The following is a 144,179-nucleotide window of genomic DNA, read 5'->3' on the forward strand; positions in this document are numbered from 1 at the left end:
GGTCCTGTTCTTCCTAGTTTGGCCTCGTCTCTGTTTGTGGTTCCGCGAGCACTGAATTACGAAAGGTGTCTGAACATTCTGGGCAATGCAATGCTTCTTACTTTGTGATACTGACCATTGTTTCTTTCAGTAAGACAATGAACCGTATCATAAGGATGCTGTTGTAACTGCGTGCTTTGTGGACAAAAATGTTACCACACTTGACTGGTCTCCACAGAGACTTGATTTTAATCCTACTGGACATCTGTAGGATGAACTGGAGCGTTGGGTGAGAGGTGAAGTGACGTCCGCCTTACAACAGTCCAGGATCTCATTATATGCCTGCAGGAAGAATGGTGCAAAATTCCCATTGATCGCTGGGTGAGCGCTATGGATGTTTCTCCGTTGTTTTCTTTCCAAGCGGTATGTTAAGAATGCCATTTCTCTTCCATCTTGCTCTCAATCGCCACTGAATTCCATCATATCACATTTCACAATTTTTTTTTTTTTCATTTAATAAAAGAAATCCGTTGACGTCAGTTTTCCCGAGCTGTCCCAATTTGCTGTTATTTTCTACAATGAGATCTCATCTCTCGTTTCCGGGAATAGAAATTCTCTTTCATTGAACATATTGGTCATATTGCTTTAGTAATCTGATATTAATTAATATGTCGCCTCGTGCGTTTCAAAAGACATAGGGAAAGAATTTCTTTATAAGGAGATGGGGGAGGGATCAAGTGAGTTGATTAATCATTAATAATTCGAATATTAGTATAGAATGCTGGCCATCCATATTGCTACCAGAGGCACCTTTCTGCAATAACCTTATTCGAAATATTAATATTATTCGACAATTATTCCAACAGAAAGAATATTCATATCTTCATTCTTTCTGGTGATTATATTATTCAAAGAAAGATAACAAATTGGTGTCTTATTTTGTAGCTAAAAATTTACTCTAGTTCAGCTTTTTCAGTAAACGTATCACTTTATAAATAATTAACTTGTACTGACTCATAGTTCTTGGGGGGGGGGAACCACACTCCTATCAGGCGCATCCCCCGGGTGGCGGATGGGGGGAAACCCAAATGGGATGCTCTGAATAAAGAATAAAGAGCCGTGGAAAGGATGTAGCAGAGGTATGGCAAGCTGGCTCCATTATTATGCCAGTAACTTTCATGAGCAGGAGAAAGTCTACAAACCGAGAAAGTGCTACTTCGTAAGGGACAGCCGACGCGTCTACTCGAAGACCTACATAGAGTAGGTGAGAAATCAGCAATGTGGTCAGCCAAGGACGTGAAACATGTAGCCATCCTTAACTTAAGATCACTATACCGACCTGAAAAATTGCAATTAGTCCAGGAAATTTTAAAAAGACTGAAATGGAGTATTTTAGGTTTATCAGAGACACATTGGTGCTGAGATGGATTCATGGATTTACCAGAAGGCAGGAAGAAAGGATAACATACACTGAGAACGAGTTGCATTATTAATTGAAAAGAAACTTACACACTCAGTAATTGAAATAAACCCAGTGTCTCCTAGAATAATAACAGCTAAACCAAAGCGAAAAAGGTGAAACAGTTAAAATATTCCAAATATATGCACCAGACAGTAACCATTCAGAGAAAGAAATAGAAAGTTTCTATAAAGAACAGGAAATAAATAATTCCAAAAACAGAGAACTCATGATAATGATGGGAGATTTTAATGCTAAAATAGGACAGTTCACAGCAGACAAAAAAGATGTGAAGGGGAAATTTGGAGACGGAGAGCTTAATGACAGAGGAGAACAATCACTCCACTTCTGTAAAGCAAACGATCTAATGATTACAAACACATTGTTCTATCAACGCCCTAATAATAAATATACATGGACATCCCCAGATGGTAATATAAAGAACTGCATAGACTATATCATCATAAAGAAACAATGGAAAAGTTCAGTAAATAATGTACGAACATTAAGAAGTTTTGGTTTCGACACTGACCACGAAATATTAACTGCCAAAGTGAAGATAAAATTCAACAGGAAAAACAATATCAGAAAAGAAGAAAACATCAGCCTATCAAAACTAAAAGATAGCTCAAGCAGAAGTCGATTTTTAGAACAGATGTGCCTCCATCTTCCAGAGCAACGGAAAATACTGGGAAGAAGGAAAAGAAACAGTGTTATCAATTGCAAAAGACACTCCAGCTACCAAACCCAAAATAAACAAACAATGGATAACCCAATAAATTGTAGCTACAATAGAAGAGAAAAGAGAGGCCAAGTACTTGTAAACCAACAAAACAATGAAGAGAATAAAGAAAAATACAGAGCACTAAAAAATAAAGTTGATAACCTATGCAAAAAAGCCAAAGAAAAATGATTAGAAGAAAAAGCTAAGAAGTGCCAAGAAGCATACCAACAAAACAACCTAAAATGATAAACAACAAGATGACTGAAACCGGGAATATTGAAGATATAAGAAAAATCTGGTCAAACCATTTTAAGACTATCTTCCACCAAGGAAACAAAACTACAATGCCAACAATAGAAGAAAATAATGAACACCCAGAAATTTTACAAGAAGAAGTAAGATACGCAATAAAACAGATGAAAAACAATAAAGCACCAGGCATTGATACTATCCCTATTGAACTGTGGTCATATGGAGGCAGCATATCAGTAGAATATTTAACAATCATATTCAATAAAATACTACAAACAGGAGAGATCCGAGATGACTGGAGAACTGGAGAGATCATCCCAATATACAAGAAAGGAGACAAAAGAGACTGTAGAAATTACAGACCAATCAATTTACTCTCCCACACCTATAAAATATTCGTAAAAATTATACAAATAGATTAAAAAACACCTTTGAAGAAATGATTGGCATAGAACAATCTGGTTTCCGAGGAAACTATTCAACAATAGACCAAATTTTCACATTGCACCAACCAGCAGAGTTCAGCTGGGAAGACCATAAAGAACTATATTGTTGTTTTGTGGACTATAAACAAGCTTTCGATAGCATCAACAGAGAAATCCTTCTTAAAATTCTACTAGAAAAGCAATAGACAAATATATAATATATAATACAGTTTCTGATAAAATATTACTCTAAGACAAATGCAATAATTAAAAAGGACACACTCACAACAGAACCCATAGAGATCCAAAAAGGAGTAATGCAAGGATGTCCATTATCCCCATGCCTATTCAACATATATCTAGAAGTTGTAAAGAAGGCAATAGGCAATGAGCTTGGAGTCAATGTCATTGGTTTAAACATAAATAATATCAAATATGCCGATGATCTCGTTCTTATTGCAAGAACCCCAAATGAACTATAAAAGTTGATCAACAAACTAAACGAAACCGGTAAAACATATGACATGACAATAAATGTACACAAGACAAAAGTGATGAAAATAGGGAGGAACGGAAGTACAATCTCAGCCATCCTAAACGGAGAACAACTAGAACAAGTAGACAACTTCATATATCTTGGATCAAAACTAACAGAAACAATAGATGAACTCAAAGCAATCAAACACAGAATAGCGATAGGATAGACCACCATGGGAAAATTACAGACAATCTGGAAAACAAACAAGATATCTAAGCAAGCCAAAATCAAATTATATGAAGCAATAATTATGCCAACAGTCATCTATGGAGCAGAAGCGTGGACAGTTAAAAAAAGAGAAGAGAAAAAACTGCTGGCATTTGAAATGAAATGCTTAAGAAAAATAAATAGAACAAGTTGGATAGAAAAGAAAACAAACAGCACAGTCAGACAAGAATTATTGTATAAAAAGACAATAATAAAACAAATTAGAAAACAACAACTGAGATGGTTTGGCCACACTGTACGCATGGACGCAGACAGACTTCCTAACGTCCTAATCAATGCTTTTCCAACTGAAAAAAGAAGACCCGGAAGACCAAGAATTACCTGGCTGAAATTAGTAAAGAATATTTCTGGATGCAGAACATATAAGGAACTTTTTCGAACAGCAAGGAATAGAGAAAACTGGAAGATCCTGTTCAAGAGAAGACTCAGCCGGTCTCAGACGTACGAGAAGAAGAAGAAGACTCACAGTTAAGCAATATAGTTTCATTCCATTCTAGATGTTCTCTGAAACAGTTAGGTACTTTGTCAAAAAGGGTATCGTAAAAAATCCTTTTTTTTTGTTAATAACGTAATCTACTTTCAGTTATGAGCGTCGGGCTTTAGAAATATATTGCATTTTTCCAAAACGTTCATGGAAATCATCATGGAAGGTCTCAGTAGAATGATTTCTACATACATATAGGGTTTAGTATATTGACGTTATTATAAGTTTGGTGTCATCTTTACATTCTGAGGTGATAATGGTGTATGCATTTTATACAGAACCATTGTCTGAAGACTCGTAACTCATGTTATGTACAGTAATTAAGTTGTTTTTGTTTATTCAATATCCTGTTGAATGCTAACACGTGATCCCCTTTTCGAATCGCGCGAAAAGGGGGGTTACATGGTAGCACTCAACAGGATGAAAGGTAATTGGCTGAGCTAAGCGACTTGTGTTTGAAGCAAACTCTTTTCGAAAAGGAATAAAGTTGCAAACTAGGATGTTTTGCAATGTCTCAAAGACATAATCTCGATGATTTCACGTGGGGAATAATTATTACAAAAGAAGGCAGCAGGATTACTAATATTACCAGAGAATTTGGAATCTCACGTAGCGTTGTATCCAGGCACTGGGCAAGGTTTCCAACCAATAGAATGTGTTCAAGACGTTTGCTAAGAGATCTCCCTTGGTCTGCTACTGAATATGAAGACAGATGTTTGGTTATAACAGCAAAAAAAATCGAAGGACCATGGTAGGTCAACTTGCAAGTCGGCTCTATTCAAGCACAGGTGCTCGGATATCTCGACAAACTATGGCATGATATATGCGACAAGTAGGCCTACAGTATGTTTGCCTTTATCCACGGCTCATCGTAGAGCAGGTATTCAGTGGTGTTGTATCCATAAAAATTGGACAAGACACCAATGGGCGAATGTAGTCTTTACTCCGATTCTAGACGACACTTGATCTGGCGTGAAAGTTGTACTGCTTAACATCGCGAGAATGTTCTTGAAAGGGATAGATACGGCAGTGCTGGGGTCATGGTGTGGGGATGCATTATGCATAATGGATGCACCGAGCTGCAAGTGCTGGAAAAAGGGACTATGACTTGTGAACGATATTTCAACGAAGTTCTTCAACGTCATGTTCGATTGTTTAATGGTACTGTGAGCGATAATCTTTATGTATCTCCACTGCTCATGTACGATGTAGTGCGGCATTGTAATCTATAAAGATTATCGCCCACAGCACCATTGAACAATCGCACATGCCGTTGAAGAACTTCGCTGAAATATCGTTCACAAGTCATAGTCCCTTTTTCCAGCACTTGTAGCTCGGTGCATCCATTATGCATAATGGATGCACCGTTATTACTAAGAGACCGAGTATATTAATCTAATCGAGTGGCCAACACGCTCCCAAGATCTTAATCCCCATAGAACATGTTTCGGACGCAATAGAGAGATGTAGCGCTGCTTGAAATTCTTCCCCACAAAACAAAGAAAGCTTTATCTTTGCTTTGAAGATGGAGCAGCGAGGATTGCCTTAAGAACTTTTGAATCACTTGGTGCTAAACATTATGACGTTGTGAGAGCTGCATCGCAGTTCCGGACGGACATATTCCATACTTAAATGTCTCTCAGCATAGTTTTGCGGAAGCACTGTAAATTAATTCACAGAGTTAGCTGGGGAGCAATGATACAATCCACCTGGGGAAAACAAGACCTACAGTACTTCCAGTGGCATCCTAAGAACTAAGTCAGGAAGCAATCGTCTTCTTGGATGTCTTGTGAATTTCACTAGGATAATCAATAATCATGCATTTCTAAATAATACTGTAAGCAGTATTTATCAGTGAACGGCAGTAGTGTAAAACTGTGGACGTTTGACATCTGTGTTTTTTCATGTTCCATTTTCCATGAGAATTATATTACAGTGCAGACTGAGTACTTTTATATACTTGCCTTCATATGAACACCACGGACAACTGGCATTCGTTATAATAGCTCTTTACCATAATTTATAACAAACATAACTAAACTCAATGCATGATCTCCAATTTGATTTTGTTTCAAAATATCCACCGATTCATTTTGTCGATATGAATAATAAATTGAAGTGATATTTGTCTATTCGGACATCATAAGGCAACGGTCTTGAAGAAATTTTGGGAATATGTTTTGGGTGTGGTCTTGGATATATAAGGCTACTTGGTTATTTATGGGGATAGCTTGGGTGGTCATGAATATGCCTTAGAATATTTGGTAATTTCATCTGCATATCGAAACAAAATGGTCATCTAGAAAAACATGATTTAGACACTTTTCTCACTTAGGTCGATTTCCTTATCTCGTTAAAGGAATGTGCAAATAAAAGAGCATATTTTAATAAAATTAGTAATAGAAATGAATCAGGTGATGCATCAACCGTGGACAGTGCAGTGACATGTGTCCAACCAGAGCCATCCCTTTCGCCCTCCTTAATATAAAAAAGAGTTCCACTGATTTGCATTACCTGACCTGGCTACAAGAAAAGGAAGTCTTTTCTTGTAGCTTATAGCAGTAAGAGTCTTCACATACGTTTCCCAAGAGAGAGAACAAAGGCTTAAATCATTAAAAAAAACTTAGCACTTTTCTCATGTAAGTTTGTCGATTCCAGACTCAATGCATGCAGGTCTGGGTGGATTTTCAACAATATTAAATCTTGAAAAGGATCATCTAGCTTAATTTGATTAAGTGAAATGCACCTTCTAAATCTGCAAGCCCAAAAACCGAATGAGATTTATCTTCTGCTTTTGTTTGTTCACCTTCATTTTTTTCATCCAATGATACTTACCTCGCAACAAATTTAATTTGACACAACTTGACTCGACACACACTTCAGCTTGACACAACTTGCCGCAACACTTAACCTCACAACAATTTGACTCCTTTGTGAGTAAACTGTGTGTCTCGTTGATGAACAACGTGTAAAGATGTGAATCAAGTAAAATTCCGACAGATCTCATGATACACGAATTGAAATAGTTGATACATTCTCTTATTGTGTGGCGTTTAAATGGTCATGAAACATGGAACCAGGAGGAAATGCTATTAATATTATAAGTATTTCCTACTGGGGCATTAATAACATTAATGCTAAATGGACAAAATGTTGTCAATATCCATTGGAAATTCAAATGGAATCGAATAATATCGAATTAAAATGAATTCAATATTATTCAAAACATACAAATGCAGACCACGTGATGATAATTGTATATTATCATCTGGTCTGTATTGCTCTTCTGTTTGAATAATGTTGTTCTGTCCCATGTAGCCTATTAGATATCAATCGATATTCGGAAATAAGTCCACGACTCATATTTGCCAGTGAACAGCAGTGAACATTCGTTTATCTGAGAGTTTGCATTATGAAAATCGTGGTCATTATCAACCATCAGGAAACCCATATTAGGTTAATTTCAATAATGATGTGACAGTCTTAATGACCACCAAAGCAAATTTACTGGTGTTTAACCTAAGTACTACTGAAGCAATAACTTGTCCATGAACATATTCATGCTCTTGCATGATGTAATTCAGATGGCATAGTACCTCCATCGCTGACAGTAGAACAAGATTCGACCGATATTTCTGATTGGTAATGCCTATAGAAATGAGATCCTGAAGTACCGATATAAAATCAACGGTTAAGCTGTAATTCGCATGCTTTTCATATGACTAGAGATGTGTGTTTCTTATTTGAGGGTGTTTGCCAGAATGCAGGGAAAAAATTCTTTAGACAGTTCCATGAATTGCACAATGGTAGAACAATTCTTGTTCTCAATGTTTTTCTGTTTGAATGTGTCCATGGCAGAAGATTTGACCTTCATATGTGAGCGAATTACAGTGAGTATATGAGAGATTGTACTTTCTGGCCATAGGCTAGCATTGTGAGTTAAAATGAGTGAAATTTAAATGTTCAGAACAAAAAGCACCGGAAATCGGTGCACATCGCGTCAAACTAGGAACATGCTGCTTTAAAAATATTAAAATTAACTTAAATTCCAAAGCTGATGCACTAGACTTTGAATTTAATTTAAGTAAAAAAAAAGATCTTAAAATGATTTCCAAATTTAGAGTGAAAAGTATATTTAGTTAGGTCCCATTTTATTTATGAACTCATTGTTTATCACTATAATTGCATTTTACTGGGATGTATTTCAGTCATTCACCTCTAGCTTATGCTTGTCTAAAAATGGTTAATTTATCAGACGAAACTTTTATAGTTTAAGGTCAGTGCGCGAACAGAATTAAAATATCAGCATTTTTTTTTTTCTTTTGTTTGCATCAGCAAATCTCATGTCGTATCTACCTGGCACAGACAACTTCCTGCATCAAAGCATTTTCAGGGTCAAATCTCTAAATTAGTTTCGTATTTAATATTTTAAAAATAGGCGAAACTAAAGAATCATAAATTATGATGATAAAAGGGTATTAGAAATTTTGATAAAGCATGTCATAAAGCTAATAATCTCGTCATGCAGGTAAGGAGCATCGCGATTTCAGAACATTACTAGCTCAGTAAGAGATAAGCATAATTTATGGCTTAAGACTTTTTTGTATAAATCAGAATCTTCTGGAGGCCCTAATTTCACCTTAAGGTGAAATAACACTAGAGTTATTTATTATTTTTTTTTCAATCAGAACATGAGTTAGCAATCGTGAGAAAGAGAGTTCAGAGCCAGTTTAAGAGATACTGTAAGTGAAGAAAGAGTAATCGGTAAGTTGGAAATTTAGTTATAGCTCTCTCTCTCTCTCTCCATGTTATTATTATTATTATTATTATTATTATTATTATTATTATTATTATTATTCATTTTAAAACTCAACTGTTCGAAAGTAAGGCAATGTATGCAAAATTATTTAGCGATGGTTATTTCTTGCAATAACACATATTACATATACAACAAACAACGCTCACCAAAAATGAATATATTACTATCGCTTATGTTTCTATCCGATCTCTCATTAATGTTTGCTCAATCGCTGATAAAATCCAGGCTAATTAAAGAATGCCAATCGCCATGACGCTTATTTTCAGAAATAGGAGTAATTCTATTTCATGGATTCACATCTTTTTTATATTCCCGCCCACAAATAGCGTTAACCTATAGTAAATTAGTATCACGGGAAACAAATGATTTTTTTTTATTTCTAGCCTAGTCAGATCATTCTGCAAGTCAATCTTGATTCCACTGCATGCAGTTACTTACTGATGACGATGATACAAAGATGGCAGTGTATGTGGCCTATGAAATCCTTCTTAGTATCACGGGAAACAAACGATTTTTTTTATAAATTATTTTATACTTTACTTATTATTTTTTTTCATAATAAGTAAACTATAAATCTTTACTTATAAGTAAAGTAAAGAATTTCGGGCAGAAATTCATGCTTAACAGACCTCTTAACAGAGGTCTGTTAAGCATGCTTAACCGACATGCTTAACAGAGGTCCGAAATTCAGACCTCTGTTAAGCATGTCGGTGGCCTTACCAAGGCAATGTCAATTCATATTCTACCTAAAGACATTCACAAATTTATGCCTGCCATCGGATTCGAACCCACAACTTGTTGCTTAGAGAGGATATACTACGTCATAGATGGCGAACCTATGGCACGCTTGCCAGAGGTAGCACGTACGAGAATTTTGCTGGCACGTCAACGATTTACAGGTGATATCCTTTTATACACTTATAAATTATTTAACCTTTTTTTTAAAATTGTTACAATACGTACAAGTTAAATTTTGTTTTACACCAGAGAGCAGCTATGAAGATGTGCATATGATTGGTGCAATAAAACAAACACTTATTTTATGTAATTGAAAAATTGGACAAGAGCTTTTGGTTAGATACTGTGTTTCCGGTGCAACATATGGTTTTACTTGAGTCTATACAGCGTAGTTTCTGTGGGAGGGGACATCGATAATTAGCGCCGATTTTATTCCGGCTGTCACTATTTGTTGAAAAATATATTACATAGACTGCCTTCGTACCTTAATCAGGGATCCATAAAACTACTTGTTTTTCTTGCATTTGCAGTATAATGGCTGTTGGGGAGGGGATGTTATTAACTGCTGGGAGTGAGTTACTATCCCCTCAACGTGAACATGTTTAAATATTTTTCGTGTGTGAGGCATATGCAAGACTTTTTAATGTCTTTTTTTTCGTAAAGTAAAATCAGGGATGCCAGTCATACGCGAAGGCTAGTTATTTTCGAATAAATATGATAAGCGTTTCGCCGATAAGTGGACATCCTTCTGCTTCTTCCCTTGCTCAGCTAACTTCGTTGGTGAGTTACAATGCATAAATATTTTTCTCACTACTGTATTTTGTTTTGTTTTTTTCAAACTAAACATAATGAAAATCAATTTAATAATAGAATAATCAATTTTAAACTGAATAACATTATAAATTTATATATAAATAAATATTATAAATAAAATAAAATATTTATAAAATTATAAATAATTATCTATAAAATATTATAAATAAATAAACATATATATATATTATAAATTTATAAATAAATAAATTAATTAAGTTAGATTAATTTTCTATTAATTTTTTCCCCTTTAAAAACTGCCCTGCACGTCAGCAACTCGATTTGGAAATTTTTGGCACACGCACATAAAAAGGTTCGCCACCACTGTACTACGCGTTGATTACAAGATTTGGAAACTGGCTTTCAGCCGAGCTGGTCTTAACCGTAGTCATTAACAATAGCCGAGTTTAGAACTATCAAGATTTGTTAAACCTCGAAGCCAGAATGTGATAGACAAGTGTCACATTATTATGATCCTAAACCCTAGTGCGCTTTTCTCCGGAAAACACGCACACTAGGCTTCAGGGAGAGGGGAGCTCTACATGGCTCCCCCAAAGATCGAGTAACTCGGTTGCTTGCTGAAGAAAAGTTCCTCTACTCGGCGACTCGAATCGAATCTATAGCAATCCTTCTTCTGATGGTGAAGCGCTATGGAACAAGAAGCATTTCCAGAAGGAAGGATAAGCAGAATTATAAAAGTCAATAAAATTTAGAAAGAAATATAAAAATCGTGAAAAACATTTTTGGGAAAAATTTTTGGGACTTCAATTCTATAATTGCTTCAAAACAAAATTAGGCAGAAATAACAATCTGAAGAACAAGAATGGAATAATTTGAAACAATAATAAAAATCAGCATTTCTCTATAGGGAACGTCATTCATTATCATAGCAATTGAAATAAGCTATTTTCGACTTGATGTACTATAGATAATTGTACTGATAACCATTGAGTCATTTGGCCAAATTATGCTATTAAACATTGTCCAACTGAAACTAAAAGTGAGATGGCTCAACAAGGTTAACATAATGGACAGTAAGAAGATAAGATGATGAGGCTCTAATCTCTTCCATCTCATAGTTAGTATCTTATGTTTGTAGATATATGTTTGTGTGTGTTCACAGGGGCAAGCAAACAGGGGCAGGCAAACCAGCCCTTGTTTATTTTATTAAAACCATCTTCATCAAGGTTTCTCTCATCATAGACGGAATTCGAACCGGGTGTTTCAACTAAACTACGAGATTTCAAACATCAAATTTAAAATCCATACCGCCTGCGTTGAAGTAATTATACGTTCAAATCAACTGACAGACCAAATGTATTTAATAGAAGTTACTGCAAAAACACATTTAAAAATTGCGAAGTTCAGGCACTGCCTGATAAAATTTATTTGTGTACCTTCATCTTCAGACTGATTTTCCAGTAAACAAAAGAAGAAAAAATAAGTTGTGAATGATCAGATAAAGATGCGGAGAAACTTGCACAAGACCTTCAGGTTCTTTAGTCGATCTCAACAACAGTTCTTATACTTCTGGATGGGATTCTTGATTATTATTCATCTTCAATGTTAGCGGAAGTGAGCGGTAAGACACCGGACGTGCAAGGAGTGAAAAATACGATTGGTCGTAAATGGCAGTGAGAGGGTAATTGAAAGCGGACATGGTAAAGATGATGAAAGAGATTAAAAGTATGAGGAATGAACTGAGGAGATTTGCATGGATATGTGAGGAATAACGGAACGAAAGATCTGAAAGAATTACCGAATAATTTGAGAGTAGAAATGTATGGGGATTCGATTATTAGCGGCTTGGTGAGTGAAAAGGTGCATGAGGTTTGTTTTCCGGATGGCAGAATGAAGACGGTGATTGAAGCATTGGAGAAGAGGAGTACGCGAGCAAAAGAGTTAGCAGCGGTTGTTGGCACAAATCATTTCACTGGTAACAAGGAGAATGTAAGGAGGGTTATGATAAGACTGTTATGGAGAGTGAAAGATAACAGTGTGGAAGATAATAGTTCGCTCGCCTTCTCGACTGATCATTATCAGTCAAGAAGGCGAGCGAAGATTATGAATGGTAGGCTAGCAGAGTTGTATGAGGGGAAAGGAGTTCATTTTGTGAAAACGTGGGATGAATTTCAGGGATGGATGGAGCTGTATAAAAGAGATGGGCCACATTTAAATGGATTTGGTGTGAGTCACCTGTGAGCAATCTTGAGTAAAGTGAATCGAAGACCTGAGGAAGCAAGAGGAGTTGTGGAAGAGATGGATTGTAAGGTAGGCTAGTTTGCGAATGGGGAGGTGGTTGCACGAGTGAAAAGAATGCAAGAAAAGGAACAAGGAACATAGGGTACACCGGGAAACGGAGGAGATCTAGATGAACAGGACGACACTGAGAAGTGGAGATGATGGTTTTAAGAGTAGATGTGTGAGTGCGCAAGAACAAAGTTTAGGACAGTGAAGGATGTGTGTGGGGGGTGACATTTAGGTCTAGGGAGAGGGTGTAATATCAGTGATGATAAGCAGAAACGGGTATGGGAGTGTGGAGGAGTCATATCTGAGAAGCAGGGTCAGTGGGATTTTATGCCACGCTAAAATTTTCGGGTATTCTGTTACAGCTATTATTAGCGCGGAAAGCAATAGCGGTATTTCACTCATTAGGATTTAATTTTGAGAAGAAAATAAACAGTTTACTTTTGTATGAACTTTTATTTCGAATTCAAACATTTTAGTAACGAAGTAACGAATCTGGTTAATACCAAAGACACACAATTACCTTCAAAAAACTATTTTAGTCAAGAAGAGGAATTCTGTGATAATTTTAATACCAACGAACATACAACTAATGAGAAACAAAAACAAATTTATCACGAGATATCTTAATAAGTTGATTTAATGTTAAAACAGACCTCTAAAACATAAGAACTGTAAGAACTCATGAATTTTAGATAAACCTATAGTTAAGTTGGTAATATTTGATAATAAAGAATGTGATGTAATATATTTATGAAGATACATATTTATGCAGAAAAAAATAACCATGAAGATGCTCTCTTTTCTTTGGATGTTGGTATTCATTCCTTCTATATGCTTTGGATCAGAATCTCGATCTCCTCCACACATAATTTATTTCAATATAGATGACTTAGTAAGTATCTCTAAAATAAAATTGATTGCTTTTATTTAAGTTAGTTTAATTTGACAGTCGTAAATGTTCTGTAATAAATGTTATTCTATTTACTACGATGATAGAAAGGAACGGATATGGATATGGATGTCTGTGAATCCATCGGAAAATAAGCTGATGGTCTCTGAAATTTATATTACTTTTAGATTAAACCAATCCTTGCTTTAATTTAAATATCCATATTTTATCCAAGAACTGCAGATAACTATCCTAAAGAGATTCTGTTGCTAGAATATCTTGTTAAATTGCAATGTCGCAGATTTATTTCTAATGCAGCACATGAAAGTATTGGAAACTGAGATTTTCAATCTTACAACTCGAAAATCGACCGTACAATTCGCACTATATGAGACATAATATATACCGTTAAGGTCAAGGGCCATGGGATGGAGGTACTCGTCTGTCATATGCTGTCTCTCCCGAAAACCTTCATACACTAAATAATAAAGACCACCTGCCTATCCATTTTCCAAAAAAAAAAAAAAGTTAACGAGGACTAAGGGGGCTCTGCATAATCCCTTTGGGAATAAAATTAGTGATGGATCAGTGTTGGATATTAGAATGAAACAAGGTTACCACAGCATAGAAATCAGTCAGGAGGATTCAATCTTTTGAATCCTTCTGATTTATTCAAAGATTTTATTTCTTTCGAATGAGAATAAATTGGGAATCCTCATAATTGTTCTGTTGAAAGTACGATTTCTTCTGAGGAACCATTCTTATGAAAATACATAAAAGCGTGTCATCGGAATGAGAGATCGTTCCTGAGATTGAATTAAAGTACATTGAAGTCCAGGATCGATTCTAAGATGTGAATGCGTTTTAGTTTTTATGAAGGAAAGACAAGAATGAGATTTTCGGGACATTTAGATTGACAAACATGTGTCAGATTTTTAATGTTTATTATTTTATTATTGTAATTTACTTCAATTTTCAATTCGTATTATAATTTAAAAAGTAAATTCGTTTTATTGACAGAAAGTTAACATTCTGTCAACAGAAAGTTCCATCGTGATTATATGATTATAATCGCCTCACCATATCCCCCCTTCTTTATATCTGTGGATAGAAAGACAAACTCTAAATTCTTTAGGATTCAAAGTTTGTTTGTTATAGATACTACTGGAAATTATCCCAACAAAAAAAAAATGAACGACCCTTGAGAAATGAAAACAGATAATTGCAATACTGAATTAAAGGAATTTAGAATGTTTAGAATGCCATCACTATTATATCGTTATCAGATATACCCGTAAAAGATGTTTAAGCCATTAATATTACTGACTAGTTTCCCATCAAGAGCGTCCTTCTAAGTTGGTCTGTTATTTGTTAGGACCTGAGGTATATCGAGATGTATTGTCTTCAGCAACAGACGATATATCTCAGCAGTATTCATGATCTACTAGATACAATGTTTGCCATTTGCTTCAAGCACTGGCTAATCTTTCATCTTATGTTCTGTTTAAGTGACCATACCACTTAAGATTAGCCCTACTCACATTCTTGAATATAAACAATGCGAGTTTTTTCTCCCTAGTATCTTCGTTTTTAATATGATATCTGGTATAGTGTGTTCAACCGGCTCACCACTGGGAATACAGTTATGGTTTTCTAGATGTTTTATTTATTTTTTTTTTTTTCAAACTAAAATTTGAATCATAAACACTTGTGGTGCATGTGTTTAAAGATGATAATGCACATCCTAAGTAAAGTAAATAACTAATCAGTTCGAAAGCCATCTGTTTCTACCTTGATCAGAAAATATGTCACTCGTCGCAATAAAACAAAATAAAATAAAAAAAAAAAAACTACTAAGAATTCATCCGGAACTTCTTATATTTTATAAGTTATGTCATATATTTCTTATAAGTTTCTTCTTATATGCTATGGTTACACACATTTTAGTAGAAATATAATCCACCGTATCTCTATGCACATTTGTAGAAGTGTCTCGTATACATGTAATTGTTTTCTCGTTTCTTGATATCATTAACGTGAATGTTTGTATAATATTCGCATACACGTGTCGTTGGTGACGTTTTTACGCACAATTCTGCATAAACGGATTTAAAATTCATGCAGTGATAATATATCCCAGGAAATCTAGTACGAGGTCAACCAGTAAATAAGATGTAATGTACATAATGTAATATGAGGGCTGACACATATGGGTTATGTGAGCCCTCATATTCAATGCAAAAGGAGTAGAACCTTCAATCTCCTCTATAGGATCTGCTGTGGTTCAAAATTTTCTTTAGTCACTTTGCTCCATTTGCTGCGTTTACTTTCCTAATTCAGATAGTCTGTTTAACTATTTAGTTTTGAAAGTTAATCTCATGCAATCTAATTACCCAAACCCTGAGATCATCTTTGGAGACTTCAATGTTCGTGATGCCAATGAAAGTGAGTTAGTTAACCAGTCTTATACGGAGATGGCAGGGAATTTTTTCTCCCGAAAACTCGAGAGTAAAATCTGATCGCATAATACAGTGTCTTTATAACCTTAGTTGCCTTAGTTTAATTATAATTCCAAATAACATCTACAACATCTGAATTGAAGTGATGATTACCATTCCTTCAATTCATATAGGAATACTAATAAATTTTGTGAGTATCCACTGAGCTCCAAACTGATCTAACCAACTTCTAATCCTTCAACTCTTTCATTCCATCTATCTCAGTTCTTTGGAACAGCCTTTCCCGAATGCTGTTTTCTCCAATGAATATTACCAACCGCTCTTTGAGAAACACAATTCCTTCTGTTTCCTTAATCAAGTGCCCACTCAAGGCACACTTGTGAGCCTTCGTATGTGGGGGATCATATTAAAAAATGTGAGCCTCCGTAGCTCAGTCAGTATAGACGAAGCTTTTTGGTCAGAAAAACCTGGGTTCAATTCCCGTCCATGACGTGAGACAACTTTAGCCGATTTCTGTCGATAAATGTGAGTTAGCCGTTCTCATACGGAGGTAGGGTTTTTTCACCAGGAACACTCGGGTTTTTCATCCCCTAGAACAGGCAAACCGGCCCCGTGAACATACACTGATTACAATCAGGAATACCTAAGACCCAACCATAGGACTGATACGTCAGCTATACCGGCCCTGAGGCCGGATTAAATCAAGAGGGATTAAGATGGTGCCGTACTTCCCTGCAAACAGGGCCTCACGGCCGTCGTATCATCATACGCTAAATAAATAAATTAATTAAAAAGGTTACACTGATATAATGTGATGAGTTTTTCAGTAGAGATTTAATGTCTGTATTGCTGTCTAATGTTTTCAATGTTTGTGATTGTTTTTTCTTTTCAAGTAACTGCAGGAAAAACGTAAATAATTGGAATACCATGTCAATGTCTTTTGATTTTTACTGTTGGAATATTATTGACTTATCACGTGCTTTCCGAACAGGGTTGGAATGATATTAGTTTTCACGGGGCTCCAGAGATTCCTACCCCTAATATTGATGCTCTGGCAGCGAATGGAATAATCCTGAATAACTATTACGTACTTCATCTCTGCTCACCGTCAAGAGGAGCTCTCATGACAGGAAGATATCCTATCAGGTTAGGTAGGTACTGTTATAATTAATGAGAAATGAATTGATTCAGAGGAAAGTTTAAATATGTTCTGTCGAAGAAATGTATCTGCTATTAAAATGGTTTATTTGGCTTTCATAAATGATTATATGGACCAAAATTTGAATTTCGTAAAATAGCGTCATCCGGTTTTCTAAAGGTTGTGTTAATTCAAGAGGGGAAAATAGTTTAATTCGAATCGAGTTAGAAATGAATTCTAAATATTTCTAAACAACCATTTTAAATCCATTTGCTTCCTTCATATTGTGAAATATGCTAATTTTTGATGGGGACATTTTCGAGGGTAAGCCAGGTTATATGAACATGGCTTAATTTATCTCAGTTGTAAAACATTTACTGTCATCATATTTAATACGTTTAAATAATAGTTAAGACTGACCGACGACAAGGATGGATTTACGTGGTGGTAATAAGGAAATAAAGAAAAAAAATTCTACGTGACGTCAAAGCACTAAAGGACATTGAGAGACCCATAAATAAGACAAAATTTTAAGTTCTCTTCGGACTTTTTTTTTTATTCTTTAAATTATTGTAATATTTCCCATCCTGTTTTAGTACTAATGTTTCAGGTTTTAATTTATTATTTCATTTTTCTTTCCAGTAGATTGGAGGAGCATGAAAAGAAAAATGAACAGTCATTATTAAGGGATTATTCAAAGGTTCAAATCATGTTGGGGTTTGAACTTCAAATATTCTTCGTGAGCAACTCAAGATTTCCTCAAATGTAGAATTTGAACGGTTATCTAAATTATGTTACATCATCGAAATTATGCGTCCCTCCTCACCTCTAGGAAAATCTTGCGTAGTATTGATGATTTTTATGACATATGAAGGATTTATGTGTGGCTTGAAAGATTGTAACACAAAGATCAATTGTTTATGTATTCTGTAATAAGATGATATGCGACTAGTTTCCTACTCGTAAAAAGAATATTGCTTCTTTTATCAACTATACCAGTGATGGCGAACCTTTTTACCCAGGTGTGTCAAACATCTTTTTTTTTTTTTTTTTAATATTGACGTTGTTGATGTGCAATTGCATACATGTATTATAAATTGAACTACGTAATCATAGATGGTGACTAATACACAGTGGTAAAGCTATAGAAATTTTAACAAAGGGCACGCATCGTCGAGCAAAAAAAAAAAAAAAAAGGGTGGGGGCTAACTTAGCCCTTATAATACTTATATTGCCACTTTGTAGAGCTAAAGCTTCTGACAGATATGATAATTCCTGTAGGATATCAATCATTAATGATTGATATCAATCATTAATGCTAGATCTTTTAAAAATTCCAAATTGAGAAGTCGGTTTAAAAAGCCCTTACATTTATCGTTCGGTGCAAAATGCTTGCATAAATCTGGGTAATTTCTCCACAAAGGAAGAGCCGTTCGTAAACTGCAAGCTGCCCATCGTGGTCCAAACACACGGCCGATCTTTAAAATTTTGATAGCAAGGTCTTTTGCAAACGTATTTAATTCTCGTTGATTTTTTGGTGATTAATGATAAAAATCATATGATGATAATAATCATATTTCAAAATGAGTTATTTCTTTAATGTTTTTTATTGAATCATCTAATGCTAATTGTAAACGATGAGCTACGCAATGCCAAATCACAATGTTGGGAAATTTTTGTACAGGTTTGATTGCAACACCTGATTTGTTTCCTAACATTACACTAGCTCCATTAGAACAAAATGCAATGAGATGATTTTTAAATAGTTATCAGAAAATCCATATGAATTTAAAGTAGCAATTATTATTGATAACCATTATCATTTGTCCACAGTTCCATCCATAATTCCTTATAGCTCACCACTGCTTATGCATATCATATTAGGCCTATTTATTTAACCACGTTACCGGCCAGGATGTATATATATATACGTCCAAGTTACCATGGATGCGAAGTGCATATTAAAATTGTAATACCATTGATATTACATTGAAATATGTGATGGATACGAAGCGTATGAGGATGCGTATTTTATCCATAATGGCCGGTAAGGTGGTTAATAGGACATTGATATAAAATCTATGAATTCATATTATACAATTAGTTTAATAAAGTGAAATTACAAACTTACATTACATTTAATGACTTTTCTGTTGCTGAGTACTGGTAGAAAAATGCTACACAGGCAGCGCTCAAATCATCGCTCAATCTATTTCTCCCTTTCGATTTGATATTATTTAAGGCAAAAAATAGAGTTTCACAAGAGTATGTAGAAGAGAAAATTGTAAGAAGAGCTTTAGCAAAGATTTTAAGAGCATGAAAGTTTTCGGGAAGGCTTTCCACACGCTTAGAATTTAACAGTCTGAATTTTTACACGCGGGTATCATGCAGACGTTCCTGCTCAAGTTCTAATTCATTTCTAATTCATTCCAGATTACACTGGAAGTCGGCTAGTTGCATTTCTAGATCTTTTAAATCCAACCACTCAAAGCCATCTAATTTAATATCCACGAATTCTGTTTCATCAAGATACTTTATGAATTGGATTGTTTGTTCCAACATTCGAAATTGCTCCAATCTAGTAGAAAACTGCTCAGTTATTGACTTTAGAACTTCGATAGATTGATTGATATGTTGTTCACGATTTTTGGGACTGGCTTCATTAAAAAAAATTTTCACTCTTGGGAAATACTTAAAATTGTTACTTTCTAAATCGCCTTAACTGAGAGCGATCTTACACGATTAATCGCAGTTTTTTCCATCAGAATACCAATATCTTTCAACATCCAAGGTGTGTCACCTTAAACCCTCAAGTGTGTCAGTGCTGACACGCGTGTCATAGGTTCGCCATCACTGAACTATAACTTTAGTACTTGGATGTATTGGTTCGCTGAATTACAAGAAACAGTTGCAATCCATTATTATTGTTATTGGAGAGTGAGCATCACATTGTTGCTCATCCTCTCACATTCCTCATAAAACTGCGGATGATGAAAGTGATACTGTTGCGAACAAATGTAATCGTTTATATTTATTGTGAGATAATTTTATGTTCAGAATGAAATGTGATCACCACGCTAAGAAATGACTGAAATAATTTTTTTGTACTTCTGTATCCTAGGATTGCAGCACTATGTATTGCTTGCAGGAGAAGCTAGTGGCCTTCCTTTGGATATTCCCATTATACCACAGTTTTTAAAAACACGTGGATATGCAACACATGGATTCGGCAAAGTAAGTGTCTTATTTATAACTACGATGTTTAGTGGAATGTAATTCCAAAGTGTTCGGTAAGAATTCATTCAAGCAAAGAAAAAAGTGGATATCAGATTTTTTTTGGTTGTTTGCATCTTGACTCTATTAATGGACAGAACAGAGATTGTTATAAAGACAACTCTACACCGTTCCAGGATTTTTTCATCTTGGTTGAGGAAGTTTGAAATTTTAAAATAAGAATTTTAAAAATGCAAGTAGACTGCTATTGAAAAGTTTTTATGTGAACACTTTTCAGAAACAAGACCTTTCATCATTCGTTCATTCATCTTCAAGGCCCACCTTTCCTAATTGGGTTGTGGGGACAGCAGCAGCTGCAAGAGGAACTTCCAATGGTCACGATCCTCCGCCATCAAGCTCAGGTGTTCTGGTGGGACTCCCAAACGTGTCTTGTGCCTATCAATCTAGTCCATAAATATTATGAAAAGAAGGGGTGACAGAACACACCCTTGGCAGAGGCCAATGGAGACTGTGAAAGCTTCAGACTTTGTGCTGTTTACCCTGACACAAAACTCCAAGCATTCATACAGGGACCTGATGGCAGCTAATAGTTGGCCATCCACTCCATACTCCTGTACTACTTGCCAAAGCTTATCCCGAGGAACCCGGTCATATGCCTTCTCCAAGTCCACAAAACATGTGTAGACATTCTTGGCATATTCCCAAGATTTCTCAAAGACTTCACTTAAAGTGAAGATTTGGTCAGTTGTGCTTCTACCAGGACGAAAGCCACATTGTTCTTCCTGGAACTTTGACTCAACTGTGATCCTGCACCTTCTTTCCAAGCACCTAGCATATACTTTCCCAGGCAGGCTGAGCAGAGAGGTGTCACGATAGTTGCTGCAATCTCTCTGGTCTCCCTTCTTGAATACTGGTATTATTATGCCTGTCTGCCATTGCGTTGGTGCACGCCCAGCTATCCAAGCAGCCTGACACACTCGAGTCAGCCAGAGAACACAGTCTAGATTTAAGGCTTTTAGCATTTCGGACCGAATTTCATCATCACCAGCAGCCTTGCCCGATTTTGGCGATTTTATTGCTAAATGGCTAAGACCCTTCATTTATTTCTGAAATCTTCGTGAAGATTTGTTGTGAATATATTATTATTTTTATTACCACAATGGATCAATTTTATTTATTTATTCTTATGGAAAAAGGAATAAAAACATCTACAGGTCAATGTCCAATCAGGAAAGCCATCCAGGGCCTCATCAATCACCTTGTGGATGTCCTGAAGGCCACCACCATGAAATTGGCTTCTTGTGCCGTCGTTCAGAATATGAATAATCGTCTGAGCCACGGGAGAACAATCACAATAAGGGTGGTCTAACAGCCTCCATTTATGTAGTCGGTAGCCACATCTGCCCTGGTTAGTTCTGATCCTGTTGATAGATGACCAAAACGTCCTAGGAAGAGTAAAACGAGGCTACGAAGCACAGGGATCTTCTATCAGGAAGCCGTTTGTTGGGAGATTGTTGGACCAGTATGTCTCCACATGTCCGGTGTTGATGACAGGGCAGCTGAAGAGAGTTCGTCCATGGACCAGAAAGGCTTTCTAGATTTTTAGCGAAGACTAGGTGGATTTATAAGCGTCTGGTGTAAGGGTGGATCAATGTAAGATAGGACAGGCAGCCAGGAGAGAGGGAGTGATTCTCACTGTCCCACTAATTGTTCGCATGGTAGAGTTTAGCTGGGTGTCTATAATATTAGTGTGTGTGCACTTCTTTCCCAGACAGGGGCACAGTATTCTTCTGCAGAGAATGCGAGGGCTAATGTAGATGACCTTAGGACTTCTGCACCACAACCCCAGGTTGTTCCACCAAGCCTGAAAATGATGTTGTTTCTCGTTTTAATATTGTTGGACAGGTTGGTGATGTGACTTTTATAGGTCAGGCTTCTGTCCAGGCTCAAACCGAGATATTTCGGGTAAGGTTCGTGTTCTACCATTTTTCCACAAAAAGAAAGGATGAGGTGTCGATTTGCCTCTGCATTGTTCAGGTGAAATACTGTGGACACAGTTTTTGTTGGATTTGGCTTCAAGTACCACTGGTTGAAGTACTCTTCCAGGATGTTCAGGTCTGTGTTCAAGGTTGATTCCCGGTTGGAAAAGGAGGTAGATTGATGTAGGATTGCTAGATCATCGGCGTACATATACTTGCTTGAGCTGGTATGTGGTAAGTTATACATGTAGATGTTAAAGAGTAAAGGGGCTAACACAGAGCCCTGTGGGAGACCGTTGTGAAGGAATCTGGGCCTACTCTTTTTTCCACAAATATGGACCTGAATCTTTCTGTTGGAGAGAATGGATTCAAAAAGCTGGAAAGTTTTTTGCACCTTAATATTTCCTAACTTTAGGAGGAAGTCCCTGATCTAGACTGTGTCATAAGCTGATGTTAGGTCAATGAAAGTGTCTCCGGATTTAAGTTTCTTCTGGAAGCCTGCTTCAATCTGTGTTGTCAGGGCCAGGACACTGGTCACAGCAACTTCTTCCCGGCCTGAAGCCAGCTTGTTCAGTCTGGAGTGCACTTTCGACGAGTGGTAAAATTCTTTTAAGGAGAATTCTTTCAAAGAGCTTAAAGGTTGAGCAAAGCAAGGAGATAGGCCGTAGATTTTTGTCATCATTTGGATCTTTCCCTGGTTTAGGCACGGCAATTATTTTGGCTTCCCACCACAGATTTAGTAGTTTTCCAGTCATTATAATTTTTGAGAAAAGGGCGGCCATATTTGAACTCGTTGACCGAGATGTTTTAGAAACTCAGGGAGGATACCATCCACTCCTGCAGCTTTGACATTCTTGGTGAGTTTTAAGGTTTCTTGTACCTCTTCCCGAGATACTTGGTGTATAAGTTCAGGAATCTTGGGGCCGGTGTTCAGGATTTGTCTGAGGGAAGATTGCACAGTAATTTTCCTGATAGAGCTGGGACGTATCCTGAAGGTTTGCAGTAAATGATTAGCCATTTGATCAGGAGTTATCTCTGTTGTTTTGTGTGATGTTGGTTCTTCCCCACCTAATTTTCTCAGAAGTGACCAGCCTTTCCGGCTAGATGTGGTGAAATCAAGTTCATGGATGGTTGAGATTCATTTTTCCTTTCTGTTTTTATCCAGCGTTGCTATGAGCTCCTTAGCAACAGTTGGGGCTTCAGTATTTTCATATTTGGCTAAACGTTCCTCAGTTTCCCTACTCCAGCATGGGATGTATTGTTTTCTGTAGCCTCTAGGAATAAAGGCTTTGGCTACAGTTTTGTTTAGTTAACAAATCTGGGATAGCAGTTAGGGGTAGGTGGAATTGCTGTAATGGTTCGCTCGATTTGTTTCTCAAATGCATTCGAGTTGGACCTGCGAAGATTCCATCTAGCGATTGATATTCCTCTGATGACTGGGATTGATGTGCCTGTCTCTTTTAGAGTAGGGCAATGCTGACTATTAGGGAATCTGTTGAGGATGGTTCTGGTTGTTGGCAGATGATGGTCTTCAGAGTCTTTAGACTTAGATACTATGCACAGATCTGGGGTATAGGTTATGTTCCACCTGACTGAGTGGTGAGTGCCTTCCTGCTTGGCATCGTAAATCAAATACATGTTATATGTATCCATCCAGTTAAGAAGATTATTGCCGTCTCGTGTTGTTAGAGGAATAGCCCCACGGTGTGATGAGAGGTGAAGTCATCAACATAGATGGCAGGACGAGGTGGTGGCCGGTCCATCCGACCAGGCCAGGATTGCGATGGAGATTGCAATGGATCAATAATGATAAGACTACAGAGTCTAAAATAACTTTTATAATTTGGAAGAAAAAATAACTGGATTGATGCTAATTGAATTAGAGACAATTCAGTGCAATCCAACACGAAAAAATAAAAGAAAAGATACATTTTTCAGCGAAATTCAAATATTCAAACAGAGAATAGTTATTTCCACTATTGCAAAATTATCATAATTAGTTAATGTAACAATATGATAATATTTTATATTGTTTATTTTAGGTATTTGTTTAAAATACGATCATATATGTCATGTAAATATTGACATTCATATTCTTCTTCATTTTATTCCGTAACATTTAAATTTTGTACGATTATGATTATTTATTTATTTTTTAGTGGCACCTCGGCTCTTTTAAGAAAGAATACACCCCACTTTATCGAGGCTTTGATTCATATTATGGTTTTTGGACATCTATGGGAGATTATTATGACCACACTCACTATGATACGTATATTAATAAAGAATATCCTGTAAGTAATTAAAAATATGTAAGATTTTTACTATCTCCTAAAATTAAAAATTGATGTTTGTGACTGTGGAGATTTCATGCTTAGATAATGTGAAATTTCAGTTAAAATTTTTGAATGTTAATTTCAATAACATTGCACAATAAAAAAAAAAAAAACTCGGACAATATGAATCGAAATCGGATTTCAAAAATTTTGAATCTTCCGCCGTTTTTAATAAAGGAAAATAGTCTTATATATACCGGATGAAAATCTAAGAAAAATAAAAAAGAAGTATAAAATTTAATAAGTTAGCTTGTTTTCCCAATGTTTATCGATTGGAAGTATTTTTTAGATTTTTCCTGATAAGAAGCTGGCAATATTAGATTATGCTTAGCCAACATACAAAATTATATTTTCATTAAACTAATTTTCATAATGGCCCTAATAGTTTTGAATTTACAGGATGTTCAGAAAAACTGGCTTAAAGGTCGACTAGGATGATTTTTCCCAATTTTTAAAATTTAATTTTGATATCAAAATTGGTGTCTTTCATCACTACCATATTTGTGAGGACCAATAAAAATATTATCTTCTTTTAATTTAACTTCGTTTCCACATTTTTCATTATAATTTCTTTCTCCTCTCGTAATAGCATTATCGTAATCATATTCTTTCTTCCTTGCTCCTTCTAGGTTTTGCATTTTCTTTAGAAAATCTACCACAGTCTTATGAAACGACAGTTAAGAATAGGAATGGGTTATTATGTCTTTTTGCAGGAATATTAAATATTTGGCCAGCTTCGTGTATTTATTATTAGATGAAATATATTTTATTGCGTAAGTTTCAGTAAATAAAGTAAATGAAAAAATAGTAAAAATATAAATTTTCAATTAAATATGACTACTTTATATTATAATAAAAAGTTATGTGCCACTTGGTTCCTCTACGTAGGGATCATAATATATATATATATATAGAGAGAGAGAGAGAGTAGTTGTAAGAAAATGCGCTGGAAGAACTAAATGAGTACGATTCTCTTTTATCTTCAGATTGTTTTCTAACTATTTATAATATTATTCCGTTGATAAACTATTCTCTGTACCTGTTAGTTTTTAAAGTAATCCTATTACCGAAAATTAGGACTGAAATAAGTTTAACTAAAAAAGAATGATGGCGTTAATTTCAGGTAATTAAGTTAGCTTCTAAATTAAGCTAATTTATCTAAAATATATTAAGTTAGCTACATGAATGGATACCAGCAATCTATCGAAACAGAAAAAGAAAATTCGTTTTCATAAGAACTCTAGTAAAATCGTGTGATGCATTGCAAGTGTTTTTTTATTACTTTCATGAGTTCCATGAAGATATATTGTCTAAATAATCGGCCTAATTTCAAGCATTTAAAGAACAAAAAAAGGCTTGAATGTAGGTAAATGTGGAGTGAGTGATGTTCTATAGGAAATCAATAGTCCTAATTTATAATTCAGAATTGGTGGTTAAAAGGAGAAACAAAATTTTCATTTTTATCCGGATAAAATTGCGTATAATCTCAATCAAGTTATTTACATCATTATTAGATATTCTGGGGAAAAGACATCCACGATGACATGAAAGATGTGAAAGACAAGCAAGGCCATTACAGAACCAATTTACTCACAGAGAAAACTCTTCAGCTCATTCAGAATCACAATAAGTCTCAGGTAAATATATCGTGCAACTGTGTTTAATGCAGGGTAATATTTAAAATATTATTAGTGACTATTATTGATAAAAATATAAACATTACTGATAAATTTAGTTATCTTTTTATTAATAGCTTAAGTAATTCTCTATTTTGTTTTTAGTTTATTACCGATTCGACAGCTATGGCGACTTATACAGTGCTGACCAAAAGCAGTGAAGTTGACATTACCTGGGAAAAACTTACCTGTCAATTTTTATAATGTACTAAACGCGTTTGTTGTTCTCACTATTAATGACTGCATAAAATATTCAAACATTCTAAGAGAAGTTTTTATAGAGTAGTGAGCAAGAAATATTTATAAGCGTTTCTGAACTTTTGATAAATTATCAAGTCTATATTGGATTCTAAAACAAAGAAACAGACAAAGATTGGAAGCAGCACAGATGAAGTTTCTAAGACCTCTCCTGGGACTCACCAAATTAGATAAAAAGAAAAACACAGGAATAAGAGAACGATTAGATACAAAGAACATCGTACAAGAAATAGAAAAATACCAGCAAAATTGGCTGCACTACATAGAAAAGATGATAACAATGGGATTCCCAAACTAGCATATAAATATAAATTTACAGGAAGAAGAGACCGCGGACGTCCAAGACTAAGATGGAAAGACCAACTTCATCTGCAGAGCAGGAACAGGACGTAAAAAGCCTACACCTGAATTGCTCAGACAACGACGATCAAGTCTTATAAGGAAGTATCAAGAATTTCGGGTTTTCCTCCTGCAAAACTAATCGGCTGAGGAAGACACGTCATTGACAGACATTTTGTATCAAACTGAGACTTAATTTGGACTCGCTTACTGAGCAGGTTTAAAAGAACCTAAGGTACTTGGCATTAATCGACTAATAGTCCTAAAGTGGAGAAAAATGGTTTACGATAGGATGCATTGTCGAAATAAAGATTTATCGGGATTTATATTAACCGTTTGACATTTTATATTCTTATTGAAGGGTAGAGATCATATTTTCAGGCGTTTTCTTTTTATCATTCTATACACATATGAGAACACCATTCTGGATGAGCAGAATATAATGCAATTTGGTATTTCGCATCCATAGAAAAATTTGTCGAGCCCTTTCAATTTAAATCGAAAAATTCCCATTGACAAAAGAAGCAAAACATTTCAAAATTATGCAAAGTAATAATTTTACAGGCAGTGAATGGAATTTAGTAAAATTTATTACCTAGGACTATGAAAAAACCGTAGACTAAAACCGATCGCATTTAGCGATAAAATTTAGTAAACTGATTCGCAACCAAAAATGTACCATTTCCACAACAAAATTATGTTAATTTTAAACGAAATCTCATTTTCAAACCAAAGTGCAGGTAGTCACGCTAACCTAACATTTGAAAAGTATTTTGCGCATGCTCTCTCGCATCCAATTTTATCCAATAAGTGTGGTGGAAATGACCATTTCAACAACAACAATAATAAAACTGAGAATGTGCGGTTACATTTATACTGAAATTAGAGCACGTGTGGTACAGATCTACTGTCATTCCCCAACATGAGCCACTGTTATGCTTTAACTGTTTTAAATAAATATTTACATTTACAATACCAACATTCTTTAAAGAAAATTTTCTGTCTCTTGCCAACGATAATAAATAAACTTTGTAATTAAATAAGATAAAAACTGTTCTGAGTTCAATTTCTCTGATTATGAATGACGTCACATGCAAGATGCGATTGCAAAACATTTATCTTTATGATTACCTCGGTTGGGTTTGAATTAGGGCCGAAGTACGTACCACTGTGAGGCCGGTGTATTATTTTTTGCTAACTAGGTTTGTTTGTTTATTTGTTCAGGGGAATAAAATGGCCAAGTTTCCTGTAAGAAAATCTCCCTTCTTCTCCCTATAACACTAACTAACTCACCTTCAGTTGTAAATTCCTTACGAAAGTTTCTTGGGAAGTGGACGGGATTTTCGAACACAGATCGGCTTCGCGACTGTACTGCCGAGTACCCCTTGGACGATTTCCACACTTGCTTGCATTTATTGAAAATTTCCTATTCAAAATAAATAAAAAAAATCTTATTTGTTTAAATTTTTTAATGTACGAGAGGTAATTGAATTGGATGAATATCAGTTTACATTTAATTTTATACAATATCTTTCAGTTAGTATTTTAAATGATTCTGCAATTTTTATTTCACGATTCACCACACTATGCGATACAAAACGACACTTTTTTTTTAGATAATTATTGCCTTGAGGAAAAATATGCGCTTTTTTTGTAAAATATCTAGCCTTCAAACAGAAATTATATATAAAAAAAACAGTATTAAAATATGCCCTTTTCAAATGTACTGAAATATCTTTCTATGCTAAACATTATGATACGCTGCCAACATATTCGAATGAAAAATATATTATTTATTTACGAGAACTGTAGTGCGGATTATAATGCGTTCTAGAAGAGCACATGCTACATTGTCGTGCCAACTATAGACGGAATGCCCATAAAGCAAAGCGTTACATTTAATACGTCATATAGCAAACGATACTGTTTTTTTATCATATGTTTCTATTTTTTGTAATCCTGTATTACTGAAAGAATTGTGAACAGCTTCACATTTAATTATTTTTGCTTATGACGATGTAGTTTATAAAACACAACAAATTCTACATAAAATGTGGACTTAATGAAAATTTCACTTCAAGATTAACAGGGCGAAATTACATTAGGCAATATGATCATTGTTATAATTGCACCTTGCAAGAAACCTGGCACAAATAATTATTTTAGGCAACTTTTCCGCTAAATTTTTACCATGAAGTTCATATAAGAGTTATAAATGATCTCTGTTTTAAATGAAAGTAATCGATAATTAAATATAATTTTACTTAATTTATAAATATAAGAAAGTTCTTTCCAATATCATTTTTCTTTTTTATATATTATTTCCTACAGCCATTGTTTTTGTATGTTGCTCATTCTGCCGTCCACACGGGAAATCTGTACATGCCACTGCAGGCACCCCCAGAGCAAGTCCAAAAATTTCCTCACATATTGGATCTAAGTAGAAGAACTTTCGCAGGTAAGATTTTGTGTAAAATTTAGCCACCGCAATATAATGTGATGCTATTAATCTCCTTTTCTGATTACCTAAATCTATGACAAATATATATATATATATATATATATATATATATATATATATATATATATATACAGTATATATTAAAAACTTGGGCTGCTTTACAGTAAAACAGCCCAAAAAGCCGTGCAAAATAAAGTCTACCAGAAAAACATTTGTGACAAGCATAGCAAGTCAGAAACTGTTTCGAGAGCCAATTTATACTTCAAAACAAACATTTTCTTCAGTCTTCCTATGTTAATTAATACTGAATACGATTTCACTAAACTATCAGAAAATTTTCAGCCACCTCAGGCTTCCAATAAGCAGGGCGGTGGTCTCACACCAACAAGATAATTACAAACATCCATGCCCACGTCGCGATTCGAGCCCACGCCCTGTGGGTACGCTAATCACTCATCCAACCAGGCCATTTTCTGTCATTACAAAATCTAACTCATAAAAATTACTTGCCCTTTTTGACTATTAGACTTAATAGTTCATACATGATGATATAACATAAGAACTTCCGTAGCTCATTCGGTATAAACAAAAGCCCTTTGGTCGGATAGACCTGGGTTCGAATTCCCGTAAGTGACTTGAAGAACCTTTATGTGGTCTCTTTCGACTAAAGGTGAGTTAGCCAATCTCATAAGGAGGTAGAGAGTTTTTTTTACCTGGAAACCCTGGTTTTTCGTCCCTCAGAACAAAAACCGTGAACACACACACTTCTGCAGACATAAATCCCCCCCCCCGCGACAACTCGGTTGGGATCGAGGACATAAAGTCGCATCATGTAGAAGGCCGACCCCAAATAGATGGGATTACGCAGAAAAAGAAGAAAATGATGATGATGATGATTGATGGGATAACGCAGGAAGAGAAGAAAATGATGAAGATGATGATGTTATAACATAGTAAATAGAACTTGTATCATTCTTGTAAAGCATTGCACCAGTTTTAACATATATCCTGTGAGAATAGAATGTTATTCTGATGAATCCAGTACTTGCACTTATGTTTCTGAAAGGCATTCTAGCGATCCTATCTTGACTGATACTCTTCGTAACGTTGATTTCTTTAGAATTAATATTTAATCCTGTTAGGCCCATAAGTTGTGTTATATCCTGTGTAATTGTATATGTGGTATTCTTGTACTGCAACGTTTGTTTTGGGGAATTGAAAATCCAGGTATCTAATGACTAATATCCCACATCCTCCATTGGACACCAGATGATAACGCACGTTTTTTTTTCCTTTTTTTTTTTCCTTTTAAGACTGTGGAAGGGAAAGAGTTCTGTGTCTGTACGTTAGCTTCATTATAGTCAAAACTTTATCTGGATATTTAAAATTTAGCTTAATGGTTATAGGAATTGTTTGAATCCAAAACATTTTTCTTAATAACAAAATTTAATAAATGCTAACTGCCGAGCACTTAGCGTTAGGGAATTCTATAACTGCGACAAATGGCGAACTTTAGTTCAATGATTAATGATCGAATTATAAAAATGTAACATGTAATTCACAATGATTAATAAAAGGCTTTCTAAAATTGTGTGTGGGGTTTGTGTATGTGTGTGTGTGTGTGTGTGTGTGTGTGTGTGTGTGTGTGTGTGTGTGTGTGAGAGAGAGAGAGAGAGAGAGAGAGAGAGAGAGAGAGAGAGAGAGAGAGAGAGAGAGAGAGAGAGAGAGAGAGAAGTGAACAGTATTTAGAAAATTATGCTGATATTTTTTTTGTGTTGATATTTTTCTTTCAATTCATGTTAGGAATGGTGGCTTCTCTGGACGATTCCATTGGATCCGTGTTTGCGAAGTTAGATGAAGTCGGCATGTTAGGTAATTCTGTCGTCATCTTCTCTTCGGACAATGGTGCGGTAGTGAATGGATTTGAGGGCTCAGCTAGTTCTAACTGGCCACTACGAGGGGGGAAGTTTACCATGTGGGAAGGAGGAGTGCGGGGTGCTGCTGTTATCTGGAGTCCCTTACTGAAGATTAAAAGAGGAAGAGTATCGAAGCAGATGATGCACATCACTGATTGGCTTCCAACGTTTTATCATCTTGCTGGTATGTGAAAGTTGAGGTGAAAGAAATTCAGCAATAATATAATCTTTTTTTTTTTTTTAGATAAAATGTGTATAAAATCATAATGCTTACTCTGAAAGATAGCTGGATAAATTTAATGTTATAATTTATAAGTCAAAGAAATAAGTTCCGCAAGTTGTAGTCATTATTAGTCCATGATAATCCACATTCATAATCCACAAAGCCGAAGCATGCGCTTGTGGATTATGTGCCAGAGGTTTTATCCCATTTAGATCAACTGATTTCACAATTTTGCGTTCTACATGCACTCATACTCCTGCTCTAGATTTCCTACAGTTTTCTCAATTTGGGATTATTTAAATTCCCTTTTCAGTTTCAATTGATGATCATTCGCATATTTCAAATACGGAATATTCGATCAGAACTGTTTCACAAACCAGTTGGCAAGTGATGCCATCTACTGGCAGTTATACAAATTAATTACTTTATTCTTCAAAAATTATCTTTACTTTGACGGATTGTACAAAAATTAAAATTATATTTCTAATAAAAAAACAAAAAAAAAACTCGATAACGTTATTAGAAAAAGTTTTGTTGTCGTTAATTCGTGCCACTACAGTGTAGGCATCATTACTCTTTTTATTCGCCAGTGGTGATTTTTGATCATTGTAATTCACAACTGCTTATCACATTATTTGCAAAAATGAAACTTATTGCCTTCTTGATTAACACTTTGGCATTGAAGCAGTGTGTACTATTGCAATAAGTTTATCGGACAGGTGTCCACGGTAATTTTGAACCTAAAAAAATAAATCTTTGCTTTCTAAAATACTTAAACTCACTATAGTTTATTACCAATTTAATATAAGACAAAAAATATCCAATAAATGCAAACTCTTTAACCTTAAGAAGTTAACTTTCATAATGTGAGTATTGATAATAAGTAGACATCATTAAATCATCGAAAGAGGCAACGCCGTTATCGTGAAAAAAGAAAACAAAATAAACATATTTTTCTTATTGCTAGTACGTCAGTGCTAGCAATAAGAAAAATATGTTTTCTAAAAGAGTTCCAGCAAGTTACTGCCAGTTTTCATAAAAGACAAGCCATATCCAATGAGTGCAAACCAAGTAAATCAGTGAAATGAAAACAATCAAAAATTATTTATAAAGAAAAACGAAATATGAATGAAAGTCTAAACTTAAAAATGTCCCTCCTTACGACTATCCACTCATATGACGCTTTTCATTTATTACCACTGCCTCATTTACATGAAGCTTTTAGCGACATGACACTTCAATACGCACTTTTCGAGAACTGTTCCCTTCGTTGATCGTTTCATCTGTGTTTTGGTGTTTCGCTGTGAATTATAAACTGTTTGTAGCTATTATTTTATGTTATGGTTGTTAATAATGGCAGATAAAATTCAAAGGAAAGATGTTGTTGCTTCCGTTGATAAGAAGAAGACTCGTAAACCTATTACATTAAATAGTAAGGTTAAAATGATTAAATTCAATGACGATGGTGTAGGCTAAAGTGTAAATTTACCTGAGCAGAGAAATCTTTATATGTTTTTTTTTTTTTGTTGAAGGTGACTTTAGCCAATGCCATGGGACGACGTTCGGGAAAATGAAGTGTGACATGACCGGAATATGTCTGTACTAACATTTGAATCTCTTCAACCGAAAAAGGCAATATAAAAATTCCTTTGCTCAGGTAAATTTAGCCTCAGGTAAATTCTGTCCTTTGTCTCATTATATATTGTTTTAACTTAAACATCTTTTGTCAGTTTATGCAGAATTTTCTGTGTCATTAGGAGCTAATTTTGAGAGCCACGTTTGCATGTGTTCTTTGATAAACACTATAACATACAAATTTCTATTTTCTAGTAGCATAACTGGTTACATTTATTTGACTTTTTTCTTTTATTTATACATTACTAGGTGGAGACATTAAAGATCTCGGTGACATCGATGGAATTAACATGTGGGAAGTACTAAAAGATGATCTACCTTCCCCAAGACAAGAAATTCTTCTGAACATTGATTCAATTTCGGGAATGTCTTCTCTCATACAAGAGAATTACAAAGTGGTCAATGGTACTTGGGAAAATGGGTTTTTCGACGGTTGGTATGGACCATCTGGCCGTAACTATACTTTTACGAATTGGACCGATGAAGAAATAGACAAATGGGTCTGGAAAGATGGATCTACTATCGGAGACATAATCGCCAGGAGAGGTACACCTTTTCCTCCAAGAAACAGTAGCTGGCGTGGAGAAACACAAATATGGTGTAAACCAGTACCCAAAGATGCTATGAACAGTTGCAAACCTGATCAGGCACCCTGTCTGTTTAACCTTTCCAATGACCCTTGTGAATATTATAATCTGGCAAATCAACATCCTGAGGTGAGTTTTCATTCACTTTTACTAAGATTCTCTAAATGAAAATTAATAGTTAAGTAATAATAGAAACAAGAACGAAAAGCTTTATTATTAAATCTAAAATCAAAATCTGATTAGTTTTGATTAAATATATAATCCGATGCAGTCAATTTATATAATTTAGTGATTAAGTAATTTGATCGATCATTTGCTAAGCAGTGAACTTTTCATGGTGGTTATGTGAATTTTAGAAGCAACCCTGCTTACTGGAGTTAAAAAGTTCAGTGTTTATTCTCCAGAGAAGGGTTTCTGGATTTGTAAAAATAAATAAAAATACAGAAAAAATAAAGTTTAAAAAATAGAAAAAAAAAGTTCTTAGTCCCCCAACTGTAACAAAATGTAGGCTTACAAAAACTTTTCGTGGGCGGAAGTAACATAAAAAATTCCATAATCGATAGTAATAATCACATAGTTTTCTTTATCTGTTTTGCATTAATAGCCATGGATTAAATAATCTCATCTACTGATTCAGCAACGTTTATAAGGAATTTATATTTGAAAATAGGCAGTTTCATACTGAACTTGCTGTGGATTTTTCTCCAGAATATTCTTCTGTTTCAACTGCAATTCCAACAACATGATCAATACTTTATTAGATCATGTCAAGAAAACTGTTGAATAGGTAGATAAGGCAGAATTTATGAATGGATTATACGCATGCATCTCATTACAACTCAGGGATAGAGTCGGAAATACAATATTGCAACTTTAGTGCACTGCAACAGTCGATTACCTTATAGTTTCCATGAGCTGTGTTTCACGTTGTAAATTTTGAATAATCCATTATAACCATTCCATGGTCTTCTTGTGGTCGTTACTGGAAATCTTTTAGAACATTTGACTTTATTTTCTAAATTTATGAGAGTCTCCATAGCTCAGAACGAAGACTAAACGTATCAATTTAGTTAGTCCGCAAGAACTCATAGCCATAATACAATGAAACTTGTTCAAAGCGGAATCGCAAGGGACCGAATATATTTTCCACATTGGCCAAGTTTCCGCATTATGTAAAATCGCAAAAAAAAATTAAAATCCGTTAAAATGATATTATATGGTACATACATGTTTATGAGTGAAAATCGGCGGCGCTGGCTCTTGTAAGTAGGTGATACTTGTAGACTTATGTTATTAAAATAATAGTAATAATAATAATAATAACATTATTAAAGTACTGTATTAATGCTCTATTACATTACACGTTTCCAATATACAACTCATTGAGATTTCTTCCACAGATCAAACAAAGAAACTTGTTTCCACCTTTTTTGTCTTTATTTTGTCTTTTTGAATGCAGTTCTTAACTGTATACAATAGTTCAAGAAGGCTGGAAGAGTTTGAATCAATTGCAAACTGCATTACTTCACTGATGAAGTGAAAAGCCTGTTCATGTGTACGAAGTTGCGTTGAAATATCCTGTTCTCCGACTGCTTCTTCCTCTTCCTCCTCCTCATCCTCCATATCTTCGTTTTGTGTATTTATTACCGCTAGCAGAGCTAGCAGATTCAACTGTAATGTGTGGCTAGATGGTCATCACTCCGAACAAAGTTCTCTGTGTCACAGGAAAATTCTTTTCGTCGGCAGATATTGGATGTTGCAGCAATGTTTTCACCCGCTTCCTCCAAATTATCTGCCACATCACTTGCACCAAACCTAGCTTTAACAAAATAGTTTTTTACTATTTCTGCTTTTTCTTCACTGCCAACCAGATCCAATTCACAGCATCCAGAACCGATATAGATCTTGCTAATGCGTAAGAGCTATCGGCTTCTTCTACATTAGAAATCAAAGATTGCATCAGAAATCGTCTGTAGTGCGATTTGAATGTGTAATGCACGGGAAACAGGGGATTCCCGTGTATTACACATTCAAATTTTCGATTGTATTTTCTGGAAACCAGGCGATTTTCACATTTGAAAGTGTCAACTTTGGCCGGCAGGTAGTATTGTCAAGAAAAAGGATGAAAGTTCTATTTTCCTTCTTCCTTTTTGCATTAAACACGTTTAACCACTCTTCCATTGTAGCTGCAGTCATCCGAGCTTTTTTATTGTTTCTCCAAATCTGGTAAATTATTAATTTTCAGGTTCTTGAAACATCTTGGTTTTTGTTGCTTTTCCATTTCTCCCACCATATTCCCACACAATAACACTAAGTCTTTCTTTGGACATTTCCCCCCCGTACACTTTTCTCCCTTAACCGCTAGTGATTTTGTTGTTAATGCCCGAAAAAACAATCCTGTTTCGTCTGCATTGTAAATGTTTTTAGGTTCATATGGTGAAATCAATTCTAGCAGTTTTGGTTTCCACTCACTCACTACACTTTCATCCACATCTTTAGATTCCCCACAGACATCGTTCCACACAGTACTGTGCCTCTTTTTAAAACTATCCACCTATCCTGTAGACTTACTGTAGACCTTAAACTCATCATTCCCGAGAGATTTGGCTACTGCCAGAGCTTCACTTTGGACCATTGGACCAGATATATGAATTTTGTTTTTCTAATCTACATAGAAACTACGAGAGTTTCATGCCGAATATAGAAACTATAAAGTATCGGTGGATCCAAGAGTAAGCAACCTTTCAGGACAGGGGAAACTCGTGGTAAAGGTGGGCTTACATCTGGGTCTGGCTCCCACTGACGAGACCTCCACAAAGGTCGAAACCGGTCTGGGTAGTGGCCCCTTTCTCATAATGCATAGCATCATACATGTCCTCAAGGAGATGTGCTTTGCATTAGGGAACACACCAAGGAAAGTGATCAGAGCTTACTCCACCTTTACCACGAGTTGCGCCTGTCCTGAAAGGTTGCTTACGCTTGGATCCGCCGATACTTTATAGTTTTGATATTCGGCATGAAACTCTCGTAGTGTCTATATATTCGGCTGTGAAATAATGTTGAATTGAATATCCACTTAATTTGTATGATTTTGCATCGCCGAAGTGAAGCCTTTTGGCTCTCTTTTTCAGCAGAATTTTTTACTCCTCTACATTTCGCTCAATATGTCATGATCTTCTTTCAGGGAGAAGACAGAAAAACCGTTAACAACATTTAAATTCTGAATAAAGATCGAGTCATACAGCATGCGTATAATATCACGTGTCTCGGTCACCGTTGTACAGTAGGAGGAAACACCATTAGAGTTCAGAGACATGGGAATAGATGTATAATTAATTAATTAATTTTAAATAAGAAATAAGTAAAATATTTAAAAAAATACAAACAATTAACAGCAATCACTTCCTAAAGCTTAGAAATAGGCATGCAGTCTGTCAGATTAAGATTAGGATTAAGATTAAGATTCTACTATTGGAATCAAAGAATATCGATATTATATAAAATGATTGGATTCTGAAGATTCAGGCCTTGCTTCTTATGCTATTGACACTAAACGCAGAGTTCATTGGATGTTCAATGGATGGTGTATTTTTTTGAATCGTGTGAAGCCCTACGCCACTGTCTTAATCTTACTAGGACAGACTGCATGGCTATTTCTAAGTTTTGAGAAGTGACTGTTGTTAATTGTTTATCATTTTTTATATTTTTATGTATTTCTTATTTTTAAATGAATTCATTATACTATTCCTACGTCTCTGTGTTTCCTTCTACTGGATAGCTGCGACCGAGACATGTGATATTAGATGCATGCTGTGTGACTCGCCTTGTATTCTGAATTTAAATGTTGTTACCAGTTTTTCTGTCTTCTCCCTGAAAGAAAATAATGACATATTAAGCGAAATACTGTATATAGAAGTAATAATTTCTCTTTAGTTTTCTCTTATATGTGTTATGACATTATTCAAAAAATATAGCATATGTAACGCGCATGTCTCTATTAAAACACTAGTAATACACAAAATAGTCTCGAACATGGCAGTTCACTATCAGTGTAGTATGGTTTTTGAAGCGAAGACAAAACATAATTTTGTACCCCTTTCAAAATTTAATTATCTTAAATCAGCACATCTCTAATTAGAGTCACGTGATAAATATAGGACACAAGGAAGTGAAAAGAGTCACTGTAGTTTTTGTTTAACTGTGCTTACTAACCGGATGTTTTTCTCTCTGTAGATTGTGCAATCGATGATGAAGAGGATTGAGGATTTCAGCAAAATTTCACTTCCACCTAGCAACAAACCAGTCGATCCACGTTCCAATCCCCAGAGACATGGTTTTGCTGTAACAACATGGATGGACCAGTGCAATGAATACATTCAAACTCCAGTTTATACTTTGTTCTAGTTTATTCTAGACATGTTTATACTTTGATGAGAATCTGGTTTCCGAAAACGAAGAAAAATAAAACGGTTTGCATCAAGAAATACATTTTTGGTACAAAACCAAGTGTGTCATGATTGTTTATACTCGAATTAAAAACAATAAAAAAGTCATCTGGCTTTCGTGCAGTTAAATCTTATATTAAAAGTCAATGGATATGTAAAGACTGCACTTCATGCAGTCGTGATTTGTCCTACGATTGAAAATCATGATTTTGAATTGCATCTGAGATGCAAGAAAACTTTATATGGACTTTTTTCATTAGTCGGTCTCATATAGAGGTGCCAGTTTTACCTTTGGAAAAGCAGGGTTACGTACTGGAAACCACACTCAATTTAGATTTTTACATTTTAGTATTAATTCACATTGCTACAACGAATTGTTGCAGTATCGACAGTGATTATAACAAAATAAAGTAGATTACAAGCAATTTTATCCCGCCACATATTTTTTATGTAAATTCATTTATCATAAAGTTTTTAGCGATTTGTTTTTGAAAATGGATTTTTTGTAAAACTTTGCTCAGTGCTGCTCTCGTTCATACTGCACTTGTTTCCAATTTATCAATCGAGTTGAAGCACATTTCTTGTAGAATAAAAGTTGCTCATGAGCTACATTTAATTGCTAATGTTTATATAACTAGGTTATCATCGATATAACCAAACAACTCCACTTGTTTTTTTTTGTTAAAGAAGGATGTAGCATTTCATGTTTTAAATACAGTAATGTTTTATTTTGGTGCACCAGGTGGCAGTATGTTTCCGAGGCAGAATAAAACCGAATACGATATACATCCATGTTTCCATACCAAACATATATTCTGTTTACAAACCAGTGATAGGTATATTAATATATATTGTTAATTAATGATACCACAACGCATGCCATGTTAACTAGCCTTTTCTGAATACGTAAAACGTAGACACAGTTGAAGATTAAGATGGATTAATTACAAAATCCAGAGTGGGCTAATTCATACACCGTGTGATTATCGGAGGAAAGCAGTATTGCATTTTATGTATACTAATACCCGAAGTATTCGGAATAAGTGTGATGAATTTGTGTCATTACTTAGTTCTACGTGGCCAAAAATTATAGGAATTAGTGAGACTTGATTAACTAAGAATGATTTAGTAATAGGGATTGAATGTAAGGGATACAGTATCTTCAGAAAGGATAGAGAAGACAGAATGGGGAGGAGGAGTTTTACTAATGATAAATGAAGCCTAAAATGATAGAAGTGCCTGAAGGTGACAGGCATGTAGAGGGCAGTTCATTTGAGGCTGTTTGGTGTGAGATAGAAATCAACAGATGAAATATTATTATTATTATTATTATTATTGTTATTTCGGGGGACTGAAGGGAGTCCTTAGACTCATCGAGGGAGACCATAAACATCATGTCCACACAACTATACGACATTCTCACAGTATCTATCATATCTTGCCTTGAACTCGCTCACCGTCATAGCACCCACAACAGACTCTGGCAGCTTATTCCACTCATTTACCACTCTAAATATAAAGAACCCAGCTCTAACACCCATGCTAACCACACTCTTGCCCAGCTTCCATAGGTGTCCCCTAGTTCTCCCACCACCAGTCCTGATCTCCAAAATATCCTCTGAATTAATCCTATAAAAACCCTTTAGCAATTTGAATGTCTCAACCATATCTCCCCTTTTCCACCTATCAACTAGTTTCTGCAACCCACAAATCTTCAACCTGTTCTCATAAGGTTCATTCCATAGACCTGCTATCATCTTGGTCACTCGCCTCTGGATCCTCCTCATCAAGAAGAAACCTAGGTGACCAAATCTGGGCACAGTAGTCGAGATGGGGGTCTTATCAAGGCTCGATACAGATGAACAATAACTTGCTTGTCTCTGCTCGTCAAAGTATTTTTCAACAACCAAGTGAGTTGATGAGCTGATATAGCCACTTTTGCAATGTGCCCCCTAAACTTCATCTCCCTATCCAACACTCCCAAGTCCCTGGCCTAATCAATCTTCTGGAGTACAGTTCCACCAGTGTGGTATACTGCTGATAATCTTTTCACCCCAAAATGCATAACCTAAATATGTAATTGGCTGCTGCTATAATCCAAGGGGTATAAGGGAGAATGCAGATGGTATGCATTGGCAAATTAGTAAGATGAATTAGAAGACACACTAGTAAGTAAGATTAGCAAATTAGTGGAGGACGGTGTAATTATTATGGGCGATTTTAACTCTGGGGACAATTGTTATACAATTTTACATTTATACCATTTACACAATTGTTAAAAGATGACTACCTGAGGCAGCATGTAATGGAAGGGACAAGAGATTCTAGAGTGATAGATCTGGTCATAACATCGGAGAACATATCAGTAAGTAATTTAGATACACTGTCTCCACTTGGGGAAAGTGATCATGTGGTTTTGACTTCGAAGATTGTATTATGTACTGAATATTCTGTTAAGAAGGGTTATATGTGGAATTACAAGGCTGATGATCATGACAAGCTGAGAAGTCAGCTTTCAAAAGTGCTATGGCATGAGAAGTTTAAGGGGAGATGTTAATTGTGCATGGGAGATTATCAAGGAGTATTTAATGAAAGCTGTATCTGACTGTATTCCCAGAGTCAGGAGGAGGAATCAGGTAGGAGTAAGATGGATGAATAATATTATTAAGCAAGAGTTGCAGATAAAAAGAAAGTTGTGGTGCAAGTATAAAGAAAAAGGTGATGAACATTCCCATGAGCAGTACAAGAAGGGTAACCTGCATGATAAGGAAGGCCAAAGCTAATTATAAGAGAAAGCTAGCTGATGAGTCAAAAAAAATCCTAAGGAGTTCTTTCGCTATGTGGCAAGCAAAAGGAGGAATACATTTCGAAAGATAATTTTAAAAAGTGTTGATGGTAAGGAAGTACAGAAGCTAATCAAATAGTTGAGTTGCTTAGTGATCATTTTGCAAAAGTGTACCATCTTGGTTATTTTATTACTCGGAAAAAAAGCAATGGCAAATTTAAGCAAGATCTTTAAAGATAAAGATATTAGCCTCACAACAAAAATCAGAATCGTGAAAGCAATGGTATTCCCTGTGGTGCTGTATGGATGTGAAACTTGGACCCTGAGAAAGAGTGAAAGAAGGGAGATAGATGTATTTGAATTATGGGTTTGGAGACACTTACTAAGAATACCATGGACTGCAAAGCAAACCAATAAATCAGTGAGAGAGAGAATAAAGCCAGATTGCTCCTTCGAAGCTATGATGATCAAGCAAAAATTGTCTTACTTCGGACATATTATGCGAGCAAATGACAGTCTGGAGAAGATGATGATGCTTACTAAAGTTGATAGAAGCAGGAGAAGAGGAAGAGCAAGAATTAGATGGGTGGATGGAATTAAAGAAGCAACTGGAGTACGCTTGGCGGTTCTGAAAGACATGGTCAGGGACAGATCGGAATGGAGAGTGTATGTTCCTGGAATCGCCAGGAGTCGGAAACGAATCGATGGATCACAACTGCAAACCATCTTGGTTGTGATATTGCAGTGCCGAATGTGTCATTGACTGATGAGAGTGTAGTGATAGAAGAATTTGAGGTGCTTAGCATGTTACAGAACCTTAATGCTAACACTTCCATTGGGTTAGATGGCATATCGACCCATTTGTTAAGGGAATGCGCAAGAGAATTAGCACCTCCTCTAACTTGACTGTTTAATTTAAGCCTCAGTTCTGGTAAAGTCCCAATTGAGTGGAAAGAGGGGAAAATTATTCCACTACATAAGGGCTGATGTAGCAAATTATAGACCAATCAGTATATCGGGAGTGGTGGTTAAGGTTTTGAAGAAATTGATAAAAATTAGAATTCAGAACTAGGTGGACAACAATATGATACTTTGTAAGGGGCAACATGGTTTAGTGAAGGGTAGATCTTGCCTTAGCAATCTGCTCACTTTCTATAATGAAGTAACAATGGAGTTGGATAAAGGAAAGTCTTATTCAGTGATCCTGCTGGACTTTGCAAAGGCATTTGGCAAGATTCCGCATGAGACTCTGTTGCATAAATTGGAGCAAATGGGTATGGATCTAGTGATTTGGTCCATAGGGGCTAGTGATTTGGATTAGAGGGTGGCTAGTGGATAGATATCAAAGAGTGGTTTATGGTGGAGTGGAGTCCAGTAGAAGGCAGGTGACTAGTGGTGTGCCTCAGGGCTCAGTGCTTGGTCCTCTGTTATTTAATTTGTACATCAATGATATTGGGAATACTTTGAAAGGAGATATCCCCCCACCCCCCCCCCCCCCCACCCCCCCCCCCCCCCACCCCCCCCCCCCCCCACCCCCCCCCCCCCCCACCCCCCCCCCCCCCCACCCCCCCCCCCCCCCACCCCCCCCCCCCCCCACCCCCCCCCCCCCCCACCCCCCCCCCCCCCCACCCCCCCCCCCCCCCACCCCCCCCCCCCCCCACCCCCCCCCCCCCCCACCCCCCCCCCCCCCCACCCCCCCCCCCCCCCACCCCCCCCCCCCCCCACCCCCCCCCCCCCCCACCCCCCCCCCCCCCCACCCCCCCCCCCCCCCACCCCCCCCCCCCCCCACCCCCCCCCCCCCCCACCCCCCCCCCCCCCCACCCCCCCCCCCCCCCACCCCCCCCCCCCCCCACCCCCCCCCCCCCCCACCCCCCCCCCCCCCCACCCCCCCCCCCCCCCACCCCCCCCCCCCCCCACCCCCCCCCCCCCCCACCCCCCCCCCCCCCCACCCCCCCCCCCCCCCACCCCCCCCCCCCCCCATTATTTCCTTTGTATATTTTTTGAATATATTGTAAGATCTGGTTTGGTATATTTAGATTGGTTAATATTTTAAATAACTTTTTTCTATTAATTTTATCAAAGACTTTTTCATAATCAAGGAAATCCACGTGTGTTTCTTTTTGAAATTCTCTTTGCTTTTAAATTAATATTTTTGGAGTGAAAATTTCAGTCTATACATGAGCGGTCTTTTCGGATTTTTTCCGCTGCCTTCTATCTCAAACATATTCCCTAAACGTATCACCGAAGTATTACTTACTGGCATGGAAACATACATTCTCCAAGTACTTTGAACTGCCATCCCCTAACTAAGCCCTGGTTCTCAAAAAGATGTGCCAAGGCTGTACAAATAAAAAATCAAGCATACTACAACTAGTTTATATGAAGAACTCCACCCTCCTTTAGTGCTTATACTCAAGCCGGAAATAGCTGCAAGAAAACTATCAATGCTTCTAAAACAGACTTTGAACGTGCATAAAGAAGAAAACTTGCAGCCTGTCCAAACGGCTGTCGAACTCTTTTATCTCTTGTCAAAGCAATAGGTCGCAACTTTTGCCAATATTATTACATCATTACCTACAGAAAAAGTCAATTTCCTGGCATCCTATTTTGCCTCCAACGCACGCATAACTGATCATGGTAAATGTGCCCATTCCCCGACCATTCCAGATGTCAACTTGCAATGTTCCCTACATCTTTTTGACAGAAAGAGATCAGTCCTGGCCCTGACAGCACTCCTCCATTTTCATCTGAAGGTTTCACATCAGTTTGTGTTCCCGTCGTTAGTATTAGCAATTCTATGCTCTGCTAGACCAGATTTGTTCCGTTTCTTGGAGGAAATATAGGATTGGTGTACAGAAAGGCGTATAGAAAGGCGTACAGATCGGCCTGTTTGTCCAATGTAATTTAACGTGTATTTGCATGGGACTGAATAGACTGTAGGTAGCAGAAGAGATGGAATTTTTTTCTTTGGAGATGCTATCAATGAGCTAATTAAATTATAGACTTAAAAGTTGTGCAAATATTAAGCTTCTCTAAGGTGCGAGAAAAATGAGTTTGCAAATGCCTTTAATGTATGGGATGAAGATTCTATGCGTGTCTTCTCTTCTAATAAAGGATGGAGAAAGTTTCATAGTAATACTAGCTACAACAACCTCTGGAATGACGCCAAATTATTACATAGAATTCCCCTTAAATATGAAAATTCTTTCAAGAAAGTTCCGACGTACTTTGACATTGCCCAGATCTGAATGCCAAAAATATAGAAAATTATTAGTAACAACTATACTGTTTAATAACATAAGATTTTATTTTATTTTATTTTTTATTAATCACAATCAAGAGCACTTCAGTTGATCCTAATAGCATCGTTTCTTTGACTTTTCGAGACTCCATGTAAGGAGAGATTCCATTCTCCATATAACTTCATTGTCGTTTTTTTTAAAAATTTTTTGATATCTAAATCTACGATGATCCACGTATACATGAATCAAAATGTCTGTAATTAATTCATTTTAACAAAATATTATGAAGTGTATACGTGTTACCTATTAAGAATGAATATTGCACAGTACGTAATCTGCCAATTACCGTATTTCTTAGGGCTGTGCTGTGCTTGACAAAGTTCTCCTTTGAAGATATGAGAAATTTTTGAATATTTCTGTAAAATCGAAAATTAGATTTCTATTTAGCCAGCTTCCAGTGATGAACTTTTTACGAAAATGCATACAAAGTTGAATCGTTGCAATGAATGGAATGAATTTACTTCGTCACTTTCAGTTTTACAGAATAATTGTTACTGCTAAGAACAATAAATTTGGTAGAAAAGAAAAGTCTGGAGTTTCAGCGACGATTATTATCGATGAAAAAGAAAAATGAAATGAAATTTTTCATTAATTTGTTTCATCGATGAAAAAGAAAACAAAAGATATCGAGTGTAGTTTTTTTTTTTTTCCTTCTATTTTCGTCATACTTTGTCCATCCAGTTTGTAAATGAGAAATTATGCATTTCCGGATCTGCCAAGGGATCGCATGGTTGATTTAGAACTTCAGCTGACACATTTAAAAATTCTTCTATTCGTCTCATTAAGAATTCCACCATCTAAAAAAAGGGGAAAAAAAGAAAAAATGATGATAGCTTCACTTATGATAAATTTAACACGCAAGTAATTACAACACCTGTGATTACTCTTAATATTTTATAGCAATATTTTGATCGAACAGTAATCATTAAAAAGATTTTAACAGAAGTATAACATTTGATGCCATCCTCATCAAGCTTGATTTGCAAATGATCTGCCAATTTCACAGCAAATATTTGAATGAGTGAAATGTTTCGATGTTTGTGTTCAACAATGGCGCAAATGGTGTGCCCGGTGTAAGATGTCGCCAGGAAACTACGCTAAAAATAAAATGGAATAATAGGAAAAATTAGGAACAAAATTGTGCACAAATATTATGAAAATAAAGCCATCTTAAAGTAGTTGGGCACATCACATCACATTCATAACAAAAAAGAAAGCTAATGAGATGGTTACATTAATAATCACTTAAAATCATTAATTTTCTTATTAATCTGAGTTTCGTATTACTTATCATTAAAAAGAAAATCGGAAGTGAGAATATTTACTTTCATTCTCTTCTTTATTTGACAAACGAGGTGCACAATCATTTGATTCATGGAATCATAACACTCAAAGCTCCAAAACCTATCAGATTTCTCCTCTTAGGTTAACCAATACGTCTCTACTTTTTTCTGGCAAAAACATATCTCACCATCACTTTTGCAGCCTCCAAAAGCCAGTGGCACTTTTTTTTTCGCAAGACATTGCTTCTTACTTCTATAAGTGGTGACACTGTATAAATCCCGAATCCGAACAGCTTTGGAATACCGTTCACACATATCAAATAGTGCAACAAACATCTTTGTAAAATTCCAACAATATCATTACTTCACTTTCTTCTAAAATTATAATAACACAAGCAGTTGCTAGTCAACGCCATTTACTGTCCGCATTCAAACCTAATGAAACAACTTCATGATTTCATTGGAATATTGTTCATTGTTCATTGGAATAGCCTCTTTCGTTCTGTCTCACTCAACAACAACTTTCAGTCGTTCACACACACACACACACACACACACACACACACACACATGTATGTTAACAATGCCAAGAACTTTTATATTTAGTTCTAATCATTTTCCAAGGAAGTAAAACTACGTTTTACGCGTGAATTATATTTGCGTCTGAGCTACCTTAGTATGTATCCCATAATGCAAAGCACACCCTCTTACGGACGTGTATAATGCTATGCATAATGGGAGGGGTCACTATCTAGACTGGTTTTGACCTTTATTGAGTTCTCCTGAGTGGGAGCCAGACCCGGGAGAGATACCATGGTAAGTATATATCTTCAAGCAGAAGTCATATATCTCTCATACACAAGTAGCCAAAAGTTACTTGATCTTATTACTAAAAATCTCTAGACGAGAGAAAAATGTCGAAAGTTTTGGCATCTTTAACGTACATAATAAACCTAAAGTAAAAAAAAAAACTTCCATCTTTCTCTGGTCTAGAGATTTTTGTTAATAAGGTCAAGCATCTTTTGTCTACTTGTATATGAGATATACGAGTATATGACTTACGCCAACCTTGGTATCACTCTGGGGTTTGGCTCCCACTGATGAGACCTCAATAAATGTCGAAACCGTTATTGGTAGTGATCCTTCCCATTATGCATAGCATTATGATTCTACGATGAATCCTTGCCCCCCCTCCGGAAGATGGCACATAATAATAATAATAATAATAATTTATTTATTTTATTTTATTATTTTTAAATAATAATAATATATATACTTTTTATTGTTCTTTCAAATATTTACATATGTACAATGACCATCTATTCAGTATATTATTTTACAAGGTTCAGCACTTTGTGCTACATATAATGAGATTTAAATAGTAATGATGATAACAGTTTTTTTTATATATAACAATCATAATAATAATTTACAATTGTATTGTTCAGAGTTACATAAGTTGTATAATATTACATGTTGTAGTTTACTATTTTTTTGAAGTTTGAAAAGGTGTGATTATACAACAGTATTTACACATATGCAATCTAAATATTATGTTTCTTTATTCTCACAAGCATACGATGTAAACTCATGACTTAGATTTTAAATCTAAGTCATGAGTTTTTTTTTATATTGCATACATTTGTTATAGTTATTATATACATTACATACATTACAATTATTATATACATTACTTACATGTGATATTTACATTACGTACATTGGTTTACATATAATACATACGTTACCTACATTGGTTTTCATGTGATACGTACATTACATGCATTTGGTTACATATGATACATCTTGGATGAGAACTAATTTCTTTGCTTTCATCCTCGAAGCTTATATGTAAGCTTATCTGAGGATGACACCAGTTGGTTATTATGTATTTTATTTTATTTTTGTTGTGTTGGGAAGCTACGAAATCTATGATTGAGAAATTCGCGCACTCACACGCACACGCACGCACGCACACACACACACACACACACAAAACACACAATAACTTGGAATGTCTTGATGCGTCGCTGAACTGGAAGCCTGAACGAATATATTGTGTTTCCACGGTGAGTCTTTTGACTCCATGGAGGCCTGAAGAGTAATAATAATAATAATAAAGTTTGTATGGTATTTTGGGTGTGTGTTTCTTGTTCGTAGTATGTCCTCCTTAGAGTTCTTTTCAGGCTATTGTAGTTTGTAAGGTTTCTGTATTCAAAAGGTAATTTGTTTATCATGTCTGGGATGTAGAAGTTTCGCGTGGCCTTTCCGTAGTGATTATTGTATTTATATGTGATATAATTAGTAGTCTGAGGTCTTGTTATACGGTATGTATTTCTAACTGTCCTGTAGTTGGCATCGAAATAATGTTTTAGCAAGGCTGCATAGTGACATAAATGTTTTGCTGTCAGTGTTTTGTGTTCTGACATTGCAAGGTTTATAAGGTCGTGATTTTCTCTTTGTTCCCAAAAGATCAGTTTTGTCATTTTGTACTGTAGCGACTTTAATGTATTTAATTTGTAGGGTGCACAGAAAGCATACGTTGTTATAGCGTATCTTAGTATATTTTGGCAATAGTGCTTTGTATATTAGTGTTTTTAGGCGTAGATTTTTAGTGCTTTGTATATTAGTGTTTTTAGGCGTATGAGAACTATGTCTTTTAACATGTAGAGTTTGCCACTTATTGTTCGGAGTTTGTTGTATAGATGGTTTATGTGGCTATTCCAGTTCATATCTTCATCGGAGTACATTCCAAGGTATCGTATTGTTTCAACCTGAGTGATTGTAGTGGTTTTGCTGTTCTGTGCGTTTTTTATGTTGGAAAGTGGATGTTGGATGGTTATATATTTGTTATCAACTGGTCGAGTCAGTGGATTTCTGAATATCATTAATTTTGTCTTTTCTGAGTTTAGGTGTATGGAGTTTTTCGTGAGCCAGTCTATGATCAGATTTATATCATGTTGCATATTTGTTTGGGCTATACTTGCGTTATTGTGGATGGATATTATTGCTGTATCGTCTGCGTATTGGAATATCTTACCTTTGAGTGGTAGCTGATTAATATCGTGCGAGTAAATGTTGAATAGAGTTGGGGAGAGTACAGCTCCCTGTGGAACTCCACAGGTTACTGGTAGCTCTCTGCTTCGGTTTGACCCGATACGTGTGATATGCTTTCTATTTTGGAGGAAGTTTGTAAACCACCTGTGAAGTGGCCCGTCTATTCCAACATGCCTCAGCTTTTCTAGCAAGGTTTGATGTGTAAGTGTATCGAATGCTTTAGTTAGATCAATAAATACTACCATGGGAATTTTGTTTTTGTCTAAGGCAGTATTAATTACGTCTGTAAAGTCTTCCAAGAGAGATGTTGTTCCCTTATTTTTCTGAAAACCATATTGTGTTTTGGGGATAATATGAAAGATCTCAGTGTTTATAATAATTTTTTTTTTTTTAATTTTTTTTTAGTTTATTATCTCTCAAATAATTACATGAATATACTAATATTTAGGCAACAATGCATCTTTTTCTTGCAAAATGGTTCAGTTAGAATTATAATTACTCTTAATATCATTATCATTTGCAGAATTTCTCATTGACACTAGAGTAAAAAGTGTGTATTATTACCATTAATAATAATCATAGTAATCGTGTTTATTATTAATGACTCACAAGTTAAACAATATTACTTATGTTGCAGTCTACATAATAATAATTTTTTTAATTTAAATTTTAAATTGAATATATAATTTTAAACTTAAATATATAACTGAAGTATTACTATCACATTTTCTGTTTACTACTAGAATTCATTACAGAATGTTAAGTGAATAATGTTAGATAAATACTACTACTGGGATGTAACTCAACTGCACCCTCGAAGCTTTGTAATTAGCTCTGAGGGTGATACTGGTTATATATACTTATATTTGTTATTGATTTGGTTGCTGTGTTGGAAGTAGGCAGATCTTTGGGAGGTCAAATGAATGATCTGAAAGGTCGGATCAGAGTGAAATTGCCGATATATCCTGTGTTATTGCATCTGTCTTGATGGTTCACGTTCTTTTTTTTTTATTGTGGGCTTCTTTTTGAACTATTTTGGAGGCTTTTTTCTTCACAGTGGCAGCCTTTCTACGTCTTCTGTGCTTTTAATTTGTATCGGCTTTGAAGTTTGTGACTTCCTTATGAATATCTTGGCATTTCTGGTCCACAAAAATTGGTAATTTTTTTCCATTTTTGCTTTTCTTGCTTGGTACAACAGATTCTGGTTGAGTGGTGTTAAATATTTGGATAGGAAGATTGGTGTATTGTCTTGCTGTGCGTTCAAGTCCTTGGCAACTGGTTTTTTCTGCCTGCTGGCTTTTATGAGATTGGCTCTTGTGGACTTGCTCTTAAGACGAATTATGACTGGTGCAGGTCGTGGGAAGCCTTGGTTTTTGCTCTTCCTAGGAATCTGATTTACGGTCTGAATGTCGTTAAGCTGTATGGGGATATCAATTACATGGCCTAATTTTAAAACCACGTCTCTGAGGTTTTCTGTAGGTACAGTTTCAGGAAGACCGTTTATGACAAGATTTTTTTTATGTTGTTGCTGATTTAAACGTTCGTATTGTAGTTTTAGAGAATGAAGTTCTTGACGGAGTTCGGATGTCTCTTTCATCAAATTGTGTTGCCTGTCTTTTAGTGCGTTAATGCTCATTTTAATGTCTTTTACCGTTTGCAACACTTCTATAACTGCTAAATTATTATGTTTTACCAAATCTTTATATTCGCTAGATATTTTTGTTATTTGTTCGTTCTGTTTCTTAAAGAGTTCTTGCACAAGATATACTAAGCTGGCTTTTATAGTCACTAGACCGTTTTCTATTAGTATACTTAAAGAGTTTAAATTACAGGACTCACCTGCGTTTTTTTGTCTGTTCAGTTCGTCATCTGATTTTACCTCCGGTATAATCGGCTGCATCGTAGGTGGCTGCCTTACGTGCGTTTCTTTGTTCCTCATGCAGATTACACACTTCCATTCCTCACGTGTTACATCGGGTTCATATTTATGTTGCCCGGTTGTTTCTGAAAAGCCGGCACATTTTAAGTGTAGAATCCTACTGCATTTCGTACAAGTTATATTATTTCCGATGGACGATAACTCCTCCAGGCATTTGATACACTTCATGACTCACCTTTCTTCCCTTAGGCAGTGAAGCGTGATTATAAAGATGGCGACGTCCTTTGTTCTTCGCTGGTTGTTGACCACGGTCCTCTCTGTATGCCTACACAGCGCCCTCTCTTAATAATTTTTTTTTTTTTTTTTTTTTTTTTTTTTACGTTTTATTATGTCTCAGTATAAGTTACATACAATAATAATATTTACAGTATTTACAATAAGGATCATACAGAATTTTTTTTTTTTTTTTCATGTCTCAGATGAATTGCATACATAGTTGCTGTAGTAATTATATGTATACAATATTTATAACGCATTACAAGTGTGTATAACAGATACTTGCAAGTTAGTAATTTTCTTCCTCGAAGCTTAGCAGAGCTTATCTGAGGAAGATAATAGATGACAGAGGGTGGTGGTTTCATGGTTGTGTTCCTATACTGGTCACAAGCTAGGTGTTGATTTTACTGTTTGTTGGTACGTGCTTGTAAGACTTCGACTGCTATTACAGTTTAACTTTTTTTTTTTTTTTTTGTGAAAATAGGGTCGGATTTAGACATGGTGTGTTTGTTTCTTTGTGTTCTTGTAGTGGTAGTTTTTTGAGAGGGGGGGGTTGTCGTAGGTTTGTGTGTGTGTATGTGTGGTGGGGGAGAGAGAAACTGGAATTGCTCTAATTTTCATTCTCGCTATAATATTTATATAGTGCCTGTTTCAGCTCTCTGTATGTTCCTAGGTTTCTGTTGTCGAACGGCAGTTTGTTTATCATGTCAGGTACGTAGAAGTTTCGGGTGGCTTTGCCATTGTGATTGTTGTACTTATATGTTATGTAGTTTGTTGACTGTGGTCTTGTTATTTGATATGTTGTTCTAGTTACTCTATATGTTGGGCTGTAGTAGTGTTTTAACACGACTGTGCAGTGGCGTAATTGTTTCACCTTAAATATTTTGTGTTTTGTCCATGCTTCCTGCATAAGAGTGGGTTGTTCCCAGAATATTAGTTTTATCATTTTATCTTGCAACCATTGTAGCCTGTTAAGTCTGTAGTCTGCGCAGAATGCGTATGATGTGATTGCATATCTTAAAATGTTTTAACATAATGCTTTATAGATTAGTATTTTTATGGGGATTGGGGCAATGTCTTTTAATCTGTATAGTTTGCTTGCTATTATCCTAATCTTGGTATGTAGGTAGTTTGTATGGCTATTCCAACTTTGATCTGCATCGAAGTGAAGTCCAAGGTAGCGTGTTGTTTTCACCTGTGTGATGGTTGTGATTTTAGGTTCTGCACTTTGTGTATAGGAGGATGAATGTCTGATAGTGAGATATTTAGTTTCTATGGGCAGGGTTTGGGGGTTTTTGAATATCATTAGCTTTGTTTTTCCAGGGTTTATATATATGCCGTTTTCGGTTAACCAGTTAGTGATTTGATTGATGTCGTGTTGCATATTTTTGTAAGCGATTTTTGCAGTGTTGTGAATGGATACTATGGCAGTGTCGTCTGCATAATGGAAGATTTTACTTTTTAGGGGGAGTTGGCTTATGTCGTGTGTGTATATGTTAAATAGAATGGGAGATAGGACAGCCCCTTGCGGTACTCCACAGGTTACATGTACCTCTTTGCTGTGTGCTGATCCTATACGTGTGATGTGCTTTCTGTTTTTCGTGTATGCTTTAAACCACTGGAGTAGATGACCTCCAATTCCGATATGGGTAAGTTTCGTTAACAAGGTTTTATGTGTTAGTGTGTCAAATGCTTTTGTTAGATCAATGAATACCACTAATGTTATTCTGTTTTTATCCAATGCAGCGTTTATTAGATCTGAGAAATCTTCCAGGAGTGTTGCTGTTCCTTTATTTTTTTGAAAGCCATATTGTGTTTTGGGTATGATTTGAAATTTTGCAACGTATGTGGAGAGTTTCTGATGTACAATGTGCTCCATGATTTGGTTGATTACAGGCAGCGTGGCGATAGGTCTGTAATTACTTATTATGTTTCTTTTTCCCTGTTTGTGTATGGGGGTGATTAATGCAGTCTCTAGTGTTTCAGGTATGTGTCCCGTTTCGAAGATTTTATTTAACAGTTTTTGTATAACTGGAAGTAGGTCGGTTGAGTGTTTCTTGATGTCTTTTGGTCTGATTCCGTCTATCCCCGGTCCTTTGTTAGGATTAATTTGTTGAATTGCCAGTGATAGTTCTTCTTTTGTTACTGTGGGGAACCACATCGACTGGGTTGCTCGTGGACCTAGTGGAGAATGTTCGTATGTGTGAGGAAAGGTTGTTTCTTGTAGCTTTTGAACAGAGTTCACGAAGTGCTGATTAAAGTTGTTTGCCAACTGTTTGAGAGATTTGGGGTCGCAGGCAATGCTGTGTTTTATTGTTTCTGTGGCAGTGGTTCTGTGTATATTGTCCAGCATTTCATTAATCAGGTGCCAGGTTTCCTTTATGTCGTTCTGTGCTGTAGTTAATTTGTTGCTGTAATAGTTTCTTTTTGCCGTTCGTATCTGGGTTGTTAGGAGATTCCGTTTTCTTTTGTATTCAGCTTTTAAAGCGATATTGTTCGGTGACTTCTTAAGTTGTTTCCATAGGGCGTCTTTTCTTTGTATGTCTGTTAGTATGTTGTCTGTTATCCATGGATTTTGTTTCGTTTGGGGGCGTATTTTTATTTTTGTTAATGCTTTGTTGTATATTTTGTTAAATGCAAGTTTAAGATTATTATATACAGCTTCAGCAGAGTCTAATGATGCTATCTGTATCCAGTCTGTTTTTCTGATTTCATCGTTCACTATTGCTTCTTTTACAATGCTATGATACTGTTTTGTAGTCTCAGTGATTTTTATGGGTTCTGGTTCAGTGTGTAACTGCAATGCTGTGAAATAATGGTCTGCTAGTTTGCATGTTATGACGGCTGCTGTGTGGCTGTTTGGAGGTGCCCTTATATTTATATGATCAATGCAGGTTGAGGTTGTTGTGTTTCCGACTATCTCTTCTCGTGTATACGACTGTATGGATGGGGTTATGTTATATGCCGATAATAGGTCTAGGTATTGTTCTGTGTTGTTATTTATGTTCCTAATGTTTATATTAATGTCTCCTATTATTATCAAGTATTTTGAGGTGCCTACTTTCGTGGCTGAAAGCCATCTGTTTAGTTCTTCTAGGAATTTTGTGGTGCTTAAGTTGGGTGGTCTGTATATTGCGTTTAATATCAGGGAGTTTTCTTGTTTGATGTTTTTAATTTCGATACATATGTTTTCTGCGTATTCTAATTTATAGTTTATTTCTGTTACTTCTAGTTTATGTTTGGTAAATATTATTATACCACCGCCTCGTTTTGTTTGTCTGCAGAGTTTGTGTTGTTGGAAGTGTGGCATTTGGTAGGAGGATGCCTCTTCGTTTGTCGTAGATACTTCAGTCAGTATTAAAATGTCTATTTCGTCTATACCTTCCTTCAGATAAGCTTGCAGGGTCAGCCAGTATTTTTGAATGCTTCTGATGTTGATATGGAGAATAGATAGTCCTTTTTTGGGGATTGTCAGTTGTTTCCATTCTGATATTGATTTCAGAATGTGGCAATTATCATGTTCCGGGGTCATTATGTCTTCTTAATGGTGTGCATTCATGTTGGTTGGGGTGCTGGTCCTTCTTTACGAGTTGTCAATATTCCTTTCAATGTGACAGCCTGTTGAGGTCATCTACGGATTTTATTTCGATTGGTTTTGTGTCTTGTGTCTTTCTAAGGAATATTTTGCTGTCTCTTATCCATATAAACTGGTAATTGTTTTCTGTCTTTACTTTCCTTGCTTGGTAGAATATTTTCTGATAGTGTGGAGTAAGGTATTCAGACAAGTATATTGGGGTGTTGTCGTTGTCTCCTTTCATATCCTTTACTACTGGATTTTTAATCTTGCTAGCTTTTATAAGTTTAGTTTTTGTTAGGCTGTTGGTGAGTCGCACTACGACGGGAGAAGGACGGGTATTATTTTCTCTTTTCCTTTTTTGTGGTAACCGATGCACTGACTGGATGTCTCCTGGTTCAATGGGGGAGCCGATTTTTTGGCTTAGTTGAATTACAGTGTCTCTTAGAGGTTCTGTAGCTATTTCTGGGAGACTATTTATGAGGAGGTCATTTTTGTGCTGCTGTTGGTTTGAGAGCTCGTACTGTTGCTTTAGAGAGTTTAGTTCTTGCCGTAGGTCCGTTGTCTCTTTAATTAAATTATGCTGTCTTTCAGTTAGCTCTTTGACGCAGTTTTTAATTTCTCTAACGGTCTGTAACATATCTTCTATCGAGTTATTATTAAATTTAATAAATGCCTCGTATTGGTTAAATTTTTCTGTAATTTGTGCGGTATGTTTTTTAAATAGTTCTCCAACAAAATCGATTAAACAGTCTTTTAGGTTTTGTAATCTATTTTCAAGTAATGCATTTAAAGATGGCTCACCTGGGTTTCCATTGTTGTTTTATTTGTTTTTAATTCCCTCTGTTGTTGATAGCTGTTTACTGCCTGCGGTTGTTTTCTGCGTTGGCTGTTTTCCGCCTGCGGTCGAAGGCGACGTTCCTTTGTTATCTCTGCAATGGGGACACTTCCACTCGTCACGATTCTTGTTTGATTTTCGCTGCCAAGTAGTCTCGGACAATCCTGAACATAAAAAATGCATGTTTCTTTGGCAGTTCCTACATGTTACGTGGTTTTCTTCGCCCGTTAGGTCTTCTTGGCATTTGTAGCACTTCATACTTCTTGTTTGACGATCTTGCTGTATTTTCTAATATGGCGTCCTCCTTTGTTCTCTTCTCGCGTAGTTGACCAACGTATACTTCGAACTTTGAATACTTATATTTTACTTATTACTTAACAGATACTTACAGTTTTTACATCTATATGTTCGTCTTGAAGAACGGAGTTCACTGATGTACTTTAAATTTTAATTCACACGAAAGGATCTACTTTGCAACTTAAAATAATAATAATAATAATAATAATAATAATAATAATTATTATTATTATTATTATTATTATTATTAATTATGCTCCTCCGAAACTGGGTGTGCTTTGCATTATGGGATATATACTAAGGCAAGTGATATGAAATCATTAGCCTCTATATACATGTAGCTGAGACGTGAATACATTTCACACGTAACACATTGTTTTGCTTCCTTCGGAAAAGGATTAAAACCAAGTAAGAAATTTCTTGGTATCTTTATCGTATAATAAACCCGAGGTAAAAAAATAATAAACTCGAGGTGAAAAACTTCGATACATTAAACTGCTTCGAGATTATACAAAACTTAATTAATCATTTAAAATAACGAGTTGAAATTTAAAATGATACAATTGTAGTTTAGATGGCATATTGCTAAGCTGGCCAGAGTAGCTCACAGAATTACTTGATTGCTGAAGAACACACTAACAGAGAAAAGGGAGTTATTATTCCTCTTTATAAAGCATTAATACAACCATATCTGGATTAATCTGTTCAGGTCTGGTCACCTGGGTTTCTTAGGGATGAGAAAGTGGTGGAGAGGATCCAGAGGCAAAAGACAAGATGGTAAGTAGTTTGTGGAATGCTCCCTATGATGGTACATTGAGATTTTGTGGATTGCAGAAGTTGGTTGATAGGCGAAAAAAAGGGGGATAAGAGTATCAAAACATTTATGTTGCCTAACGGATTTTATGGGATTAATAGACAGGAAATATTTCTGCACTTGGCTAGAAGGGAAAGGGACAAGCGGTTATTCATGGAAATTTGGTTAGAAAGCGCGTGAGATTTAGTAGGAGGAAAGTTTCGATTCCTACGTTGTAGTACGTCCCCTACTAAAGTTCCATTCCTCCACACCCATTCCCCTAGTTTTCATTTGGAAAGGGGTGAATGAATGGAATGAGATGTCAGAGTGAGTTATTAACGCTTTGTCCGTTAATGGTTTTAAGGATGAGTATGATGGATATTGTGCAGTTTGGGTCTCACGCGATGAGCCTTCGGACTTCATGGAGATACCCCTGCAAATATGATAATAATAGTAATAATATAATAATAATTTGGAATGATTCCAGAGGAGAAGGAGAGTACCGTCTTATGCTTGCGGCATTGTGTGATATTTAATTTGATTAATCTTCGAATGATATTTCCTTTATTGATTACCTTATTACTTCTGCAAGACTAGCGTATTATGCAACTACGTATACTTCTTCCTAATGATGGTGTCCCTCTAGTTCTAAGAAATATACGAATATTTAAAAAAAAATATGTGTCCACTTACCTCAGGACGCTGGTCTGCTAAGTTGTGAGACTCACAAGGGTCTTCATCGATGTCAAATAGACAAGGAGCTATTTCTGGTTTGCAGCTTGTCAGATTGCATTCTGTTACCCCACTACATTTGATTTCCGCTTTCTCATGCCATTTACTATTAGCAGGAGGAAAGGTTCGATTCCTACGTTGTAGTACTTCCCCTACTACAGATCCGTTCCTCCACACCCATTCCCCTAAGTTGTCAGAATAACGAGGGTCAGGAAAGACCACATCACGTCCAGTAGGACCACAGTAACAGTTTCTTGAGTAAGTCGTTTGGATGCCATTGATCACTTTGTAATTCCCTTGCCTCAATGCCGACATTCCGATCACTGGATCGACATTGTATAAGAGTTCTGTTCTTGGAGACGGAAGATCATCTCGAAGGTGGTCCCATACGTTTAGTCCGTCAGTCTCTCCAAGATCATCTACATTGCCACCTGTTTGAGGACATGGACAATTAATTAGAATGTAAATTATATACTTTAGAAATGGGAAACATAAAACTTTAAAGGACTTAGGCATTTTAGTTTTGTTTCCCTTTAGAGTTTTATAACAGAACTCTGTCGATAACAGCACATTACACTTAATAGTAAACAAAAATGGGATGGAGTGGGGTAATAGTTTATTAGAAATCGCCATAGAATCAAATCAGACAAAATTGCAGTTTTATACGAAACCAAAAGAGTGCTATATATTAAAATATTATTTATTGGAGTATTCAAGTAAGTACGTTCTCATTAATCAGGTATTTCTAAAAACAAAATGCAGCTCTTAAAGAATATTGTGTATATGACTATGAATATGATACTCTCCAAAGAGAATTTATATGAAAATATCTGCATTTAAAGTTCAGAATATTTAGAAAATGTTTAATCGAATACTGTACATAAAACCTTCTTACTTCTCGAATGTTTGAAGCATATAATTCTGAGAATGCTACACGAATGCTACATTTACTGTAATATTCAAGAGAGAACAGTTGGTAGAATATAAATTCATTTCTTTGGAAGATTTGAAAACCAAATAGCTCAAGGCTGCCAACCGGAATCCTTCTTAAGATATTTATAAGAGATTCTCAGTAAAAAATCATGTATATATCAGAAAGTTACCAAAAAGGAGAATTTATTATCAGCGAATGCAAGCAATTGATAAATATAATATACTGATGTCTGGGGCTTTTTTTTCAATTGCTGTAATTAAAAGAAGGAGGAAGGAAGCATTTGAGAGACAGGCAGAGAGAGAGAGAGAGAGAGAGAGAGACGCAGTTTAAAACTTAATTCGATCAGTCATTACAGCTTTCAGCAATAATATTAAAAATTTCGAAACCGAATATATTTGCTTTGCTTTGTGTAATGTTTTGCCGCTGCCTTGCGCTTTGCATTGATTGAAAGTGTAAAAAAAAAAAAAAAAAAAAAAAAAATCCAAAATTGATACACAATCCATTGCCTGGAAATGAAATGGAAAGTGATGAGGTAATATATAATTATTTTTTTGATTTGAGAAAAAAAAACAGACCTTGTTCCTCAGATGATCTAGTGGCTGAACCTCACCATCCACAAAAAACATTAACATTTATATACGAAAGCTATACGCACCGAGTCCCGTTTATAGCGTGCATAGTCGTAAATATTCATTTAGAATAAATGCATGGTAATAGCTAATAAATTACTGCAATTGTTTACGGTTCTTGTGTAACGATTTTATGCTCTAGTCTTGCATGGCTTACTCTTCCCATTCATCGCACACGAAAACACAAGCGACTCCTCATGCTTCTTCCATTATTGAGGATATTTCTGCTTTTAAACTATTATACTCAAAGTTTCGAAAGTATCTCACATTCTTATGAATTAATTCTCCCAAAATCACACACAGACGCTTAGAAATATACAGAACTGATGGTAGATGAAAAACTGATTTTTGTTTATTATTATTACGTCTTTAATTTTAACTAAAAGAAATCAGTTATGAATTAACTTCGCAACGAAGAATAGATAATCAAATAGCTAGCAGATAATACACTCAGACATTATCTAAGTGGTTTGGCGCTATTAAACACTTTAAACCGTTTTTTTGTGTATGTAATAACTTGTTCATGTGCCCTCAGGTGCGAGATTTTATTACTAAAATCTGGAATGTAATAATTATCACATTTAACTATAAACTAGCAAAATTTATGCATGATTGTTAGAGATAATAAAAGTAGTCCGTAGTTACTTCACAGATGGTGGTATCTTAAATTGGCCACTATTATTCCTTCTCTTTCTCCAAAATCATTAAAATGAGAAACGCTGCTAACGACATGCTTTTTTACAGTTCCTTGAAATTCACCGAACCACTCAGTGCATTCTCTTTCATTCCATCTTCTTCTGTTCTTTGACAAAATGTGAATAGATTTCTTCTTTCTAGTTATTGTCTTCCCCACATGCAGGAGTAATCTGCTATAGATCTTGTGACTTTCGTGTGTGGGTCTGATATAAAAAAATATTTTTTGAAATTAGAATGTGTACAATAAACCATTTTTACTTGTGGATGAATTTTAAGTTGAAAAGCGAGAAGTAATTTGCTTTACTTTCTATAATACGTGCAAATAAAATACCATTCGTTTACTTTTAATATCCTTTTTCGGATTTTGCCGATGCCTTTATTTCTATAATCTTTCAAAAAACTGCTCAATTAGCAAAGTAATAAGATGGCTGCAGATTAAGGCATAATGCGTCAAGGGGATAATTCTTAAATGGTTTTGGTGTGATCGTTATTTTAGTTCTAGTTTTAGAAAGACATGTCGTTTAATTAGTATGTGATATTAGAGAGAGTTATGGTCGATTTTAGATTTTATGAGAATCTACAGGGCTCAAAATGGAATCCATATAACAGCTCAATTCAGAGTTGCCCTGGGAGTTGATAACAGAGACAAAACTTTACAATTTGCTATTTTGTTTCTCCGTTGTTTCATTTTGCATAATATGTACACAGCACAGTCGGAAAATTGACATTATACGTTTGGAAATATTTCGTTTCTAATCCTCTCTAAAAGTCAAAGGATATTCTCTGAATCTCTTTTGCAGAAACCGAGTTTGTCAGTTTCAGGCTTTTGAGTTTTCTTCTCCATGAAGTTAGGAATTTTCTTTCTGGAAGACAGCTGATACGCAGAAAAACTAGCATGTGAACAAGCAGTTAATTGGCTTCTATTTCTGCTCCTAAAAGAAATTCGTACTTAAAAATCAGTTAAGAATTTACATTTACTTACCTGCTAAGTAATATAATGTTGGAAGCCAGTCTACTAGATGCATCAATTGCATAGAGATTCTCCCTTCTTTATTTTTTAACAAAGGACTCCATACAAATGCAACTCCTCTGGTACCTCCTTCCCATAAAGAAAACTTTCCTCCTCTTAATGGCCAGTTGGAGTATGAATCTCCATATTTTTTTCCAGCATCTCCTCCGTTGTCTGTAGAGAAAATTACTACAGAATTATCTAGAATACCTTTTCGATCAAGCATGTCAAATATTGTACCCACTGCATCATCCAGAGCTGCCACCATACCTGTTATGTATTAAATTTTGAACGTTAATCAAGAATATTCCCCAAAACGTAAACACATATTATTATTTGTAATCTCAATACATGTATATTTTATATATTGAAAGATATACGCGAAAATTAATTCAATTCAATGTGTATTTAATTATTAATTTAATGTGGAATTTTCAATAAGAAGTGAAAACAAACATTTGGTTGATAGCTACTAACAACTTCAGCGTGCGCCATGTTGTTTTAGCAACGTGTTATATTTCTGCTAGTTGTCCGCTATTTGCCTGGATGGTTGGTTGGATGAGTGGTCAATGTAGACGTTCTCCAACTAATAGGCTGCGGATTCGAATCCCGCCTTGGGCACGGATATTTGGGATTGTTTTTATTTGGGAGACGAATTTCGGTTGGAGATCACCTCTCTGTTTATTGAAGGGCTGAAGTGGATTAAAAAAATTCCATGTTTGGTCTCTAGAGCAGAATAAAAAATAAATAAAAATATTTAAAAAATAAAGTAAAAAATAAATAAAGTCCCCTTAACTCATCCACCGTACTAATGGATTATAAGTTTTCAAGAAGCTGCTATATGAAAATGGTGTGTAAACAAATATTTGAATAGCTTGAGATTCTAAGATATTCAGAGAGTCTCGAAATAATTTACGTACGGATGGACAACACAAATTTTGTAAGTGCTTACTTTTTGTGAAATGTACATCAATAATAATGTTGATTAATGAAGGTAACAAAACGGAAAAATAATAATCGTATCATAACGATAACCAATCAAGTTTACAAAGGAATTATAATTTCATTGTCATCAAATCACTCTGAATTTATTCTTACAAAATTATTAGAAAACAAAATCAAGGTTTTGTATTTTATAGTCCTTTATCATCAGATTCGGGTGGTAAACTGAAAAAGCTCTCAAGTTAGGTTTAATTCTCTTGAACAGCTTTTCTATTTCTAGACTAGTCTAGTCTCTTAAGACACTACTTTCTAGACTCGTATATTACACTGCTGCCTGGTAAAAAGTCTAAAATCACTGAAATAAATCGCTAAAACCGCAGAAATTTGTATCGAAAAAAAAAATTACACAGAATGTCAATATAATTATGGGTAATAAATTTTCCGTAAACTAAGATAAAGATCCTGGTTCAGATCCAGAAAAACGTCTTACTGCGTCTTAAATATAATTTAAGACGCAGTATTCTGGAATAAATTTCTACTCTGTAGAGAGATACACTACTTACTGGTCAAACATCTGTAGATCATGAAGGAAGAAATGCACAACCTTTCCCAAGTCCCTTTCTCAAGATTGTTTCTTGGGTTCTTTTCACAGTCATATCTCGATCTCTTTTAACGCGTCGGATGTTTTACTTGTGCTTCAATCACACGAACTGATCGATGATTAATGGTAGGCTAGGAGAACCGTAACGGTAGCCGGTTCACTTTAAATATATCGCTGGATTTCATGTATCGTACACGGTTATAGTCATTTGATGTGCACATCATCTGTGTGCCTTTGTACCTTGCTCTTCTATGAGAATTGCATTCCAAAAAATGGGACTGTTTGTATAATTTTGGCACAGAACTACGAATAGCCATTGAATTAGAAACCTGTATGCAGATGTCCGTGCGTCACAACGTGTTCTAGGCAACTATTTAAGAATACTGCTAGTCAGTAATCGTCAAAAATGTGGTTCACAATGGGAAAAACAAAGGATCTTTCGGAATTCGATAAAGGACTTATTGTAGGTGCACATCAGGCTGAAGCCACGAATTTGAAAACAGCACAGCTGACTGGTTTCTCAAATGGTGAAATATCCCGAGTGTTTAATCAGTGGAAAAACAACCCACAAAGCTTGTCTAACAGGCGTAACTGTGGTCCTAAGACAGTCTTTTAGGAACAAGCCTTCTAGTAAGGCTTGTACGGACAAACAAACTTCCTGCGTGCAGCAATTGACCGAAAAGCATTTAATGAAGGCTGTTCTCGACCCATATCTGACCGAATTATGCTCAGGCAATGGAAGAGGATCGGTTTTAGCAGTCGCATACCAAGATGTAAAATAAAAGTTTTTAAATCAGTGCCGGTATGTGTATCCTAATGGAATTTGGTTACTACTCAGTTGATCTGGAGCGGCCGAAGTATAAAGTGCAATTACTGTATGTAACAGATATTAAACTTTACTAATAATAACTGGCATTGCTATTTTTATAAACTTGAAAGTAATAATAATAATAGTAATTATAATTATTATACTTTTGTGTGTAATCTCTACGAACAGTAATGTTATTACTACTACTAATAATAATAATAATTTAAAGATGTGCTATTGTTTACTACTTTACCTGCCACTGATCTTCTGTCTCTGTCCTTTATATGAGGAAACCGATCTGTGTATCGAGGGGGAGCTTGATATGGCTGGTAGCTGTTTCCAAAATGCGGAGCTGTGTAAGCAGCGTAGAGAAAAAGAGGCTGTACAATTAAAAATAATGTGTTGAAATAACGGAAGGAAAAAAATGCGTTGTGAATAAACTTTACCAATTTTTGTAAGTTAAGAAAGTCACAATATTTTTGAGATGAAAAAACATGCAAAATGAAAGTAAATCCTGAGGTCTGCAAAAGTTCATACACGAAGAACTATTCTTCTTAAGTATTCTGCAATTGAGAAGGTTCTTCTCTTAGTAGCAAAATGTTACCTTCCACTCTCTTCTATTTTGAGCCTTCCTTTCAACGTTGTGTACTCTTCATTCAGCATGTCATCTAGCACTGTTTTCCTTACTCTTCCTCTGGGTCTTTTTAGGTCTATTTTTCCTTCGAAAAATTTCCTCTCAGCATATGTCCGATCCACTTTCCCTTTCTTCTTTTTATCCTTTTTAACATTCTTTTTTCTTCTTCTCTTGTTAGGATCTCTTCATTAGTTATTTTATCTGTCCATTTGATTTTTTCCATCCTATAGTAGTGAGTTCGATTTATAATCATTACTACACCGGTATATAGGAAATTAGTGATTCTTTGAAGAATCCCCAAGTATCCAATATTATCTGATTTGTGATGTGAGGAACTTGATACGACTATTGCAGACATTGGTAGGAATCTAAAAAACTGATGCAGTAATTTATATAACTGCAAGCTTGTAGCATGCTATTTGTCATTCATATTCAGTAATTCAGGATTTAATTCTATAACCTTAGGAGAGGAAATGCAATGTTATTTCGATAAACACACGTTTGATTCCTTTTTTTCTGTCGAAAAGTAAATATTCAAACCATTTACGATATTTTTCTCCTAGACACATCTCTATGTTTAGGATTAAAATATATCATCTCACCGGACTGGTTGGCCAAGTGGTTAGCTTGTCCAATCTCCCGTCAAGAGGCTGCTGGTTCGAATCCCGAAATGGCCATGGATGTTTGCGATTGCCCCACAAACATTTGTGTGGAAATGGAATCTGCGACCCTACCAGTTATTCTAGCAAAACGCATCATTGCTAAAACCATGTGAGATACGTCTATGGACGTCAAACGTGAAACCTTTCTTCTTTCTTGCAATAACCGATATTTTATATTTTGTTTTTTTACTAAATGTAAAAAAAAGTTAAAGAATTACTCTTTCTATTAATTTTGCTTTTTTATTATTTCAAAGATTAATCGGAAACTGCGAGCATGTGGTTAATGTAATTTACGTTACGAAGAAAACAGCAGCGCAATCACGCATAGACATCCTCCATGCAATAAAGAGGTCACTTAAATTCCGGGCATTATCCTTAAATGATTAAGGAAACGGGAAGTACTTTGACGAAGAGATATATTTAATACGATATTACAGCACAAAGAAGTAGAGGATGTTCTTGAAAATATAAAGATATTTGGATTACAAAATAGAATACTTCATTTTAAAAACCTTAAAAAGAATAAAAATAAAATAAAAATGTCTGCATATAAACGAGTAATGTTAACCTTTTGATTTTCCAAATATGATTCTTGACATTACTAAACTAGAATTTTAAATTAATAACGTCAAAAACTAACGTCTAATTTGATAACATAGAATTTAATCCAATACAAGAATTCAACTCATTTTCCAACAATAACAATCCTAACCAACTGTTGAACCAACCTGAGATTTGTTGTGTTTTTCAATTATATCAATTGTCTTTTCAGTGTACAGTTCAGTCAAATAGCGTCCCTGCATGCCGTAGACATCTTCAATGCCGTCATGTAAATCAAGGCCAAACATTACCTGTAAAAGAAATGCTCCGTAAAAAATTATAAATAAAAAACAATAAATAAAGTGAAAAAAAAATATTAGCAGAAACAAATTTACTCGTTTGGAAACGAGTCTTTGAAGCTGTGTTACAGAGCATAGTAGTAACTTGTATAGATTAAAAATAAATTCCAGTCATTGTATAGATTATATTCCAGATAAAAGAAACTCTTATCTAGATTTAAATTGAGAAATACTTATTTTTAAAATAATAATTTCAAACATCACGACAGTTTACATTTGACTTGCAATAACGTGATATCATTATTAATTAGAACGTAACCTTCGATGTGTCCGAGGACTCCATTTCACACCGCTCACCAACTCCTACATCATCTACCGTCTAAAATTGTATTTTTATTTATAAATTACGTGTGTTATCTTAGACGACTTGCCTTCATGCTGGATGAAAAAGCCGAGTTACCAGAAGAAGGGGAAAAAAAACTGTTACCCATATTTTATTTTTTATATTTATTTTATTTATTTCTTTATGCATTTTATTATTTTATTATTTTTATATTTTATTATCATTTATATTTTATTATTAATGTATATGAGGCTAATATTAGAATTTCTTAGTTTTTTCAAGTAATATTAATAATCATAGAACTCCTTGTGTTGACTTTTTATTCCCCGAAAGAGGGCGTTTCCACGCAAGCTAAATTTCCAAAGTACCGAACAACCGAAGAATTTCAGTAATCATTATGTACTGTAAATTATATTACGTTTAATTTAATGTGGAATTTAAATTATGATTCTGTGTTATTTCTTGAATATAAATGTCAGGTTTGTAGTATTTAAGTTTTATAAGTGGTTCTTTTATTAAAGTTCAGTACCTTTATTTCATCTTTATTGGAACACATTTGGTCTATGTGAGTATGATCGTAGTAATCGACTGTACTCGTCCAACTTCCGTAAAAGGTGTCAAATCCTCGATATGTTGGTGTGAACTCTTTCCTGTAGGAGCCAAGATGCCACTGAAACCATTAGCACACACACAAGCATGAATAAGTATAAAAGCAGAAATAGTAAATATAAATTGGACATTAATGAAAGATTTAAATAAATTACTTTTTAGTAAAATTCATACTTTATAATATTTATAAAATTTTACTGTCGGAAAAGCTAAGCAAGGCAAAAAATACTGCTATGAAAGGAATCAGAGATTACAGAGGTGTTATAAAAAGTGAAGTTATGGATGTCAGAGGTAATTACTTTGAACGACTATTAAATGAAAAAGGTAGTAAGAGCACCGTAGTAGAGATATTCAAGAGGAATGCAGTCAGGAATGCATATCAATACTGGAGATAGAAAAACCCTTAGAAAACTGAATTATGGAAAGGCAGCTGGAATTAGGCGATATTCAACTAGAAATCCTCACAGATGGAGGTGTAAAAGTTTGACAATCACTACACTACGTGATTCAGAAGGCCTGGTCAAAAGGTCGAATTTCGGATGTTTGGAGTAGAGTTCTTATAGTTCCCATGTCTGAAAAGGTAAATAGAATTAAATATGAGAATTACAGAGGAATTTTCCTACCGAGTAAGATTTATTGTCGTTTAGACCATTTTTTTAAAACTTTAAGACAGTTAAAATTATGAGAATATAAAAAGCATCTGTATTTATTTAACTTTCGTCATCTTAAAAAGGCATGTAATAAGGCTTTTTAAGATGATGAAATTATGGGACATTATACGGAGCGATACACAGTCGATTTATTAGTCAGCAATTAGGACTGATAGATACAAGAAAAATAGTTTGATGTAAAATCAGGTGTCTACATGGATTGCGTCATAAAAGAATCTGGTATTAAACTTGATATGAAATTTGAGATATTAAACTTAGCTGTTTCCTTCATGGAGATGATGTTATATTCCTACCTAAATAAATCGACTGCAGGTTTTCAAGACGTTTTAACCAAACAACCGCACTAACAAATTTACAATGAGATTCTTTAACGTTAAGTTTTAGGCATATACTGAAGAAAACATAACTAACTTTTCCGACTCCATGAGTAGCGTATCCTTTCTCTTTCAGATACTGAGGCAAAAGTTTGCAATCCAAAGGAAGGCCCACTCGTTCAGCACCTTTTAAAGGCATATGATGCAGTCCTGAAACATTCAGACAAAAATCTATCAACATGTCATAATATGAACATATTATAGCATATAATCCATAATATAATAATAATATGAACAAATTTTGCCAAAATATGCCAAATACTGAACTACATTGATCGATAATTTTTATATTCCAACTAACAACATATAACAAATTAAATCTAACAATTAACAAACCTTTTAATTTTTTATAAATCTTTTGATTTATTACTCCAAAAGTATGCTTATTAACAACGACCTACCTAAGCGCATGGGATACTTTCCAGTCATCAGGGCTGTACGGGAAGGGGTACACGTTGGCATTACATAATAATTGTTGAGTACTATTCCATCAGCTGCTAAAGCGTCAATATTTGGAGTAGGAATTTGTGGAGATCCGTGAAAACTTACGTCGTTCCATCCCTAGTAACACAAACGAAAAAATCGTTATTTTCATCTAAAAGGACTAGAATAGAGAAATAAAATTATCCCAATTCCGTACCATGCAATCTATTTTTCCCCACTGGAAATGAAAGTCTGTTCCGTACTGCAAGTTACGCCCATCAGACAGTAAAAATAACTTTTTAAACCTCACATTTCAAGCTTCTTTAATATTCCAGTCAACCGTTGCATGTTAGGAGTTGCTACAATAATTTAAATAACACTAAATATTATTTGTCAATTAATTAGAAACAAGGCTATTGTTTATCGTTTAACAAATAAACAAACCATCATTTATTAATTCCAATATTTCTTCGGTTTGATTATGAAAATAAAAATCTTTCTCTCATGGCGGTACCAAAAGATAAAGTTGACTTCCTGGTATCACTCTTCTTTTCTAGCTCCTAGATAAGTTACTAAGATAAATCACCTCCAACTTTACATGAACCATGGTATCCCATGTCTACTGCAGCCTTATGCCAGATAGCATCGGAAGAATTTGGAACAACTTGATACCAAAAACCGTTTCTGATCCTCATATTTCGACAGTGCTCAAGAATATTATCTCTCTGTTATAAAGTTAATATTCTTGAGCATCAATATTATCTCTACGCTCAGCTAGTATACATTGTCAAGACAAAACTGTCTTTCTTTCACTTACCTGATACTCTGCTGACAGTTTTCCTGATGACAAAGTCCTCACACAACCAACTTTGCAAACGTCTGTAAACTTCAAATTCATTTACTATCAGTGTCCTAAACACGGATTATCGTACCGTCCTTGAGTGTAGTAAAAGCTTCCGACGCATAATTTTGACTTTTTATCTCTCAAAAACCCTCAGCTCTACTACTCCTCCTGTCCTATCTTTGATAATACTTAACTAACCATTCAAAATTAGATTTCGGTTTGACCCCCCCCTAGTCTTTTCTGAAACAAACACTTTATTTTTAAACACTTTAGCGAACATTGTTATTGCATATTTCGTGATACAGATAACATCACTCTAAAAATTCTTGCTGTTTAGGCTAACCGAAACCTCTCTCTCTCTCTCTCTCAATCTCTCTTTCTCATCTCTCTGAGGCCACTGTCTTCAAGAAAGTCAACTTCCACATTACATCACTACTATAGATATTTCGATGGAAGAGCCTCCATAGCTCAGTCGGTATAGACGAAGTCCTTTGGTCGGAAAGAAATGGGTTCGATTCCCGTCCATTACGTTTTATTTGATCTCTTTAGACTAAAGGTGAGTTAGCCGGTCTCATACGGTGGTGGGGTTTTTTCTGCTGGAAACTCGGGTTTTTCGTCCCTCAAAACAGTGAAACCAGCCCTGTGCACACATTTCTACAGACAAGAAATACCTCCCCCACCCAATGTCAGGCTCTGCGACAAGTCGGTCGGGATCTCGTCGCGCGTCAAGTCGCATCATGTAAAAGGCTCCAAATAGATGGATAAAGCACAAGAAGAAGAAGAAGATATTTCCATGGAAACTGTTTAGCAGAACTGCATCCCAAAAAATATTTGTCCCGTAATATTAGGTTCTTCATCCTGAAAAAAACCTAATCTATGTATTTCAACCAATACAATCACTTATTGAAAGAGAAAGCAGAAATTTTTCTGGAATTTTAGCAGAGATAGTCTTAATGAAACAAAAAAGCTGGCTCTTCCCCTCTTCTCCTTTTTTTTTTTGTAAAAACCTAGGTTTGATTCTCGTCCAGAACTCGCAAACCTTGAACCTTTATAAGCATTATGCAAATATGCATAAATTAACACGGTCTATACTGAAGTCACGTGTTTTCCCAACTGGTATCTCCAGTTCTTCATCCAGAAAAAAACAGGCCTTTCGGCCAGAAGAACACACGCAATTTCAAAAAAACTCAACAAACTGGAACAAAGATGGCATATAAAATTATGCTTAAAATTTCAAACGGAATAAAAACATTCAGTTAAAAGATAAAACTATTGCAGATATGCTTGCCTCTTCTTTTTTCACACTGCATTTAATAGGGTATATTATCATTATCATCAAGCTTTTCAAGGAGTTCGAGTGGTCTGTTCCGGCCTTAGAAGTCATCGTTGAATCTCTTTAGAGGACGGCATGGTTTTCGTTTTTACTAATGGGCTGTAATTTAAAACTTGTTTAATTCTTTCATAATTTCTTCATTTTTTTACATTTGATATGACATAATAAATGATACGTCATAAGAAATTATGTTTTTCATCCTGAATAAAACTTTACAATCTTTATAACTTATGCTTCTTGCAGTATAGAAGCAATCGACCTCCCACCTAGTTACCGTAGTATTGTATTCCACAATGAGAAATACATTTCCTCCTATGATGTGTTTCATGCTGTGCGTTAAGGATCTATGGAGCTATGCGCTAACTTACTTCAGCGTATGTAATGAATGGCAACACAGACCTGCGAAAAGAGAGCGTGTTTTCCATTATGGGATATCAAGGACAACTTGCTGTGAGGTCAGTTGCCTCTTCGTTGCAATAGTTGTAAAGCTATTTCACTTGCATACCATTTTTTTTACGCTTATGTAAATAAGGATAAAAATTTCTTATCAAGTATAATTTATTTTTCTACGAAAAACAATGCCAGAATAAATAATAAATTTCAATGCAGTTTATATAGCAGAGACTTATGAGGAAAGAAGAGTGTAAATGGAAGGGAATATCTTGATCAAGATACTTGCCAAGTCGTCAGCGTATATGAAAATTATATTCGGAGGAGGATCAGCTGCTATAATCGCACCCCATGGAATAACGAACAGCCATACTACATGTCTCATTGCCAACTTCATCTGCGACAAGAAAGCTGGAAATAATTAAAAATGATGATTTTTTTATGGAAATAAATTCATGAAACATAGTACAAACAATTAACGTAAATATATTTCAAATATGTTACTGTAATAGGATTCAATGCATTGCTCTCATTATAATACTGTAAAATTGCAGATTTAATAGCTGACCTTCTTTATGTCAGTTGACAATTTCGGTGTAATAATCTATATGTTGCAACATATCTATGATATGTTGCCAGAGTAGATTTAAATTCATTCAGAATCCACCCACACAACACTCACAACTCTCCACTTATACATATTTTTCACTCTCTTATTAACAATGCCCTTGCTCATTTTCCAAGGTTGGACCTAATCTTTGTTCTCCAGCGTAAAAATATCTCCCATGTCCGTCCGAAAAATACCTTTGAACAGCTCAGTTACTTCAATAATGATGAAGAAAGCGAGTTCTTGTACAATAATAAGAGTTTTGCGGCTAGAACATTTGACGAAGTATACACTGATTTATTTATTTTTAATACTTCATAAAATTTAAGTAATACGCTTTAGTTTTGTTCTTGCTGAATTAAAGAGACTTAACTGTATATAGCAACGCTATCTAAACAAGACAGCGAGTGCAGGAAATAACCGCAAATTTGCTAGTAAAAAATTAAATTAAAATAATTCATTTTTTATGTAATTTTGCTAATTAAGAGATTGAATGATTTTTATTAATACTACAATAAACATAATATGACTGTTATAGTATTATTTTTTTAAACATAATTAATCATGATTTATTTCAAACATAGGATGATGACCAAAATATTAAGGCCATATTCCATTTTGCGATCATATTTGATTATTTTCTTTAAATTTCTTATATTTTAACAGAATTAGTAATTTAATAGAAGATAAATTTCGTATCATAATGATTAAAAGAAGAATAGATATGCATAATAATAATAATAATAATAATAATAATAATAAGGACCTTTAAGTGTCACGGATTAAGGCCTCGATCTGTCCATATTGGCTTACGTAACCATAACGACTTAATCGCATTATAAAATCTATTATGAATTTCTATACTTTATTCTTTTGAACAGCTTCGTATTTCCTTATAAAAGTATACAACCTTTGAGTGAGGAAGATTTACGATAAATTACAATATGTACACAGTGCACGACAGCTATTTCAACAGCAAAAATGGTAAAAAATGGTGAAAAAAGATAGAAGAATTAAAGGCTAATAAAAAAAAAACTTCTGTTGAGAGTTATAAAATATTCTTAATATTGTCAAGATAACAATTATTAAGTTTTCAAATGTCAAGAAAGTTACGTTTCATTTGTTAACGTTTATTCATTTCTTTCAGCGAATAAGATTATTACAACCACACAATCTCTTTGGATGATGTATTTATATTTCAAAGAACTTCGTTTGAGTTGGATAACTAGACAATATGAAATGTGATGACAATGAAGTAATCTTGATTGGTTAATGCGTTTGTGGTGTGATAATTTGCCAGCGACACTATTTGCATATTTCGTCAGTGCACATAAATCATACTGATCTTCATTTTCGCTAAAAGTAAAGTGTGATTGTTTTATTGCGCAGTTGTTTCAACACTGAAGAATCCTGGAACCAGAAAACATTTTCGAAATAGAATAGCTTAAAGAATCTTACCTAAAATAAAAATCGCTCAGTCGAGATGCATTTCTTGACATATCTATTCGTTATTCGTAATCTCTTTCTGTAAGGAGCCAGTGCGCATGCGTGTATTTGCGTAATCGTCTGGTGTTGAATAGTTGGTGATAAAATTTTAAGTGCTTCAACGTACGTAGTTCATTTTGTTTATAAATGTTATCTGCCACATGTTCTCGTTTAATTGTTTTATATATTTATGATACACTCAGTTATCTGTCGTTGTCTGTCTCTGAGAAGTAAAGAATGCCCTAATCACGGACCTAGTGAAACGATGTGATAAAAATTAATATTTGATTAATATCATCGTGAAAAATTATATATAATTAAAGGGTAGACTACATTCATCGTCAAGTATAATATTACCACGATGTTTTTTGGAGAACTGAAGTGGCTGGCCTTCGAAATATCTTCCCCTCATTGTAACTTGCTTGCTGTTTATAGCTTTCGTGAGTGGTATTTCAAAAATTTATAATTAATTATCGGTGCATAAAGTATAGTTAAACCCGAGAATTTTCCTTATTTTCATATTTATCTTTTCTAGGTTGAAATATTGGTAGCAATAACACGTATCAGCATTATAATACTTCTATCATTCAACCGAATGAACTAGAAAACTAAATTGAAAAAATAACCACTATTTCCATTGAAGAAGTCAGGTGTTTTCATTCGATAATGTATCGCGAGACAAAGTTGATATTTCCTAAGAATAAATGATTGATTCTCTTCGCAAATCGAGGGTTTTTTAATACAATAGATAACTAGTAGGAGAACATGATCAGATGTCGCAAACCGACGTCCCAACTGCATTTGGAATAACTCTAAACATACTAATCCAGCAATGAAAAAAAATTACGATTGGAGTCTTTATTTTAGGACTTTAATAATAATAAATCTTCTGAAGAATAAAATCTGTACTCTCATCAGAGAAATATCGTACAGTCGCAAAATGATATCAGCAAGATTTCAGATTTTCTATTTTCATTGGATCAGAGTTTGAAGATTTTATAAATTCTTATCTACTGCACTATTGCAGTCCAAGCAAAAACTTATTTACTTCTCGAGTGCCATAAATACTCTTCAAATGCTAAGGTGCTGTAAAGGTTCTCATGTAGGAATGTTTATAGTCATTTCACAGACTATTTCATTGATGACAGACACACCTGGAATGCATCCGTTTTGTATACCATAAGACTAAGTGTTAGAATTCTGGTTCAGGTTAGAAACTTTATTGAAGTCTATTCTAGACGTAATAAGTCTTTTTTTTTTTAATGAGTTCTTTTAGTTTTCTTTTTGAATATCTTTAATCTGTACTCTTCTTTGCCATGCATGTTTCGTACATGTGACTTCCTCTGAATGTACGTTTTTTGTCTTATTACAGTTATTTATTTACTTGTTTATTCATATACGTTTTGCTAAACATTATAACCAAATTATACTGTAATAAAATGGTTTTCCTTTTATTTGTAAGCAATAATATCTGATTATTTTTCGTATGTAAATATGTATTTGACGTGCATCTAAGAATTGCTACATAGGAAAAGTGGTAACTTGTTACAATAATTAGCGGGCCTAGTTGACCGAGTGATTAACATATCCGCCTTACAACCAACAGAATGCGGATTCAAATCCCACCGTTGTTACGGATGTATGCGATTATTTACCGGTTTTATCGGACTAGGTAAAAAAGGAATAAAAAAAAAATAGGAAAAAATCCTTAGCTTGCAGACAGTACTAATACACTGTGAGTTTACAGTCTTTCGTGGGATTTTTGGTCCCTCAAAACAGGCATACTGGTCCCGTGAACACACAGATCTACAAGAATAAATACTTTTCCCTAGGAGATGCAGCAGAGGACTCGGAGAACCGGCTGTATTCAGTCTCAATGACTCCTAATCAGAGGACTCTGCGGTCCTAAAGGTCAGATCGGTTGAAGAAGACTGAATGATAACAATAACAACGATTGTTTTGTTGTTATTGTTATTGGGCGATAAATAATTAATAATAATTATACACTGTAGTGTATTATTATCAGATATTGTATGTGTGCCGCAACAGTTCTTTCTTTCATCTTTATTCAGGATATTTTCAATTAGCCAGAACTGCTATGCCACAAACTAACCTCTTTTCTTATTAACTTTCCCTTTATTGATGCACAAGTATGCAAGTTTTCCACGCATTGTGATTTTACCCGTGCATCCCACGCAGCAAATGTGTAATCCAACTCAAAGAAGATTTCAGTCCATATTAATTTATTCTTCTTCATGTATGAGCAAATGAACAGGTACAATATGAAAATATTAACCAGGATTCAGGAAAAGAGACACATCCACAGGAAACACAGATGCGTATGATAATATTATATCTAGTCATCATAGCTTAGCATAATAATAAGAATATATATTCGCTTGACACGCTTCAGTATCCTCATGAATATTTTTTCTTTACTTTCTTCTCATAATATGATGACAAATAATTCAAAATGCTAGCATATCGTCAGTGAAATTTGAGGCTTGTCATCTTTATTCCTTTTTATATTCCAGCTTTAAATTCCCATTTATATCATACTTTATTTTGGGCGGGGGGATGGAATTACATGTCGATTCATACTTGTCTGGTTGGCCCAGTGCTTTAACTGCTTAGCATATCCGTTTCATCATGCCGGTTTAAACTTCATCGTAGATATTGGATGTTTTAGATTGTCTTTAGGTGGGAGATGAATTTCAACTACTGGGATAAAAGCACTAGCCCACACTTATTGGGTCCTGAAGTGGCTTGAAAAAGTTTCATGTTTTTGGTCTCCAGAATAATGTTTCTGGATTATATCGTGAAAGCGTATTCTTTCACGAAAAAATATTTCGAAACAAATGATATAAAGGCTATTCTATGTAGCTTCCATTTTCATTATGAAGTCATGTGATATGCATTGAACTCTACAGACATTTAGATGTTCAAAGTCGATAGAACTTGAACAACAGATACTACAGCATTATTAACTAAACAGTGAACCCTCGTTTGCATAGTTTGTTTTAAATAACTTCAAACGTATTCCTATAACTAAAAGCAATGTCAAATATTCTGTTTCTCTAAATATTCTATTCAGAAGATGATTGTGATTATGTTTGTGATTTTGCTGATTATTATCTATAATTAAAAAAAATATTCTTAAAAAGAAATATAAAAATAAAAGCAGTCCCTTTCTTCTAGAAATATTCTGTAAATATGGAGATAACCTCCTATGCTGAAATATCTGCAACAGATCATCTTTTCCTTGTAGCTTTTACAAAAATGTATGGGAGTAAATCCCGTATGAGTCATTAATATCTTTTTGTTTAGTATGAATAATCGTTGCTAAGAGCGAGGTATTTGCTTCACTATAACTAACTCAGATGTGCGTTTATTGCAGATTCCTTATATATCTGTAATTACAAATGACAGTGCTAGAGGGAAGTTGGACAATTTTGATGGGAATATGTCTTGTCAAAGCTGGTACTCCTCCGCATATAATATTCATAATGGCTGACGATTTGGTAAGAACATAAATATTCTCGGATATCTCAATTCATTTAGTTATTAAAATCAGGTAAACAACCAACGTAACTAATCTTAAAAATGCACGTGGAATACCCCCCTCCCTCTCTCTCTCTTTGTGTACGTGTGTGTGTGTGATTTTCTATTACATTCAATTCTTGTTTCTCGTTTCTGTTTTTTGTCTCATCATATTTAGCGTTCGCAAAATGTAATATTAAGATTGATTAAACCACATTTAAACTTTAAGAAACAGTCGATGGTTGATATAAAGTACAACTATACCTAAATGAGTTCTGATTTTCCTTTATTTGTAATCTAAATGTATTTATTTATTTTTATTTGTTGAATGAGCAGAAGAGAAATATACAGACGCATAATGGGAACAATTTCTTTAATGTGTGCAACACGTTTCATCACATGACAAATTTAAAAACCCTGCGTAGTTCCTTTCACACCACAAGATCTCGGCACAGGTGTTCATGGCATTATCCAGCTGTCCAATGCTTCAAGTTCAGCTGGAGAGATAGAGAGAACATAATGGTCTATCTCACTTCCCTCAGTGAAGCTGAATAAATCTGAAAGTGGCAGTTAAACTGCTTTAAACCTTTTAATGTTTATAACTATATACACATTAAAAAGTTTATATAGTTATAAACAAAAAAGAAAATGATCCGATATATAACATAAAAACTTTCGAGTGAAAAAAAAGATGCCAACGACTTTAAGATTATTTGCATACGCTATTATTCGGTTACTTTTTTCTCTTTTTTTTACCATGTTTACTCTTTTAGTGTGAGGCCACTATTCTGCTTATTGAAGGGATGAAGTGGCTCAAGATGTTCAGTGTTTGGTCTCAAGAGCAAGGGTTCCAAGTTATCTACCAACCTACCGTGCTAATAATAACATATTGTAGGTTAACCGCCTTTCATGGGTAGGACTAACATTATTATTATTATTATTATTATTATTATTATTATTATTATTATTATTATTATTATTATTACGTAACACCTTCAAGGAGTCCAAGGACTTATCACGGGAGAGCACACTACTCCACTACAATCCACAATCTCTTTTAATCGTCTAACTACAAGACACTACGCACACACAACCATCAACACACTGACTCAAATAAAATTACAGTAACACACTGGTACTGTCTTAATATGTGAATCGGTTTACTCTTCCTTAATTTTCATGTCTTTTGATCAGTTTAATTATATTCATTCTTCAATTTCATTTTAACACGATATAAAATGCATCAGAATCTAGGCATCAGATAAACACGAAGTCTTTAATTTACAGAAACAATCAACCATAAAAAGATATCTGAAAATGAACAACAGCAGTTCTTAATAAATACGAGGACTTACTTATCAGTTCTATAAATAACACTATGAACAGATACATCACGAAGTTATTTAACTTCCTATTCAACATCTGATTCAATATCCTGATACACTTTTTAATAAGCACAATCGTATATATATTTGATATTGCATGCCTTTTTCTGTTTCACGTATAATATTTCTTTCTTTGATACCTAATCGCCTCATTTTTTTAGGGATGGAACGACCTCAGTTTCCATGGATCTCCAGAGATTCCAACACCAAACATAGATGCTTTAGCAGCTGATGGAATACTGCTAAACAATTATTATGCTATGCACATTTGCAGTCCCTCTCGTGGAGCATTTATGACTGGAAAATACCCTATACGATTAGGTAAGTTGTCCGAATCACATACACTATGTATGTGATTTGAAGCAAAATTAGCTTTGAGATATTCACACCTTTTGATGTGGATTCCACCCACGAACGTTGTAAACCGACATTACACATAACTTAATAGGAGATGTATTTTATGGGTAATGATAATTTCTTGTAGGCTGCAAATTCAAGCGTAGAAATCCAAAACAACTCGAGTTTAATCTTCTATGCATGCCTGATTTCTTTTTTTTTTTTTGTAATCTTTTGGATCTAGTTCCAGTATCATTAATTCACTATTTTAATGTTTGTCGACATTATATTAATAAGTTTCGTATAGGAAATAGCATCATAAGATTAAAACGATCACATTGGAAATCGGAAGTTGTAAATAGATGAAGTTGTAGACAGATGTAAGGTCAAAGGTTAAGCGAAGTTAAACAACTTTCTGGAGTCAGGATTAAAAACAGTACCTTTTTACTTTTTATACAGGATATATAATATTTTTTCCCTATTTTTTAAATCAATTTTATATATTTTTTGTTTATTTAATTTTTTTTATGCAGTTTTCAATTACTTCTGCTATTTCTTGAATGTGTGTTCTCTCATTTGAACTATTGATCTAGAGACCAAACACGAAACTTTATCAGCCATTCAGCCCTCCAATAAGCGGGGCGGTGATCTCACACCGGACAAAGAAATTCATCGCATGGCAATATATATATTTTTTAAATTTGAAAATAGTATCATGAAAACAGTATTATTAACATTTCTTTAAAACTGCAAGAATTTAGCGAAAAAAATGTTTTGGTTTAAGTTTGAAAATTAGACTGAGATAAATCTGCAAATTTTTTATGTGTATCCCATTCAGGAGAGTTTGTAATGCTGTAGTATATTAAAATCATCGATGGGATACAAGCTAATAATCCGGAAACTGGAAATACGTTTTATAAGTGAAATTACACATCACAGAACCAAATTGTCTTATATGAGAGGTGTAGAATTTCACAAATAAAACAACAAAAACTAGACATCAGTCTCAGAAGACACCGTAAAAACAATCATGAGTACTGAGAAATACAATAGTGTGAGCTTGTCTAAATTAGTTAAAACTCCTCCGATTAAACAGTTAGTGTAATCGAAGGAGCCAGGATCTAGATATTTATGGAAAGATAGGGCTACTTAAAAAAGGAAAGGAAAAATAATAATTGGAAATTGTTTATCAGGAAGTCAGACAAAGGAAGACCTTCGAACATGGGTGCAGGGGCACCGGTTACCGTTCAGTAAACAGTGATGATGCCATTTAATAACACGTAGAAAACCTTCTGAATCTGATATAATATAATATGAATGGCTTTAGAAACAAACTTACTATTAAAATTTTATAGGATGAATATTACGAGGGGAAGGGGTCTGGAAAGTTCTGATAAACAAAAAAGTGATTGATCTTATCTCCGTGAACTGATTTTTATCAGTTCATGGAAATAGGATTAATCACCTGATCAGTTGATCGGTTTTACAGGAAGAAAAATCATCTGCTTTTTCATTTGAAGCCGTTATAAACGTCCCCTCCCCTTTATCTTACACAAGACCAAAACCTATTTCTTCCCAATCAATCACTGTCGTCACAGCGACGACAGCGCTTACTGAATCATTTTAAAACAAAATGAAAAAAAAAATTAATATTTTTTTTTAAAATTAATTAATTAAAATAATATTAATTTTAAAAGGATGGTTCAGCTGCAGATTCCAGTAATATAGCTTATTGGCCAGGACAGAGTTTAGATTTATAACTAAATCTAAACTCTGTCCTGATGCAAAAGCACTCTTTCAAAGCAATAAAAATTATCATAACATTAACTGCTTTAACAAAACTCTCATAAAAAAGAAATAAAAAAATTCCTATAAAACACATTAACTTGCCGTTCTAGCGATGAATCTCTTTGTTATTTGGCTACTCTTTAACGCCAAGTGCGCACTATAAATATTAATGCATTGCCCTTGAAATCTCACTAAATTATATCACACCATACACTGAATGACGTGCAATCTCATTCCTTCTGCCTTAATAGATGCACATGTTAAAGTAGTTGTATTTTTACACCTGTACTTCCGTTGTACTGCGAATTTATATTTTTTTATAAATAGACTATAGAATAGTCTATAGGGAATGGGACTATAGAAGCCACGCTGAAATAGCGTGGATTCTATAGTCCCATTCCCTGCATGTCGTGCGACATAATTATCTCTTTCATTCTACCTTAAGTGTCTGTACTTCCTGTTCAAGTCTCTGTACTTCCTTTTGTACTGCGATTTTATGTTTTCTTCTTCCGCCTCTACAGAACTACGACTAGATTTCAGCGAACTGCATCGAACTAAATTCCCACATTTTATTGTTGTCTTTGAAATAGTGTGGATTCTATAGTCGATTTTCTTTAGTTGGAGGATTAAACTCCTCCTGTCCAAAGACCTCGTTTTTTTTCCCCTGGAGATCTTAGTATTATGAAATAAGTAACGTTTCATTAAAAAAAGTACATTACTATGTCAGGTGATTAAGGATGTTTTGTTATAATTTTATTTCTTCTTTATTTTTATTTATGTAAATAATAATGATTTTTTAAACACTTTATTTTGTTTGCATACATATAATAATTACATTATAAATTAGAGAAATTACAAAATTTAAAGATTATAAAAATTACATTGATTTCTGATTCTTTTTACACAATTACAATAATCGTCTTTAATGACATTCCAGCTTTTAATTTTTACAAAATTCAGCACTGAGTGCTGCGTATGTGATTCACTTTCTACATTGCATTTCAATTAAAATTTTGATAATATTACTTTTTTGCATTTGTATTTACAACACGTGTTCTTCTAATATTAACAATGAAGATTACACGGAATTTTTGAATAATGGATAATAATAATAATACGATAATGTCTCAGATAATTCTATAATTCAGACATTCTATACATAATGTTTACACATTATGTATTAGAATAACGATTTTTCTATTTTCATCGTACAGAGTATTTACTTATTTGCAATTAATGAATATTACACTTGATGCTCTGTACATTATGCTGTACGCAGTTTAAGACGCATTATTTATTTTCAGTATTTTTTCTTTGGATACAAATTCATGTACTTTTTTTCATTTTTCTTTTTTTTTCAAAATCTGTATCTTCGTTATTATTATACACCTTACTGACTGTTTTGTTACATAATTTGCAGTCTTTGATTATGAGGATTACGTGTAGATGAATGAGGCAAATTAATCCCACCTACTTCGAATCTTGGGTTAGCTTTTATGAAGAGAATGGATTCAGCCTTCACTATTTATGTTGTTTTTACTGTTTATGCATGGTATGTAGGCATTGGATGTTGGTGATTTGTAATGTATATATTATTGTTAATAGTATAGTAGCTTTGTTGGTATATTTTCCAGAGTTCGTGTTTTAATGTTCTGTAGTTGTCTACGTGTTTTAAATTTCTTGGTAGACTGTTGAGTTGCGTGGGTATCTGATGTGATCTGACAAAAGAACCGTATGAGTTGTTCAAGGGTGTGGGGATGTAGAGGGTTGTTGTCGGTCGTGTTATACGATATGTATCTGTGTTGTTTCGATAGGTGATTTTGAAGTAATTCCTTATTAATGTTATGTAGTGTTTCAGATTTTTAATGCTCAGGATTCTGTGTATCGCCATGTGCTGGTCGGATATTGGTTGTTGCGTATAAGGTGTCTAAATAACTGTTGACACGATTTTCCTGTGTAATATTTCTAATTTTTTTAGGTGGCTGTTTGATGTATTTGCATAGACTGTTATTCCGTATCTGAATAGGGATTCGCAAACACCGGATATAGGAGTTTTTTTTTATGTTAGATGGAATAATGTCTTTTACTTGGAAGAGTTTTGCTGCGTTGATCCGGAGTTTGGTATGTAGGTATTCTATATGTTTTAAATATTTAAGATAGCAATCTATGTAGAGACCAAAGTATTTTGCATGTGTTACCGGTTTGATTTCAGGACACTGGCAGGTTTTTTGTTGTTAGTGCAGCGGTATGTGTGACAGTGTATCGACAGTAGTGTGGAGCGCATGATTCTTCGGTTGTATATTATCAACAGCTGTGTTTTGGTACCGTTGATTACAATTGTGTTTTGGCAGGAAAATGTGATTTCATTTAGGTCTTGTTGTGCTTTGGAGAGAGCCATGTTGATGTCTGTGCGGTCTCATCTACGCACTGAAATATTTGATTTCTTATGGCCATGTAATGAACATCATTAATGTATGTATTGAATAGTGTGGGTGATAATATGGCGTCTTGAGGAACACCGTGTTTTATTTGTATATCCCGTGACCTGTAACTATTTTTGTTACTTGTGTTCTGTTTGAGATGTAGTTCTTGAACCATGTATGGAGTGTTCCTCTTATACCTATTGAGTATAGTTTGGTGAGTAGTATGTCATGTTCAAGTGCATCAAATGCTTTGGTTAAGTCAAGCTGTATAAGGCAGCGTACTTGTTTTTTTCGAGAGCTTTGTTTACTGTGTCGGCGATGTCTTCTAATAAAGTGATGGTGCTTTTCGTTTTCTGAAAGCCGTATTGCTTTTGTGGGATGATGTTGTGCTTCTGTAAATAGTTCTGTAGTCTGGTGTGCGTTATATTTTCTAGAAGTTTTGAGATGACTGGTAGGGTAGCAATTGGTCTGTAGTTCTGAGTATCGTTTCTTTTGCCGTGTTTGTATATTGGCGTAATTACTGCAGTTTTTAGTTGTTGCGGAATAATGCCTGTGTCGAATATTATGTTCACGAGTCTCGAAAGTATTGGATTTATTTGTTGAAAGTGTGTTAAAAGGTCTGTGAGTCTTATTTTGTCTATTCCTGGAGTGGTCTTTGGTTTTAGTTGTAGGAGTGCTTTCAGTTCCTGTTTTGTTACGGGTGGAAAATACATAGTTTATTGTTGACTTTATGTCGGTAGTTTTTTGTTGATCGTTAGCAGATTGTCGTTTTTGAGTTGTATGATATTGTTTGTGAAGATATGGTTGAATGAGTCTGCTAGTTCCTTTTGGTTTGTGTCCTGCCCGAAAAGTTTTGCAATAAAATCTTGTGCTGAAGTTTTCTTTTTTCGAGTTACTAATTCGTTGAGTGTAGCCCATGTTTACTTCATGTTGTCGTTATATTCCACGAATTTTTGGAAGTAGTAGTGTCTGTTTTCCCTAAGTATTTTTGTTGTTAGTTGATTTCTTGTGTTTTTGTATAAGGTTTGCAAGTGTGCTACCGGGAGACTTTTTTAGTTTTTTCCATAATTTTTTTTATAGTAATACTGTGTAGTATGTCGCCATTTATCCATGGATTGTTGTCTGTTTGTCGCCTCGTTTGTATAGGCTTTGTTGCTTTTTTGTATATTTCTGTGAACGTTAGTTGGAAATTCTCATATAAAGTTACAGGAATCATTTATTTTAAGTAGGTAATTCCAATCTGTATTTTTTATGTGGTTATCGACAATGCTCTTTAATATGATCGAGTTTTGTCGACTTTTGTGGTGGTGGAAAGGGGGGGGGGGTAGGTAACGTAATAAAACGAAGTTGAGACAAAGTAGTGATCGGCAATTTTGACGTTAATTACTGATGATGATGTGTATGTATGGTGGGAGCCCGTATGTTGATATGATCAATGCATGATTTTGTTATTGAATTCTTATTTCTTCTCTTGTGTGGAGCTAATGGTAGGGTTTATTTTGTACTGACTTAATATGTCGAGGTATGTGTTAATGGTTGAATAAGTGTGGTCAAGAGTATTTATATTAATGTCTCTCCTATTAGGATCAGCCTATGTGTTGTACGGGGTTCGATGCTGCTTAGCTATGGTTCTAACTTATGAAGAAAGCTGAGCGGATTATTATCTGGGGATCTGTATACTATGTTTATTGTGTATTTGATTTTGAACATGTTTGTGGCTATTTGTGATTTCCAAAATTAGTGTTTCCGCATGTTCGAAATGAGTTTGTTTTTCTGTCACATTGTATTTTTCTTTGATAAGTGCCACGATGCCACCTCCTCTTTTGTTTGGTCATCATAAGTTGTTGGTTTGGTAATTATTAATGTTGTATGCGTAAATTTCTGTGTTGTTTATTGCAACTTCGGTCAATATAAGCGGATCTATGTTTGTCATGTTGTAGTTGAGAAGTGTTATCAATGTAAGCCAGTGATTTGGCATACTTCTTATGGTTGTGTGTACGATAGTGAAGTCGATTTTGGTGGAAATGTTGTCTGGCCATTTCCTCAAAGAGCCAAAGACCTTGAAGTTTATATTGTCTGACTGGATATCTGGATATGTTCGCCTATATTTGAGATCTCCATTATATAATTTTTAAATGATTTCTAATCTTGTTCTTAAGGATGTGAAGAGTTAGTGTTTTGTTAATAATAATAATAATAATAATAATAATAATAATAATAATAATAATAATTTTTTTTTTTTTTTTTTTAAACATTTTATTATGTCTCAGTATAAATTACATACAATAATAATATTTACAATATTTAAAATAAGGTTTATACAGAATTTTTGAATTTAGAATATAATAATAATAATTTTTTTTTTTTTTATAAACGACTTATTTGTTTTTGTTTTTACAATGAAAGTGATAAGGTTTACTATCACACAGAGTATCTGCACACACACAATGAAAAACATATTATCTTTTTTGTACAGTACGAAAATTTGATATACAAAATGCAGTGTACATTTTATAAATATGAGTATACTTTTTTTTTTTTTAAACTAGCTAAATATGGATTGGCATCAATGTGCACTCAATTCACGATACAATGCAGTAATGCAGCGTACACTCACAATTCAATAGTAATAATAATACTTTTTTTTTTTTTACATTTCATTATGTCTCAGTATAAGTTACATACAATAATAATATTTACAGTATTTACAATATGGATTATATACATTTTTTTTTTTTTTTTTTTAATGTCTCAGATGAATTGCATACATAGTTGCTGTAGTAATTATATGTATATAATATTTATAACGCATTACAAGTGTATAACAGATACTTGCAAGTTAGTAATTTTCTTCCTCGAAGCTTAGCAGAGCTTATCTGAGGAAGATAATAGATGACAGAGGGTGGTGGTTTTATGGTTGTGTTCCTATAGTGGTCACAAGCCAGGTGTTGATTTTACTGTTTGTTGGTACATGCTTAAGACTTCGACTGCTATTACAGTTTAACTTTTTTTTTTTTTTGTGAAAATAGGGTTGGATTTAGACATGGTGTGTTTGTTGCTTTGTGTTCTTGTAGTGATAGTTTTTGGAGAGGGGGGGTTGTCATAGGTTTTTTTTTTTTTTTGTGTGTGTGTGTGTGTGTGTGTGTGTGTGTGTGTGTGTGTGTGTGTGTGTGTGTGTGTGTGTGTGTGTGTGTGTGTGTGTGTGGTGGGGGAGAGAGAGAGAAACAGGAATTGCTCTAATTTTCATTCTCACTATAATATTTATATAGTGCCTGTTTCAGCTCTCTGTATGTTCCTAGGTTTCTGTTGTCGAATGGCAGTTTGTTTATCATGTCAGGTACGTAGAAGTTTCGGGTGGCTTTGCCGTGATGATTGTTGTACTTATATGTTATGTAGTTTGTTGACTGTGGTCTTGTTATTTGATATGTTGTTCTGGTTACTCTATATGTTGGACTGTAGTAGTGTTTTAACATGACTGTGTAGTGGCGTAATTGTTTCACCTTAAATATTTTGTGTTTTGTCCGTGCTTCGTGCATAAGAGTGGGTTGTTCCCAGAATATCAGTTTTATCATTTTATCTTGCAACCATTGTAGCCTGTTAAGTCTGTAGTCTGCGCAGAATGCGTATGATGTGATTGCATATCTTAAAATGTTTTCACATAATGCTTTATAGATTAGTATTTTTATGTGGGTTGGGGCAATGTCTTTTAATCTGTATAGTTTGCTTGCTATTATCCTAAGCTTGGTATGTAGGTAGTTTGTATGGCTATTCCAACTTTGATCTGCATCGAAGTGAAGTCCAAGGTAGCGTGTTGTTTTCACCTGTGTGATGGTTGTGATTTTAGGTTCTGCACTTTGTGTATAGGAGGATGAATGTTTGATAGTGAGATATTTTGTTTCTATGGGCAGGGTTTGGGGGTTTTTGAATATCATTAGCTTTGTTTTTCCAGGGTTTATATATATGCCGTTTTCGGTTAACCAGTTAGTGATTTGATTGATGTCGTGTTGCATATTTTTGTAAGCGATATTTGCAGTGTTGTGAATGGATACTATGGCAGTGTCGTCTGCATACTGGAAGATTTTACTTTTTAGGGGGAGTTGGCTTATGTCGTGTGTGTATATGTTAAATAGAATGGGAGATAGGACAGCTCCTTGCGGTACTCCACAGGTTACTTGTACCTCTTTGCTGTGTGCTGATCCTATACGTGTGATGTGCTTTCTGTTTTTCATGTATGCTTTAAACCACTGGAGTAGACGACCTCCAATTCCGATATGGGTAAGTTTCGTTAACAAGGTTTTATGTGTTAGTGTGTCAAATGCTTTTGTTAGATCAATGAATACCACTAATGTTATTCTGTTTTTATCCAATGCAGAGTTTATTAGATCTGTGAAATCTTCCAGGAGTGTTGCTGTTCCTTTATTTTTTTGAAAGCCATATTGCGTTTTGGGTATGATTTGAAATTTTTCAACGTATGTGGAGAGTTTCTGATGTACAATGCGCTCCATGATTTGGTTGATTACAGGCAGCGTGGCGATAGGTCTGTAATTACTTATTATGTTTCTTTTTCCCTGTTTGTGTATGGGTGTGATTAGTGCAGTCTTCAGTGTTTCAGGTATGTGTCCCGTTTCGAAGATTTTATTTAACAGTTTTTGTATAACTGGGAGTAGGTCGGTTGAGTGTTTCTTGATGTCTTTTGGTCTGATTCCGTCTATCCCCGGTCCTTTGTTAGGATTAATTTGTTGAATTGCCAGTGATAGTTCTTCTTTTGTTACTGTGGGGAACCACATCGACTGGGTTGCTCGTGGACCTAGTGGAGAATGTTCGTGTGTGTGAGGAAAGGTTGTTTCTTGTAGCTTTTGGACAAAGTTCACGAAGTGCTGATTAAAGTTGTTTGCCAACTGTTTGAGGGATTTGGGGTCGCAGGCAAAGCTGTGTTTTATTGTTTCTGTGGCAGTGGTTCTGTGTATATTGTCCAGCATTTCATTAATCAGGTGCCAGGTTTCCTTTATGTCGTTCTGTGCTGTTGTTAATTTGTTGCTGTAATAGTTTCTTTTTGCCGTTCGAATCTGGGTTGTTAGGAGATTCCGTTTTCTTTTGTATTCAGTTTTTAAAGCGATATTGTTCGGTGACTTCTTAAGTTGTTTCCATAGGGCATCTTTTCTTTGTATGTCTGTTAATATGTTGTCTGTTATCCATGGATTTTGTTTCGTTTGGGGGCGTATTTTTATTTTTGTTAATGCTTTGTTGTATATTTTGTTAAATGCAAGTTTAAGATTATTATATACAGCTTCAGCAGAGTCTAAAGATGCTATCTGCATCCAGTCTGTTTTTCTGATTTCATCGTTCACTATTGCTTCGTTTACAATGCTATGATACTGTTTTGTAGTCTCAGTGATTTTTATGGGTTCTGGTTCAGTGTGTAACTGCAATGCTGTGAAATAATGGTCTGCTAGTTTGCATGTTATGACGGCTGCTGTGTGGCTGTTTGGAGGGGCCCTTATATTTATATGATCAATGCAGGTTGAGGTTGTTGTGTTTCCGACTATCTCTTCTCGTGTATACGACTGTATGGATGGGGTTATGTTGTATGCCGATAATAGGTCTAGGTATTGTTCTGTGTTGTTATTTATGTTCCTAATGTTTATATTAATGTCTCCTATTATTATCAAATATTTTGAGATGCCTACTTTCGTGGCTGAAAGCCATCTGTTTAGTTCTTCTAGGAATTTTGTGGTGCTTAAGTTGGGTGGTCTGTATATTGCGTTTAATATCACAGAGTTTTCTTGTTTGATGTTTTTAATTTCGATGCATATGTTTTCTGCGTATTCTAATTTATAGTTTATTTCTGTTACTTCTAGTTTATGTTTGGTAAATATTATTATACCACCGCCTCGTTTTGTTTGTCTGCAGTGTTTGTGTTGTTGGAAGTGTGGCATTTGGTAGGAGGATGCCTCTTCGTTTGTCGTAGATACTTCAGTCAGTATTAAAATGTCTATTTCGTCTATATCTTCCTTCAGATAAGCTTGCAGGGTCAGCCAGTATTTTTGAATGCTTCTGATGTTGATGTGGAGAATAGATAGTCCTTTTTTGGGGATTGTCAGTTGTTTCCATTCTGATATTGATTTCAGAATGTGGCAATTATCATGTTCCGGGGTGATTACGTCTGCTTGATGGTGTGCTTCCATGTTGGTTGGGGTGCTGGTCCTTCTTTACGAGTTGTCAATATTCCTTTCAATGTGACAGCCTGTTGAGGTCATCTACGGATTTTATTTCGATTGGTTTTGAGTCTTGTGTCTTTCTAAGGAATATTTTGCTGTCTCTTATCCATATAAACTGGTAATTGTTTTCTGTTTTTACTTTCCTTGCTTGGTAGAATATTTTCTGATAGTGTGGAGTAAGGTATTCAGACAAGTATATTGGGGTGTTGTCGTGGTCTCCTTTCAGATCCTTTACTACTGGATTTTTAATCTTGCTAGCTTTTATAAGCGTAGTTTTTGTTAGGCTGTTGGTGAGTCGCACTACGACGGGAGGTGGACGGGTATTATTTTCTCTTTTCCTTTTTTGTGGTAACCGATGCACTGACTGGATGTCTCTTGAATAATAATAATAATAATTATTATTATTATTATTTATGGTAATAATGTACTACAGATTTACAAGCTTCTATGGGTGGAAGTTGCGTAGAAAGTGTGATAACATTTTCGAAATAAACTATTCGCTATGTTAATCACTGAATTAGTAAATACGATTTTTATCTTCAAAGCAGCATTTTTTGCAATGAAAAGAATGAGTACATAGTTTAAAAGTGGTATTTAGTGATAATAAATTGGTAAAATTAACTTATCTTAAGAGCTCTAAAGATCAAGAAGCATCTCAGTTAAAGCGTTTGTTTCAATTTTGTTGCTTACTCTTAGATCTTAATTAATCACCAAAATTGAACATTGAATATTAACCTCTTTTGTTGATCAAATCGGGGATAAACAGTCATCATTAATATAAAAGAATATTAGGAAAAGTTTCTAAATTAACTTACAGCATTAGTAATTCTCAGTGACTACAACAAGGTAACTGTGGGTGCGTCATGACAGTGGAGTCGTGTGTTTACGTATGTTCTCAAGAAGGTTCATAATTCTTAATATTTTACGAGAGAGAAAAATGGAATTTAAGAGAAAACTGGTTATTTATAGTTAACGTAATGGTGGGCGACCTTTTAAAAATTCATAGATTGAACATAGATATTACACACAAGACTAGCATCATCAAGAGCAACGCTGTCCGACGATCAATTCTAGGTTTCATGGATGCCATGGGAACGCAACCAGCACTTCACAGTTGGGACAATGTGTTGTCCCTAGTGTGAAGTTTAGTGGAGGAGGTAGCATAGTCTGTGGCTGTTTATCATGATTCGGGCTGAGCCCTTGACGGAGAAATTTAACACTACATTCTTGACAATCTGTGCTTTTGTATGGGGACGTCTGGTGAAGGTGCTTTCCTGTGTTGAGAGAACAATACCCCGTCCACAAAGTGAGGTCTGCGAAGAAATAAGTTGATCAGATCAGTGTTGAAGAATTTGAATGGGCTTCGGGAAGATCATCATACCGAAACCCTCTTTTCTCCGTAAGTACGCTCTCCCCTTTTTATTCGCCTCCTTTTAACAGAATTTCAAATTGTATACTTTTATATTTTATTATGTTTTTAAATTCTCAGGTCTTCTAAAATATATCGCTTTTACTTCTATCATATTATAATTTTGCTTTTAGAGTTGCTTCATATTTATTGCTATTTTATTTCCCATCTTGTAATCTTCGGAATATTTTATTTATCATTAAATTATATTCATTATTTCGTTTATTCCATTGTTTTCTTACACCCTCTGTCCAAAAAAGAAACCAAACGTTTGATATAAAATAAAAAACACAGGCCAATTATAATTATTCAAATAATTTATCTCAATCAATATACTCTCCCTCAGCTTCGATACAGCCTTTGGCACGGTCAATTAATTCGTTAAATGAGTTTTTTATATCGGTTTTTGGGATACTTGAGGGTCGTGGTTACTGCCGCTTGAACGTTCTCAATGGTGTCGCATCGCTTTCCTTCATCGGTAAATGAAGTCGTGGAAAGAAGTCCCCGGGTGCTAATTCAGATGAATACGGCGAGTAATCCAACACAAACACTTAGTTTTTGCTCAAAAACTGTCAGACAATGTTCGAACGATGAGATCGTCTCATCGTTCGCACTGTTCAAACTGTCTGCATCACGATATTCATGCAGTACGCTACGAATTCTCGTTATCATCGCTTCAAAACTTCGAGATAAAACTCACCATTGACCGTTTGGCCAGGCGGAACGAATTCTTTGTGGATAATGCAGTTGGAATCGTACAAACAAATCAGCATTGTCTTTACTTTTGACTTCTCCAAGCGACGTTTCTTCGGATGCCCCTCTTCTGGTGGTCTCCACTCAGCACTCTGGAGGTTTGTTTCGGGCTCATATACAAAACACCACGTTTCGGCACCAGTAACGATCGTTTCAAGGAAGTTCGAGTCCTTACGAGCGGTTTTAATGAGGTCCTTGCAGTATTCAATTCGATATATTTTTTGGTCGTCGGCCAACTTGTGGGGAACAAATCGTGAATTCAATTTACGAAGAGCCAAACTCTCAGTTAAAATGTTGTGCACATTTGATTTTGGAATCCCAATTCATCTTCAATCAATATCACGGACGATTGCGGGTTTTCTTTGATGAAATTACGCACATTTTGGATGTTAACTTCGCTCAGTCCAGTTTTAGGACGGCCCGTCTTTTCGTCTTCCTCAAACATCTCACGACCACTTTGAAATCGCTTAAACCAATGTTTCTCAACCTGTGGTCCCCGATGATGGGACAGGTGGTCTGCAGGCAGACTTAAATTAATTAAACAAATATATATTTTTAATTCTCCAAACAAATTAAAATTAAATAAGTAAAAATTATTCAAATCAAATGGAGACTTAAAAAACAACAACAACAACAAATAGCGTCAAGAATGTTCAAAGGCGGAAGCAAGAAGAACATATTGTTGTTCACTTCACCCCTCTTTTATTACTCGTTATTCTGGCACTACAATAATTTGTAGCAGAAGAATGAAGAATAATAAGAGGGGTGAAGTGAACAACGGTGTAGTTTAATTGCTTCCGCCTTTCCTTGCTGTTTTGTCAGATTTGAAGCGAACATGTGTTATTCACATTTCAACCAATTGCTTGTTGTTTATTGATTTTTATTACTGAAGGATTTCCTTCTTCAACCAAGGCTTTTCAGAAGTGCTAAGTAATACTTGGACAAAGTGTGTCATGAGTTAACCCCAGAATTTATATATTTATTTATTTTTCGGAAACGTTTTTTAAAAAGAACGAGGGAAAAACCAGCTGGCATGGGCAAGCGGGTTTTTCCTCCCGGAAAACTCGGTTTTTTCGTCCCGTAAACTCAAGAAAATCGAACCCACATTATTTCAGACATTAAATATATTGTGTTAGGGTTAGGGACCACGAGATGGCGGCACATTTGAGCCGTCTCTCTTCACTGTGTACTGCTTAATTAGTGATTGCCTTGGGCCATCTATCTCTGATTGGTACCAGTGGAGATTGAATTGCCCACTCAGTCTCCAAAAGTTAGATAGGGCTAAATGGCCTCGCCTACTCCCTATATACGGGAATAAAAAGGCGTTAGATGATTTTTTTAACGTTTTTTAATAATGGAAAAGTGGCTTAGAACTAGAACATTAAAAGAAGAGTAAAGGAAACAGGTGATGCTAACCTGATACTATTAAAGTAGAAGAAACAAGTAGTTCAAAGAAAAAATACAGTAGGAAATATAACAATTCATATTTGGAATTCGGGTTTACTTGGTGTGGAGATGCAAGTGAACAGAAACCTCCACAGGGGCGAATGCTGGTCTTGAAATTCACGCTTGCTCTTGTTATCATTCAGGGAGTGAGAGGTGTGATTGAAGTCTGATTAGTGGAATAATGAATTACTGATCATTTAAAACTATATATTTAGAAATTTATGTACATTTTAATCATACAAATACAACATTTATTTTACAAATGATATTCTATCTTTTTCAATTTAGTGACTTGAATACAAATTCTACCCGACGGTTCTTCTTTATGAAGTGGTCAATAACGTCGTCATAAAAAGTTGGTTGTAACTTAATTTTCCCAAGCAACACGCACACTTGTAAAGGCTAGCTGAAGCTCACTGGCTAGAGCTACTTTGACTGCGTATGTCCTGTGTTTAAGCAACAGAGTGAGACGACGTGAAATGGCTATGCGCACGCATGAAATCACAGTGCTGCTGTGAGGACCTGGAAGCTCCTGCAACCAAGCAAGTAAGGTAGCTTTGATTAGACGAGTAAGCATCGGCCTTCGATACACAATGCAAAGCTCAATTATTACCGCGCAAGCCTAAGACGTCTTCTGTCTACAAAAATAAACGCCTAAATGGAATGCTTATAAATGCATGAATTTATTAACAAATAAATATTACTTCTTTCTCGATTAATGAGCTTGCTCAGCCAACAATACCAAGCATGGAGAATTGATCCCTGAACCTCAATGTGTTTTATGTTATGAAGTGTTATTGAACGAGTGCATGAAACCTGAGAAACTCCGACATTTAGAAACTAAGCTTTGTGATGTGAAAAATAAGCAAATTGAAAAAACACCAATTTCAGCGACGCTTAGCGACATTAAATCATGGGAAAGATGTAGTTTCGACCATCGGTTCGATTAATAGCAAGGCACTGGAAGCATTTATCTCTTAAGTTTGCGCATAGTGAAAACAGGGAAACCTCATTCTATAGGGAAAAATTTGCTACTTCCAGCTATAAAAGATGTGATAAAAACTATGTTTGGCAACAAGTTACTAAAAGATGTTGATTTGACTCCTCTTTCAATGACACTATAAGTCACATAATTAATGATATGGCAGGTGATGTAGACTCTCAGTTAATCGAAAGAGTTTAGAAGCGCCCTTATTATGCGTTACAAATAGATGTCAGGTGATGCGCAGTTAATATTGTACGTAAGATATGCACATGATAACAACATTCATGATGATATTCTGTTTTGTAGAACTTTGTCATACCGAACAACTGTAGAAGAAATATTTCACACTTTCAATAATTACATAATACACAAAGGGATCCAGTGAGAAAAATGCATGGGCTTTTGTTCGGATGGAGCTCGCGCCCTTACAGACAGGCATAGTTGGGGGTTGTTTCTATGGCCAAGGAAGTGGCTCTGGATATGAATCGGGTACATTGTTTCATATGTGGGGAAAGGCTGGCCTCCGAAGGAATGCCACCAGAATTTAAAACTGTTCTTTACAACGTTGTAAAACTAGTTAATTTAATTAAGGCTCGACCGATAAATAACAGGTTATTTCAAGTACTTACTCTGCGATTAAATGGCCAGTGAATATATACAACTTTTGCTTCATTCTGAAATTCGCTGGATTTCCAGGGGCAGCGTACACAAGATTATTTCAATTAAGGCACGAAGTTCCATTGTTTGTAAATGAACGTAATTCTAATTTTGCATCACTCCTTGTTGACGAAGCATGGTTATCAACACTCTCCTATCTTTCAGACATTTTTTTAGAAATTAAATGAACTAAATCTCTCTTCAAGGAAATTCTTCAACTGTTCTTGATACCTACGACAAAATAAAGGCATTCGAGAGAGAGAAAAAAACTGGTGTTGTGCATTAGTTATGTAAAAGACAGGTAATTTAACCTTTTCCAACATCGGAATCCTTTTTAGTGGAAAATGATCTTTTTGTTGATTCCGAGTTTCTGGAAGGGGTTTGCGTCCATCTCAAAACTCTGAAACAGAATTTTGAAACATATTTTTCGAATAACTTTTATAAGAAATTTCTGTGGGTTCGAGATCTATTTCAGGCTTATAGTCACGAGAACGGCCTTTCGTTATCGAAAAAAGAACAGTTAATTGAGTTTCAAATGACAGTGGGCATAAAATGCAATTTCCGTGATCTCGGTTTGGCTTGATTCTGGATCTCGCCTTCAGTGAGAAGTGAATTTCCCGAATTATCTGAAGAAGCATTGAAATTCATCATGCAGTTTTCTACAATCTATCTTTGTGAGAAAGGATTTTCATCGCTCCTTCAGATAAAAACAAAATATAGAAATAGTCTTAGTGTGTGTGCCGATCTCGACGGAAGTTAACCAATATTGAGCCAGATATCCAGCAACTTTGCAAAGGCCGAGAAGCTGAACCATCTCATTAAAAGTAAGTAGTAACATAATTATATCATATTATTTATTTGCACTACAGTTTCCGAATATTCTCGTTACTGGTTTTGGAATTAATCCATTTCCAAAATAGGACAAAATCGGGAATGAAAAGACAGTTACGCAAAGTGACCTCACGGTGAGTCTCAGTTCTGCTGGCGAGGAGGATAGCTCTCCGCATCCCGTTTAGCAAAGTTGCGTATCTCATACGGTCGCTTGCGAGAATGTCGGCCGAGCACACCGCATCCATCATGGATTGTACAGAAACACATATTACAACGTAAAGAATACAAGCAGCATACAAGACGGATATAAATAAAACCACCACACGATTAATGAATCTGCCTGATTTATGATGACCGCTGCTGTGCCTCTGGATAAAACAGGACGGATATAATTAAAACCACCATCATAACACGATTAGTACAAATCACATGCATTCAGTATAGACGGCATACGGTCGCTGGGGGGAAAATGCGCCCGACCACGTGTATGGCACTTTGCAACTAACATCGTGGGTTGGACTGTTTAAAGATATCGGGAAGGACCTCACATAACACGATGTCTTAAATTTTTTTCGGAGTCATGGAAAACTCCTCAGAGAAATAAGGCGATTCATATCGTCCGGAAGTGCGTGCGTGCGTGTGTGTGTGTGTGTGTGTGTGTGTGTGTGTGTGTGTGTGTGTGTGTGTGTGTGTGTGTGTGTGTGTGTGTGTGTGTGTGTGTGTGTGTGTGTGTGTGTGTGTGTGTTTAATGACTTTGGGATGTTCTGAGTGAAATATTTTTTGATATATGCAGGGAATGGTTTGGACAGGACAAGGGATGCCATCTATGATGGAATCCATGGATGTCAAGTTCGTATTCAATATTATAATGAATGCAGTAAGATAAGAACGACATTTATCCCTCGTGTCACAAAGCACTTAGCGAAATGGAACAGTTTGCATGTCGCTGGTCGAATCAGACAGTGCGTGAAGATAAAAGTTGTTGTGGGACTTCATGAGTACGGGCAGATGAATGGGAATAACCTATAAAATATAAAAGTTGATGTAGGTATTTGAATGGGGATTAAAGAAAAACATCATTGCGGCCAGATGAATGAATGTATCAGCGGGACGGCGCTGACCTTTCCCATTCATTTGCCCATGGTACCAGCCGTTAAAAATGTTGTTGTGTGGTGAGCTTAATGAGTATGTGCAGATGAATGGGGATTTCAGCGGAAGGCGCTGACGTACCCATTCATTTGACCGCAGCAAATCGGAAACTGATACCTTTATTTGTTTAATAAAAATTAAAACTTTCTTCAGTGATGATAATCGTTAATTTCAACTTCCAACTATGCAGCATACGTATATGTTGTATATGTAAATGTAATATGCAAATGTGGTATGTAAATATGCAAATGTTGTATGTAAATATGTAAATATAATATGTATATTTATATGTTGGAAATCCCACATACGTTTGAAAAAATTATATAACTCAGTGGTCCGTAGAGTTGTTTTAGGCATTTTACTGGTCCTTGGGCTTAGAAAGGTTGAGAAACGCTGGCTTCAAATGCTTTTTGAAGCATTTGATGCGTTTAGGTAAAACCTTTACCAAGTTTAACACAAAAATCAATCGCAGCACTCTGTTTGAAACTCATTTTCCGACCGTTCGTCAAAACACACTGTCACTCTTGGCACTATAACTCGGCTTCTAATGAAACAAATGTCATAAACAGTTGACACAATACTAATGAAGTTTGCCGCTTTCGACACCAAAAACATACAATAGATGGCGCCACTAGTCTCTTCTATTTTCGAAAAGTTCGGTTTCGTTTTGGACAGAGGGTGTATAACTTGAACTTCGATTTTTATTTCTACTTTAATTTCGTATTTAACCAACTCTTCAAGCATATCTCAATCCCAGAGGAAAACGATTAAAAATTAATCTCCGAAGATTTGCTGTTTCCGGAAGAGTTAATAGCACAAAAGTAGGCCGATGATATCTTTGTAACCATGGTTCTCATTAATGACCTTTTCCCAGTATTTTTAATTTAAAGCAACTGTTTTCATAAATAGTTCATTATTGTAAGGAGCTCCATATTGATAAAAGCTTCACTTATCATTTTCTAGTTAAAAAACCAAGAGAAACTACACGAACCGCAGTTTTAAAAATACTGCGGCGTCATTGCTCCACTCTGTTTCTGAGCACTCACGGAAGTAAATAGATCTGTAACGGATATCGTACGCTATTAGATATTCTATACGAAATTAGATATTAGATATTCCAGTAGGGATGGTGAACGTGAATTCGGTTAGTGAAATACTTTGGATAATGAAAACAAGATATGTTATTTCATTATTCGATGACTAAGGAAGCAGGAAAAAGTTATTCGATCCAGGTTATTGTTATATAATGCAGTTTCTGCATTATAGTTCCTCTTGCGTTAAATTAAAAGAGTTATCTGTTAAAAGCATTGTATGTTACTGTTGGTGTGTCTGTGTTACAACTTTAGAATAGATCGAGGTTCCCGTATAGAAAGAAGACAATTTTATTTTGCTGTTCTGTTGTAAATTTACGTTTCCTTAGTCTGAATGCAATCGCTTTAATTACAGGCTTGTTATATCTTTGTGCTTGTGTCTTTGTTGTGCTGATAATTTTGTGTTGTATATATTTATGCAGTCCGCGCGGTTAGCCTAGTGGCTTTGCGCTTCGCAACCATATGCCTGGGAAGGAGTGTCCTAGGTTCGATTCTCGTCGGAGACGTGAGGAGCTTAGGATCTTCCTCAGCCATAGTCAAGTTAGCCGGTCTTGGGCGCGGGCAGTAGGGTTTTTTCCGCTAGTTTATCTGGTGTTTTTCATCCTGCAAGCAGGCAAACTGGCCCAGTGAACACACAGGGATACAGCTAAGAATACTTTGCGGCATAGGAGTGCCCATTCTATCCTCGTATTTCGGTTACGAAATCCAAGCATGCTTGGAAGGCTGTGGGCCTTAAAGGCCTGTTAAAGCCATTGGGATAGATAGATATATTTATGCGTTTATATTGATTAAAGATATTTGTAAAGATAAAAGAGTTAATTTTTTAAATATGATATCCTAAGTAATCCGTGTACAGCTTGTCAATAGATAAGAAAAAAAGTCAATTCAACAGTTTATTGTAAAATGACAAAAATGACAGTTTATTATAAAATATTTTTTTGTGTTAAAGTTAAGAGTTAAACCAATCGTAATTAAAAACAAACTGTACAGTTGAATTACATCTACAGTGTAATTGTGTAATTAACATGTAAAGTAAATTTAAGATGATGCATCCTATGGAATGAACCAACAAAAAACATGTAGTAACATATCCGCTCTCCCATAAACAACAGACTGATGGTCGGCATGGTGGTTTGTGAGTGTGAAGTATTATTTGAATTTCATAATAGTATGCGACCATCACCACCATTGCTTATTGGATGGCTGATATAGATTGAAGTACGGATTTGTAAATTGTTTTCTGTTACTAGTAATGGGTGGGTTTTATATAAAGAATTCTGAAACAATTTTTTCATGTATTGAATTCAACTAATATAAAAGAAAGTTATTTTTGCAACTGACAAAAATGATCCTTTGAATGAGCTGAGTTACGAATTATTCATTAATGATTATCGTTCCAGGCCTGCAGCATTTCGTATTCTTGAGTAATGAACCAACAGGTCTTCCACTGCAATTCAAAATTTTGCCGCAGTTCCTGAAGCGAAGAGGATATGCCACTCATGGCGTCGGAAAAGTATTAATCCTGTGGTTTATGTTCGATTTAAAACTTTGAAGCTGTGTGTGTGTGTGTGTGTGTGTGTGTGTGTGTGTGTGTGTGTGTGTGTGTGTGTGTGTGTGTGTGTGTGTGTGTGTGTGTGTGTGTGTGTGTGTGTGTGTGTGTGCGCGCGTGTGCGCGCGTGCTTCCCAGTTTTTGTTTCTATACTCAAATCCAAATAAAGTTTGGAATTTGGAATGCAAACTACAATTATATACTACAACATATTCCCAAAATTTAGTGTTTAGGAGCGCAATTAAAGTTTTTTCGGTCTGTTTTGAAAACATGCTTTTAAAAGGATCATCTGTTGTGTCAAGGTCGGGCAAAGAGGAAAAAGGAAAAAAACCCTCATAAACGAGCAGATATTTCTCGGATTTTTGCAAAAGCCTTTGAATAATGAAACTTCATTATAAACCTCATTATATTTATCTTGTACGTTTCTATTATATAAAAGAACGGCAATATCCCCAGGTGAATAAGTAGTGAATCAACAAGCGGATAACTGAGTCAATAGCGTGTTTCTTTACCAACTAACAAGCTGCGGATTTTTCGTACAGATGTTCGCGAATGTTTGAATTAGGCAACGCGTATATATGCTTTGCCCAACCAAAAACAGCACTTTGTTCCATTGTGAAAATGAAAGGTGGCACTACACAAAAATGCGACTGCTTTTCTGATGGGCTGTAATTTTTTTCTTACTTCATTTAATAAGAAAAAAAATATATATAGAACTATATCTAGTTTATCAGTCTTCGACTATTATGTGTACGAAACTACATTCATTTACCACATTTGTAATTAATAATAATATTAATTACTTATGATTTAATTAATTAATTTTTTGCTATTGAAATGCACTATTTGTAAATTGATCGTTGATATCTGCAACAGTATTCGACTACATACCAAAATCGCTCCGATGACCATACTTTGAAGATTACCACTACTACAATAATTTGAAAGCGAGTTATATTTTTTATAAGAACGAAAGCTTTTTGTAAACTTATAGCACATTTGTACTGTGGGTGGGGTAAGGAGTTTTTCTATTGTTTTATTAATTATATATTTATTTACAGTTCGGAAACTCTTCCTTACAGAAAAGACCAAACATGGAAGTTTTCAAGCCATCGCATGATTAGAATGAAGTGAAAAGTTACCGATATTTACATCATACTTTTATACTACATAATTAACTTTTCTTTTTTTAAGATAACCAATAAATTAATGTATTTTCATTTTTAGAAATAAATGTTCCAGCATAAAACAGAATACTTACAATTTACAGATAAAAAATACCGTTGTTGGTGGTGATGAGCGATAGATGGCGTTGATGGTAGATATGTGTATTATGAGAAATGGCTATGTGGAGTATGGCGAGCTCCCGCGATGGGTCCTTGGAGGTATCAAGTAATAATAATAATAATAATACTGATGATCATGCGTATCAAAGATTTAGGCCTAGCATGGCCTGTTACGGCATTAGAAGTCATCGTTGAATTGTTGAAAAGGACGTCCTGGTTTTCCTTTTCCTAAAGGCTTGTTTTGGTAATCTTTCTGTTTTCATTCGTTGAACGTGTTCCATTCATTTATGTTTATATTTTTTAATTTTTTCTATTACTGGTTCTTGGTTTAATTCTTTCATAATTTCATCATTTCTTTTGTAATCAAATAGGATATACTTTGCAGTTTTTCTCATAAACTTCATTTCTGCTGTTATTAATCTTTGTTTGTCTTTTGTTTTATTGTCCAGATTTCGCTTCCATACATTAAGACTGGTAGGGCTAATGTATTGTATACTTTTAGTCTGGTTTGTTTTTGAACTAGGTTTGGTTTAAATATAGAGTTAATTACACCTGTTATTTTTAAATATTTTGCAATTTTTACGTTTATATCTTTTTCATTTTCATATGTGATCATACATCCTAGGTAGTTAAATGAATTCACCTGTTCTAAGATCTTGTTATCTATTACTATTTTAGTTCTTGCTGGATCTTGTCCTTTAAAGGCCATAGTTTTTGATTTTTCTGTTGATATTATCGTACCATAATCTTTGGATATCTCATTTAGATCTAAACTAGCTTTCTGTAAGTTATCTTCAGAATTTATAATTATTATTTGGTCGTCGGCAAAGAGGAGAGCGTTTAAGTTAACTGTAGGAGAAAGTTTAATTCCTTGATGTAAATTGTTATTCCATTTTATTATTATTTCATTTAAGTAGATATTAAAAAGAGTTGATGAGAGGGGGACATTCCTGTCGGACCCCTTGGTTTATCTCTCTCGTATATGATAGCTCGTGATTTAATCTTATTTGTATTTGATTATTTTCATATATACTTGTGATAGCTTTTAGGATATTATTTGGTATTTGTCTTTCTTTTAATATGTTAAATAATATGTTTATTTTAACTTTGTCAAATGCTTTTTCAAAGTCAATAAATGCAATATGTGTTTCTAAATTGTATTCTCTTCTTTTCTCTATTATTAATTTTAGGCAAAAGGCCGGGTCTATACATGATTGTCCTTTTCTAAATCCATTCTGTACTTCTAAAATAAAGTTTTCGGAATATTTCATTAGTTTGCTATTTAAGATTCTGCTATATATTTTGTAACAGGAATTTAGTATACTGATACCTCTATAGTTTTTAGGATCATTTCTATTACCTTTTTTAAAGATAGGAATCACAATTGCTTTTTACCATTCTATTACGGGGATACCAGTTGAATTAATTTATTTAAAAATAATAAGAGTCTTTCTTTGAATCTTGTTCCTGCGTATTTGTATAGTTCTGAACCTAGCTTATCTTCTCCAGGTGATTTTCCATTTCTTGTTTCTTTCAGGGTGATTTCCAATTCTTCTTTAGTTATTTCCTTTTTATTTTTGTTAATTGTTTGCCAGTTGTCATTTTTAAAATATTTGTGTCCACAATTCTGTGTAGTAATTTAGAAATTCTTCTAATTTCAATTCGGTGTTTAATTTTATGTTTTCTTTGGTATCTGCATTAAGTGTTTCAAAATCTTATATACGTTGGGTCTTATTTTATATAAATCATGTTCTAAATTAGAAACAAATTTATTCCATGATTCTCTATGTCTTTTTCTGACTTCTCTTTTAGCTATGGCTCTTATTCTTTTATATTCTATTTCATCTTCTAATCTTTTACTGCTTAACCATTTGTGATAGGCTTCTTTTTTCTTTTTGATTATTTCTTTGATTGTATCATCCCAGATCTTCAGTTTTTTTCTTTTATTGAATTTTTTGGTCTTTCCTAAGCTTTCATTTGCTGCTGCATTTAGTATCGTTTTTATATTAAGCCATTCTATTTCTATTTCTTCATTTTGTTTTATTTTATCTAGATACTGGTTAATTCTTTGTTCAAATAGCCATTGTACATTTGTATTATTCAATAGTCTAGTTTTATAAACAAATGTTTCAATTTTTCTTTCTGTTCTTGTTACTTGTAGCCATTTAGGTGGTAATCTTAATTTTATTTTAACAAGGAAGTGGTCACTGCTTATTTCATATCCTCTGTGAACTCTAACATCTAGTGAAAATTTTGATGTCTTTTCATTTAATATAAAGTAATCTAATATTGATTTCCATCCTCTTGCTGCCCAAGTATATTTATGCATGTCTTTATGTTTATAGAAGGAATTCATTATTTTTAGGTTATTATAAACTACAAAGTCAATCAATTTTTTACCATTCCTGTTTAGGGTATGTTCTCCATATTCCTATATTGTTATTAATTCTCGTGTTTCCAATTCTTGCATTTAAATCTCCTGCTAAAATTACGTAATCATTTTTATTTATTTTATTATATATGTTTTGTAGCTGATTATAAAAATCAATATTATCCTGTTCTCTTCCTTCTTCTGGGGCATATAAACCAATTATTGTTAAATAGCCTCTATCTATTTTTATTCTGGCTTCTATTATTCTTTCATTACATAATTTATAATGTTTTAACTGTTTTGAAAGGGAGTTTTGAATCCAAATCATGACTCCTGCTTGTGCTCTTTGGTCTCTGTCGACTCCACTGTATATCACATTAAAATTTTCGGTTCTCATGGTTCCTTTTAATTTTTTTTTGTTTCAGTGATTACCGCTATGTAAAATTTCTTTCATTTAATAATGCTATTCCTCTTACATTCCAGTTTGCTATGTGTATTATATTTTGTCGTTTCCATTTTTGTTTTACCTTTTCCATTCCAGGGTCGTTTCCCATAGATTCAATCCGATTATCTTTTTCTGTCAGCTTGCAAGTAGAATTATGTTCTCCATGTCAGGGGACTAGCTTGACGATGGAATGGTTCAGTGGTATGGCTGCTACCTTAAGGCTTCTGAACTAGCCTTCTTCCGAATTTAAACCCATAGGAGGAACAGGGTATATTGAAGGGCGAAAGAGTAGATTATAGAAGAATAGAAGAAGAATTATATAATAATAATAATAATAATAATAATAATAATAATAATAATAATAATATACAACAGAGAGGCCTGTGTAGCTCAGTGGAAGTGGCGCTTGCGTCCTCTGCGCTTGGTCGCTTGAAGTCAGACTTAAGTTCAAGTATAGTCGCTGACTGGAAGAACATTTTCTAAGCCTTTCTTCGACCGATTCCCGAGTTAGGCGATCTCTGGCACGGGCAAGCGGGTTTTTCCTCCCGGAAACTCAAGAAAATCGACCGTAGAATCCACATTATTTCAGACATTAAATATATTGTGTTAGGGATAGGGACCACGAGATCGCGGCACATTTGAGCCGTCTCTCTTCACTGTGTACCGCTTAATTAGTGATAGCCTTGGGCCATCTATCTCTGATTGGTACCAGTGGAGATTGAACTGCCCACTCAGTCTCCAAAAGTTAGATAGGGCTAAATGGCCTCGCCTACTCCCGTATACGGGAATAAAAAGGCGTTAGCTGATTTTTTTTTATATATACAACAGAATTAGCTCAAATCCAGATCTTTAAATTCATCTGGTGAAAGAAATATTAACAATTCTCGTATAACCTGTGATTATTAATGACATATGCTTGTGTTTTTTTTACTAGGGAAAAAATCTCTCTCTCTCTCTATCTCTGTGTGTGTGTGGCGGGGGGTGGGTGGGGTGAGTGTATTTTAATGGATGTTTTTCCTTTAGGAAAAACCTTAATCTGTAATACTAGTTTAGCAATTTTTGATCCCGATTTACTAAGGCTTAATATCCTCGATATTTAATTTTTTTTATTCTGCATTAACAAGACACTTAGAGCATTTTTTGGGGAAAATTTTTATGTTGAGATGTCAGTAGTTTGGAACACAAGCATACCCTTCTTCTTCTTCTTCTTTTAATAGAAATAAGTGTTTTTGTGTACTGACACAAGTAAAGCTTCTCATGTGATTTACCATTGTGATTTTTCAATTCCTCAGGATCGTACCCATAACTGCTAACTTGTCTGCAGAACTCACTGTTTCAATCAAGATAACAAACATTTTACATGAATAACTGTTTGAAAAATTAGATTATATTGACTTAGTTATTAGTGTTATTATTATGAAGAGAACAGCATTTTAAGTAGCCCCCCAGTTACTTACAATGTTCTATCAAGCCCAATGGCTGATTATGGCCAAATGTTGGCTTTATGCATCTAATTTATGCTTGGATAGGGAAGTTAATACTTATCCCAGATTGGCACTCAAATTGAAATTTCAATTTAATTTTCAAATTTCAATTTAATTTTCAAACTGTAGTACGGAAGTTGGTAGTCAAAAACGTGGACATTAATCTAAACAGAGTCAAAACCATGTACGAACTTTGAGAATTAACAACTTCAGTTAACACTACTTCTTTATTTATTTATTTAAACCCTGTCTACAAAACGTTCTATACCTATAGACCGTTGGTACCGTTGGCCTAGGCCCAATCAAGAAATTTAACTTATAAGTCCGGTTCTTTTAACACATTTAAAATTTTTTTTTTTTTTGAATGTATGAATGTATGATTCTCTCTCAGAAGTGTTTCCGAAACATTCAAGTTCTCCTGTTTTAAAGTTTAGTAACACTTGCGTACCCTTCTCTCGTGGCAAAGCTAATTCGGAACAAGGTTATAAAATATTTAAAATAAAAAACACGATTCTATATGTATGGCAGGTGAAACAATCACTGAGGATTGTTACAGTTTAAGAAGAAATATATGAAGATAGTGGAGAATTTTGAAAATATGAATTTTTAAAAAAATATGATTTCAAACAATATGAATTTTAAACTTTAATACAAGCTCGAACGGCGAGCTTGGTACTGCACAATGCTGTTAACCAGACATAGTCTTAACAGATGCCCAGAAAAATATTTTGTGTAAAACTTCCTTTAGATGTTTTAGATATTGCCCCATTAATTTCAGAATAAAATGCAATTATGTCCGGCTATAAGGAAACAGAAATTTAAAATTTAAAAAATAATTCAGATATGTTGGATGAATATAATGGAATATAATTTGTATTATGATAATCTTTTTTCTTTTTTCTAGTTTATATAAAGACAAAGAAAAATTAACAGATTCTAGAAAATCTCAAACAAAAGGCTTATTGGTTGCGGTCCTTTTCTTAGGAGCCAAAGAGCTTTTTCTATAGTCTCAAAAATCACACCATTAGCGACCTAACTAAGTGAAAAATTATTAAAAATCATTAAACAATTAAGTCAAAATTCATTGATTAGAATGATTGAGATTATCAAGTATGGTTCTTCTACATAATTGAAAAAAAAAGACCTTTGAAGCGCTCATGCTACTGTGATTTAATGGCTCATACTATTTCAGAAAACATTTGAAATAATGTCAGTTTATTATTTCAAAGCTAACGGTTACATTTGCAATTAACCGATGAACTTTCATTGCTATAATTACAGTGGCATCTTGGATTTTACAAGAAGGAGTTTACCCCAACTTATAGAGGCTTTGATTCATTTTTTGGACTTTGGTCTGGAATTCATGATTATTATGACCATACCTACTTGGAGATATGCAAACATAACGGCGAAGTTCAGGTAAACAACATCATCTATTTACTATATATATATATATATGAAAAAGAAAAGTTTTAATGTTAAGATACTACTAATTTCGTTGAATAAATCAACTTCTTCAGGTATCACAGGCAAAGAATTATATAAAGTAACAGAGACATGATAAAATTACATCAACAGATCTAGTATAAAAGACAATAGTACATTTTAAAACAGGAATGCTTGCTGGAGTTCCAATTGAAGTTGACTACGTGCGTGAGCTGTCACGAGTGCACAATACTGGACAGTGGCAATGTGTGCGTCAGAAAGATTGTAGCTAAGGTTGTTGTTAATATGGGATGAATCGAGCGATATTTCTCTAGATTCGATAATCTTTCTTTCGAGTTCATCATAACACACATGGATATTAGAAGTTTAGGGCCAGTCTACGAGGTGTTGGCGGCCTTCATCCGAGTTGATAGAGAAGAGAACGTGGCTAGAGAGAGAGCGCTGGCCCTGGTCCTATTGTAGGAGATGTCTCTTTGGTGTTCTTCCATACGTAAAAGGACGAATTTGACTGTCTGGCGGCAATATGGTTTGCCACATTCACACAAAATCTTGTAGACTCTTGGATACTGAAGAGGACGATGTTTCACTTTAGGTCTACTTAGTATGGAGCGAAGTGTTGGAAACGTAGTGAAGCAAGTTCTAATGTTGAATTTCTTAAGAATTTTTGCTAGTTTTGGGGAGAGAGAGCTGATGTATGGCAACGATATAAAAGCTCTTGGGGGAGAAGAATCTTCAATAGCAGTTGAGCGATGGAAAGAGAAAAATTTATCAATCTTTTAAGAGAGAAACATTTGTTGACAAAAGTCCTTTTTAGTAAATGGAGTTTAATTTCAATTTCTGTTTCATCTGTTAGTGAAGATCTGACTCGATGTGCCAGGGTTCAAATAATACCAAATTTTTGCGGAGGGTAGTGACGGGAAGAAGCATGAAGGTATCTGTCTCTGTGTGTGGGTTTTCTAAATATGTAGATTTTGATATTTTCAGCGCATCTCGTAAGTTTTAAGTCCAGAAAGGGGAGACACTCGTTAGATTCGTAGGTAAAATTGATTTTCTGATGAAACTTGTTGAGGTGGTCTAGAAAAAAATTGAGGTTGTAGACCCCGTGTTCCCATATGAGGAATACATCGTCTTTATAACGATACCATATTTTGGGTTTAAGAGTCGAGGAATTAATTGCTTTTTCTTCAAAATCCTTAAGAAATATGTCAACAAGAATCAGAGAGAGAGCGGACTTCCCATAGCCAAACCTAAGTTCTGTTTGTAAATCTTGTTTTCGTATTTGAATTATCCTGAATTTACACAGTGAGAAAGTAAGGAAAAGAATTTCTTGGATAGTTTGTTCTGGAGAAGATGAAGGACTTCTTGAGTAGGTACATTCGTGAAGAGAGAAACCATATCGAAACTTGCCATTAAATCTGATTTGTTGAGTTTGATGTCTTTGATTTTGGACACAAAATCAGCTGAATTTTTTATATGAGTAAAGGAAGTTCCAGATAGGTTTTTTAAAAAGGATGCGAGGTATTTAGATAGGTTGTAATTAGGGAAGTTTATGCCTTCAACGATTGGTCTGAGTGGAGAGTCCTTATTACCAAAGCAAGGGGCAGACCTTCTTCGTATGGAAGCTATATTCACCATAAATCATGCAAGACCGCCATCTGACAACATTTCTCATTCTGAAAGATCAGCTATAAAAACGTAATAAATAATAATGACATCATTATTCTCCCTGCAGACAAAGGGAATGCTACTGTCATCTTAAACAAATCTGATTACCATAACAAAATTTTGGAACTACTAAACAGTGACACTTACTCTGAACTAAATAGTGACCCTACAAAAGAACTGCACAATAGGACCAACAATTTACTGAAAACCATCTCAGAGTTACCAAGAAACATCCGTCTTTCACTCAGGTCGATTCATCCGCTAATCCCAAGATTATATGGACTCCTAAAGATCCATAAATTAAACTCTCCACTCAGATCAATCGATATGATGAACTAGAAAGAAAGATTATCGAATCTAGAGAAATATCGCTCGATTCATCCCAAATTAACCACAGTTAATATGGTTTGAATCTTTCTTCGCTACAATCTTTCTGACGCACACATTGCTACTGTTCACTATTGGTGCACTCGTGACAGCTCACGCGCGTAGTCAACTTCACTTGGAGCTCCAGCACACATTCCTGTTTTGAAATGTACCACTGTGTTTTATACTAGATCTGTTGATGTAATTTTATCATGTCTCTGTTATTTTATATAATTCTTTGCCTGTGATACTTGAAGTTGAATATATATATATATATATATATATATATATATATATATATATATATATATATATATATATATATATATATATATATATATATATATATATATGTTAAAGATACCAAGCTATAAAGATAATAAACCGAAAGGCTATTTTACCGGCGAATCTGTTAATTGAAAGGGAGATGGTAAATCCCGTATTATTTTATAGCCGGGTACGAAACTCGGTTCGAAATCCATCGACATCCATAGTTTCAATGCCTAAAAAACTATCGGCGGAACCAAGTGTAAATGATCACTTGGGTAGTACAACACCAGGGCAACTCCATGCAAATGTGGAGCAAGCTCCGTCACTAACTTTAATATTCTCTCATAATGTAAAACCCAACTCCTAAGAGATGTATATATACTGTTTTACATTATGAGAAGAGGTCATAACCCAGACCGGTTTCAACCTTTTTTGAGGTCTCATCAGTGAGTAGGCAGACCTGGAATATTAAGGTTTTAAGTGAACCGAAACTTACATACCTCTACTATCAAATTGCCGAAGTGATGTACTATATATTGTTAAATAATGTTAATTACAAAGATAATAAGCCGAAAGGCTATTTTACCGGCGAATCTGTTAATTGAAAGAGAGATGGTAAATCCCGTTTTATTTTTTAAACTATGGATGTCGATGGATTTTGACCCGAGTTTCGTACCCTGCTATAAAATAAAACGGGATTTACCCTTTCAATTATCAGATATCAGATACCAAGCTATTTTAAACCTGGTTTTTTACTCCATTTCCCAAGTAAGCAAACAAACAAGTCAAGTTTGCGCCTGCAAGTGTTGCAAGTCTAAGAGAAAAATACGAGAATGTTGTGTATAGTGAAATGGAGCAAAATATTCGTATATCAACTTATATGTATTATATACATAAACCAGCTAATGGCTTTTATCCTACTAGGAGTAGGCGAGGGTATTTTGGCCTATCTAACTTGTGGAGGGGGAATACAAATTCTACCGTTAGCCAGTCAGAGATATGCTGGCGAAGGCCGTCACTAATTTTAAACGGCAACCGGCGAAAAGAGTACGGTAGACAAATGTCGCTATCTCGTTGTCCTAACCCTAACACAATATATTACTATCTAAAATAGTGTGCGTTCTAAGGTCGATTTTCTTCAGTTTACAGGTAATAAAAACCGAATTTCCGGCAGTAGAAACGTTACCAAAGAATGAGATTCTCATCCCCGATTCTCATCTGGATGATAATTCTGAATGAGACAATCTACAAATACTTCTCTAACTTTGGTTAGAGAATTAAAGCACTGCAGAAATTTAAACTTAAGAAATAACATTTAATATCAAATATGATTACAAGGTTGTACTGGACATCTGATTTTTTTTTCAGTTTCTTAATTAACTAATGTAGTGCGATGCTAAACTTGTCTAAATTTATAAGTGGACAAAAAATATGTTTCAGAACTTATAACTCCTACAATCTAGACTGAAAAGTGCCTCTCAGATTAGGTGTAAAGCAAGGATGTGATTGTTACGTTAATAATGAACAAATATCTTATTTAAGCGAAAAACCTAAACGAAATATAATTACCTGTATTTCAACTGGAAACGTGAAATCTTTTTGCTCTTCACTTATCTTGTTTATTTAAATAGGCGGACTACTGAAAGAGTATAAGTTTTGCTCTTACAGACTTTCTGGGGAAGAGATTTGCATGACGGATTAAGTGACGTCGATAATATGCAAGGATATTACGCAACTGACATGTATACAGAGAAGGCAGTAGACCTGATCCAAGGACACAACAAATCTGAGGTGAGCTTTCTGTAACACAGGAAACCTATGAAACGAAATTATCTTGCTAAATAACGAGAATAAGCATGACGAATTCTGCTAGAGAGAAATATGCACCCTCTGTCCAAAAAGAAACCGAACTTTTAGAAAATAGAAGAAACTAGTGGCGACACCTGTTGTATCTTTCTGTTGTCGAAAGCGGGAACCTTAATTATTGTTGTTTCAATTGTATGATATTTGTTTCATTAGAAGCCGAGTTATAATGCCAAGGGTGACAGTGTGTTTTGACGAACGGTTGGTCGTTACGATATTCATGACGTACGCGACGAATTCCCGCTATCATTCGCTTCAAAACTTCTCGATAAGACTCACCATTGACCATTTCACCAGGCGGAACGAATTCTTTGTGGATAATGCCCTTGCAATCGTACAAACAAATCAGCATTGTCTTTACGTTTGACTTCTCCACGCGACTTTTTTTTCGGATGCCCCTCTTCTGGGGGTCCCCACTCAGCACTCTGGCGCTTTGTGTCGGGCTCATACTCAAAACAGCACGTTTCTGCACCATTAACGATCGTTTCAATGACGTTTGAGTCCTTACGAGCATTTTTAATAAGGTCCTTGCAGTGTTCAATTCGATAGATTTTTTGCTCGTCGGTCAACTTGTGGGGAACAAATTCAGTTTACGAAGGTCCAAACTCTCGGTCACAATGTTGTGCACAGTTGATTTTGGAATCCGCTATTCATCATCAATCAATTTCACGGACGATTCCGAGTTTTCTTTGATGAAATCATGCACTTTTTGCATGTTATCTTCGCTTAGTCCAGTTTTTGGACGGCCCGGCTTTTCGTCGTCCTCAAGCGTCTCACGACCACTTTGAAATCGCTTAAACCACTCGTAAACTTGAGTACAGGATAAGCATTCATCACCGTATGCTTTTTGAACCATTCGATTCTTTTCAGTAAAACTTTTGCTAAGTTTAATACAAAAGTCAATCGCAGCTCTCTGTTTGAAACTCATTTTCTGACCGTTCGTCAAAGCACACTGTCACTCTTAGCACGATAACTCGGCTTCTAATGAAACAAATGTGTCATAAATAGTTGAGACAACATTAATGAAGGTTGCCGCCTTCGACAACAAAAAGATACAACAGGTGGGGCCACTAGTTTCTTCTATTTTCGAAAAGTTCGGTTTCTTTTTGGACAGAGGGTGTATATAACAGTTTTGTGTTTCGCTAGTCTAACGCATTCATACTCCATTATTTAATAAATAAGCACCTTTATTAATATTTCGAAGGGTTTAGTTTCTGTTATTATTCGTTGAAAGTTAGATTTCCTAACATTCTGAAAATGTAAAGTTAAAAAAATATGTTAATGTTGAAATCTTATTCACAAATTCTTTATAATATTGAGATTTTGAGGACATGTGGTTGCCCAGATAACGCCAGTGCTGCCCAAAGTTCAAATTATTAATGCCATTCTCTTCAAATGAAACCAAACTTAGGTAAATAATAAAATTTAACGAAGTTTAAATAACAGATGACCCAAGATTACCTTTTGAGCCTTAATAAATATATTGTTTTGTATAAAATAAAGGATATGTACAAATAATTTACATTTTAATTGAAGTCATGTTTATTTTTATTTAGCCATTATTTCTCTACGTTTCTCATATTGCTCCACATACTGGAAACTCTTACCAACGTCTTCAAGCTCCTGCGAAATATGTGAAAAGATTTGTTCATATACAAGATGTGAAAAGAAGAACAGTTGCTGGTAATATAGCACCCAGATATTATTACAATTTATTTTATGCGAAACAAATAATGCAAATTAATGAAAAATTGAATTCAAATTAACTTTTCTTACTTTAAGTCTAGTGCTTATAGCATATTCTTAATGTCACATGGACATAATTTCCACTAAGTTCCTCCGTTCTCGCGTAGAACGGAGGAACTTAGTGGACCGTTTTTAATCACATTAAAAAGGATGTTCTTCATTCATCATTCAGTTATATATTCACAATTAATGAACTAAATAATATATTTTCTAGGAATGATGGCGGCTCTAGATGACTCTGTAGGCAAGATATTCGAAGCTCTAAATGAAGAAGGATTGTTGGATAACTCTGTTGTAATCTTCTCAAGCGACAATGGTGCAGCGGTTGACAATTTCTACGATTCTTATAATTCTAACTGGCCTCTGAGAGGAGGAAAACTAACTCTGTGGGAAGGGGGTGTCAGAGGAAGTGCTGCCATCTGGAGTCCTTTACTGGGAAACCAGGAAGGTAGAATTTCCAATCAGCTGATGCATATCACAGACTGGTTGCCGACGTTATACCACTTAGCAGGTTTGTAAACTCTTTACCCCTTTGCTGCTTAAATGTAATTCTGAATTTGTACAATATTATAATTTTTAATGTGTCTCAAATTATTATTTTGTATAGGAGGTAGCCTTGATGATCTAGGTGAGATCGACGGATTTAATATGTGGGAAACGCTTCGAAATGACTGGAAGTCACCGAGAGAAGAAATGTTGTATAATATCGATCCAATTAATGGAGTATCAGCTCTCAGACAAGGGGATTATAAATTAATCAGTGGCACTTGGAATAGGTTTCCCTTTGACTATTGGTATGAATTACCGAACAGCAATATTCCCCTTTCAGGTTTCATAGATATCGGTAAGTGGGTATGGAGAAATGGTTCACTAGTAGGCGATATTCTCCTAAGTAGGGGCAGAACATTTCCTCCTAAGGACACTAAGTGGCACGAGAAGACAATGATTGCATGTGACCCAGTACCAAAAAGTGCTAGAGAAAACTGTGACCTAACAAAATCTCCTTGTTTGTTTGATCTGTCCAAAGATCCTTGCGAATACTACAACTTGGCAGGTCAACATCCGCAGGTGAATATTATTATCTTTCTTTGTATTTGATAAATTTTAATATATGACTAATCTTAGAATTTAATCAACTATTATAACTCAAGCAAATCTACTCTGGTTATTTTTAAAGTTTTATGAAATGAAAACAAACCGAAAATTCCACATTAAGATACTTCTGTTACAAAGCACCTCAAAAAATCATTTTATTGCGGTGCTATTCTTTAAAATGTAAATATCCAAAAGAAGCATCTGAAGAGTTTATTATATAGTGTTTATTTATGATGATTTGGATACGATTTGGAGTTTCTACTGTACTCTCTCTCTCTCTCTCTCTCTCTCTCTCTCTCTGTCTCCCTCTTCTTCAAAAGCCTACCTTTTGTTTGTTTTTTTGGCTAGATTGGGTGAAGCAAAAATGCTTTTCATATTCCCCGTTATCTGTAAAGAAAATGTATGGATGGGGTAATATAGGCTGTAAGCTCTGATCATGGCAGGAGAACAACATCAATAGCCGAGCCTCAGTTAAAACTTCATTGGTTACAGCACTGCCATCCATTACCCTCCCTAAGTACCCATTTTAGCCGCCTCTTATGACATACATGGGCTACAGTGAGGTTTTTCTTATTCCAGCCACCACACTGGTTAAAAACCTCTGCCTTCTTGGGCTCACTATAATTTAAGGCTTGAAGGATGAAGACTGACCTGCCACCTGTCTACAAAAAGTTAGGACTAAAAGAGCTCCTTTTACTCCATTCATGGAATCAAATGAGTTAGCGGATTTATTTTATTTTACTTTTTATAAATTCACGACATTGTCTAAAATCTGTGCTATACTTAAAAGTTTAGAGTTGTAGTAGCCTTATTAATTATATATTATTTTAAATAATTTATGTAATTATATGAAATTTATATAATTAACGATTGGTATAAGGGAAATGCCAGTGATGCAAAATTAAAGGTTACCAGTGATATGCCTCGGGGATTATTCCTTTGTGGTTATTATTTAGTCTTTACATTAATGACATTAGAAAATATTTCACAGCAGATGGAAAGCTATTTGCTGATGATGCAAAGATAGGAAGGGTAATCTGGAATGCAACTGGCAGAATGATTTAAATGTGCTGGAGTTGTCGTGCATGTAGCGATGTTGTGATGCAAATACATTGGAAAGGGTGGATGGAGAGTGTTAAAGATGGTATTCGGGCTGTGAATGCAGATCGATGATTGATGGACTGCAGACACTAGCAAACAGGAGAAAGGAGGGTGATAATACAGCGGGGGAGGGGGATGCATGTACAAAGCTCATAGAGGAAAAGGTATAGGTGGTAAAAATAGATGGAATTTTTGATTTTTGAAGGGTGGGAGAGGATGAGGGGTAATCCATAAATGTTGAGAATGAATGTAGTCGAGAAAGGGATTGAAGCTAGATTTTTTTTCATAGAGCGGCAGGAGATTCTAATCGTTTATCTGTGGAAGAATGAGTGAAGGTTGTGTGAATGAATTCTTCCCTCTATGAGTTCCATTCTACTTTATGATCTGTGGCAATAATAATAATAATAATAATAATAATAATAATAATAATAATAATAATAATAATTAATTCGACAATTGGTAAAACAGACTGAAGAACATAAAAATAAGTGTACAGTTTCTTTTTAATCCACAACCATCCACGGAGCATTGACAACTGCTTAGTACAGTGGGTACTAAGTTTAGCTTAGTACAACTGCTTAGTATACTAAAGGATAGCCAGTATAAAGGATAGTCATTACGGTGATGAAAATTACCTACAAGCATTCACCAGCATCTATGCCACATGGGACTTCTTAATCCATGGTCTGTTATTTAGAGAATGGAAACGTTACACTTATTTAACCCGCCAACCAGACAGGTAAATAAATGCAGATAAATATGCTAGTAGGAATTAGGATACGTTGCTTCATAAAAATACACTCAACGTGAGGGAATAGTGGGAGGCGCAGACCACAACTTTTAAAAGTGAATACTAAAAGAGCTTTTTTTTTTACCAAATACATTAGTATCATTGGTTTGATTTGACAGCGAGATTTGACTCTGCAGCCTTTGGTTGGAGAGCTAATAATTTAACAGGCCAGCTATGCAGTACTTTCTCTTTAGGAAATAAGAAAGTGTTCGAATAATGTTTAAATTCTAAATTTCAAATTATTATAAGTATATAATTAACTAAAATGTATTACTTTGATCGAAATTAAAATACTTATGTATTTAATTATAAGTCAATATATTTTAAAACATTTCAATTATAGCTCTAAACGAAATTAAATTCATTTAAAATGTCAAAATAAAATTATATTTCAAATTAAAGTTTAAAATTTAATTTTTAATTTCAAAAGTATTTTTTTAAATTTTAAACTTCTTTTATATGTCTTTAAATTACATATAAAATTTAATTTAAATTATATAAATTAAATTATTGAAAATGAAATTAAATTTCTAACTGCTTTACAGTGCCATCATTTGGCAGATAGAGTTGCCTAGGCATACGTAGAAACTCTTGGTGAACGACTCATACTCTGTTTTTGCCCTCTCTCTCTCTCTCTCTCTCTCTCTCTCTCTCTCTCTCTCTCTCTCTCTCCATGTATATACTGTATATATTTCATTTGTCCTTACACAAAGCGATCAAAAGCATAACCGGTAGATAAATTCCAAATAATTTTCCCGTTCACGTTTTTGGTGAAAGTTGAAAAAAAATGTTTTGAACATTATATTACACAAAATTAAGCAATATTCTCACTGTTTATGAATTAAACTGTTTGTTTTTCAGATTGTGACGTCCTTGATGAAGAGAATTATATATTTTCAGAGAATATCAGTACCACCTTTAATTGCTGCGTGTAACCCACTAGCAGATCCTGAAAGGTTTAATTTCTCATTCACAAACTGGATGGACAAATTGTGGATTACTGGAAACAGAAATAATTAAACCACCACAATTACTTACTAATTGGAAATTATTGTCAGTAGTCACAGTGAATATTTACTCACATTTTGATTCCAAATGACAATTTGCTTTTTTTTTATAATGATACGATTACTATAATTACAGTCTTCGGATCATATTGTATCTGAAAAGAATGACATCGATTACAGCTGGCACAACAGAAACAAAATCTAGACGAGAAACAAGAGGACAAACAAAACATTGTTACAGAATTTTAAAACTCAGCATGCATTTTAAGAATCACAGTCAACTAACCATGACTTGTCCATGCTCATTACGAGCATGAGCAAGTCTCTTAAGGCTCTTTTTCACTATTTTTTATTTTGTTTTTTTACAAATGTTTTACAAATAACAATCAAGTAACATATTTCTACATATTTAATAGCTGAATAGATTAAAGTAACGATCTCAGCGCAAAGGATGCCAAGTTAAAATTTTGGAAGCTAAGGAGGCTATTGAAGATCTATTGCTTCCAAGAAAGGCAGGGGGTAAGTGCCACTCTGAGGAACGACATTTCGTCTTGACTATTAAGCCGAGCATTAATGGCAATTAAATATGGAAATTGATGTTAGAATAAGTAAAACAGTTATAGTGAGAAGCCAGAGAATAAATATTTATGGAAACAAAAGAGAAAACACTCAACACTCCAATTAGTATACAAAACGGTGTTAAAAACCAACTTAAATTAATTTAAATATATGTCGTCGTATTTAAATTAATTTATATATATGTGGGCATATATGCCGTATATTTCGGCGTATAAGACGACTCTCAAATACTACAGAAAACCCCTCGAAATCATGAGTCGTCTTATACAGCGAGTATAAAAAGGGAAGCTTAATTTCTTAGATAAACATTTAGGTACTTACTGTACATCGTTATATAAGAAAATAGGCGGCAGTGCTTATAAACAAATCAGATTAATCGTCTGTTACATAAATTTATTTCAAATATTATAATAGATCTTGTAAATAGGTCTTAAAAACAAATAATAATTATTAACCTCAATTTTCATATTTAATTTTCTTCATCATTTCTGGAAAATAGTTCTTCAGGTTCGTTGTTTAAATAATCGTCATATGGATCCCAGTTCGAATCTGGTGAATTGATTTCGTTTTCATCGTCATCAGTGTCCCACAACCGATCATCTTCCGTACCATCCATAAGATGAGAGATACCACACTTTTTAAATGATTTTATTACAGTCTCTACTTTTGCTTTATTCCATGCTTTGATCACAAAATTGCACAACATATCAAGTGATGCAGCGCGCATAGATCCACCGTTTGTAAATGATTTTTCACCAGTCAACATCCAATTATTCCACTCTTCTCGCATGTGATCTTTAAATGGTTTGTTCAAGAAGACATCTAGTGGTTGCAATATAGATGTTAAACCACGTTTCTTCATTATACAGCCTGGTCGTTGTTCCACCAAAATTTAACACCATTTTCGTCCATCCGTCCTTTTTCGTGAAAATGTACAAACAAATCTGAAGGAAATTTTATCTTAGGTTTAGTTTTACGTTTGAAGATAATCATTGGTTTTAACTCGGTTCCATCAGCCAAATATAACAACATAACTATAAACCTAGTTGTTTCATGACCTGTACTTTGAGCTAGCACACTCTTACTACCTTTAGACTCCACTGTTTTGTTGCTTATCACATCAAAGCTCACAGGAGTTTCATCCATATTTCCAATATTGGACAATAGAAATTTATGTTCTTGTCTCAACTGAATAATAAATTTATAGAAGCTGGTAAGTTTATGGTCAAGATCTGCTGGTAGTTTTTGAGCAATTTTCGTTTTTTGTTGTATTACCAGATTTTGTCTGTTCATAAAACGATTACACCATCCCGAAGTAGCTTCCAATTCTATACTTTCATCCAGATTCAATCTTGACCATCTTAGTGCATATGCTCTAATCATATTTCTTGTAACAAGATAACCATTCTGCCTTTGTCCGAATACCCATTCTGCAAAGTGATTTTCCAGTTGCAGCCATCGAGTGATCCCGGTTCTCATCGCACATTTTTTCTTTGGCAATATTTTAAAAATGTCTTCTTTCTTCCACCATCCTCTTACCATCTTCTCGGTTATGTCAAACTTTTTTGCAGCAGCACAGTTATTAGTTTGTTTTGCCATTTCAATTACCGTTATTTTAAATCGAGCTTCATACCTTCTTCGTTTTGTTGCTAGTTCCATGATTTTAAATGCTTACAATTTTAATAATCCTAAAATTTAAAAAAAAATGCAAAATTAATAATTAATTAAAATTGGGGCTAATCACTTTTAATTAGGGAAATTCGCTTAAATACTAAATGTATGCTATGCAAAATATAAAAAATAAATAAATGTCGGATATACATACATATAAAAATAATTGATATAACAACAATACTTAACGTTGTATTAATACAAGAAAGAACAAATTGGGGGGGGGGTTGTCTTATACAACTGACATAAGCTTAAAACCTATAAACAGCCTAAAATTTAGGACTCGTATTATACGCCTGTCGTCCTACGCGTCGAGATATACGGTATATAGATATGTATACAGAAAGGTTTTTACCTTGGGTATGCTACAAGTTAAAGATACCAAGCAAATTTATAAACTTGGTTTTAATCCTTTTTCCCAAGTAAGCAAACAGACACGTAAGTCAAGTTTGCACCTGTCAAGAATTTTCATGTCTGATGCAACTCGTGGTAAAGGTGCAGTAAGATCTGATCACTTTTCTTAGTATCGCTGGTTTCTACCTTTATTGAGGAGACCCTCACGAGACCTCAATAAAGGTCGAAACCGGTCTGGGTAGTGGCCCTTCCCTTAATGCACAGCATCATACATGTCCGCAAGGAGATGTGTTTTGCATTATGGGAGATACTAAGGAAAGTGATCAGATCTTACTCCACCTTTACCACGAGTTGCCTCAGACCTGAAAATAATTCAGGTGCAAACTTGACTTATCTTCTTCTTTGCTTACTTGGGAAAAAGGATTAAAACACCAAGTTTATAAAATTGCTTGGTATCTTTAACATATAGTGTACCCAAGGTAAAAAACTTTCTACATCTTTCTCTCATCCTGAGATTTTTATTTAATAAGGTCAAAGCACCTTGTGGCAACTCGTATAGGTCAAATTTATAAGTTCTGGATTACTTCAACCTTGGCATCTCAAGATCTGGCTCCCACTGATGAGACCTCAATAAAGGTCAAAACCGGTCTGGGTAGTGGCCCTTTCCTTAATGCATACCTCTAAGACAGGCAGAGCCGTCAGTACAAACTCCAAAGCAATTTTTCCAAGAGAAACTCTCTCTTCAATGAAACGATTTAAAACTTTGAAATTTTCACTGCTGGTAGTGTGCGTAGGTAATTCATAAACGCTTAAAATGTCTTTCTTTAAGTCACTTTCATCATGATCAATATATCGTACATACGTAAGTAAAATGCTGTCGTTCTGAATATCTGTATGGTTGTCCAGTTGTAATGCAAACCATTTAGAATGTTTCTAATTTTTTTAATGCGTTTCTGTATATTTTGCCACATCAGATATCTTCCTCCTTTCAACTGTAGCATTAGACAATGGGATGTCTTTCATTTTACTTGCCACAGACTGGCCTAATACTTCATTACAAACAACAATCAAGGAAGGCTTAATGAGATCTCTGCCAATGAAATACGGTTTTTTACATTTAGCTATCTGTAATGATATTAAATAGGATGCCGTCAGAAGTAAAGTCGCAGTGATTGAAGCTTGGGAAATAACGTTCTTTTCTATTTTAAGTGCATCAGTTTTACGCATAAGTAACTCAATGGGTTTGTTTCGGGTAAGTCGCGATGGCTTCACAGACTCATTTCCCAGAACAGTAACCTAACTGACACATTGAGGTCGTAGCAATTGGTCAGTGTCAGGGCATTCTATGAAACCAAAATAGCTGTCCATGTTCTTACGAGTGAATGCAGATTGTTTATTCTGTGTTCTGGTAGTTTTCCCCTCCTTTTCTCCATCCTTTTTGGAAAAAAAAGTTTTCATAAAAAACGCGTTTTTTTCCTAAAAAGTTATCATAAAAAAACCAGTTTTTTAAATTTTTTTTTTTCCCAAAAAAAGTTATCAGTATCAATTGGAGGTGACATCACTAAAAGATATCCGCAAACGATGAGCTCACTCATCTCCACTAGGCTGAGCAGACATCTTCTGGAGGAGAGGGGATGGTGTGAGACTAGGGTGATGGGGTTAGGTTGGGGGAGCTTTGCAGGGAAGACATCTGTCACCCTCTGTGATATCACAGTATGAGAGACATATGTTCCCCAGAAATATCCAAACACATAACGACATTGTTGTCATGTTTTGTTTGGCTATGGAATTGTGGGTGATGTTTTTGAGATAAGATATCTTGGAATTTTCCCAGGGTGACACACATCCGTCATTGTCGTCATGGTTTATCCAACAGCATGTAGAAACATGTCCGTGAATCATCTGCGCAAAAGTTTCATTTTGGAAGGAACAGTCAGGGTTAAGGGTCAGGTAAACAGTACTATAAGGAAAAATAAACGAGTCAAGTGTCTTTGCAGTTACGACAATTCGTTCATCCTGTGAAGTTATCGTATTGTGTTGTGGTGATTGGTATCCAGGAAAGTAAAGTAAAGTAAAATAATGGGTGAGCCACAAAAGTCATTGAAATTTTCTTTCTTCAGGAAAATAGCACGAGACAAAACTCTTCACCTAGCTCTAAAAGGATGGAAACCGATTATTATTTTAGAAGACACGTACATTGTGATGTATTTATCCCGGACCACTTGGGAAAAATTACGCAGGAAGTGGTCTGATATCCTTGGCTACTTGCAAAGAAGAGTTGACTACGAAATGGACCTCGGTGATTGTTATATTCTGAAATGCCAAGATGGGGAACTAATACTTGATGATACAGGAGCTGATGGAAGTAAGGTTTTTTCTATTAGTTGTGAAGAAGCTGAGAGATTTTCAACAAAAATGTACGACATTAATAATCATTTACTATTTTTGGAACTGAATTACCATCTGTCAGATTAATGGGAAAAATTATCGCTCAACATTTAAATTCATCAATGGTAAAATTAGATTTTCAAGATTTTATCCAATTCGATAAAGATTCTTTATTTTGGGACATTTACGAACATTTTACAAAAACTGTTTGTGTATATTTGCTGACAAAAGAATACACAGAATGTTTAGCGAGGCATGGTGTCATTTCCAGACTGACACAATATCAAACGTATGGAAGTGTGGTTACCATGGTATCTGATTTAAAAATTCTTTTGCGTGACCAGCTATTTTGATGTAATGTAACCAAGAAACAGTGAGTAACAAAAATTTTATTCATTGAACTCTTTGGAAAATGTTAAGAGTCTAACTAAATATTGTGAAATATTTTAGGTAATTACATGTTTCGAATTTTTCTCAGTGAATATACTTGTAAATAGTATTTCAGCAAAATAAAATGTGCATTTCTAAACTTAAATGAACAAAGATGTGTTTTGTTGTTGTGTTTTTCCACAGTGAATTTTTACTCAGTTATTCTGATTAGATCTTGATATTTAAATCCACAACTTTATATCTTAATGCAATTCTGTTTAATTATTTTAAAAAAATCACAACTGTGAAATTAATGCCAGGACAGGAAAAAAAAAAAAAAAGTGTTGAAAACGAAAATCCATGTATTGATTATTTTAGAAATTGTCTAATGCTATCTATTGACATTATTTGAGTTATCTGAAAACAAATCGTTCACATAATCGAAAATCCGAACTGTTAGAATTTGGTTATTTTACATAGAGAGAAGGAGAGAAGCATCTAATTAAACCAACAAAACGTGACTTTAACACTTCTTTAAAGTTTGGTAGAGAAAATGTTAGTACTCTACAGATAACACATATACAAATTTTACCTTTCCCTACACAAAGTAAGATAAAAACACACCAACAGTATATCCAACAGCATGTGAAAACATGTCGTTGAGTCATCTGCGCAAAGGTTCATTTTGAAGGAACGGTCAGGGTAGGGGATGGTAAGTGTAAACAGTACTATAAGGAAATACCAGAGAGTCGAGTGAGTTTGGACTTAAGGTAATCGTTCATCCACTGCAGCTGCTGTTTTGTGATTTGTGTTTGGTAATGCAAAAATAATGGGTGAGCCACAAATTCATTGAAAGTTTCTTTGTGAAAAGTTCTAATTGTTTAGAATTTTGTAAACGAAAGTTACCATAAAGTATACGATCAGAGCTAATAATCAGTGAAATAATAATTAATAACTATTTATTTGTGGTGCCATATGAAGTAATCGAAGAAGAAGAATGAAGGAAAACGATTATGAAAAATCGACAGTGGGTGAAAAATACGAATTTTCACTTATCATTGGGATAATTGATGTACAATTTTTGTTGAATAGCAGTTCAAATTTATTTCCTAAAGAAATTTGTATTTCTGATGGATTTAGTGTAAGATATGCAGTGACAAAATCACCTTGTAGTTGGAAAGAATTACCTGAAAGAGTTAAAAAACAGAATTCTTGGTTAATAAAATATAACCATCAGCTGAAGTGGGAAATTGGTTCACTAGCTTTGGACAAACTAAGAGATTGGATGATAGAATCAACATGCAAATATCATATATTACTTTCCAAAGGAAGAGAAAAATCAAAAACATTAACGAAGTTAATAGGGAGGCCTGTTCTTGATTTAAATGAAATTGGATGCCCAAAACGTGAAAACATAATGTGTACTTTTAAATGCTTTTGGAAACATAACGAAAGATTCTGTGCTTTTAATAATTCTCTGAAGTATACGTATTGGATTCGAAAATATAAATATGCAACCCTTAATTTTACTACTACAGTAATAAATTCCCAACAAACAACCACCAAATGAAAATTAACTTTCAGATGAGAATCACATTGTCAAAACCATACGATGGTAATTCCACAACCATGGAAGAACCTTTGATGTATTTTTCAATTTATTTATTTTCTGTATTGTTAGATTCAGTAAATACAATTTGTAAATAATATTTCGTTCAATAAAATGTGTAAATTAAATGAACAAATTGGGTGTCGTAGATGTGTTATACAAATTTAAGAAAGAAGATAACATTTTTTTTTTTTTTTTCCTTGTGAAATTTCATGCCACAAAGTAACCAGAGAATTTTTTTTTTGATTCATTGAAGTAAAAGTCTTATTTGTTCGTTATCTAGAAACAAAGTTAATGAATGAAAACTAACAGTGTGGGAAAAAATCAGAACCAATGGAAAACCAATAATCACAACATGTGACAATGAATAATTTAGTTCTCATCGATCAGACAAGGTCAAATTACGAACCTTTGCTACCCATCAGTAGAGTAACACCTCGAAAACTCTTAGTCACAACATTAAGCTTGAGTGCAATATGTGTAGGATAGGAAGGGATGCGAACAAGTTAGGTCTCAAAGATCACATGAGGTCATTTACAAATCTTTGCTACCTAACACTATTGTAAACATTACTCACATGAAAGCTTGACTAATACACTACCCTGGAAATATTTTACCTTTGAAGTAAGCGCTATATACGGCTATGAAAAGAACGATGACTGGCTGACCGGAAATGAGTCACTCAGTTATCTACAAACTAGCTTAATGAAAATTAACAGTGTGGGAAAGTAATTCACACACAATTTATTTATTTTACTCAGTTATTCTGGTTATAATATGTAGTTTACTGAATTTTAAAAGTAAAACCTATAATGAAAACGTCAAATGGATTTCAGAGTTGTGTTTGTGTTCTGTGCTGTGAATATATGTTAAAAATCAACAATTTGGAATATTCAGAAAACCTATTTAGTACCAATATGTTCTCATTCTGGAAAGAAATGTAAGTGAATTTTAACTTAAAACATAACAATTGATAATTGTAATACAATAATCAGTGGTCGTATGTTTTTAGTAAACGTAATTCTAAAACTGAACGGTTTTTTTTTTTTTGTTTTTTGTTTTCATAAGAATAATCACAGGGTATATTAGAGTACCAACATGGACACATTAGCGAGTTTTCATGTCTAAAGTGTATGTGAAAGAAATGTTACGCCAAGAAAAACACCATTTGCATTGGTGATATATGTAAATTCAATTCCTATTTCTTGCATATGTAAATAATATCTGTGAAATAAATATGTAAACTTAAAAGAACAAACAGTGTCTTTGATGTGTTATGTATGTATGTTTAAGTAAGAACACTTTTGAAATAACCGTGAATACACACACGATTTGTTTATTTATTTATTGAACTTTAAGATCTTACTTTTAGACAAATCAAAATATCCGGATGAATTATGAATAAAATATGAACTTGATACTGTAAAAGACTTAATGAGAAATATTCAGTGTTGGAAAATAAATTCACAATTTACGGTTGTGACTCATGTCATCCCCTTTGAAGAAAAGCGCTCGCTGGGGGATATTGCAATGACGAAACCTCACCATCTACGCTCCGTAATCTAAAGGACGAAGTAACTAGTTCAGGTTACAGTATTTACAGAAATTTCATTCTTTGTGGTTTTTGTGTTTGTGTTGTGTTGTGGATATAAAATTGAACTATTTTGGAATAATCGAATTTCGAAGAGTCATCTGGAAAGCTGTAAGTACTTTTTAACTTAAACATAACTGATCGCATATTGTTTGGTAAGCGTAATTCTAATACTGAATAGTTTTTTTTTTCCATAAGAATAATCATAGGTTATATATTAGAGTATCAACATGGACACATTAGCAATTTTTTATGTCTAATGTGTATGTGTGTGTGTGTGTGTGTGTGTGTGTGTGTTTAAGGACAGGTACTTTAAGTATATAATTAATTATTCAGAAAAGATCGAAACACGAGAGCCATCACGACTTTCTCTAAGAATTCCCACACTTTAATAGGAAAGAAATACCCAAAATGTATTGGAAAATTAGTACAACCATCTAGAGAAGAAAAAAAAACTGTATGTTTGTCACGATATCTTATACACTAATATATTTCCCTTTCCATTCAAAACAATAACGTCACTTATTTACAACTAACAAATGACGTCACTTATCTACATCTCATAACAAACATTCGCGTCACGATTCCTTATCTTACTTTTAGACAAATCAAAATATCCGGATGAATTATGAATAAAATATGAACTTGATTAGAATATGTATATAGAAGAAAATACAGATGAGGTATGGAAAAAAAAAAAAAGTATGTGTGTTGAGTGACATCAGTATATAATTAATTATTCAGAAAAGCTCGAAAGGCTGCCGCCATCACGACTTACTCTAAGAATTCCCACCCTTTAACAGGAAACAAATACCCCAAATGTATTGGAAAATTAGTACAAACATCTATATAAAATAAAATAATAATAAAAAAAAATAAATAAAAAAAATAAAAAAAAAACCGTATGTTTGAGTGACACTAGTATATAATTAATTATTCAGAAAAATCTAATCACACCCGCCATCACGACATACTCTCAAAATTCCCATAGACGACAATGACGGATGTGTGCCACCCTGGGAAAATTCAAAGATATCTTATCTCAAAACATAGCCCACAATTCCATAGCCAAACCAAAATACCACACAAAGACATAACGTCACGATTCTTATCTTATCTTGATCTAGATCTTGTCAGAAGTGTCCACCAATGACAACACGATTACTTATACACTAATATATTTCCCTTTCCATTCAAAACAATAACGTCACTTATTTACAACTAACAAATGACGTCACTTATCTACATCTGAAAACAACACACACCCACGACACGATTCCTTATCTTATCTTGATCTTGATCTTGTCAGAAGTGAGCACCAATCACGACACGATTTCTTATCCACTAATATCATCCTTTCCATTCAAAACAACAACGTCACTTATTTACAAATAACAAATGACGACATTTATTTACAAATAACAAATGACGTCACTTATCTACATCTGAAAACAACACCCACCCACCTCACCATTCCTTATCTTATCTTGATCTTCATCTTGTCAGAACGGCACCACCAATCACAACACGAATCCTTATCTCTACCATCACCCATAATCGAACCAAAACACAACAACAGAAGCCAGTGACACACTTGCCCACACGGAAATTCCAAACATTCCACACCCAGGAAGCCATGCACACAATGACGTCATCAACCAATCACGTCACGATTCCTTATCTTATCTTGATCTTGATCTTGTCAGAAGTGCCACCCATACTACTTAGTGATCTTACATATATATATTACAGGAAATTCGGGTTTAGTTATTAAAATTAATGATATGGTGGGCAATAACCTATTGTCAACGCGCATTGCTACATTCATAAGCAAAACGTGGCCTTCAAAAAATGGCACCTGAGCTTAATGAATTTCTGTCTCAATCTGTTAAAATTATTAATTATATAAAAATAGTGTTTTAAATACAAGACTGTTAAAAGCATTGTGCTTTTATGGGCTCTGATAATCAAAATCTTCTTTTTCATTCGGAAGTTCGTTGGCTGTCCCGCGGTAAAGTTCTCAAAATATTACATTAACTCTGAAAAGAAGTTGAGCTGTTTCTAACTGATAAGAAATGTCATCTATTCCATTATTTCCAGGAAAAAATAAATGGGTAGCAAGGCTGGCATATCTCAGCGGCCTATTTCTTACATAAACGAGTTGAATTTAAAACTTCAATGTTTAGATACAACAATATTTAATGCTTTGAAAAAGATCGAATCTTTCAAAAAGAAACTCAAACTCTGGCTTAATAGGATTGCAGAAAGAAATAATGAAATGTTTCAGTGGTACTCAGATTATATTATGGAAGAAGATGATTTCTATTCACAGAATTCAGTTTCAGATATTATTGCAGCCCACTTGAAGATGTATTTGAAAAGTTGTTCTTTGAAAAGTATTACCCCGAACATGAGGATCCCCGAAGGCAAAATATGTGTATTGTGAACCCCTTTGTTGAACACAAAGAGACAGTCCTTTCCCGTGAAGAAACCCTTCAACTTATTGAATTATCATCGGAGAAAGGACTGGAAAGTACTTTTAATTCTATGAGTAATTCGAAATTCTGGGTAAGAATGAAAAATGAATATCATGAAACAGCAATGACATTTCTTTTGTTTTTCCACCGCATATCTTTGTGAAACTGCATTTTTTGCATTACTGTGCTTAAAACGAAACAGAGGAACCGCCTGCATCTTTCTGACTGTCTCTGTTTGGCTATCACTTCAATTCATCCCAGAAATAATTAGCTAACGGACAGAAAAAAAGCAACAAAAGTCTCACTAGCCACCTTCAAAATTTTTAACATTTTTTTAAATTCAAAATATTAATTCGTGTTGGAACTAGTGTTTACTATTGAAAGATTCATACATTTTTATTTATTAAGTTACATACTTTGCATGTATAAATATTTGGCTGGTGTGTGTGTCAATTCGAAGGATGGATGTGAATTTGTCGGCGAAAGCGGACAAATTGATATCCTTCTGCTGCTTCCCCTACTCAGCTGACTTCTATAGTGAGTTACAATGCATAAATATTTTTCTCAATACCTTTTAAAACAACATTATTAAAATCAATTTAATAATATAATAATCAGTTTTACACTGAATAATATTATAAATTTTTGGTGATCAGAATGGGATATGTCAATGAAAATCAGCACAAATTAATTTAAGAAAATTAAAAATTAATTTAATTTTAATTTATTGAAATCTTGTAGCATACTACAATATGCTACAAGATTTCATTAGTCCAGTGATTGATAACTAATTTAAATGTAATTTTATATTTGTCAACATGCCACACTGTATACATAAGTGTACTAATATCTTTATGATTATGCCATAAATAATCACTAATGCTTATGTTAATTTAATGTATGAAATTTAAAAAAATTGGAAAGGTATTTACGAATAAATTTGTCTTTGTCTTATAAAAAAAGAATTTACCTGGCCGCAGTTTCACAAAGGTTGAGAAACCATTGGTGTAGAGCAATGCTTCCCAAACTTCTGGATGTCAGGGCCCCCTTTGCAAAAATTAAAATATTTCACGGCCCCCCTCGAAAAAAAATCGTAATAGAGATATATTATTATAATATTTATTGTATTTATATTCAATACAAAACACACACAGCGAATATTGCAAAACTCAAATGCATATATTACATTTTTTGCCTCTTACCGTTTGGTTCTGAAGACGATGCGGGCTGTTCTGGTAAAATATGAAATACTGTCCTTTTTTTTAGTCTGTTTCTGCTTCTTCTGATTGTTCGCGGGATTTTTATTTTTTATTTTTTATCAACCACTTATCCATCTCAGGGATCAAATAATATCACCACTTACCAATACTGGCACACCACAGACTGATAACATGAAATGAGTGAATATTACCTGAATAAGGAAATCCCCGGACCAGGAACATTTTTCACTTTTGTGACTTTTCTCCTTTTACGGTAATTAAGCCTAACGCAAAACAGACAGCAAAGGCAGTCTGTTTATTAAAACGTGCATATGAGTGGTGCGGTATTAACAAAAGATCGCGCAACCGAAAGATAAAAGCATAGCTGACAATTGAGTTGAAATGCTAACTCTCTTCAACCGAATTCCATATGTTAAACTACCATAACATTCATTATATATATATATATATATATATATATATATTACTTAGTTTTAACACTTTTACGAATTTTAACACGTTCGGTTGAATTTTATTGCTGCCTTGGGAAATCGAACTCACATACATCTAATTAATAAGAATAGTTTTTAGTTAGATACTATGTTTGCCCATGCAACATATGGTTTTGTTTCAGTCTATACAGCATAGTTTCTGTATGAGGGGACATGTGATTCATTAATTAGTGTGTTTTTATCCCAGTTGTCTCTAATTGCACTATTTGTTGAGAAATATATTACACAGACTCCTCATACCTTATTCACTGCCATAATAAAAGTACTTATTTTTATTACCTCTGCAGTATAGTGGCTCTTAGGGAGGGCGTGGTGTTTACCACTGCAAGCGAGTTACTATATCCCCACATGAACTTGTTTAAGTTTTTTTTCATGTGTGAAGTATATGCGAAACTTTTATTGGTAACAGAAAACTAGCTCGGATGACAGTGATAATATAAAACGAGTTTTGATATGTATATAAAGTCAATATCAACATAAAGTCAATATCAACATAAAGTCAATATCAACAGTCACTGATTACGAACGCATTATGAAAGGGACAGAAAGATTTGGAACTTCCCTGGAGAACATTCGAAGTAAATACAATTAACCACTGCTTTGAAATGAAACATATGAATAAGCAATATTTACTAATATTCGTTAAGCGCCGAAATACGCAGGAAGCAAAGTTTGTGAACCAACACCAATGTGTGAATTTTTCCATTAAAATATAAAAAATAACAAAAAAGAAATAATAAAAGTTAAATACGTTTCTTTTAAAATAAAAAAAATATATACTTAGTCTTAAAACATTTTAAATTTGTTTTCATTATTTCACGGACCCCCTCAACAAAACCTACGGGCCCCAAGGGGCCGCGGCCCACAGTTTGGGAAGCGCTGGTGTAGAGGATACTCAAACAGTTGCTGCCATCTCGTGGTCCGAGATGACTGCAGTTGTTTGCGTACTATCTTGAGAGAGGGGGGGGGAGCACCCTACTTGTCAGTGCCAGAGATCGACTAAATAATAGTGAACCAGTGAAAGAAAAGCTTATAAAATTTCCTCTAAACATTAAAATTCTAATATTTTACACACACACACACACACACACACACACACACACACACACACACACACACACACACACACACACACACACACACACACACACACACACACACACACACACACACACACAGAACTGGCAATTATAATGAAATAAGTATTGGAATATAGTTAAACGAAAGAATATACAATAACTGGCATGTAATTATCACTTTTGCAATTTCAATAATCTGCTGAACACATTTCCCCCCCGCCCCCCACCAATCTTCCTGTTATTTCATATAAATGTGTTCAATTGGTTTCAGACCATACCACATTACTGATGTGTTTTTGATATAGGGGAAGAGTTCCGTGTCTATGAGGTAGCCTAATTATGGTCAAAACGTTATCTAGACATTTCAAATTTAGCTAAATGATTATAGGAATCTCTTTTAATAATTATTTTTCTAATAAAATTTAATAAATGCCAACAACTGAGTATCTAATTAACATTATGGAATCAATCCTGTAACTGCGACAAATGGTGAACTTTAATTAAACGATTGATGCTTGAATTCCATACGTGTAACATCTAATTCACAAATATTAATAAAAGGCTTTCTAAAATTGTGTGTGTGGAAGAGAGAGAGAGAGAGAGAGAGAGAGAGTGGAGCAGTATATAGAAAATCATGCTGATATTTTTTAAAATTCATGTTAGGAATGGTGGCTTCTCTGGACGATTCCATTGGATCCGTGTTTGCGAAGTTAGATGAAATCGGCATGTTAGGTAATTCTGTCGTCATCTTCTCTTTGGACAAATGGTGCGGTAGTGAATGGATTTGAGGGCTCAGCTAGTTCTAACTGGCCACTACGAGGGGGGAAGTTTACCATGTGGGAAGGAGGAGTGCGGGGAGCTGCTGTTATCTGGAGTCCCTTACTGAAGAATAAAAGAGGAAGAGTATCGAAGCAGATGATGCACATCACTGATTGGCTTCCAACGTTTTATCATCTTGCTGGTATTGTGGTGAAGGAAGCTGTATAAACTCATAATGATGTTGAAAGAAAAGTTTCAGTCCGGGTTTCACTATAATTCCTTATAAAAGAAGTTCAAATTCTACGCATGCGCGCTTTGTGGATTATGAACCAGTCTTTGTATCATATTTAGAGAAATTAATTCCACAATTTTGCCTTCTTTAAATACTCAAACTCGTGCTCGGATTTTCTACGGTTTTCTGATTTGGGGATTATTTAAAATCTCGTGTTTCGCTTTCACTTGAAGATCATTCTCATATTTCGAAAACGGCATATTCGATAACAGCTTCAAAAATAAGTTGGCACGTGATGCCATCTACTGGCAGTTATACAAACTACATTACTTGATTCTTCAAAAATTATCTTTACTTTTACGGAATATACAAATAAAATTGCATTTCTAATCACAAAACTTAATAAAATTATTAGGAAAAGTTTTGTTGTTGTTAATTCATGCCACCACAGTGTAGGAATTAATATGCAATTGGACAGTTTTATTTTCTACCAACTGAAATTCTGGTATATCATTCGTATTGGAGAATATTCTGCTCGTTACTCTTTTTATCCGCCAGAGGGGGGTTTGTTTTCTCTTTGTAATTCACAGGTGATAATCGCTCTATACACAAAAATGAAATTCTTCTCGAATGACACTTTGGCACTGAAGCAGTGAGTTTGTCCGATTAGCGTCCAAGGTAATTTTGAAATTAGAAAATAACTCTTTGCTTCCTTAAATACTTTAAACAATTTCTTTAATAGTTCCCCAGCAACTTTAATAAAATTCAAAAATAACGAAGAATATTAAATAAGCGCAAACTCTTTAACATTGAAAAGTTAACTTTTGAATTAGTTAGTCCATCTGATCGTGAGTTTGGCCAATACTCGTGACAGCGGTGACAATAATTAGAAGTTATTAAACCATCAAATTAGGTGACACCGTTATCACGAAGAAAGAAAACAAAATAAACATACGTGCTTCTTATTGTCAGTGCTAATTGTGGATACCAGTGATGATGTCAGTGCTAGCGATAACGAACTGTTGAATCAAGAACATCGAAACATTTTCAACCAGATCATCCGCAAGGACTCATAGTCATAATATTAATAATATGATGGTTTTATTATACATATTCTGTTTGTTGAATTTCATAATATTCTGCTCACTGGAATAGTAGCTCTTTCGAATGATGTATTGACAATATTTAAAACATACCATATTTTTGAACGACCGCTTCATGCATGTAAGAGAAAACTAAATAGAATTTATTTCTCCTATATATTTCGCTCAATATGTCATGAGCTTCTTCCAGGAAGAAGCCCGAAAAACTGATAACAACATTTAAATTCTGAATACAAGGACGACTCATACAGCATGCATATAATATCACGTGTCTCAGGCGTCCAATGCCTAGTAGGAGGAAACGCTATTAGAATTCAGAGACGCAAGAATAACTGTATAATTAATTAATTAATTGTACATAATAAATAAATAAAAATATAAAAATCAAAATAAACAATTAACAGCAATCACTTCCTAAAACTTAAAAATAGGCATACAGTCTGTCTGATTAAGATTAGGATTAAGATTAGGATTAAGATTACTAATCTACAGTACTATTAGAATCGAAGAACATCAAGATTATATAAGATTTTTGGAATTTGAAGGTTCAGGCTTTGCTTCTCATGTCATCGACACTAGACACAGAGTTCAGTGGAACCGTACCACGATGCTACACTACAATGGGTTCAAATTTGATCGTCTATTTTTTTGAATCGTGTGAACCACTACCCCTACGCCACAGGACTAATATAAATCGGACAGACTGCATGCATTGCCTAAGTTTTAGGAAGTGATTCTTGTTAATTGCTTGTAAATTTTGGTATTTTTATTTTTTTCTTATTTTTAAATTAATTCATTATACTATTCCTACGTCTCTGAACTCTAATAGTGTTTCCTCCTACTGGACAGCTGCGATAGAGACATGATATTAGATGCATGCTGTGTGACTCGCCTTGTATTCTGAATTTAAATGTCTTTGCCAGTTTTTCTGCCTTCTCCCTGACTTTTCCATAATTGAGCGAAATATATAGGAGTAATAAATTATATTTACTTTTCTCTTATATGCTTTATGACGTTATTCAAAAAATATAGCATGTGTAACGCTCATGCCTCTGTTAAAGAACTAGCAATATACAAAAGAGTCTCGAACATGGCAGTTCACTATCAGTTTAGTATGGCTTTTGAAACCGAAGACAAGATAATTTTGCACCTGCTACAAAATTTAATTTTCTTAAATCAGCATATATTTAATTAGAGTCATGTGACAAATATAGGGCACAAAGAAGCAAAAAGAGTCACAGTAGGTTTTGTTTAGCTGTAGGGCTTACTGTTGTTTCTCTGTAGATTGTGCAATCAATGATGAAGGAGATTGAAGATTTCAAAAAATAGCACTTCACTCTAGCAACAAACTAGTCGATCCACGTTCAATCCTCAGAGACATGGTGTTCTTGTAACAACATGGGTGGACCAGCGTAATGAATGCTAAATTCAAAACTCATTTTTGCATATAAGAAAATATAACCACTTCTAGACGTGTTTATGCTTTGATGAGAATCGTGTTAGCGAAAAAGAAGAAAAATAAAAACTGTTTGCATCAAGAAATACATTTTTGCTACAAAACCAAGCGTGTCATGATTAGTTATACTCGAATTAAAAACAATAAAAAAATCATCTGGCTTTCTTGCAGTTAAATGTTATACTAAAAGCCAACGGATCTGTAGAGTCGTGATTTGTCATTTGCTTGGAAAAACATGACAATGAATCACATCTGTGAATACTAGAAAACATCATATGGACTGCTTTCAGCCGAAGATGAGTTAGTCGGTCTCATATAGATGTGCCTGCTTTTACCTTTAGAATAACAGGGTTTTCATCCAATAAAGCACACTCAATTGACGAATATAACGTATTGGTCATATAGCCTTGGAGGCTTCGCCCGCAATTCAAGTCAATGCAAACCTTTACCTAATATAAGCAAAGTGGATATTAGATCCAGCATTATTTCAAAGCCGAATATAGAAATCTTGAAAGTTTCGTAAGGTAAGTTAACCAGAGAACTTATGGGAATACACTCCCCCGGGCATTCACGAGTTGCCGTAGCGTATGCTACTTAAAAGACATCCGCGCCGTCCAAGCGTCTATATATTCACCTTTTATTATTCCATTTTGATAAGGTTTTACTGGCCTGAACAGCAGTTTCGAATTGGTTGGTTCTCTTCGCTTACAGAAAGCACATTTCTCTGATATTTCAAGTTCTTTGGTATTGAACGAGTTTAGTAATGATGTAAATTTTTCATGTAGTACTATCATATCCTGTACACCTCTTGAGGGTATATACCAGGAATTTGATGATGATGGTATTGAAAGAGAGTTTTTGCTCTATTAAGGTTTCTGCCTGGTCTCTGAAGAGAGTCAACCAGTAAGAAACAGCTGTCGGGAAGTGAAACGTTATCAAAATGGACAAATTAGCAAGAGAATGGATGGAACTTCGAACCCAGAAATATTGTTAAATGCCATCGTTTCTGACCCATAAATAAAAGAAAGGACCGAACGAGCTTTCCACGTTTCGTGAAAATGACCTATGACACAACAAGAAGCATACCCAAATTAATAACGGCGATAAATAATATATATATATATATATATATATATATATATATATCAGTGGCGTCGCGTGATGATTTCGTTGGGTGTGCTGTCATGTTTTCCAGGAGGGGGGGGGGGGAACTTGGAGACAAATAATTACATCAATAAATTTTTATAATTATTGATTTAATTAAATATTACATCAATAAACGTTCTTATCTTTTTTATGTAATTATTTGTCGATGTAAACTATAAATACATTATTTTCATTTTACATCGATTTTAATGAACTTTAATTCTTGGGAGAAAAAAAAGGTATTCAGAATTAATAGTTTTCAGCACAATTTCATATATTAAAATATTGATCGGTATATTTTATTAAAAATCAACTAATTAATTAATCCTAAATTAAATTATTTCAGTTTAAAAGCAAAAAAATAATAAAACTAACAAGTAAAATAATATTAAATTACATACGCTTACGTTTTAAAAATGTATTTTTCTGTTTAAATTTGTTTCACTATAAATTTACAATTCACACTTCACTCTGTAACTCACTAGACACAGAGGGCAAACAATCCATCACTGTTCAAAAATCAGAAAAATATTAATCAAAAACAGGAACACGTGTTTTATTACTGCAATAAAACACGTGTTCTATGGCTCTCCCGCAACCCATAAATTGCTGGGTAGAGCAAATAGCACGATTCTACAGGGTGTCCCAAAATTCAGGCAAGATTTAAATTTAGCGTCATTTGTGCGGTAAAGTGTTGCCAACGAGAGAAAAAAAAAGACAGCGTGATAGCTGACAGTTCAGGGTTATTAAAAATGGAGCGCTACACGCTGCATTTTAATGTAGAAATTCTGATTAGATTTAAAGACTGCTCATATTTAAGAACATCTATGTAGTAATTGGCGTCAATTCAAAGGTTCCTGTGGCAAGTATTAATAATCCCATGTTCTGCTAATTCAGATTTTTTCCGTTTCTTGCAGGAAATGTAGAAGTGGTGTTCAGAAAGGCGTATAGAAACAGTCGGCATGTTTGCCGAAAGATAGGATAACTTGCAGTTGCATGGGACTGAATAGACTCCAAGGTAGCAGTAGAGATGAAATTGTATCTTTTGTAGGTGGTATCAGTGAGCTAATTAAATTTATAAGCTTGAAAGTTGTGGAAATATTAAACTTCTCTAAGGAGAAATGCGTTTCGAAATGTCTTTAATGTAATTCTTCTCTTCTAATAGAGGCGGAGAAATATACTAATAGTAATACTACCCACAGGAACCTTTGGAATGATGCAAATTTATTACATAGAAGTTCCCATAAATATGAGAATTCTTTAAAGAAAGCTCTGATGTACTTCGGCATTGCCCAAATCTCAATCTTAACGATGGACTCTCTAGGCCAAAAATCTAGAAAATTATTATTAACTATTTATAACAAGATTTTATTTTGTTTTATTTTTAATAATCACACTCAAGAGCACTTCAGTTTCTTTGGCTGTTTCGCGACTCAATGTAAGGAGAGATTCCATTTTCCATATAACTTTATTATTTTTATTTATTTTTTATTTTTTAATTTCTAAATGCACGAGGATTCCACGTAAATGAATCAAAATGTCAGTAATTAATCCATCTGAATTAAATATTTTAGACGGTGTCTAAGCTGTATGTATTAAGAACGGATATTACCCAGTTAATAAACGTATTTCTTAGGACTGTGCTGTGCTGTGCTAAAGTTCTCCTTTGAAGATATGAGAAATTTTTGAATATTTCTGTAAAATCGAAAATAAAATTTCTATTTAGCCGGCTTCCAATGATGAACGTTTTTACGAAAACGCATTTGAATCGAATGAATTTACTAAGCTAATTTCCAGTTTTAGAGAATAATTATTATTGCTAATCACAATAAATTTGGTAGAAAAGAAAAGTCTGGAGTTTTAGTAGACGCTCATTATCGATAAAAATGAAAAATGAAATGAAAATTTTCATTAATTGTTTTTCATCGATGAGAAACAAAACAAAAGAGATCGAGAAGATTTTTTTTCTTCATTTTAGTCATGCTTTGTCCATCCAGTTTGCAAACGAGAAATTACGCATTTCGGGATCTTCCAAGGGATCTCATGGTTGATTTAGAACTTCAGCTGACATTTGTAAAAATTCTTCTATTCGTTTCATGAAGCTTTCCACCATCTAAAAAAAAGAAAAAAATTAATTAGAATTTATTATAGCTTCACTTATGATAATGAAATCATTTAACACGCTAGCAATTACAACACCGGTGATTACTCTTAATAGGACCAATGGTAAATAAAGCGTAAAAATAATTAAAAATATTTTAACAGAAGTAACAAATCTAATAGCCATATAAATCTAATCGCCCTGTGGGTCAAGCAGTGGCAATGAACTAGTTCAGACATTTCGCATTACGCAGTGTTCTCCGAGTCAAAAGTGATTTTAGACGGATTTCTTACTGCGACTTGATGTGATGTAATTTCTGATCAAAACAGGCAGGCATGGATGTTGTTGTTCCGCTCCTTTACTCCCCCATACCTTCATAATATACGACTTTTAATATCTTCTTCTTCTGGCGCTTCAAGAACCCTTAAGGTTCTTAGCTGCAAGCCCTACAGTTCTCCATATTTTCCTATCTTTAGCCAACTCCTTCCAGTTTTGTAGCTTCAGCTCTTTCATGGCATGACTTTTAATATACGACTGAATATTTGATTCCATCTTCATCAAACTTCAAACATATTGCACACTGATGTGACAGTTTCATAGCAAATATTTGAATGAGTGAAATGTTTCGATGTTGTTTTCAGCAATGTCTCAAATGCTGTGCCCGATGTAAGGTGTCGCCAGGAAAGTAGGCTGGAAACACTGTACATAAAAGTTATGTCAGCGCTCCCCCCCCCCCCCCCGAAGATCAGTTTAGTAATTTCTTATTAATGTCGAGGTGGTGAAGACGAATGTGACAATGAAAATGCAAAATTGGCTAAGGTTTGTGAGAGATCCGCAATAGTTTATATAATAGAGTAATACGTACTTATCATACATATACCGGTAAATGTTCTTCTACGCCCGATGTCGCTTGTAGCTGGTCAGGATCATCTCTAGCGAGAGTCCAACAGTAGTCAGCCCACATGGAAATGGACCACTTTCCCTAGTATCGTTTTTCCATCGTTGCAATTTCCTGATGGAAACGTTCACCGTGCTCATCAGTAACCACTCCACAGTTGTTGAGGAAGAAATCCAAGTCGAAATGGAGCAAGTGTATTTTTAAAGACATATTGCAGCAAAGTTTGCGATACAGAGACAAGTCCTCGACCAGTTCCTTTAGTTTTCTGCCTTGACATTTCCGAGGAAGTTACTTGCAGGTTGTCGAACATCTCGTCAACTCTCGGATCTGAGGACCCACTAAAACTCTTTCTTTTAATTTTCGCTTCGCTGACTCGAGGGATTTGTCAGCTAGGTGCTTGAAATCTGATTCAGTCCGGTCCATGTTTTTACGAAGTTTTTTACCAGACCGAGTTTGATGTGTAGGGGTGGTAGCAGAATTTTGTGCGTTTCTGCCAGTGCTGGGTGTTGCACATTCTTCTCTCCTACCTTCAGAGACTTCCTCCCAGGCCAGTCTCTCTTCACACAGTGCAAAGTCCTTGCTCGGCTGTTCCATTCACACAAAAAAAGCAGTACTTCGTATATCCCAGCTGCAGACCCATCAACACAGCACTACCTTCAAGTCACAAGAATGCCAGCCCTACTTGCTGTATTTAAGATAGTCCAAAAAAGCTGTTTCAGATTGTCGTAGGTTTCTTTCATGCAGACAGCCTGTCCGACTGGAAGCCGATTTCCATTGTGCAGCAACATCGCCTGGAAACTCAATTTCGACGAGTCTATGAATAGTCACCATTCGTGCTGGTCATGTTTGATTCGAAGGGCATTCATCTAACCATCCAAATCTTAGAAGAAAACACAAGGTCACCCTCCTTTCGGAAGTAAGGTGCAAACTGCTCAGGACGAGTGCGAAACGAAGTCACTCGCACATTTTCCTTGAGAAGATTTATAGAAGTCCTGATCCCAGTAAATCCCTGTTGGCTTTGGACAGATCCAGATCGCGAACAAGATCGTGCAGTTCTTCTTGTGTGAGAATGAAAGGCGCAGATGACATACGATAGCCGACATATGGATCATCATTTGATAGCGAAGACGCAAGAGAACCCGACATAGGTTCGCCTCCATTCTCATTGTCTTCTGAATTGATGGAAAATTCTTTCGCAGGTTTGGTAATTTTTTCGGAACTGCTTTGCCTAGCAGAACTGGTCGGAGAGCAGATGGTACATTCGGATACTCTATTGTCTACTTTTTTCCCTCGTGATGCCTCCCGAAACAGGTGGTACCATGCAGACGTAGCAGTTATTTGCATGATTGCTTGGACCATAGGAACAGTAAACGGCATTGACACCTTTACCGCCATTCAGTCACTTCGAATTCTAGCACACGTACCGCCGCATATGTGTAGGGCCTAGATCTTGTCCTGGTTCCAGATCGTACATCCGAAATAAAGCTGATACACCTTTTTCACTAACGGAGTGATGGCCTTTTTCTGGCTTGCTAATGTCACTCCCCAGAAAATGTAACAAAAGTTATTTGCACTATTAACACAAGTACGAGGAATCACTTGTGCAGGATCACTTGTGTAGTAATTATGACGCAGGAGTAAATGGCAAGAGTAGCCCAGGAAGTTGCATCAACACTTGCTCACCTTATGAAACTTCACTTTATATTAAATCGTATCATCTTACGACAGCGATGTCATGACTGAACTGCATTGCATCAGCCAATGATGCAATACCTTCTGCGTGTGGTATGTTGTGTATGACTGGTTGTTCAATATGACGCAATATGTTGCAATGAAAAGATTGAAATACAGCGTTGTTAAATGATACCTGTGTACGTAATGTAGACTTCGTCCGCATTGCGGACTAGGGCTCTCCTAAACAAGAGCAAAATAGATAGATTTATTGTAATTTTCGTGAAGTTAGTAAAGAATCGCTATTTTCAATTCAGAGGCAAATTATATGTTATCCAGTGAAATAGAATGGCATATTAGGTATATGCTCTAATAGTAAAAGAAAAAAGCTTACACAACAAAAATGAAAATAAAGCAATAAATAAAGTAGTTGTGCACATCACATCACATTCACAACAAAAGGAAAGCTAATGATGGTTGCATTAATCTTCACTGAATCGGAAGTGAGAATTTTTACTTTGATTCTCTTCTCCATTTGACAAACCTAGTGCACAATCGTTTGATCCTTCAAATCATAACATCCAAATCTCTAAAATCTATCAGATTTCTCTTCTTAGGTTGAACTTTACCTTTGCTTTTCCTGGCAAAAACACATCTCACCAATCACTTCTTCAGCCTCCAAAAACTAGAAGGGAAAACGCAGTGACTTGAGAGAAAAACAGTTTTTTTCTCTCAGTACACTGCTTCTTGATTCTGTAAGTACTGATACTGTGTAAATACCGAATTCGTCCACCTTTAGAATACTGTTCACACATATCAGATAGCGCAACAAATGCTTTATAAAATTCCAGTGTCATTCCTTCAGTTTCTTCTAAAACTGTTAGAACACGAGAAGTTGCTAGTCCACGTCATTTACTGCCCGCCTAAAAACCTACCGATACAACTTTGTTTTCATTTCATATACCTTTACTCATTGGAAGAGCCTCTTTCTCTCTGTCTCATCCAGCAACTTTCAGCTGTTCAAGAAAGACTCATCGATAGATTCATTTCAACTCCTTGATTTTTTGCTTAACACAAGGCAATGCCATTAGGTTTGAAATTCATGACATTAGGTTTGAAATTCATATTGTATACTTTTTTTAATATATATATATATGAAAAATATCAATGATTCAGCATTTTCTTCGTAAGCTAATGCTGGTTTGCCAATAGTTTTTGCACCATAACTTCTTACAGATAAAAAAAGTGCTTCGGAATTATACAGCGTTTAATGATTTGAAATAGAGATTTGAAATTTTAAAATAATAGAGTTGAAGTTTAGATGGCATTGCTAAGATAGCCAGGGTAGCTCCCAGGATTACTTGGTGGTTGAAAGACACATTAACAGAGATAAGGGAGATAAGGAAGTTATTATTCCTCTTTATAAAGCCTTAATACGACCATATCTGGATTAATCTATTCAGGTCTGGTCACCTGAGTTTCTTGGGGATGAGAAAGTGATGGAGAAGATTTAGAGGTGACTGACCAACATACTTAGTGGTCTATAGAGTGCTTCCTACGAGGATAGGTTGAGGGTTCGTGAATTGCAAAAGTTGGTCGATGGGTGAAAAAAGGGGGATAGGATAGAAACATTTCAGTTACTTAAAGGTTTTATAGGATTAAATTTGGTAAGTAGAAATTTGGTTAGCAAGAGCGTGGAATGGAATTGGTCTGTCAGAGTTAGTTATGAATGCTTTGTCGCTGAATGATTTCAAGGATGGGTACGATGGATACTGTGCAGATTTGATCTCCCACAATGAGTCTGCTGACTCCATGGAATCGCTCCTGCAATTATAATCATTATCATAAGTTGATTACTATTCGGTCTGTCCAAAACAAAGTAATTTGGAATGATTACAGACGACAGCGTCTTATGCTTGTAGTATTCTCTGGAATTTTAATTTGATTAATCGTCGAATGATATTGCGGTTTTTGATTACCTTGTTACTTCTCCATGACTAGCGTGTTACATAACTACGTATACTTCTTCCTAATGATGGTGTCCATCTAGTTTATACAATAAAAATACGAATATTATAAAAAAGGATATGTGTCCACTTACCCCAGGATGCTAGTCTGCTAAGTTGTGAGCCTCACAAGGGTCTTCATTGATGTCAAACAGACAAGGAGCTATTTCTGGTGTGCAGCTTGTCAGATTGCATTCTGTTACCTCACTGCATTTGATTTCAGCTTTCTCATGTTATTTACTATTAGCACGAGGAAAGGTTCGATTCCTACGTTGTAGTACTTCCCCTACCGAGGATCCGTTCCTCCACACCCAGTTTCGTCCCTAGGATGTAAGAATAACAAGGGTCAGGAAATGTCACATTATGTCCAGTAGGTCCACAGTAAAAGTTTCTTCAATAGGTAGGTTGGGTGCCATAAAACACCTTGTAATTCCGTTGCTTAAAGGCCGACATTCCGATCACTGGATCGACAATGTGCAAGAATTCTCTTCTTGAAGACGGAAGTCCATCGTGAAGGTGGTCCCATACGTTTAGTCCTTCAATCTCTCCAAGATCATCTAGATTGCCATCTGTGTGAGAAATGAAGAAACCGCCATGTAAAAAATTATAATTAATCAAAAGTGTAAATTATATACTTTAGAAATGGAAAACATAGAACTTCAAAGACTTAGACATTTTAGTTTTGTTTCTCGGTAGAGTTTTATAACAGAACTCTGTCCATAATAGTGCATTAGATACAATAGTAAAGAAAAATAGAATGGAGTTAGGTAATATTTTACTAGAAAGTTGCCATACAATAAGATCAGACAACTGAATTGCAGTTTTCATATGAACTAAACGAGTGCTACATATTAGGACCTTATTTATTGGAGTATTCAAAAAAGTAAGTTTTTCATTAATCAGGTATTTCTAAAAACAAAATGCAGCACTAAAAGAATATTGTGTATATGACTATGAATATGATACTCTCCAGAGAATTTATGTGAAAATATCTGCATTTAAGTTCAGAATATTTAGAAAAAATTAATCAAATACATAAAACTTTCTTAATTGTCGAATGTTTGATATACATATAATTATGAGAATGCTACATGAGTGCTAAATTTACTGTGATATCCAAGAGAGAACAGTTAGTAGAATATAAATTCATTTCTTTGGAAGGTCTGAAAATCAAATCGATCAAGAATGCCAACTGGAATCCTTCTAAAGACTTTTTAAGAGTACAATCTAGAGATGAGAAAACGGTCTTGGCCAAAAAGAAGAACTAATTATCAGCGAATGCAAGCAATTGAGAAATATAACATAACTTGTGGCTGTTATTTTTTTCGGGAAATCCAACAATCCACAATTGGAGTTCTTCCTCAACATTTTTCCTGATAATAAAGAAGTTGGATAATGAAATCGAAAATAGCCAATTCGAAAGCCTAAGAGATGTATAAGTCGCTAAAATGGAAAGAGGGGGAAGCATTTGGGAGTAACACAAATTTCTTTGAGAGAGAGAGAGAGAGAGAGAGAGAAATGCAGTTCAAATCTTAATTCGACCAGTTCTTACAGCTTCCTGCAATAATATAAAAGATTTCCATACCGAAGATTGATTTTTTTTTGTTTTTTGTAATGTTTTTCCACTGCTTCGAGTTTTGTATTAATAAGATGAAATTGTAAAAAAAAAAAATCGAATTTAATGTTCAATTCATTCATTCATTCATTCCCTCTTATAGCGCGAATAGTGAATATTCATTATAATAAATGCAAGGTTTACACTGCAATAGCTAACAATTTACTGGAATCGTTTAAGGATTCTGTGTTGTGGTCATTTTAAGTGCTTACTCTTCCCATTCACCGCGCACGAAAACACAAGCGACTCATCATGCTTCTTCCATTATTGAGGATATTTCTGTTTTTGAACCATTCAAAGTTTCGATAGTATCTCACTTGCTTATGAATTCTGCCAAAACCACATGCAGGCATATAGAAACGTATAGAATTAATGGTAGATGAAGAACGGATTTTTATTCTTTAATATTACTTTTTTATTTTAACTAGGAGAAACCAGTTGTGAGTTAGCTTCTCAACGAAGATAGATAATCAAGTGGCTAGTATATAATAGACTACAGATAGTGTATAAGTGATTGGGAACTACTAAAATATTTTAAACCGGCTTATCTAATAACTTGTTCATGTGCGCTCAGATACGAGATTTTATAAGTAAAATCAGAAATTTTGTAATAATCATCATTACCTTGATTACCTTGATGGACCTGTGTTTCACTCAGGATTTCGCCATGAGTGCAGGTCACAAAGATGCCTCCAACCATCTCGATCTTGAGCCCCCCTCTCTCTTCCATGTTATACCCATAGATTTCACTAGTGGATCTTCCCATCTTGTAGGTGGTCTTCCTGGTTTTCTATTTATTCTTGGTTGCCAGTTGAGTATTCCATATGTCTCTGTTATCCCTGAGTCTAGCTATGTGACCTGCCCATCTCATCTTGCTTTCATATACTGAAGTTACCACATCTTTTATGTCTGATCTCTTTCTTAGTTCCGTGTTTCTAACATGTTCCATTTTGCTGCTGAGTTATTCGGAGAGTCTCTTCTTCTTTTCTTGTCGTGTTCCATGTTTCTGATCCTTATGTGAATGATGGAAGAATGTCACTATTAAATAGTTTTGCCTTCGCAGAGATGTCAAGATTTGGATCAGTAAGTGTTTCTTTTAGTCTGTTGAATGATAGCCATGCAGCTTTCTTTCTTTTTACTAGTTCTTCAGATAAATCATTATTCAATTTTATTGTTTGTCCTAAGTAATTGTAGGAGTCAACTTGTTCTATAGGGATGTCATCAATACATAGGTGACAGTCACTTGTGTAGATGCTTTGGATCCAGTTTGTTTTTTCTATGTTCATTTCTAAGCCTATCCTACTGCTGTTTGTGTATATGTTTCATCCATTTCTTCTAGGTCTTTTGAGTTGTGGGATATCAGTACTAGATCATCGGAAAACATAAGGATTTGTAGTGTTTCACCATCTATGCTTATTCCTCCGTTTAGGTCTATTTTTTTCAGAATGTACTCTAAAGTGCTGCTAAATAGATTTGGGGAGATCACATCGCCTTGACGGACCCTCTCTTTATATCTATATTTATAGCTTGATCAAATGGGGTTATTTGTGTGGTCTGATTTTTGTTAATTTCTTTTATCATATGGATGTAAGCAGAGTCCACATTTATTTCCAGTAAGGCATCGATGACTGTATTGCTTTTTTAAAATCAAGAAAGAGGAAACATAAAGGGACTTGGTATTCTCTGCATTTTTCGATTAATTGTGAAATGACCTGGATATGATCTATTGTAGAGAAGCCTCTTTTGAATCCTGCCTGCTCTCTACTGGAGTTGTCTTCGAGACTGTTTTGGATTCTGCTCAGTAGTACTCTGTTCATGATTTTATATATGTGAGAGAGTAGACAGATTGGATGATAGTTTTTTATGTCTTTCTTGTTCCCTTTTTTGAATAGAAGTATGGTTTCTTAGGTCTTCCATTACTGTGGAATCTTTCTTTCTTGGAAGTACCATGAATTTGGCAGCCAACGCTTTGAAAATAATTGGTCAACCTTGTTGGATTTCTTCAGCCTTAATATGATAAAGTCCTGAGGCTTTTCCTTGACTCATTTTCTTAAGGGCATGTTTTATTTCTTCTGGAAGTACATCTGGTATATTGCTTGTTTTTGGAATGATAGATTCTGAAACCTGACACTCAGTTGCATAGAGATCATTATAAAAATTCTGCACAAGTTCTTCTATCCTTTTTTATTAGTATGGTTTTCTCCATTTTGATCCTGTAAAATAGATGGAATTGACTGTTTAAAATTTAAGTCATTCTATATTTTTTCAAGCTGGTGTTTGCCTGCACTGATGCTCTTAGTTTTTGAATTCTGAAAGCTTTGTGGTCTTCTGGAATTCTTTTCCTTGATAAATTACAAATAATTTTGTATTCTAAAAATGTTTCTTCAGATTTCTTCAGTTCTTTTCTCTTTCTCAGTAGTTCTATAGTTTAAAGTGAGAGGAGAGTCGTTCTCTTTTCTTTTATTTCACATGAATTTCTGATTTTTCTTGCACTCATTGAATTTATTAATAAAGTCAATATAGTCATCATTTATATAACAGTTCTTAATAGTCCATTCGGTATCCTCCATGTACTTGCTGAGCTTGTGGTGGTCTATTTGTTTGGGTTGTCTTTTGTGGTTTGATGTTGCCCTGATATGTTGTTCTTTTTTTGTGGTCTATTCTTATAATGGCTCTGAGGAGTCTGAAGTCAGAATCTACGTTGAAGTATGTTTCGCCTATTGTACCAAACTTTCACAGTCTGTTAAAATGTAGTCAATTTTCAAATTTTTGTGTCTCCATTCGGTGATTGCTAAGTCCATCTTCTTCTTGGGTGTTTGTTGAAAAAAGTGTTCATGATAAAGAATTGTTCAGCTGCAGCAAAGTCAGCTAATCACGCTCCTCTTCTATCTCTCTTTCCCACGCCATGTGGTCCTATAAACTTTTCATTTTATTTTC

The 144,179-nt window shown here is 34.8% G+C and overlaps 3 protein-coding genes across 6 annotated transcripts; 2 read left to right on the forward strand and 1 right to left on the reverse strand.

Moving 5' to 3' along the window:
• Positions 1 to 8,713: 8,713 nt before the first annotated feature.
• On the forward strand, positions 8,714 to 38,407 carry LOC150093645 (arylsulfatase B-like). Of its 2 annotated transcripts, none has more exons than XM_090412552.1 (10): positions 8,714 to 8,853; positions 13,482 to 13,601; positions 17,049 to 17,208; positions 20,317 to 20,429; positions 24,568 to 24,702; positions 26,259 to 26,381; positions 29,349 to 29,475; positions 31,282 to 31,578; positions 33,502 to 33,968; positions 38,073 to 38,407. In XM_090412552.1, the coding sequence occupies exons 2-10, from the start codon at positions 13,494 to 13,496 to the stop codon at positions 38,241 to 38,243; spliced, it is 1,701 nt and encodes a 566-aa protein (XP_090268678.1). In that variant the 5' UTR covers positions 8,714 to 8,853; positions 13,482 to 13,493; the 3' UTR covers positions 38,244 to 38,407. The 2 variants fall into 2 exon arrangements, with proteins under 2 accessions (XP_090268678.1, XP_090268677.1); XM_090412551.1 differs by lacking the exon at positions 8,714 to 8,853 and adding an exon at positions 10,408 to 10,426.
• A 6,398-nt stretch (positions 38,408 to 44,805) lies between these two features.
• LOC150093646 (arylsulfatase B-like) lies at positions 44,806 to 79,222 on the reverse strand. 2 transcript variants are annotated; one of them, XM_090412915.1, is made up of 10 exons: positions 79,085 to 79,222; positions 70,131 to 70,252; positions 67,253 to 67,412; positions 66,889 to 67,001; positions 65,727 to 65,867; positions 64,744 to 64,866; positions 62,973 to 63,099; positions 60,342 to 60,638; positions 57,062 to 57,531; positions 44,806 to 45,168 (listed from the first exon to the last, which is right to left on the reverse strand). In XM_090412915.1, exons 2-10 carry the CDS (start codon positions 70,236 to 70,238, stop codon positions 45,034 to 45,036), a joined length of 1,674 nt encoding a protein of 557 aa, XP_090269041.1. In that variant the 5' UTR covers positions 70,239 to 70,252; positions 79,085 to 79,222; the 3' UTR covers positions 44,806 to 45,033. The 2 variants fall into 2 exon arrangements, with proteins under 2 accessions (XP_090269041.1, XP_090269042.1); XM_090412916.1 differs by lacking the exon at positions 79,085 to 79,222 and adding an exon at positions 71,907 to 71,952.
• Positions 72,200 to 114,471, forward strand: LOC150093647 (arylsulfatase B-like). 2 transcript variants are annotated; one of them, XM_090412914.1, is made up of 10 exons: positions 72,200 to 72,373; positions 75,331 to 75,454; positions 77,020 to 77,179; positions 97,344 to 97,456; positions 104,360 to 104,497; positions 108,494 to 108,616; positions 110,245 to 110,371; positions 110,649 to 110,945; positions 111,042 to 111,502; positions 114,282 to 114,471. In XM_090412914.1, the coding sequence occupies exons 2-10, from the start codon at positions 75,356 to 75,358 to the stop codon at positions 114,438 to 114,440; spliced, it is 1,677 nt and encodes a 558-aa protein (XP_090269040.1). In that variant the 5' UTR covers positions 72,200 to 72,373; positions 75,331 to 75,355; the 3' UTR covers positions 114,441 to 114,471. The 2 variants fall into 2 exon arrangements, with proteins under 2 accessions (XP_090269040.1, XP_090269039.1); XM_090412913.1 differs by lacking the exon at positions 72,200 to 72,373 and adding an exon at positions 73,016 to 73,142.
• The last annotated feature ends 29,708 nt before the right edge of the window (positions 114,472 to 144,179 follow it).

Source organism: Typopeltis vanoorti, chromosome 23 (genome assembly GCF_054136105.1).
Source record: "Typopeltis vanoorti isolate ZY-2024b chromosome 23, IOZ_Tvanoo_1.0, whole genome shotgun sequence".
NCBI lineage: Eukaryota > Metazoa > Arthropoda > Arachnida > Uropygi > Thelyphonidae > Typopeltis > Typopeltis vanoorti.

Coding starts and splice junctions, on each gene's coding strand:
- LOC150093645 (XM_090412552.1), top strand. CDS start 13,494: ATGAAGATGCTCTCTTTTCTTTGGATGTTGGTATTCATTCCTTCTATA. Junction 17,209..20,316: donor AAGATATCCTATCAGGTTAG/GTAGGTACTGTT, acceptor TCTGTATCCTAG/GATTGCAGCACTATGTATTG. Junction 31,579..33,501: donor AACGTTTTATCATCTTGCTG/GTATGTGAAAGT, acceptor ATACATTACTAG/GTGGAGACATTAAAGATCTC.
- LOC150093646 (XM_090412915.1), bottom strand. CDS start 70,238: ATGAAGTTGGCAATGAGACATGTAGTATGGCTGTTCGTTATTCCATGG. Junction 65,868..66,888: donor CTACTCATGGAGTCGGAAAA/GTTAGTTATGTT, acceptor TAATGGTTTCAG/TGGCATCTTGGCTCCTACAG. Junction 63,100..64,743: donor AAAAACACAACAAATCTCAG/GTTGGTTCAACA, acceptor TTAATTGTACAG/CCTCTTTTTCTCTACGCTGC.
- LOC150093647 (XM_090412914.1), top strand. CDS start 75,356: ATGACAGTGCTAGAGGGAAGTTGGACAATTTTGATGGGAATATGTCTT. Junction 97,457..104,359: donor CCACTCATGGCGTCGGAAAA/GTATTAATCCTG, acceptor CTATAATTACAG/TGGCATCTTGGATTTTACAA. Junction 110,372..110,648: donor GAAAAGAAGAACAGTTGCTG/GTAATATAGCAC, acceptor TATATTTTCTAG/GAATGATGGCGGCTCTAGAT.